This window comes from Mchenga conophoros, linkage group LG2 (genome assembly GCF_057382185.1).
Source record: "Mchenga conophoros isolate Kocher_MC1m ecotype Shallow Benthic linkage group LG2, M_conophoros_male_GT1.1, whole genome shotgun sequence".
Classification (NCBI taxonomy): domain Eukaryota; kingdom Metazoa; phylum Chordata; class Actinopteri; order Cichliformes; family Cichlidae; genus Mchenga; species Mchenga conophoros.
The window spans coordinates 32,330,974-32,472,120 of record NC_140527.1 but is presented as its reverse complement, the minus strand read 5'-3'; the positions used below and the strand labels follow the sequence as shown (position 1 = coordinate 32,472,120).

The following is a 141,147-nucleotide window of genomic DNA, read 5'->3' as shown; positions in this document are numbered from 1 at the left end:
TAAAGGAAGAAGGGAAAAATTCTGAATGGGCAAAAGACAAAAGGGGAGGAAAAATGGCCGGAGGGATGATGGGGGCGCAGAGGAGGAGAGAAAGAGGCAGAAAAGGAGAGGAAGCTGAGTCAGTGGGATGACTCTGGAAATAACCAGCAGAGCGGTACTGCTGCGTAATCACAAGTCAACTGGTCAGTTACAGTAACCCTACAAGAGCGCTACACATACTGCCCGGACACATACGCACACACACACGCTAATTATTGTGGTGTTTCCTGCCTTAACACACCATTCACTTTTATCCCGTCAATTCAGCTCTTCACATATTTCACTTCACAGCAAGAGATGTTAATAACATTTGAGACAAAGCAAAGAAATACTTCCACACTACACTGCAGTGGAAAATATACTGTGTTGCTTCCTTACAGGAAGCTTGATGAGAACATCTGTCAGATTTGTACAATAATATGATTCTAGAGCCAGCCTTCAGTCAGCTTTCTTAAGCATAAAAACAGGGTAAAGAAATCTACTAACCTGCAACTCTAAGGCTCACATTTGAATACACATTTTTAATGTCTATTTTTTTAAGCCCAGGTAAATATGTAAAATCACCAAGTTGCAAACCAGCAAAGCCTACACGTGGTCTCAAAGTCTTGAATAAAATGTTGCATAACTTCAGCATCCATGTAATGCCACAAATTGTAATTTGTATATGTATTTTATATCAAACGAGACTTAATTTAGTGTCAACATTTTGTCCCTGTTCTCAACTTTCATTTATGCTTCTAATGTCTTGTCCCATAGCTATAGCAACTGATTGTGCTTTCTCAAACGCAAACAGAAAAAGACTTAAAAGTGGACCCATTATGCTTGTCTTTATTTTATTTTATTTATTTTCATACATGGATGTCTGTGCAAAAGTCTTGCACCACCCCTTACTTCTTTATATTTTGCTTCCAAGAACGCAGCTTTTGTGATTTTTATAGTGGTCTCAAGCTTCCTGGCTTTTTAAAGGTCTTTCAGATTTTTCCTTTGCACATTGGAGGAAGCTGAAGAAGTGGAGGATAAAAAAGAAGTGGTGGAAAGGCTAAAAACTAGAAGATAAACAGTCATGCCCTTAAGAAATAGATGAAATGAAGCAAAGACCCAACACAGGACCTGAGGGCTGCATCTAAAAAAAACACAACGTGAAACACTATCATGGATTGGCCTCCTCAGAGTCTGGACCTCAACATTACTGAAGCAGCGTGGGATCATCTCGACAGAGAACAGAACAAAAGTCAATCATGAATGTCCTTCAAGAAGCCTGGAGAACTATTCCTAAAGACAACTTAAAGAAATGACAAGAAAGCTTGTCAACAGAGTTCAGGCTGTGTTGAAAAACAAGGGCTGTCACACCAAACTAGAAAAGTATATAAAGAAATGAGGGGCGGCTCAAAACCTTTGCACATTACTGTCCAGTTTTAGACATTTTTTTCCTGTGATGTCATTGACGGCAGATATTCCTGTTCTGTTCAAACCTTCCATTTGCAAAAGGCATCCAATCAGAAGAAAATGGGCTTAAAGAAGAAAGGAGCTAAAACAGCTGGCTTCAAACTGCAGAGTCCAAATAAAATATGTACTTTTAAATGAGCATAATAGGTCCACCTTTTGAGTATCTGAGCTACAGATACAGGATTTTTTTTTTCAGAACTGGAGATATGGGCTTGGTTGTGTTTTTGCTACAGATTTCTGGTGACTGATTGTAGTGACAACATCGTGAAGCAAGTTGGAAAACTGCTCTGTAATCTCATTTTCAGTGCCAAAATGATGAACTTTTTTTCCCCTTAAACTTACTTTACATTCCTAAATACCAAAAAAGCAGACGTGGAGGTTAACAGATGGCTTTTTTCCCCCCAGAATAAATGTTATGTGTTTGCAATGTGCCTTAGATGATATGGCTAAAGGTTATGGATCATATCTATACTATTTATTGAACAAGATGTTTATTTATTTTTCTCCAGTGTGAAAATACTGTGTTGTAACTTGAGAGAGAATAAATACTAGCTTTTGTACAGAGCGCGGTGTTATTGGTCATTTGGGAGCCCGTTGGGAGAAGAGAATAAAGAAATGCATATGGGATTTTTGTTTGCAATGGTTTCAGTTTTATAGGGATGGTTTCGGGTGATTGGCACAAGGGGAGAGGAGTTTGGGGTCAGGGCGTTCCCTGAAAAACAAAGGCCGGCTCACATTCGTCGCAAAAAAAAGAAGAAGGAAGGAGTGAGAGAGGCAATGTATGAGAGTTTTTATTTGTCTGTCCGGGTGAAAATTTACGATCGTTTCCCGTTTTGCTTTCATCTCTCTCTTCCCACCTCCTTCTTTGATTTTTCCTTCTCATTACACTATCTCACGAAGCTCGTCTTCCCTCCAGAACAGCCCCTGACCTACGACATTGACTGATTTACATGAGCACAGGTACAAACACTACCCATAATCCAACCAGGGTCTCTTGTTGTGTCTGTGTTTGCCCCGTCTCTGTCACCAACTTTGCCTCTTATGTTTTTTTGGTTTGTTTTGTTTTTTGCATGGCCATTGTCTGCTGCCCACAGTCTCTCAGCCTTTTATTGCTTCTTCACCTGTTATCTTCTTTTTTTGTCTTTCTTGTTTGGCCTTATTGCTCTCAACTGCACTTTTTCTTTTCCCATGTATTTTGCTGTTCTGTGCCTCCCCTCAGGCCAGATATTAAAGGATCAATGAGAATCTCCCTTCCATCACCTCCAAGGTACACACCTGCACGTAACCGCACACTCCCCTCCCTGACACACACACATGCACGCACACAGTCACAAACACCCAAACGTGGACGAAAGTGCTGGCAAACAAGTGCACGCATGAGCCTCAAATCCAGAATTAGCTCACTAGGAAGTGACTTATATGGGAGGCTTACTGTGTCAACGCTGATGCATCATCGTCACGCACGCACTAAGAACTCTCGCTAAGAGCTGTAAAGGGTTAAAAGGCATGACACATATGTGTACACACACACATAAACACAAGGCGCCGTGTGTTTTTTTACAGTCAGTAAGCAGTGACCGAGCGGCTGCCAGCAGTCGACAAAGGCAGCTTTGTGGGGCCTATAAGTGTGTGCGTTTATCTGTGTGTGTGTGTGTGTGTGTGTGTGTGCCCCTGTGTGGGCTTGCAAGTGCAGCACGTGTGTGAATCATTATCTCTATGTGTCAGAACTTCGCTGGAATGAGGCTTGTCATGCATAGCTATCTAACAGCCATCACTCACTATCGTCTCTCTCTTTCTCTTTTCGCCGCTCTCTGCCTGTCAGCGATGCAGAGACAAATTGCTGTAACTAATACATAACAGGATAGCCGAGCCCTGTTAGTATGACTCAGTTGGCAGGTCCTTCGACGTGAACAGATACTGAGTGACAAGGCATCGACATTATTGGCTTGTTTCATCTATCAGGCAGTTACTGCTCACACAGGCCTGTCTGTGTGACTGACAGAGCTGTGATCTAATACAGTGGAGGAGCTAAATTTTGGGCCATCTTTTTTGAAGAAGAAGTTGTTTTTATTTCCTCTTGGAGAGCTCTCCTTTTCTTTTCTTTTTGTTTGGTTTTCTGGTTTCATTGCTCCCTTTACTCCTTTGCACTCCAAGGAAAACCAAGCTTTTCCTCTCCTTTATCTCCGTTTTGAGTTCAAACGCCCCTGGTGGCTCGTATTTTTTTTTCCAGCCATTTACCATTTAGAGGGATTATCCGTGTATATAAGTTTGGAAATATCAATATCAATTTTCTCCCTCAAAGAATAGCAGGGTAATAGTAAAAGTCAAAACTCAAGCTTGTTTTGGCTCGGGGCCTTCATCAGGGTCACATGTTGACAAGCCAAGACACAATGATAGAGCAATAAAGTTGCTTCACCCACTCTATGAAGTGGGTGAAGCTGTGTCAGATTCCACTTTTCTGTAATAGCACTTTTTAAGTTCATTTGAAATATAACTAAAGGTACGTAACAAAAAGATCAATGAACAACTGAGATCTGAAATATATGACAAAATGTGTAAGTCATATGAAGAATTTCAGTTATCCGGCTGGGTGGGAACTTAAGGGCAGGGGTGTGAAATTCATTGTTGTTTTTGGGGCACATGCAGCTTAGTTTGATTTTTAATGGCCAAACCACTGAAATCCAAAATAAATTTATCCCCCCTCCATTGTTTTGCTTTTATTTATTTGCTTTTACTATAAAGAAGTTTAGGTACAGCTTCAAAAAATTCACGTTTAATTTAAACCCTTTATAAAACTGACTCTGAACAACTTAAGTTGTCTCATGGCTCAGTCACACTACATTAAAAATAGGAAAGCAACCTCTTTGTGACTAGAAAGACATCTGGTTGTCGTCCCAGTTATTGTATTGATTTTTTCACATTTGTTGGACCAACTTTCAATCAGAAGACCATTGCATGGGTCACCTGGCGGGAAGACAAATTGCCATTTTCTTGCTGTCCTCAAACTTGCTTCAAGGACAGCAACCGCCTGTGACTGGTTGCAGACCTGGTCCCTACCTTGGAAGCAACCATTTCAAAAGCAAGAAGACCCCCTTGCAGTTGCTGTAGTTGCTGGTTGATTGCCAGGGTCACACATAGTTTATCTGTTTCTGGTTTGTGTTGCAATTTTCACACTTTTGCTACTACTTGGAGAATACTTAGCGAGTGCAGATAAGTTGTTGTCTTCCAAACTACGGACTACTGAAGACATTTGCCAGTGTAGTATTGCAGACCTCTTTGTGACAAATTTTTCCGTGTGATTACCAGTCAGCGAATACACATTTTTCCCCAGTGACTGGTGGTCACGGGCGGGTTGCTGATCAGTCTTTAGGCCTGCGCAGTGTTGGGGAGTAACGGAATACATGTACCGCCGTTACGTATTTAAAATACAAAATATGAGTAACTGTATTCCGTTACAGTTACCGTTTAAAACGGTGGTATTTAGAATACAGTTACTTTGTTGAAATAATGCTGTTATTCCAGGCGGGGCGGCAGCGTTATGGGTGTCATGGTTGTCATGGTTACAGGGTGACGCTCTCTCTGGAACTGTGTGTTTCCTGGGTGACAGAGCGCCTTTTTGTTGTTGTTGTTGTTGTTGTGCTAAGCTAATAGGCAGAATGCTACAGGCATAGCCCTAAAGAATTTAGCCTCATGGGCAGTGTAGTCTGTGCTGCAGGGAGAATGGACTGCCATACTCGTTATGTGTCTGTGAGCGCGAGGAGGAAGAAAAAGGAGAGTAGAAAAGTACGAGCTGTCATCGAGCAGAAACGGGAGCTGGAAGCATGTAAATATAATAATAACTACTGCAGCCAAGAAGAGTGCCTGACGAGCCCAGTTGTAAGTACGCTACTAAGACTCGACTGTACACTGTGTTCATGTTTTCCTCCGAAACAATAAGTTCCGTTGGAGCAGCCTTTCAAAGCCTCTCTCTGCCTCTCGCTAGTAAAGTTGACCCAGACAACAAAGTAAAGCTAGTTTTCAGCTACGAGCCCGACACGAACCTGACGTATTAGCCAGAGGTCCTTTACTGCGTTCAGAGCCGCGGACCTCCCGTAATAGTAATAAATCACACAGCAATAGTACATTCATGTAGTTGTAAAAAGCATGATAATATATTAAGTAATCCAAAGTATTCAGAATACGTTACTGTCATTGAGTAACGTAACGGAATACGTTACAAAATACATTTTGGGGCATGTATTCTGTAATCTGTAGTGGAATACATTTTAAAAGTAACTTTCCCAACACTGGGCCTGTGTGAATGAGGCATAAGAAAAGTAAGTTGTCTCCGTTTTTTACCTTTTTAACCTTTTACCTCCTTACTTTGCAGTAGTATACCAGACAATATATAAAGAAAGAAAGGAGTGGGAAACAGTTTTTTTCTTTAAGGGCGACCGTCAATAATTTCTGGTGAAACATACAGCCCAGGATTTATGTCTTTCTTTGTCATTTTTTGCAAAGTCATCCAGTCGGCCATCTTTGGGAGTCCGATTCAGGCTCCCAGGCCACATGCTTGAAATCCCAGCTTAATGCAGAGTTAAACAGTTTCATTTGAAAATAACCTCCCTGCTGATGTGTGCCAAAGAAACGGGACTGCAGCAAAACAATGCAGGGTCACCCCAGAGGAGAAAAAAAGGTTGGATCAGGTCCAACTGCTGAGGTAAATAACGATGACGTCATCCACTAGTGTGTTCATTCAAATCTAGGTAACCGCACATCCTGAAAGATTACATTGTAACAAGAACAGCATATTTATGTTGTTTACCTTCATTTTGACAAAAGACTAAACATTTGTTGATTGGATACATTTTTCCAAAATCCTGGCAGTGAGGATTACACAGCGTTAAGCCTGTAAACACATAAATTTTTCACTAAGGCCCGATTCCCATGAACACGTTTCAAATTCTTTGAAGAACTTTGCCATTTGCGGTGTTTATTTTTTCCATTGTTATCTTACTGTAATACATATAATCTCTGTCTGTCTGGGTGTTTCTTTGTTTCTTTGTCTGTGAACTCCTACACAATCAGGAGTTGAGCAACCAAACTTGACGCACAGGTACATCTTAGTCCCCTGAAGGTACTTATCTATATCAGATTTTATGATGTCATCTTGTTGCCTAGCAACCACTTAGCAAGCCTAAAATGACGAGTTTAACTTATATGCACTTATAAAAAGTTACACTGGGTTAAATGTGTACACTTGGGTTTTAAGGGGTATTTATTATTTTCTTCTTTTTTTTGGGTTGTATGGAAGCCCCAAACGCAATTTCATTGTTCTTGACAATGACAATAAATAAATAAATACTAAATACTAAATACTAAAACTTTTATTTAATGTCAGAGACAACAGAAGCCACCCTGCAATGGACCTATTTTTAGTCTTTATACGTGTGACTTTATTATTTTTAGGATCAGAATCGTGAAAGAAAATTGTCAAAGGATCTTTGCAGCAGTAAAAATACTCCTAAGATCTTCCTCAAAAATAAATTTGTCACATCTTTTGTTCAGGACAATAATACTTTAAATGGTGATAAATGCAGTCCTGGTTACTTCCTGAGTGCTTGGATGTAGAAGAGAGTGCAATTCCTCTTTGCCCTTAAGAGGTGAGGTTCCTCTGTGGACATGCTAGATCCAAATGTGTGTGTGTGGTGTGTCAAATTCAAAATACATTACTGGCATCAGAAAGTCACTTGTGGTGGTTTGAATGTTGTAAAATACAACCAGAGTACATCCTCCTCTCCAAGATATTACTAGCTAATCGTAAACCATCAACAGTGTGTGAAATAAAGGCTAAAGTCTCCAAGAAATCCAGTGTATCCCTGTAAATTATATACATGCATTTTTCAAGCTCTTCACGGTTCTCATCTCCCCCCCCCCCCCCCCCCTCTGTCTGTAGTTCTCGTGTTTGCTCGCCATGCTTTTTTTGTTTCCTAATCTTTTTTCCATATGTCCCACTGCCTCCCTTTGCAGCGTCCATCCGTATGGCATCCTCTCTAACCACACCAGAAGCCATTTTGTGTCATTTCATGTCAGTTTTGTTTCATTTTCTCCCCATGTGTCCCACTTTTCTCGGCTACAATCAAACCCTTTCACCCTTCCCTCAAATTCCCTCGGCCACCCCCGCGTTCTCTCCGCCTTTTTCCATCTGTCTATCTCCTTCCTCTTCTTCTTCTTCTTCTTCTTCTCTCAGTCTCTTCCCTCTCCCTCCCTCTCTCTTCTGCTCACCTGCAGCACATAAAAATTCCTCTTTTCTTTCTCCAGAGGATAGTTCAGTCACTGTGGGATTTACTGCATTCCTCTATGCTTTTGCTCCCTCTTTGTCTCCATATCTGTCTCCCCTTGTTTCTCTCTGTTTTGGCAGCACAACACAGCAGTGGATTCAGCCTATCTTGTCCTTTGTCTTTTTAACACATTTATATCCCTCTTTAAGTCCATCTGTGCTTTCTTTCTCCATCCCTTCCTGTCTTTAACACATACTAATCCTATACCTGTTGATTCCACGACCACACCCTTTCTTTTTCTCCTCTGGAGCACCCACTCTACCTGCTACACCTAGCCTCTCCCTCCTGCTGGGTTTCTTCCATGACCTGGAACATCACGCCTCCACTTACTTAGCTGGAGGGTGTTGGGTTGGGCTGCAGGTTCTCACTGCTGTTTAGGGGTTGGTGGGGGTGGAAGATGGAGGGGGCGCTTCAGGGCCTGGGGCCTGGGAAGAGGTTGATTTATGAGTTAATCAATCGGTCGTCCGTGTGAGTGAGTAAAACCGCAGAGGTGTGTGAGCTCTTTCATGTTACTGTCTGTGCTTGTTGACTCAGTCCCTTAGGAAAACAGCAGGAGCTGTCACTCCCCATGTTGTTCAGCTCCTCGACATGTTTTCAAAAGCAATTACGGAGAAATGGGGCTGGGTTTTCATTCACCTTGATGGTTGAATGCCTCGTCTGTGTGGATGTTGGTGTATGGTGTTAAGGTCTTACAGAAGCCTCACCTGACCGTGAAAAGCCCTGACATCACGTTTGTGCATCGGCGGGGAGATTTCTGTCCGAATCGTTATTTTATGGTGTGAATGTCATGTGCCAAAATAAACACAAAAACAGATCAATGACAACAGCGGTTCTGCTTGTTCAGCTTTAGATGACTGATCTGACAAGAAGGCAGAGATCACAGAAAGTTGTGTTTATACTGTCTCATCAATTGTGAGCAGCTTACACAGCTGCCATTCAGCTCCATTGTTCAGATTCACAACTGCTCACAGATTTTTTCAGACAGTGTACTAATTTAAAGACATCTAAGCAGCTGATCCAGGACATTTGCTTATCTCTGAATCCACTTTTACTCTACTTTGGTTTGTGAAAGAAAACGACCTTTGACTTTGTCACTTGATAAATGATGAGAGCTGGTTTAAAGGAGTGTAAAGGAGTGGTGGAAAGAGTCATCACTCCGTTACATCATCTGTCTGTCATACAAGCTGCATGAATTTAGCTCATGGGAGCTTATAAGCTGGGAGTTGATGCCCTAAGGACTGATAATAGGAGTGACCTGAACACTCGACTCCTCTTGAGTGGAAAACTAAAATCATATACAGTTTAAAAATAATGCATTCTTGTTTTGCCCGGGTCGAAATCTTTGAACGAGTTGACTGCTCTGTGATGTAATATAATGGTTTCTTAGTTAAAACAGTAACTCCAATGCTAGATTAGCCAGTTACTGCCATTTTTATAATCCTCACAGCCAATTTCAAGCCAGTGCTCTTCTGCACTTGATGAAATTGAGGCTAATGTAAAACTATTTTTACTTTGTGGCAGTATGCTGGCATGGCAAAGCACGATCCATCGAAATCTTCCTCAACAGACTCCATATATTATTGTAGGGTCTTTACCTTACAATATAATGCACCTTGAGGTGGCACCTTGTGATCTGGAGCTGTAAAAAATAAAATCCAATTGAATTTAATTGAATTTAATATTTAAAAAAAATGCACACAAAGCATCAAAAATTACCATTAGGGTGTGACTCTGGATGCATAGAAGTGGATGGGACCCTTGAGCTCACCTGACCTCAGGCCTCTGTAAACATTTTCCCCATTATTTTATTTTCCCATTAGTTTAAATGTCATTCTTATTAAATACAGTGTTATATTTATCTTTTAATTAATTAATTAATTGGCAAGTTGCTAACATATTTTCAGTCATAAATGTGACATTTAACAATCACAAAATTTATTTATATTAAATTTACATTAAGTTACATTAAAAAAAATTAATTCTTTAAATTCAGGACATATTACCTCAAACACACCCTTTTGCTTTTCAACAGGTTTGTTCAGCTCGAACTCGAACAGTAATTATAGTAATTATTAGGTATAATTATAGCAAAACAAGATGCAGAGAAGACAGAACAGAACATTTAGTGAATATATCTGGAGGTAAAAATGGTAAAAGGTTTTTGTCTCTCCAGATTTTTTAGGGTCTCTCACTCAGTCTCATTTCTGCTACCTTGACTGAGGTGTTAGTAGGTTGTTCAGGAAACTCCCCTGTAAAAAGTGTTCATTATTTATTTATTGTTTTTATTTGATTTGATTTGTCTTTTAATGGTGTATATTGAGCTCAACCTTTCTGGATTTTCGTGTCATTTTTCTTGAGGCTATATACTTTTAATGTACGGTACTTTGGTCAATGCTGTTGTTATGATGTGCTATATAAATAAACCTGACCTTAATAATTGTTATTAATCAATAATAATTATTAACCGCGTTGATCTGCACGTCTCCTCGCATGTCTTGTTAGAGAGCGCTACAGTAGTGGAGATAATGGCCTCCGCTTAAGGCTTCAAGTTGGGATTTTACAACTGAATGGTGGCTGTGTCCATCTTTTACATACAGTCTATGGATATAAGGGTCTCTAGTGATTCATGAGGGAGGACAAAATCCCTGCCTCAGGTAATATCGAAGATGTGAAGATGGAAATGGAGTGCAGCAAGTAAACAATGACTTGAATCAGATCCTGAAACTGTTTGTTGATAATCTCATGGATTATGAATAAGCATGTCGGTTAAGTAATATCTAATGTGACTGACAATGCAGTAGGAACTGTATCCTACCAGTGCCTCATTTTTGCTCCAAGAAAATCATCACAAGAGCACAAAGTCAGCTGTGTAAAAGTAACAAACCCATGCACCTCCATGTCCAGCAAGTCCAGCAGAAAAGTGATGGTAAAGTCCCCATTTTTCAGACGTTGTAACACCAAAGCAGAAAGTACTGTAGTTAAGCTGAGGTTATGTTTTAATGGTTACAGATTAAACAATCATTAAGAAGAGCAGTTATACCAGAACAAGGTGTCAAGCAACATGATCTGAACACCTGGCCAATCAGAAACGGTGTTTAGATGTCCTCCTACCCACAGGATGTTGCTTTTTATCAGCAGATTTCAGCTTCAGAGAACCTTTGCATGTTTCCACGTAGTGTTGTGTATTTTCTTTGCTCTCCCCCCCAACTCTCTCTGTGTTTTTCCTTCTGCTTGTCCGTCTTTCTGGGGGTTTACATTTAATATATGTTTGTGTGCGTATGTGGTGAGAGAGTGATGAAAAGGGAAAACAAGCGAAAGCTACTTTAGAGAGAAAAGACTGGGGGAAAGCAGAAGGAGCCAGATGACAAACAGATGATAAAAGAGACGTTTGATGGCGTCTAATAAGTCCGATAACTGACATCCATCCTGGCAAAAAGCAGAGATGAACAAATGCAAAACAGAGGGTGCAGCAGCAGCAGCAGCGGGACGGACGGGTGGGGGAGGTAGACACATGCATCCAAACCCAAGGTATGACAAGGTATGCACCTTTGTTCCCAGAGCCAAGCTATCCTGAGGTGATTCCAGCAACCACAGCCAGGAACTTCCCTCTGTGCATTTGTTTTGCTCATTTTATGACAATCATATTCCTCCCCATCCCTCGTAAAATCTCATTTATGATTAATGGCTACAGTTGGGAGTTTTTTTTCTCTTTTCTTTCCCTCGAGGGTTTGGGTGAGAGTCAATGAGGCGTTTTACATGTTGCTGTGTCGCGGTCTACGTTACATGTTTGACGTGTCACGGTTTGTTAGAGACTAAAACGCCTGTTTTGGACCGGCTGTCCACCCACGCAAAGAAGACTTACAGTGCTCTCTCTGTCTCTCTCTTACACACACACACACACACACCCACACACACATCTCTATCCTGTGACTTGAAAATGGGAGAATGGTGCTAAAGGTAAATAGAAGGCTTTTAAACTGTCTGCATGACACAAAAAGACAGGAGATTATGGAAGAACTACAGACTCCCTCACAGATACACACAACGTCGCACACTTGTTTTTTGTCACTCAAGGGGAGACATTACATTCATGCCCTGGAGACTTACCCCAACTTTAGTCCTAACAAGTCCATGCTACATCCCTGCCTTTAACCTTTAAAATTACTGTGTTTATACTGTGTTTTTAAATGCAAACAAGTCTCGTGAAACACACAAAAGACACCAAATTTAGCCTTCCTCATCCAGCTGAAACCTGATGTAGCACACAGGATGTCTTTCTTTTCTCTAGATTTGACTGCAAGACCTTTTTTTTCTGGAATAAATCAGAAGTCGCTCTTACATCTGGTTCAGAAGGTAGCACCTCGGTTTCTTGCTGGCTTGAGCAGGCAGCATCACGTCCCCTTAATCCAGGCTTCATTTTATTGGCTTTCTTTTGGCTTTAAAAAAAATCCAGGTTTAAATCAAAAGGAGATCACACCCCATCAGGGCCCCTCAACTCTAGAACGACCAGTCTGAGGAGATAAGGCTCGCAGAATCAGTGATTTCCCTTAAATCATTCCTGTTTATAGACCTTCCTTTTATATGATGTCATACTTAATTTTTTTGACTGTCTTTTAAAATTGTTTTTCCAAGTGTTGTAATTACTTTTATTTATGCTTATTTATTAAATCTTATACTGACATCTGAATAACCAACAATTTTTAAGTGTCCTTGGTTCAAGTGGTTCTTGGTTCCCACTTTGCTACCTCATTTAACTCCTGCTTCACAGACACAACACATTTCCTCACACACCTGTTCGTGGCTTCCTCTTTTGCTTTCTTACATTCTCACTGACCCTGAACTTTTTTTTTCTCCCCCACCATGCACCATTTCTAAAGGCAGAACCGAATAGTGGTCCAGGCCTGGAGAGTACACAGGGCCTCTTACAAACCTCACCGTAACATGATGCTGTTTCTTCATTCCGTCACGCTGTCTGAGTTTTCTTTAATTGCTTTGTGGTGTTTTACCATTTGAGCATATAAAGACAAGAATGGACCAAAGCAAACTCAAGCTGGGCATGCTTGTGTCTGCCTGAAAGTGCGGACAAGGATGAGCGAGTAGGAAAAAGTTTAGGGAAAGAGCGGGAGTCCTGACCAGATGAATGAAAAGCGGAGGGGGGGAATTCACATCCTCTTTTTGACGCCTTGTTTAAAATCTGAACTTTTCATCTCGAACCTGCAAAAACATCACTTTACCTATCCAGAGGAATGATTCCCACGATGTGTAGCAGGGCTGATCCCCAGTTTCTATTAATGCTGGCAGATTTGTATTTTTTTATGCTTACAAAAAAGGAATAATTTCACATCTGCCGTGCAACCCCGCCATGAAGCTATTTAGTGCTAGGAGCAAGAACATTCAAAGAAATCCAGAACAAGTTGTTTTGAATAAGTTTGTGCTTTCATCTACAGTTTGCTTGGCAGATGGAACAAAGATCAGATGCACTGGTCAGTTTTGCCCACGGCTTTCTTAGTTCTGTGTGACAGTCAGAGTTAATTCCTCCTCAAAGACCTCAGTGGGAGCTAAAATAACGAGTGACTAGAATTAGATTTTGTTCAATGCGGCCCGGCTTGATTGACACGTTCTACAATCAGATCAAAGTGCTGACAGCTGGGACTGATTTCCACAAACGGTTGTGGTTTAGAGACACAAAGATGAACGGATGGCAAAGCAAAATCCAGAGAAACAGAGGAAAATGGAGAAATGTGGGTAAAGAATGGGTTTTCTTGGGCAATATTTGTTTTCTATTAAACTGATGGTTGTTATTTTTGACCAGTATGGGAGGCAGAAATGTGAGAAATTGAACTTACCGCAGAGATGCTCAGATATAGTTTCACATTCTACAAATACAGTCAGAGAAGCTGGCAGGAAAGCTGTTATTAATGAAATATTGATGTTCTAATTAGTTTAAGATGAATGCATTGGACTGAAGTTTCACTTAGGGCAGCTTTAGAGCTACTTTGATTTTTAGCCACTTGGAGACAACACAACATTTTGACACCCTGTAAGGATTATTTGATAAACATGTTAGCAGACAGTTGCCTATTCACATTAACTTGGACTCATGCATCACATCTCAATCTTCCTCTTTTTTTTTATCCTTTATTTATCTTTGTTTTGCTCTTGGCTATCCACTAAGATCAATAAAATAAAAGCTCTTTCTCTGCTAAACATCCCCATAAGCAGTTTTCGAGAAACCTGGACATATGGACATACTTTATTTTTTTCTGCTTGAAAGGTACAGAACACGACTATCAAGTGCAAACTCAGGCCAGAAACAGCTGTGCACTGCTGCTAACACCACATCAACTTTTTCCAAAATCTGCAAAGACAACATGCGAAGGTGAATGGGACGCCTTCAGCTATCAGGCCCCTCTGCTCTGGAGCCTGCTTGCACTTAGGATTCAGGATATAGTTGGCCTCTCTACTTTTAAGATTAGACTTAAAACTTTTCTTTCTGGTAAAGCTCAAGTCGAGGCTGGATCAGATGATGCTGAACCATCGCTTAGTTGTGCTGCTATTGGCTCAGACTCCTGCAGGACTCTTCGATTGATGCTACATAAAAACAACTGAGTTTAAAGATAACTGGACCCAGAATGAGGTTAAAACTGAGTGTAAGCCAATCACAGACCAGCAGCTTGATTTTTAACAGGTGAGAAAAGGAGCCTTTTTTTCTACCCGTACCTGTTTCTACAGTAGAGTCGCTGAGGCCAAAACATTTTTCTCCGAAGTGCTCTTTGGGCTGGTTTCCAATTTTGCTGTCCTCTTTGTGTTTAAACTTAAACACTAAAAGAAAGATCTTGTGAGTGTCCTCATTAGGTCTGGGATTTATGCCAGTGGGGTGGGAATGTAGCCTCTGGATTTTATTGTTAAACAGTAAATATGTGACAGTACATCTCGGGGCATGTTCCAGGGTAACACATAGGTTATGTAATGAGTTGTGTTAGGTTGTGAATTACTTTTTAGAAGGAGTAAACTAGTAACGCAATACATTACTAGTACTTTTTTAAAAACATCTCCACCCACCTTCTAGTCACAATTTTTAAAAAGTATTCTTTATGGGTTTTTTAAGCTTTTATTTTGATAGCTGGGAGAGGTCTCTGCGCAAGCCTTATGGCACATGGGTTACCTGCTCAACCCAGTGAGCGGAAAATAATACTACAGCTGTTTTTATACACGCACTGCAGCAATGATCCTTTCTAAACATTCCCCAATGGAGCTGCATGTGAAATCACAAATGTTCAACTCAGTCAGATGAGACAGCTCCCTAGTACAAAGCCAGTGTAATATTCAGTTGCACCCATGTAGGAATATGCAGGTTACACTAAAGTTCACAGTAAGTGTCATGCTGTCTCTTGCATGTTCATTCCAGGAGTTGCACCTCGCCTAAACCAAACAGAGTGATTCCAGCAGCGTCCTGTGGCATGTAACATCCGAGAAACTTTGGACCCCAATCTTCCAACTCTGTGCAGAGTTCATGTGTCGAGTCAGAAAGGTAAAGTTACAGACCACAACAACCACAACAACAAATACGTGGGAAAGTCTGTAGATGCAAGCGAAATGAAGTTGGGTGATGATTGGGGTTTGCTTCAAGTGTCCCTATCACATTACCCGCAGTCATCTGTCGAGAGCATCTTTAAGGGTTCGGTTGGCTTAAACCAGCCTAGGCTGTGCGAGGAGCCGCTCGATGGCGTCTAAGGACAAACGTGTAGCTATTTGTATCACTAAACACGAAAGAAAGTCTGTCATCATAGCCTCTATCTGGCTGCATCGCAATGCCTCCCTATCTCCCGTATTCTGCGTATTTCACGTGTCTCGACTTGGTGAAAGGTACGAAAGGTACGATAACAGCAAGCGAATTCAAACACTCTTTTCTTAAAGTCCCCTTTTGTGCTCAGAAACGTGATGACATTATGTCGAAACATCGATATGTTTGTTTGTAAGAGGGGTCTCACCTGTGCTAATCCATTAAAGGTGGAGGTTTTTTTGGTATTTTTCAGCGTCCAAGCCGAAGGGTGTTCGATAGATGTCCTGTGCTGTTGAGGACGTGAAAAAGATTGAAAAAGACAACCTGACGAGTTGTCTTTCTAAAGCACGCTGACTTCATTACTCTGATCAGACCTTTTCGGTTAAAGTAAGGGTGAAAGTTTAAAGTTGACTGGGTTGCTGCTAATTTGAAACCAGGTGGCAGTCTGAAATGTGAAGCTGCCGCAGTGCACTCGAGGTTCCTTCAAAGTCACAACATTCCTACCAAGAACCTGAAGTTTTGGAGTGAATGAGTGAAGAAAGACAGGAATCCGCGTATGGCCTGTTCAGACTGTAAATAGAGTAACGTGATGAGCGTGAAGAATAGCAAGAAGAGGGATTTGGGGTCAAACACAAAATCGGGGATCTCAAAACATCTAGAGAGATCATGTGTTTTCCTAACCTATGCAAAAACCCATCCTCGCATCTCCCTCTCTTAAGCTCTCGTTGGAGTTTCATTAAAGTATGCTTTTAAGTTAATGCATGATCTTATCGTGCATCTCCATTCAGCTCAGCTCCTCTCTCTGCCTCTCTCGCTCTATTTGTTATCACTTCTAATCTTCTTCTTCCTTCCACTGTCTCCCACTGCTTCTCTCAATCCACCCTCATCCCCCTCCCGCCTTAACACACACTCACCTTTTCACTTACCCTTCGTCGTGCTCTGTCTGATTTACTCCGCCTGCTTGAAGGCACTCATTATCTACTTGAAGTTATGGAGCTCCTTAAAAGGCAGAAATAGAAGAAGGGCAAGAGGAGCGGGTAATACTTGAGGCCTGAGCCACTAAGACCTCCGCCATTCCCTGTCCGTCCTTCAATCTAGCTTTTGTTTTGGCTTTCGTTCCCATCCCTCCATCGAGAGTTAGTGTTACACCAGTAGCCCTGTCTCTTTCTCTGCTCGCCCTGTTCATGTTTTCTTTCCCTGGCTCATCCATCATGTGCTGTCGCCGGCGGTTGTAACGCTGTCGTGTAATTATCTCATATTTATGCGAATATGCTTGTCCTGAGCTACTGCCGCGTTGGTTTAATGCACACTCAGGGCTCCTTTCAGCCCAATGCGTCTAGTTTCAAGAGCTTCATGTCATAACTCAAGCCAGGAGTAGACTTTTGATTGGCCCATGGGCTCAACTGCACAGCGGGATCTCTTTGATTATTCGCCGACTTCAGGAGTAGCAAACCATTTTAAGACAGCAGGAGTCCTTGTGGAAAAAAAACTGAATGTGCTAAATACTTTTAGGCACCTACTTGCCTCACAGGGTACAAATGCACCATAAGCAATTTGAAGGATCCTTCTTATTACTGGTGTTTCAGTGCTGTGCAAACATGCAGTTTCGATTTGTGGAGCCACAGCGGGAGTCTAACCCCTAACCACAGAATGGCCACGCCATGCTCTGCCCATTGAACTTCAGAGCAGGAGCGTGCGGAGAAACAGCAGGGAGGGTAATTACTACCTACACACAATGCCCTCAAAGTCTTAATGCCCTCCCGAGGATAAATCAGTCAATGTTTGATCTGGACTCCATTTTCACATCTTCTTTCAATTCTAAACAAAGTCTTATTAGATATATAAAAAAATAACTCATCTCATGTAGACCATGTATTCTTGCCAACATGCCGGGCTCCTTTTTCCAACAAACAACCTCCAGGCTTTTCTTCATCTCTAATGGCAGATAATGCAAAACATTTAGAGTGCAATGAATGTGTGAATGTTTTGTTTTTTGTTTTTTTTACTTTTTCTGAAAGAAAATTCAAAGTATAATGCTGCTATTCTGCACATTTTTGAGGAAACTGTTCTTAATCTGCAGGAACTAATTTAAGTATCTCCGAATGACATCTTATGGGCAGCATGAACTTCAGTGGTGGATAACAGACTGGAGCTTTGCATAGGTCTGCAAGCTCCACGACTCCAAAATATCTACCAAATCAAAAACCTTACCTGATCTCCAGAAATTTTTAGAATGGTGCCTGGAAGTGCACATTTGAAATACATCCTGGATCTTTTCCTTGGTAACAGCAACCTTTCAATATCATACTGGGGATGAGTGTAAGTGGTGTGGTCGCTGAAAAAGTGTCACGCTCCTCAGGTCTCTTCAAGCAAAAGCTCTGTATGTTGACACAGTAACCCCAGGGATGAATTCATGTCTTAAAACCCTAATTTGCACCTGTTCATGCTCCTGAAAGAGATCGCATTCATGCCACTTGTGATTATCCTCATTGACGATCGGTCAGGCTGACAACAAGCTGGTTCTCAAGTTTTGTGAATGGTGAAGTCAGAAATTCACCCAACGCTAGTGTCAAAAGCAACATCTCACAAGTTATCCAAATGTAGCAGCTCACAGGATTTGGTTGAACCTTTAGCTTTTGAAGTTTTCTGTTTATTTGAGTATTAAACACCAAACTGACTTTCCCACTTTCCCTCTGGAAAACACGTAATCCTGATTCTCACCATCAAGGGTCGGCTGGCTCTTTTTTATAGATGTAGTAAAACACATATTCAAAATCAGCAATCAAATTATTATATATAGATAGTATATGCCCCCTATTCATTTAAGCAAATTGAGAATTCAACCTGGTATTTCATGCCGGTTTAACTACAGCCGTTATGGCTTTGCTGTCTTTTTGAAACACAAAGGGATCCGCTGCAGCTGATTTTCTGCACGTGTGTTTGTGATACTATAAACCAGTACGCAGCTGCAGAAATTAAATGATTTGTGATTGATGGTATTTTCAAAAGTTACACAAAATTTAGACCAACATTTTAAAAAGTGCAATCCTTAGTAAAATATATGGGGATTTTTTAAATAAAAAAAATCACTTTAATTTCATCTAGACTCATTAAATATATGTTCTTTGTATAGTTTTCATGTTATATGGACATTTGTGCTTCTATGCATGGTACATTACACTGCACGCCTGTTGAAAAACACATGTCCTGGCTGTTCTTGGGGTTCATTCTTTTGATACTACTGTTACAGGACCAGAGGGCCGCACCCACTTAAGGAAGATATATGAAGCTCTGCAGAATTGGTGTGTTGAATAATGGGAACCTACTTTCCAAGTTGGATAAGAGTTATAGCATTATTGAGGTTCAGGATTGAGAAGCAGTAGAAATGCCTCCAAGCTTGGCTCGAATCAAATAGATGTGTCAAAAAAGCACTCCTGCTTTGTTTTCTGTGTTACAGGAGAGCGCTGGATTACATTAAGGCTAGAGCTCCTGCTCCAGATCTTGCCGGAGGTAAATAAGCCCACTGGAAACTGTTTTGCTTCAGCCAACAGCACTGTTTCCTAAATGATTGGCCAGTTGTTAAAGAGGTTAAATAGACTTCTCTTGTAAAAGTTTTTTATATGCCTCTAATGCCTCCCTGTGGCGAGCAGTAGACGTTACTATTATCAGTTCATGCCTTCTCAGGAGTTGTGAGTGTGTTTGACCACCTGTGTGTAGTTTTAAACTGAGAAAAATGATGTGTTATGGTCTTCTTCTAATGGAATCACAGGATTAAATGTTTTATGTTTCAAGTACCGTGCGACTCGCCCTCTCCCCTGCCAACCCACCAACCATCCTCTTGTTAATGAAAATTAAGACCACATTGAATTTGTGTGCGTGTGTGTGTGTGTGTGTGTGTGTGTGTGTGTGTGTGTGTGTGTGTGTGTGTGTGTGTGTGCATTCACTGATTACTGTCTGGACCTTATTTAACTAGAAACAGATTGAAGAATGATAATTAGGGCTAATAAGATGGAATTTCCCTGACTATGTCAAACGGCAGTTGTATCACAGAGTTGATTTTTTTTAAAGGGGCTTCAGGTCAGTTGGAACCACACACTCGTATACACAAGAGTAATATGACACCTATAAATTTTCTGCTTATTTACAAAAAAATAAAGAATTGAAAAATGACTATAATCTTGAGGCAATGATTCAACATTTTGTCATACTCTGTCTCCTACATAAACCTATACATTACACCTACAGGAGCTGCTGGGCCATGCTGTGAAGCACCTGGTGCACAGTTTTAATGCTGATGTTAATGTGAGACATTAACATCAACATCAACACTGTCCTGACAGCTGTTGGGTGTGAAATTGTAGCAGCAGCTATACAAAAACTGGACTTTACTCTACACTAAACTGTTTCTTCTTAAGGTAAATCTACCTGGCCACTAAATTGTTTCTACACAGACTTTTTACTCTTCAACTTCACAAGATCTTTTGTGAGACCATTAGGGTGAAAGCATTAAACATGTGACAACCTTCACCAAGAGAGAAAAAATATCATCACACATATTTCACATTATATCACAATCAAAGTTAATACATCAGCATGTCCTGCGAGATGATGTTGACGCCTATCAGTCTGGAAATGTTTCCAGAGTCATTCTCAAAAACTACGGGGCTCCACTGAATATCAGCCAACTACAAGCGGGAAAAAGTCTGGGACAGCACTGAATCTGCCAAGAAGTGGTCCTGCCTAAACCTCTCCAAGAACTGAAGAATCAGAGGAAGTTAAAAGAATCCCTCTTTTCAGCATCCAGAGGTCTGCTGGCTTCTTTTTGTCCTTGGCTTCAGTCAGTCATCATGAGTATCATGAGGCCAGAAAGAGGCTGAAGTAAAGTGAGATCTATGGCGAGATGCCAAGACAGAGTCCACTGGTCACTAGCAAGAAAAATTCATTCTCTGTGGTTTGCCAAATATCACCTAGTATGTGATCCTCAGGACAGAAACCTTCTTTTTTGGCATCATGCATTCAATAAAATTTAGAACAAGTTGGACTTGGGCTTGACCTTTGACCTGTTCCATATCACTCAAAAACAAGGAGGACATTCATCTCACATGTGCAACAATATGAAAAAGGCTTTTTTCACATTGCTTCCAGATGAATTAAGATGCTAAGTTGCAGCCAGGTGCTAATGATCAGATGTGCTTAATTAATGATCATCAGCATGCTATAAAAGCAGAAGTTAAGTACAGGTCTGAAGCATTCAGGTGTGTGTTAGCACCAAGGCCAAAGAGGACATTCAGTCAGTTGTTGGGATGGGAAGGGTTAAGATCATTTTCCAAACAATTTAAAAACCAATTTGTATAGTAAGAAATAGTCACAAGTGGAAAACATTAAAGACAGATGCCAAGGAGTCCCACGAGTGGACGTCCCATCAAATTCACCCCAAGGTCAGACTGTGAGATCCTCAGAGAAACTGCAAAAAGCTACATTCAGATTTTACAGGCCTCGATTGGCATCTTAAATGTTAAAGTTCATGAGAGTACAAATAGAAAAACCCTGAAAAAGGATGGTTTCTTTGGAAGGACTGCCAGGCGAAATCCTCTTCTCTCTAAAGAGAACATGGCAGCGCACCTTAAGTTTGCAAAGCTGTATCTGAATAAACCACAAGACTTCTGGAACAACGTCCTTTGGACAGATGTGACCAAAGTAAGACCAAATTATGTTGGAACATAATGCACAGCTCCACATTCATCAGATCAGCATATCAGCACAAACACTTCATGCCAAGTGTCAAGCATGGCGGTGGAGGGGTGATGAGTCCAGCTTGTTTTGCAGCTACAGGACTTGAGCGCCTTTCAGTCACTGAATCAGCTATGACCTCCTCTCTGTTCCAAAGTACTCTAGAGTGAGATGTGAAGCCATCTGTCCAACAGTTAATGCATGGCCCAGACTGAGTCATGTAACAGGACAATAATCCCAAGCATAGCAGCAAATCTGCAATAGAATTCCAGAAAAGAAGTCCTGACTTTAGTCTGAATGAATTGCTGTGGTAGGACCTTAAGAGTGCTGTGCATAAACAAATGCCCATAAAAATCAAAGAACTGGAGCAATGCTGTAAAGAATAATGGGCCAAAATTCCTCCATAACGACGTGAGAGACTCGTGAAATCATACAGAAAACAATTTAAGTTATTGCTGCAAAAGGTGAGTCTACAGGCTACTGAATCATGGGGTGCACTTAGTTTTTTACTGGACTTTCGGAGTCCTGTGAGAACATGACTGTACATGAACAGTCAAACACAATATGAGTTGCATTGTTGTTGTTTCTGTTTTGTCAGTGGATCTGGATGCATCAGGATTTAATTAAGCTTCCCTGCACATAACGCCAATGTGAAAGCCTGTAAATGATCCTACTTAAGCCAAGAACTTTTGTAATAAATCTGGACGCACGATAAGCTCAGTTATTTTTGTTCCTTTTTATCAGGCCTGATGTTTTTCATTCTGACAGCTACAAAAGCAAAAGTGTTTGAAGTCACATAGAAATGTACCACACCACTAACACAACAAGCCTTTTTAGAAAGCAGACAGTTTGGCATGTTGTAGCAGTATTTATGTCATACTGTAGTTAATTACACGTTTCAAACTTGTAAAGAGCGGTTACATCAATCAATCTGTGACAGCATCTGTTGAGACTAACATGGAAGTGTTACCAATACGAGATGTTACGACAAAATTTCATTTATATTTTCATTTATATTAAATATAAAAAGAGCAGGAAGTCAATTCTCACCATATCATTGGAATATTTCCCATTTCTGTTACACGTACAATTATTGCATTACACTTTTAGGCACTTTTTGGTCCTGATGCCAAACCACTGAGACACTGTCATAGATTAATGGATCTGAATGATTGTTAAGGAAATATGTTTCGCCTGCACTTTTCCCTCTGTGACATGCCAACACATTATCAGTGGAAAAAGGAGGCTATATTATGCACCAAAAAGTTGGAAGGAAGTGAAAACCACAAACTTCTCTGGGGCTGCGAAAAGCATCAGTTTATGTTTAGCTGCCAAGAGCTGTCGCATTCTTTGTCTCCCCCCCCCCCCCCCCTATGTTTGTTGTCAGTGTTTTTCACTGAAAACACGACTTGAAAGCAGGAAGAGCTGCAATTCCACTGCTGAAGTGCAGTAAGTGCTTTGTGGTTTTCGAGAATGTTTTTTAGTGTTTGCCCCCTAAAGACTGCCTTGTGGTATTCATGTGAATATTCAGAGCAGATCATTTTTTAAATAGTTACCACACAAAACATTAAGCTCTATACTTTGTCTTACAGAGGTTTGTAAACTGTTTTAAAACAATCTCATTGATATGGGTGTGATGCAGTGACAACAACTAATTTGCTTTTTTAAATCCAGGCCACCATAGCACGAGTCCTCACTGACTTAAATTGTCTTAGGGTTACAATAACCCATTTGGGATATTATAGAAGTTAAAATTTTTTATTTCTTTTGGAGTTAGTGAGTTTGAAATCTCATTCCGGCCCAGTGTTAGGACAAAATGAGAATTATTCTTTTTCAAAATTCTCCTATATGTTACTTATCCATAATATCCAGGGTTCTTCATCTTGGCCTTACTATTGTGTAGAAACTACAGATTGCATATAGTTTTCTTCTTTCAAAAAATAGCCCAGGGCAGTGATTCCCAAAGTGTGGGCTGCAGCCCTCTAACGGGCTGTGAATATACTGCAGTTGAGCAGAGATAAGTTATTTAGATAAAAATAGATTTAAACTTTGGTACAAGTTAATTCTGTAGGATAATACTTTAGAATAAAATGGGATTATAGGGTAAATTAATCACAGGAACCAGTCCTTTCCAAAAATCCTAGTTTTCTATTAAAACCTTCTTTTGGGATTCTGCAGGACTTTTTGACTCTGATTTCTATCAGTTTATCTTAAAAATGCAATCAAATATTTACATTTTAAAAAGAAACTGAATTCACGAAACAAAACCATTGGATTTAAAAAGTACTTAACATTACCTGCTGTTAGTCTTTATCCTGGTTGGTAGTTGCCCTGTTCTAACACTGCAGTTTAATGATGGGTTGGATCGGCAAGAACCCATCCCATTGGCTTCCAATCAGACTCATCCTCTACCTGCATTTAAGGAGAAGCTCCAGCAGCCAGTCTCCGCTAGATTGCCATGGATTGTAGATTGATAGTCAGGCTCATTTATGGCTTTAGTACTAGTTATTATCTATTACTACCGTACTATCTAGTACTACTGCCCTCAATCTCTTGCTGTCCACAGATTTCTGTTTGGCTGAAAAATATGCTTCTTGCAAAAACTTCTTACTTGTTTCCACCAAGCTGGTTCGTTTCTGGAAGATTCTGGACAAACACTCACCTCTCTAACTCGCCTACAGCACAAACTCCTCACAGAAGCCTGACCGGTTGGTCCTCCTGTCACGCTGCTCCCAAGTAAAAATACTCACCAGCACCTTATAACAGCTGTTGACTCATAACTTTGTTTGGACTTTTTGTCTTCCATCTCCTGGAGTTGCTGACCAGTTCTCCTGAGTCACCCCAGTTGCGAGTTTCATCATTCCCAAACCTCAAACAAATAAAGCCTTTGAATTATAAGCTATCCAGTTTCTGAGTCTGCAGACTGGTTTTACCTTTGAATGCCATGACAGATCTCTGGACTCTTATGTCGGGTTGTTAGTGGGTAAGATCTTAACTTGGGCATTAAGCTGTTGATGGGGAATCAAGTTACAAAAGTAAATCATCAGAAGATCAAAAAGACGGAAGGAAACAAAAAGGAAAAACTTTGTGTCTTCATTTCCTGCTTGTGTAATGATCAGAAATGTGAGTGAAGGTCTGGGTGTGTTTTTAATATTCCAGACTGGGATGAGTTTGAGAATGACTGGTCTAGGGTTTAAGGGGTTAATGTGACTTTCTGATTTAATGGGGCTTTTGGGTATATTCCAAAGTAGTCAACGTTACCATCTTGCAGAAATATTGCCATCTGAAATGAAAAGAGGAATTCACAACCAGCTCTGTTTCTTCACTTAAAGTTACATGAAGTTGCTTGAGAAAGGCAGGGCAGAAAGTTAAATCTGGAATCTATTTCTTCACATATGATTTCTTAAAACTCTTAATGACAGCTTCAAAACAAATTTATGCTAATTACAAGAACGGCCAGTGGAGAGGAGACTGTGGTGGAAAGGTCAACATGCAATAAGAAAGACACCTAAAGCTGAAATGCATTTATGATGTGTAGAATTCAAAGCTTTAGCTGTTTTGACATAAACAACCTGTGTGAGTTGCTCAGAAACTCTTAGTTTTCTGTTTGGGTTTCAGATGTAAATGTACATCTGGTCTGTGACATCACTGACACACATTTTTCTGCTCTGTTTCAGATATAGCTCGCTGTGAGACCTTAAGCAAAACAGCTTCTTTTCTCACGGCTTCAGCCTAAAAATCCTGACAACAGCAGGAATTTTATTTTTTGTTATATTAAAAAGCATGAGATCCTGGCTAAGGCAAGAGAAACAATGTTTTGGTAACGAGTAAATTGTTTGCAGCATAATTAGGTAATGAATTGTGGTTAGCAGTTCGGATACTTCTTTTGTTTTACAGACTGACTTTATTCCTGTTAGAGCTGACACTAACTGCCTGAGCCATTTAAGAAATGTGTCTCTTAAACCGACAAATCTGTCTTACTAAATGCTTCCTTCTACAGCACTAAGCCTAAGCTGCATTGGAACACCCTCATCTTATTGCAGTCTTTTAAATTTCACGTGTTAGCACACAAAGTTACAACTGTGCATAGCCTACATTTCATTATTGCATACGGACATCAGACGTGCATGTTGTACATATATTCCAGCCAATGTGTTTAACACTGAGATTAACTTAACTTCCTGAGATCCAAGCTCTTGTTCGTGTTGAGCAGAACAATGATAACGTGTAGAAAAGCCAAATGTAATATCCCCATATAAATATGGTAGTAGGTTAGGTATTAAAGGTGAGAATGTCAGTGTGGATCAATAGTCTACAGGTGGATTTTCTTCCAAAAATAAGGAGTGGCGGTCAAGAACAAGAACATACAATGCTGAATGAGGTTACAGAAATGCTGGGCCAGAAAGCTAAATACAATGTTGCTGCAAACTACACTACTCAAAAAATTAAAGGAACACAATATGTAAAGTTAAGTATAAAGTTAGGAAGCATAAGCCATTGTAGATCAGTTTCAGTTGCTTTGGTGCAAATCAAAGCGAGAACAGGTGCACCAGAGAGGAAACAACAAGACAACCCCGAGACGGGTTGACGAATGGTTTAGCAGGTGGTGGCCACAGATCACTGCTCTCTCTTTATCCCTCCATGCTGATATTTCTCTAGCTTGGATTTTTATTAGCATCTTTGTCACTGCTCATAGAAAGAGACAAGGGGCACATTCCTGAAGAGACAATGCATGCTATCCTGGGAGGATCTCTTCCCAGACCCAGATCAGAGCATCAGAGTTCCTGGATTCTCTGTAGTGCAGCTGGCAGCATTGGATGTACAGCTATATACTATCCCAAAGGTTCTCAAATGAATTCAGGTCTTGAGAATGTGAGGGTCAGTCAGTGATATCAATGGCTTTGTCATCCAGGAAATGCCTGCATGCTCCGTCCATATCAGGGCAGACATTGTCCTGCACCAAGAGGATCCTAGGGCCCACTGTAACAACATAACATATACCAAAGAGTCTGAGGTTTTTATCAGCAGTGCTGTAGATCTCTGCAACCCTCAAAGGATATACCTTCCCAAATCATTACTGGCACACTAATAAATCGGCCATGCTTGATGATGTTGCAGGCAGGCATCTTTATCATCCTGATACGTCTAGACGAAGGTTCGACAACCTTCAACATGAAGACAACCATTTTAGCTCCTACTACTGAACAATTGGAGAAATCGTGCACCACATGCGGGTGGCGGAGGGGTGTTGTGGGACAGATGGGCAGATGAGGGATGTAATGTGGAGAGAATAATGAATACATATAGTATGTGTATTAAATGGTTCCGACAGTTTGTTCAGAAACATGCATGTGAGTAGCCTGCTGGCGGTCAGTTTGTAGAGCTCTAGGAGTCTTCCTCATGTTCCTCCAGCACAAAGAAGCAGATATCATCTCTGCTTCTACGTTCATACCCTTCTCTGGCTCTTTTCAGCTCTTTACAGCACATCTTACTCCACACGCTTTTTGTGACGGCACACGTGAAGTCCTGGAGGTGCTGATCTATCAATGCAGCCTGAATGGGCTCCTGGTTCTGTCTCATGATACCAGCATGACGAGCACACTAGCAAGAGGAAAAAGTAGATAAAAATCAGTCAGGGGCGATGATGGGATAACAATGGTCCGTGGCCACCACCTGCAGAACCATTCGCTTTGTGGAGTTTGACTTGTTTTCTCTCCTGTTCACCCGTTGTCACTTTAAGTTTCCCCAAAGCAGCCGAAACTGATCCACTGCAATTTACGCTTCCTAAGTGGACAGATTGATATCCCTGAAATTTAACTGTGTCATACTGTGATGATCAAGTGTTTCATTTTTTGAGCATGAGGCAGTATTATTTAAACTTTGGCTCACTGGAACCTCCATACACGACTCAACCTTTGACAAACTAAAAGCAGGTTTTAGATTCTTTGATGCAGCACATTCAAGCTGTATTCCTTTCTTCTTATTCTATAATTCCTTAGTTTAAACATGGATATTTATTCACTGAATCTGTGAAATCTGTAGAGTTGTTCACTCTATTTACAGGTCAGATAACGTCGTTTAACTCAGACTCTGTACTGTTTGTTCAGTTTCTTTCACTGAAACATCTGCTGGGAAGGATCAAAATGTGCTTTCCTCCTCTAAGCAAGTAAACTACCAGTAATCTGCAGTAAAGAAGCTTCTTTGATGATCCATTGTAATTGGCTGTTGTGAGAGTGGACTGTCACTTTTTAATAGGAGCTACAGAACCTAATCCGCCCTTTTTAGAGCCTGAGATCACGCTGACTTGTGGCTGCACAGCAAAGTTTCATTAGTCTGTTTAGCCGCTGACTGTTTCCTTATGTTGATCCTTAATGTGTCACCCATTCGGTAATGCAATACATGCGCCACTTAACGTTCTGCTTTGGTTAAGGTGACACGGCGAGCAAAGAGTACCCTCCAGTCGCTGAGACATGAGAAAAAAGGCAAAGATTTTTGATCCAATCAGAATCAGGATACTTTATCAGTCACAGGGGAAGCTGCATCTGGACAGGTGCTCAGTGCGAATATGAAATGTAGAAAAATATAAACTGAAACATATTACAATAAATACTGCAATAATATTATGGGGTTTTTTTTGTTTTTTTTGCTAAATATGCTGAGGTCTTCCTTTTTTTCCTCCTTCCTGGCAGCTCCATTTGAAAAATCTCCTCTGCACATGCCCGAGCCATCTCAGCCTTGTCTCTATAACTTTATGTCCTTAGCCGTCCCTCCGATGCGCTCATTTCTAAACTTGTCCATCTGGGTCAGTCCCAATGAAAATCTTATTATCTTCAGCTCAGTCTCCTGTCTTTTTTCAGTGCTGCTGTCTCTAAACTAAACTTCAACTTCCTTTTTTCTTTTCTCTCTCTCTCTTTTAAAAATGACATCGTTTGCCACGATTGCGGGACGTCCAGCAGGTGGAGTCCTCTATCAGGATTCTCCAGACTGCAACGTGGTAAAATTTGCTTCATTAAAAAACTTTCCAGTTTTATTATAGTTATTATAGTTTTATGTTTTCTAATTAGGTAAATTTTGGCTTAGTTTCAGAACGTTTCCATAGTGGGTTTCCTTGTTTTACTTTATTGTATTCAAAATATTTAGATTTAGTTTTTAATCTGTTTCAGTGTCGAAAACTGCACATTTTCTGCGTTGTTTCCACTTTATGTCTAATCCCTCAGCAACATATAGACTTCCCTGCTGTGAAGCACAGTCCGACCTCACTTTTATCTTGTTCACACAGGCCCTGGACTTTGCAGGTGGGGTTAAAGGTGACATTTCCGGGTGTCCACAGCTGGAGAGAGCTCACTCAAATTCCAATGGGATTATTTTATTAAGAAACTGGAGGGGCAGAGTTCTTAGATTTACACCTGCAGTTGGAACAAATGTTTGGCAATTGGCTGTAAAGCTGTGACTAATCAGACTACACTTGCTATATATCTGAAATGGAAAACTGGACAGTTCCCTGTGGAGCCCTGCGGGGTGCAGATTTGCTTTGCGATGTGAGCCCTGTCAGACTCATGACTAAGCAGAACTAATGCTTTTGTGCTGGAGCCAGAATTAATAGGGAATTACCAGATTTTGGCTCACTGCAAGATATTAATAATGCTTGGTTTTCTATATACAGGAGGGTTGATCTGATCTGTGTGTCCAAAATGACTTTCTTCTATGCAAGTAACTCCTGTTTGAAGAATATTAGTTTCACGTTATATTTATTGCTGGTGGTTAATTTATAATTAATTATTGTAGGGTCTTTACCTTCCAAAATAAAGGCCCTTGAAGCAACTGCTGTTGTGATATGGCGCTATATAAATTAGCTCCCTGTTTTAATTCTTGGCCTCAACTATAGTAGCCACGGCATAATGTGCCAAATACAGCTGTGTGCGGCTGTGTAGTTCCTCTACCGTTAAGCTAGCGTGCTTCTGATTGGCCAGCCCTCTGAAACTTCCTCATTCGCAGTGTGTTTGGGATCATTGCTGACAAGAGTGATACCAATCAGATGCTTTTCAGATGGTATGCCATGGTGGCTCAAAGCTGACAGTACCTTTTTGTTTTTGAAAAGACCAAAACCATGACAGAGCCTCCACCAAGCTTCACGGATGGATGTACAGTGGACACTCACTGCTGTACCTCTCTGCTGACCTCCTCGATACATACTGATGATATTTTGAACCAAAAATGTCAAATTTGAATTCATCACTCCATGTTGACAGTGATTATCAGTCCAGTTCTTGGTATTCCACATACCTTTTTTCCTGTTTCAGTTCCTTAAGAATAGCCTCTCGACATCCACCCTTACACTGAGATCATTTCTGATGAGACTTCAGCAAATAGTAAATGAATCAACTAAAGGACCAGATGACTCCCTCAGGTCCTGTGTCAGGTCTTTGCTCAATTTTTTCCTATTTCTTGAGGACATGATTTTCTATTGTTTCAATACCAAGTAAATACAGGGCCAGTATTGCAGATACAATTACCAGCACTGACATGTTTACTTTATAAAGGCAGCAGGGGAGAGCAATGTGTAATAATTTATATGATGAATCATCATCAGTTTGAAAACTAAATCCCTGTGATTTTCATTTTTACAATAATTTGTTAACATAATAAAAGAAACCTTTTAGCAAATCATGTATTTTGAAACTGAGCTTCTTGGAGACCTGGAATTTAAATGTCCCCGACTCTAAAGCACTGTGGGGCGAGTTCTATTGTTTAAATATGACACCGACTATAAATAAAAGACATGACAGTGAACAAAAAAGATTCAGATATGTTTCATAGTGCATGTTTGAGGTATATTTTTAAGCTTTCAGATTTGACTCTGTCAGACTTTGTTAGTTTTCATTTTTGTCTTCTTTGTCTTCAGACATGATGTATCTGGGGAAATGTTTGCAATTTATAAACAAAACTGTATGAGAACAACCTACATTTCACAGTTTCAGACGCCAAAAGAGTTGGATTGTTACAACAACCTTCGGAAACACTCTTTCAGTCTTTTAATAGTTATGACTTTCTCTGTTAAATTACCTTAAATGTGAGACATCTCCACATTATGTGGTGAAGTCCTTCATTGCCAAATTAATTTTCTTTTGTTTGTTTTCTTTTGGTTGTCTTTTTTTTCTTGCCTATCCCATCCATCCATCCATTCGCTTATCCTTTTCAGGGTCGCGGGGGGCGCTGGAGCCTTTCCTGTTCTGTTCTGAAGGTCTGTGTCTGTTGTTATTGTGTTCAGCTTGTCTCCTCCGGTCCCCAGGTGTATTAGGTTCAGCTGTTCTTCCCTCCTGTGTGTGATTACCTGATTACCTTGTGTGTGTATATTTAGTGGGTGTCGGTCTGTGTTCGTTGTCGGCTCGTCTGCGTTCATCCATGTATCACTGCGTTAATCTACATTCATCTGCGTTCTATGGTGTTCCTGTCTCTGCGTCTCTCTGCCCCGCACCCCTTTGTATGGTCCCAGGTTTGTCACTTAGTTTCTCCCAGTTTAGGTTTCCGTTTGTAATTACTCGTGCTTCATTGCCTGTTTTTGCCACTACCACCCTGTAAATAAAACGTCATTCGTATCATCAGTTTGCTGCATTTTGGGTCCTCCTTTTCCTCCACACCACACGGCTCCCTCCCCCAGCCGTGACAGTTCAAGGTTCTTTATTTGTCACATGCATAGTTATACAAGTATAACACACAGTGAAATGTAGCCTGACACGCTCCTCGACATGTGCAAAAAAAAAAAAAAAAAAAAAAATTGGGGGGGGGGGTGTAGAGGAAAAACATTATATATATATATATATATATATATATATATATATATATATATACATATATATATATATATACATATATATATATATATATGTAGTATATACATTGGGTGAATGTGCAGTAGTAGCAGCAAGCAGGTGAATTCTGTACATTAATATGAATAGACATCTGACTATTTTACAGGATAGACAATATAAACATATTTAAAATTAAAGGAATTGAAATGTACATTGTGCCTTGGTTTAGCGTCTGGAAGAGTCCTGACTCAGTCAATTGTAGATGATGTGAGAGGGCGGGTGTGTGTGTTTATGTTAGTGTAGCGGGAAGAGGGAGGCAGCTGGGGATGGGGAGGGAAGGAAGGGCCAGCTCCTCCGCTGACCCCAGTAGGCACCAATACTCTCTGGAATCCACCAAGACCAGGAGGCCCAGGCCCATCCGGACCAGGATGGGCCTGAATACAACTATTCTGTCAAACGGAATGAAGTCTGTTCCTTCTAATATATGTTCCAAGTATTTGATTCCACTCCAATCAGGGAAGTTAATCATATTATTGTTTTGTAATATGTCAGGGTTGTTCCAGATAGGTGTATGTTTGCATGGGATTAATGAAGACTCCGTCATTTTTAGGAACTCCCACCATGCTGTCAGAGATGCTTTTAAAGCACTCATGTCGTTTGATGTTTGAGCTGATAAACTGTTGTCGTATTAAATGTATTTTCAGCTTGGTATGAAAAATTAACCACATATGTGCTGAATCAGTTATTCTATGTGATCCCGTATTGCAGTGACTTTCCTTTAACCTCCCAAGACCCGGACTCTTTCATGGCATGCATTTTTAATTTCTCTTTGCTGTTTGGCCTGATTGGGACCTGATGACTGTAAAAAGAAAAAGAAGAAAAAGAATTACCTGATTTTTTTTATTTTATTTTATTTTTTACCTGATTTTTGTTTCTGCGAAAAATGCAATCCACATATGAGGAAATTCACAGTGGTAGTATAAATTCCTTGTAAGTGGATATCAGGCCCCTGAAGAGCAAAATTTAGTATTTTGGTCTGGACAACTCAAAATGTGATGTCCACATATGTGGACCCCAGGTCCTACGAGGTCAAGGGCTCTTTAAAACTTCCATGCGCCATGCTGGAGGACATTTGCATGGAAGGAAAGACCAGCATGAATGTGTGTGGCGTAGTGACTTTTCTCCTCCCCTCAACAGGCGGTAAACTAGATGGGAGGGAGAAGTCAAATTGAAGGGGGAAGTGTGTGGTGTAACCGAAGAGAGAAAGGGAGAAAAAACGTGGACTTACAGGCAAGGAACATCAGTCTTCAACCAGGAAGAAAGGGAGAGGACAGAGGGAGGGGGAAAAGTTTTATTTAGGGGACTCGGGCTCAACTTTGCTATTAGGACAACAATTAGTTAAAGTTGAGCTTAAATTCTTATTTTGTTATTCAATAAGGAACCTTTATTTCGAGCCCCTGTGAGAGGACACACAACTGAAGTAAGTATATGATGTTTACTTACATTTCCACGTTTTGCCGCTGTTGTGTTCACGAGTTTAGTGTTATATGTAAAAAAAAAAAAAAAAAAATAAAAGACGTAAGCGGCGGCTTGAAACAGCAGGAGGAACAATCGACCTCTGATACACGTGGCATGAGATGGACAGTGTCAGCTTTCACGATACAGACCAAACGCTGCGTATTAAACTCACAATATGTGTGTGTGTCCACGTGTGTTTGTGCGTCCGTGGCCTGGTGAGGGGAGAAATGGCGCAAAGTACGGGCGCTCACAAAGGGAGAGTAAAAATGTGAGAATCGGCGCGAGCGGCAGATGTTGAGAAAGTTTCGGAAGTGACGATTAAAATGTGTACAATACGCTCAGTGAAACCTGAGCCTTCATTTCACGGAGCATCGGAGTCCTGCCTGTTATGACTCATTTATAATATTTATAAAACCCCTGGGAAGCCATAAATGCGCACAAATGTCTTAAGTTAGGCGTTTGTTTTATTATAGCCCAATTACAGCATAACAGGGGCGGATCTAGAGCGGTGGCATGTGGTGGAATGTGCTGGCTTTTGCATATGACAGTATGACAGTATTGCATATTAAAATAAGATTGCATTAACACTTTGAGCCTAGCTACAGATAACCTAGCTACAGTTAACACTAAATATAAATTCTAAAACTGAATATATTGCATAGTGTACCCCTCCCCCACCATTAACACACAAAATTTTTCTTGTTTTCAGTAGCAACCGATGCTTATGATTGTGCCAGAGACTGTATTGCCTTGTGTCACATGCTATACAGTACATCAAATCAAAATCACGTTTTATGTAACTGAAATGTTTAATTATGTGGGCTAAAGAAAATAAGTAGGCTATAGACGATATTTATATGAAACATGTATACTTACTGCATTTGAATCTTTTTAACCATATGTAACACCTGGAAGAAACTTTACATTGGGTAGTAGTCTGATGAATTTGTTGTGCATTTAATGTATGAGTTATTAAGTTGGTTTATGTCAGTCAGTGAAAACTTGCTGGGATGACATGATGAAAATCTTGTTTGCATCTTGAAAAACCAAAAGTTGGTTGGTTTCATTGATGAGGAATCAAATAAAACAAAATAAAATGACAACCCCTTAAATTAAAGAATATAAGAAAAATGGGGAGAACGATGGCTGAAGCAACTGTATGTTTAATACGTGTGGATTTTAAATGCAGCATGTCCCCAAGTCACTGGGTGTAGCCTCTAACACCCAGTCTAAAGCATCAAATAGAGCAGAGCTCCCCATTTCTCTCAGAACTGGGGCGCTGGCGTTCATAATCAGTGGATGTTTTTGGGTGATTAATGGTCACAAAACCCTTGAAAAGCAGATTAAAAATAATCTTGATCTTTAAACAGCCTAATTATATATTTGTTTCCCTTTATCCAGCCAGTATGCCTATATTTTATGTATTTATTGCTCGTTTGCCTTCTTCATTTATTTCTTAATTGTGTCACGCTTTGATGGGATCTGGAGGCCAGGGGAGAACTCCAGATTTTGACATTTGGAGCAGCACATGAACGCGTCTCCTCTTCTGCCCTGCCTGGTAAGCGGAGGCTGACTGTCACACCCATGGAGAGACAGCTGCTCGCCGGCCGGGCAACTTTTGGACTCAGAACAGAGAGGCCCAGGGCTTTGTGGTTTATTTTATTTGGAAACATTTTTCCTGCGGTTCTTTTAGTCCCGCAGAGTTTGATAAACACGTCTGGTCAAGGTCATCTATATCACCAGCAGGGAAAAAAAGAGCATGGCTGGAAGTAAGCAGCAACAGGGAGACTTGAAAGTAAGCATGATAGGGATAATTGAGCCTATATGTTCACTCAGTTGTTGATTGAGAAGGAAGGCCCTGTTCAATAATTCAAAACCCATTAAAACCCCATCCGCTTATCCAGGCTGCCAGTGGCAAAGAGGAGTAGAGTAAGTCCTGAAGTTATTGCATCATTCAGCTGCTACTGCTCCGGTATTTCAGGAAACACCCTCCTTTTGTGGGATTTATCCCAAAGCAAGCTTCACCTGCTTTAACTTTAAAAGCACACACTTCACAGTGTTGTGACAGGGACTCACAACTGCCTGCCAACAACACAAAAAGCCGGGCATTCATGTTTTAAGTTGTTGCCACATGTCTGTCATGTGTTGACCTTCCTGCACGGTAACACAGTAGCACTCCTGTTCCCTTTATTGACAGCGTGCAGTTTACTGCAGTAGTAACAGGCACCTGGAAATGGGCGGAAAAACGGTGACGAGGGATGTGTGATAAGTAGTAGTTAGTCCGAATGGATCCGTGCCCTGCATCAGTTTGTGTGAAAGCGAAGCAGATGACACCACAGCCTTTTTTTACAGTAACAGACATGTGTTTGTGATACCAAGAAGCCATGAACTCCCATTTTCATTTACTGCTTTGCCTCCTGAGCGATGTGTGTGCACGATATTTTCATGCACAAACATATTTCACCATGTGTGTGTTGATGCCCCTAATTCAGCCCCCGCGGTAAATCAAATACATGTGACTGTAACTTGTATACTTAGACCTTTAATGGTCTCTGTGTTACTTTAACATTTTAGTTTGTATATGTGGAAACTCTGACACTACTTAGGAGTTACTGATTTTTTTAAATAATTTAAAAAATTTTAAGTTAATGACTTTTATGGACTTTAAGTGGCTGTTTTTTAGAGTTAAATTTTGTGCATAGTGTAGTGGTGTATATATGTGCTTGACAAGCAAAAGGTTGCTGGCTCAATTCTAGCCAGAGACACAAATCCTTTCAGGGGCCGTGTCATGAAGGGCAGCAGGTGTAAAGATTAGCCAAATCAATCATGTTTGACTTGGCAGAGTTACATTTGCTACCTGCTGTGGTGACCTGTTCTGACAAGGAAGCAGCTGAAAGTAGGAAAGTCATAAGCGCAACAATGAAAACTTGTATGTTCAACTCCTTGTACTCATTTGACCTTTGAAGTTAATGATATACGCTAAAAGATTTTTTTAAAAGTGCACATTGAGGTTAATTAAACGACAGATTTCCTCAGCGAGATACTAACTAGGTTAGGCTGTCCTTACTTCACATCAGCTTTGGCTGAAATTAACAAGATTTAGATTTACGCTAGATTAAAGAAGTAATGTGCGCATATCGACAGACACCCTATCAGGATCATCAAAATAGCAGTTCAGTTGTTGACTGTAGCAACAGCTAAGCAACAAATTTTTATCTGTGTACAGTTATCTCTTATATACAAGGACACATGGGATAACTGTAATGGTTGGGGTTTTTTTGTTTGTTTTTTTCCTCCAGGCTAAAAATAAAATACAAAGCATATATGACACATCATGCAGGATCCAAAGGGGAAATGAACTCCTTCCTTCATTTTTGCCCTGTGATTGATAGCTGGAGTCTGTTTTTATTATCATTTATAAATTTGGTTGTAAATGATAATAAACTCTATGGACAGAAAATTTGGTTATCATTTTGCCCTTTGATTGATAGCTGGAGTCCGTTTTTGTAAGCAGGTGGATCTCTGACACATTTTAAAAGCTCAAATATGAACATCTTAGGCCTTTGTAACAGTGGATCTAATAACTTTGGTTCTCTCTGGCGTGCTGGGTGGATAAAACAATCGGTTTGAAAATGGTAATGGATCGACAACAAAATTCCTAACTTAAAGATGATATGAATGGTTGTAACTCAAGTGTTTGTAGAAGTTTGGCTAAAAGTTAGCCTCTTTACTGTTTGTGTGCTCAGACTTAATTAATGTGTTAATGTGTGGATTGGGCATTTACACGACAGCGTGAATAAGCACCGTCTTCTGCTGTCACCTCATTGTTGAGTGAGTGTGTGTTGAAGGGGTTTTTGTCATGGGGTGTCAGTTACAACGAAATCCTGCTTTTCAAACACTCTTTTCAGCACAAAGGCGGTTCAGCGGGCAGTGGATAATCGCATTACACACACGCCTCGTGAAGGCACACGCAAGCTTGTGAGCACAAGCGGAGACAAATCTGTCCCATTAGGGCCTCTCTGGTTCTCCTGTATGACACATGCTTAAAGGATGCCGCCATTAAGAAGCACTGAAACTGATTTCCTATTTGAGGCCTTGACTGTAGGCCTCTTCTCTCGCTGTTCCCCTCTGCCCCCTTTTGTGGTTTGGCTGCCAAATGGAATAGCTGGTCATATTTGGATCATTGCTTCTTGTTTAGATGTTTTTCATATGTGTGTTATCAGATTCATGACTGTGTTGGGCGCTCATGTTGCAGATCATTGTGACCAGTGACCTGTACTTTATGTGTCTATGTGTGTGTTTGTGTCTGTGTCTGTGTGTACTTTTCAGGTGGCCGTGACTAAGATGACTTTATTTAGTCAGTCAAATCACAGCTGCTGTGTTTTTGCCCATGTGTGTTTATGTAAAAGCAGCCTGATTATCCTGTGACTTAAAACCAAAGCCAAGCTGTAGTTCCATTTGGTTTCCATACTCATTTAATCCCACTCCCCTTTGCTTTTAGATGGAAACAGCAGCACTTTAAGGTGCCACCCCAATTTCCATAAGGAAAGCAGACCAATTCAGCACTCTGCAGTGTTTCTGGGAGTCAAACTCAAGTGCTTTGTTCACAGCACAGTAGGTGAACATCTGAAGCTATCTGGCCTAGGATTTACAAAACAGTGACTCTCCACATGGACACTTATTAGATGTACTCATCAGGTTTCAAATGTCAATGTGAATGAAAGCTTAAGTTCACAGGAAGTAAATCCGGACTGGAATAATTTCACAAACCCAAAGTCATGGAAAGTGGTGTGAGTCACTCAGACTTATGGTTACAGTTTGTGCCTTTTTTTTTTCTTCCCTGAAACAACAAACTGGTTTAGCAAAAATCCTAACATTCACGTCGCTAAAGAATTTCCTGGTCCTTAATAAATATGGGAACATTGGGAAAACATTACTGAATGTTTTTGAGCTAAAACTAAATAAGGGCTTCAAGTAATTAATGTTGTTACTTCAAACTAAGACACCGGATAATCAAACCTTTGGAGGAGGTGGTTTAGCATCAGTAATGACTCACATCAGTGTGTAATATTATTTAATAAAATCTGTTCAGCTTATTTAGTGTGTCTGGAAGTTTTTCAAAGGTGTTAAACAAATGGAAAACCCTTCGCATTTACATTGGATGCATCAACTATCTTTTTTACTTGTTAGAAAAAATAAAAAAAATAACCTCCATGTTTGCCTAAAGTCATTTCAATTTATCCTCCCCCTCCCTCTTTGTTGCTCCTCAATCACAGAGCAGCAGCGATGGCGCCCACTCTCGTCCAGGCCTACAGGAGGCGCTGGTGGATGGCGGTGACAGCGGTAATTGAAAACCTGCTGTGTTCGGCTGTGCTGCTGGGATGGGGCTCCTTGCTCATCATGTTAAAGAGGGAAGGCTTCTACTCTCACCTGTGCTCAGGTAAGATCAGAATCTCTGAACCTTGATATGGAGATAACACATCTATTAGACATTTGCATAGATTGTAAATAGAAGATAGACGTACCCAAAATACCAGCAGCCAAATTATGTGTTCGCAAGCTTGCTACAGTTTTTTGTTTTGGGAGGCTTCTAACTTTAAGCCCTGATTAAATCCTAACAATTCACCCCATCAACAGTTCCTATGAAGGCATAGAGACAATGCTCAAGTACATTTTAACATTGGAGTCCATGAGGACTGACTCATTTTAGAAACGTCCCTTGAGTGGCCATTTGAGGAACTGCAGGTTTTAAGGCCTCATCACTTGGAATTACTTTTCGGGAAACATATGTATTGTGTTCAAATGTGTCATTGCAATCTATAAAGCATGAGATTGTCTTGTTTTGGAAATTGCAGAAAAGTCACCTTTAAGACAAGTTTAGAAAATGGGGAAAATAATGCTTAGTTTTGGAGTCAAGTCAGAGCCCACAAAAAACCTGAAAGACTCAAATAGTTCTTGAGCGATCTCTCATCAAGCCTACACACTTGTTCCCACAGAAAATGACACAGCGCACGCGTCTTTGGGTAACTCCTCTGGCCAGAAGGTTGAGGAGTGGGTCAGCTGTGTGGACCAGGAAGAGATGCTGAATCTGGGCTTCACCATCGGTTCCTTCTTGCTTAGTGCCACCACCCTCCCGCTTGGTATCCTGATGGATAAGTTTGGACCACGTCCCATTCGACTGGTTGGAAGGTAATATTGTAACATTTGAGAATGTATTTGTATGTGTGGCTCATAAATGATCCTTGTATGTTTGGCTTAATCATAAAAAAATCTTCCTTGGCACATGTGGAGACGAGGAAGGAAAACTTGATATTCAATCAATTCATTTACTGGTAATTGTGTTCTAGTACAAAAAGTAGATGGATCACATTCCCACAGCAGGAACGAGAAGTTGATCCAGTTTCTGCAAATTACTGAGTAGGCAGTCCTCGTTTGTATGTGTGCACCTTTTCTCAGTACACGTGTAGTTAGTCTACAACCGTTCATGTAATTACAGGATGTGTTCTGTAAGGTAGAGCTTGGACTGACTTCAGAGCCAGACTCTTAGAGATACAGTAGAAGAAATAATTATTTGATGATCTGCTAAATTTTTAACTTTGAGAAGAACAGTCTCATGTTTTTATGGTAGTTTCAGTTTAATCGAGAGACATAAGATAAAAAAACAACAACACATTACATAAAAGTTATACTTGCATGAAATAAACGTTTGATCCTCAAGTAAAACATGACTTTGTACTTGGTGGAGAAACCCTTTTTGGCAAGTGCATTTGTGCATAAGATGTTTCCTGTAGTTTGGTACCACATTTGCATACGTCTCAGGAGGGATTATGACCCACTCCTCTTTACAGGAATGCTTGAGGTTTCTTGGCTGCTCAGCAACTCGAAGCTTAAGCTCCCTCCATAGGTACTTTTTTTTTAATAGGGTAGAGGTCTGGGGGTTGGCTAGCTGCTCCTTTGTTGTGTTGTATTGTCTGTATTTTTGGGGGGTTATTGGTCATTGCCTAAAGACCCATCTGTGATCCACCTTCAGTCTTCTGGCTGCGGGAAAGGAGATTCTCATGATTTTAGGGTACATGGTCCCATCCATTGGCCTCTCAGTCCTATGAAGTCGTCCTGCACGCTTAGCAGAAAAACAACCCCCAAGCATGTTTTCATTTCCTGCTTGTCTGTAGGGATGGTATTTTGTGGGTCATATTCAGCAATTTTCTTGCTCCAAACACGACAGATCGAGTTGGTCCCAGAGGGCTGAATTTTTGGTTATACCTGACAACAGCACTTTTTCTCCAAAGCATACTCAGAATCATTTAGATGTTCACTGGAAAACTTCAGTTAGAGGTTGGGTTATCTTCAAAACAGAAGGGTAAAAAGTCACGTTACGTAAACAAACACACATGGTTTCTGCCTTTCTCATCCACAGTTTGACTTTACTTGACTTTTAAAAGTCAAGCGTGACACTTATCGGATTTGAACGTATCTGATTCAAAAAGCATTCAGGCTGTTAAATCATTGACCAACTGTTTTATAAACCAGACTTTTTATAGCTGATTTAGACTTCTGGTCTTAGTCTTTGTAGACGTTTCAACATAACCTCCATAAGTGGCTGACACCGTTGTCAGTTTTATGTGTCAGCCTCGATGGAAACTGATAAAATTTGATTTGGCAGATGACAGATTTTACACCTGAGTTCCTGTCGCAACTTCAAAGGGGTTTTGTGTCTCTAGCTGGAACGAATCAACAATCTCTCCAAGTCACCAAGCTACCCACTGTGGCGACCCCTTGTGGATAAGATGGCAGCAGAAAGTAGCTTTTTATTACTGCCGACGATGTCACCAGCAGCTAGCTACTTGGAGGTTTCATTATTTTTCTCTCTCTTTGTTGCAGCTCATGCTTTGGTCTGTCCTGTATTATGATGGCCACCTCTGCCTACAAGACCGACGGTGAGTAAAAACAGACAAGATATTAATGAGATAATCGATGCAAAATGGCACACAGGCTTTACAGAAGTCTGTATACCTGGATTTTTTTTAATCACTGTAAAAACAAACAAACTGATTTTTATCACTGATCAATAAAGTATCTATCTATTTGCATGACAAATGAGTTATTTAAAAAAAATTGTTCCTACCTGTCACTCATAACTTATAATTTTAAGCCTAATTAAAATTTAGATTAATTTTAGGGTTATATGAAAGTGTCTGTCACACTGGCTGGAACCATTTTATGTACCAGCTTGTTTATTTAAGCTGCTGTCTGTGTTGCTCAATGTTACACTTAAACCACAGAGAAAGTGACGGAGTTGCAGCTGCATCAATGTGTTTCACCACACCCTCATCTTTACACCACTTCACAAGTTAAAAGCCAACTGCTTTAGTGAATATCTGCTGCGGTTAAATTTTAAGGCCCATGGTAATTTGCTTGTTTTTGAAGGCGGTCTCCTGAAATGTTAACTTAAACTGACTTCTTGTAAAATGAAGTCCTCCAGTTTACCAAAGCGAGTTTTAATGTTTCTCTTGCTTTCTCTGCAGTCCTCTCAGCGCTCATCTTCCTGGCTCTTTCTCTGAATGGCTTCGGAGGCATCTGCCTGACCTTCACCTCCATCACGGTAAGACACACGGCTAACAGGCGAAGGGATAAGACATGCAGTCTGGCTGATTAATTGAGGGGAATAGTGTGATATATATATATATATATATATATATATATATATATATATATATATATATATATATATATATATATATACGGCACAGGCAACTCAATATATAACCTATCCAGAGCCCTCATCAGTTGTTTCAGTTCAGTTCTTTCTGCTGTGACAAAACAAATTTCCCACGTGTGGGACTAATAAAGCTTGTCTTGTCTTGTCAACGGCCAGTTCCAGTGCAGTTGGTTTCATGTTCACATCTCATTTACTGGTATCGTTGTGTCTTTTGTGATGTTGTTAGAACAAGACAATCACTCCTCTCAGTACCAGTTTGGATTTATTTTTGGGTGGCAAAGGTCTTATTCCATGTGGTCAACTTTACAAAACCCCTAAATTAAAAGAAGGGAGCCTTTGCATGGACACCATATCTTGTATTTCTTAACAGTTGATAGTAGTATGACTGGTAATCCTGTGCAGTACAATCAGTAACATTAAATGCTATTAGTCATCTGGTAGTCAGTCAGTAACTCTATGTCCTATAATATAATTTAACACCATCTATTTACATAACTCTTTCTAAGAAAGTAGTGACAGGGTTTTATTTTTTTATTCTTCCTGGAACAAATGAGCAGAAACATTTTAGTAGCATGGTTGGTCTCTCAGCTGACAAAATGGCATGTGTTGTTCTGACTGGGTGGGGGTAAGGGGTGGTGGTGGTACGGTGTGTGATGTCCACATCAGGCGTGTGCTCTATCAGCAAGTGTGTTTTTAAAAAAATCATTGTCCTGGCAAGTATTTAGGTTGGTGCTTAGTCTTGGTACAGTGTTTTCGTCAGAGTGCACATGACTTCTACCACATGGAAAGTTTCCACCAATTGCAGCCCAAGGGTGACTACACACCCTCCCTAGTGCTCGGCCCCTTTACCTCTAATCAAAGATACTCAAGGACACATTGAGCACACATTGAGCTCTTCCTCGCGACCTTCTTCCTGCTCTCTTCAGTTTCTCCGCTCAGCAGTCAGCAGAATAATCACTACACAACATTTTAAACTCTGCATGACTGTGCACACATGCGGATGCGCAAATGTGCGCGCACGGGGAGATGAACAAGAAACAGCTGTTTAAATGCTGAAGTTAAAGACTGACTGTGGACAGATGACCTTATCCTGGGACCTTTTTCTCTTTAAGCTTGCAAACTGCTTACGTGGGTGTTTTTACAGAAAGAAAAGCGTTAGAGGAGTCTATTATGAAACTGGATGCCATTGGGTATGAAAGATGTTTAGGGTGATATAAACCAGACAAACAGTGCAGATGTTTAAAAAAAAAAAGTGTAACTTGCAGGGACCTGTTGGTGGTGACTCAGCAGGTAGACTTTTTTCTTGTTTCTACAGTGAACAAAATCGCAGCTTTGAATTTTGATGAAATGTTTTGGAAGTAGTGCAGCAGCACATCGACAGAGTGGTTCGTTCGTTCAGGTTTTTACAGATGCAGACTCATCTTTTTTTTTTTTTTTACACAACAGTGAAAGATGTTTAATTAGCACTTCTTCCCCCCCAGGTAGAGGTGTACAAAAACAACACTAATTTTAAAAGCAGAAATGAATGCAAAATTAAGAATGTAGCTACCTTTAATACTCGCATGGCTAACATTGCATTAAGGAAACAGGCATAACACATGCAGGAACGTGGAGCTCCTTTTAGTGTTAGCTCACGCCGACACAGAATGTTCTTTCAAGCCTATCAGACAAACACGGTCAATAACACACACACACACACACACACACACACACACACACACACACACACACACACACACACACTGTTGAGTAATGATCAGCTGCCCCCTGTTGTTTGTCCCTGACTGACCTCCGTGTCCCTCGTTCCTTCCCTCTGTCGACACTTCTAATCGGGGTGAGGTTTACCAACACCGAGTGACCTCAATGCTGCTGCTTTTCTAAAGAGTGCAAGGGCAGACACACACAGACGTAAATTCACAAATGCCATCATAATTTATACCATGTGGTCGAGAGTTAAACAAGACCATCTCAGTCGTTTTGCGGTATTGTGCTCTATGAGTCAGTTACTGGGGGGAAACTCCCAATACAAAGCCCATCATTGGATTTTTATACAATACATAAATATAGTAATTCATTTAGACAGACATTATAACTTCAGATTCTTTAAACTGGGAATATCAGACTCCCTTGGCGGGCCGGTCTTAATTGGGATGGAAATTCTATGGATGGATTTCCTATAGAAATGTCTGTAGGAACCGCTGATGTCTTTGTCAGTAAGAAGACTGTAAAGCTGACAGAAGCACTGATGAACGTCCACATTTTATCCTCATTCTTTACAGTTTTCACATTTTCCAAAAGTGGACTGGACGTTTGACGTTGATGAAAGTTTTAACATTTTTAACTCCATAACCTTGATCAGGGTAATTAACTCTGCCTCACTTTCACAGGTACTCTTGGTCCCCCTGTGATGTCCGTACATGTTCAGTGTTATTTTGTAATAATACATTCATGTTGCCAACAATAACACAAGATTGGCAGAAAATTGTAAAATCGTTTGAAGAGATGCTGTCAATTACAACAACAGGTTAAAAGATTGTGGGTTTTATTTCAAGGAGGAGTGACATAATTGAGTTTGGTTGAATATTAAATAAAAACAACTGAACACTGGGACATTTGAGGTGCAGTATCTTGCACAATGAGCTGAGATCCTGTGTGGGTGATGTAAAAGAACAACAACAGGCGCCAAAAGCTGCAATTGTGACGCCCTGTAGTTTTCCGTTTTCTGATTTCTTTCCTTCATTAAATATTTAATCAGAATCAGAATCAGAATACTTTATTGATCCCTGGGGGAAATTATTTTATTTTTATTTTTATTATTTTTATTATTTTTATTTATTTAGTTTGACTCATTACTGTGCTCAATATGCAAACACACCTTTAGTTTATTTGGTTTTTACCAACTAATTAAAGCCTTAAATGACAACAAGGTGATTCACAGACACCTTCTTTTCCAGTGAGTCACATTGTTAGGAATGCATGAGGTCCTTTGAACGCCCTATGTTCTCTATGTACAGAATGAAAGTTTTTCTGCTCCCAGTATCATGTCATTTTAAAAGGAATGAAGCCTGGCCTGCAACTGACAATGCAAATACTTTACCACTGGCATGCGATTAGACAATGCAGCTACTTCTGTTAATCATGTTCCTTGTAATGACTGTGAAAGTTGTCAGTCTGCTTCTGACCTACTTTTAAATTTACTCAGTGAATAGAAGCAACTTCAGGGAATTGGGGGGGAAAGGTAATTATCGTACATACCCTAATATTAAAAAGTCCCTAGTCTTTATACAAGTCCACTACAGCAGGCTTTTGACGGCTTTGCTAACACTCTGAAGTTGACAGTTTGACCAAACTGCGAACACTGAGGGAGGGAGCAAAAAGAAGTCTGTGCTAATCGGCTCCAGTTTAGGGTTTCCTGCTGGGATCTCCACAGAGGGAGGCTCTGCAAATGTAGCGTTGGGAGATCAAACACAAAAAGTTTTACTCCTGCTACCTGTCTTTTTTTTTTTCTTACCTTGCTGATTTTTTATTTATTTATTTTTTTCTTGTGGCTTGTCCTGTCTGGCAGATTTTGCAATCAGAATTGTGATCTGAATGTACAGTGGTGAAAAAACAGCTCTTCTTCATGTGAATTACATTATATGTGGTTTGGTATGACAATGCAGAGGCAAGACAGGTGGGGGGTGAATGCACAACTGCCGCACCTGTAAGACACAAAAGACAAAACAAACATACAGAACCTGGAACACAAAAATGAGAAAATACACAGATACATAAGCCAACAATCTTCTTATAGTGTGTGTGAGTGTGAGAATGCCCGTGTCTTTGTCACAGATGTCCTTGCTGATTTTATACTCCTATCTGTCTTTCTTCCTCTCCTTTTTTTCCTTTCCCACTTTCCCTTCTTGCGTCCTGTCTTTCAAAATTTCACTGCTCATTAATCTGCTATTTGGCCCATTCTCCCAGTGAAAGTCTTAATTAAACTCAGTGCCAAAGCCTTACAACACCCAAGTGAGTGAGCACGGCAGGAGTAGAGCCTGAACTCATTAGCTGTGGCAAGTGAATGGCTAAATCCTTTTTTTTATGTGTGTGATTTTGACCCTGTGTGTGCGTCCATACAGTCATGCGTTTGTGTCCACATCCCCCTAGCAGCATTCGCATGCATAAGTGTTGCAAGGCCCTGTAAAAAAATATTTATTTAATAGGATCTGACAGAACACAGAGGTAGAGGATAGACATTTGCACTTTCCATATTTGGTAACCTGACATCTTACAACATGAGATGCAAGCTCGGAGGGCCCCGTTTCCCACATTCCATAAACTTCCACAGCACTGCAGACCTTATGTTCATAGACGAGCTGTAATTCAGTTCTCAGAAGTGCTGAATGAGGACGGGTGTTCTTGCGGTTGTTTTTCTCCTCTCACTCAGACAGGCAGACTCTCTCCTCGAACATCCTCAGGAAAGCTTTTCTTTCCTGTTTACCTGCCAACATCTCACTTCAGTGTCAGCAACTGAAGTGACCTCATGCTTCCTCGATAAAGCGCAGGCACCACAGCTTGCACATCGTCACAGTTATGTAATCTCAGGACAGCAGACAAAATTCATACATGGATGAAAAAGCACACCTCTCACCCACACCTTCCACCTTACATCTTGTTTGGCACAAAGGCCAAAAATGTTTGTAGGAATTTTGATATTTGGTAATAACACTCCTGGAAACCCTTTTCTATGCAGCTCTGAATCCCAGTGTGTCTAAGTGATGGGAAAATTAAGGACTGCAGAATGTGCTATAAGAAATATTTATAGTAATTAGAAGGGATCTGTAATCTGTTAAAGGTACTATAATTAATATTTTTAACCAACATTTGCTCAAATAACTATGTATAATGTAAGATTAAACAAACTGCGGTTTTCTTAGCTCTACAGAGGTTTATACTCTTCTTACAAATTATTTTAGGTTTTCCCAACCCACAACTTTACTGCTTTGGTTCTCACCGCTATCTCGGTGCAGCTGTTTCCAATGAAAAGACTTGTGTACACTTGCTGATACGCTAGCAAATACAAAGCGAAGTTACACTAGCAAACATCGCTTGATATTTCACTAAGGATTTGGTGGAGAGGGTAGGGAAAGTAGAGTGAATATTGCATTTAAACGTATAGGCTTGTAACACAGGACTCCAAATAAAATGCTGATGTTGCACCATGTTGACTGGTTGTGCAAACTGAAGCAAGTTGCGTCCAAGTCAGCCGTATCAACTTTCTAAGTAGCCTAAGCTGGTGTTGTTTTCAGCTCATTCTTAATTAATAGAGGTTTAAATAACTTAAATAGATAATGATTTTTCGCATAAAAAAATTCTATATCTCTATACATCATCTCCCAATAAAAATGTTAGGAGGTCAACGTTGTGCTCCTTTATGTTTAATAAATGCTCTCTGCCTCGATAACGTCAGTGTAAGGGTGTGGAAACTGTCTGGGAGACAACAGTGGCACTGACGGCGTAGGGAGATTAGGTGACGTTTGCAGGAGTTTTGGAAAACTGTGGTCATTGGGAGAAAGAGAAAGAGAGAGAGAGAGAGAATAGTAAGCTTGTCATCCAGCACAATTAAAATCCTACACATGTGATTTTTATAATCACGATTAACCCATTTAAAACTCTAATTAAAAGGACACTTACTGTGCTACAAGCACAATAGGTCACTGTTGTGTTTGCTAAGCTCCTTGTCACTGTAAATAGGTTGACCTAATATATGGTGTCCTAGTGCCTAATGCCCACCACCTTTCCCCCCTCATGCTAGGTCAGAGGAAACTAGTCAAGTCTGAACTAGTTTGAATTTTATTTCTTTGTTTTAATTGCAAGGATAACAATGTTTCTAAGTATAGCATAATCCATTAATGAGCCATGGGGCCATGTCTTCATTTCTTCTTTGTTTTGACATGGAAACTAATATTTTTAATGAGTCTGCTCTGCAGGAAGAGAGAAGTGTTACTGGGTGCAAACGCTGCAGGCTAGAGCAGTGAACCGTTGCTGTTAGGAGCAACCTCATCAGTGTTCAGTATTTCGTCCTGCTAACACAAAGCAGACCACTGCCCTCTGCTGGCAAAATAACATAGTGAACCTTCACTAGAATAAATGATGAACTCCAGGTAGTCCATGGACCACTGTGAATGTTTTTATATGTGACCATGTCTGTTTTGTCTACATGTCCCTGTGCCTGCAGCTCCCCAACATGTTTGGTGCCCTGAGCTCCACCATAATGTCTCTGATGATCGGCTCCTACGCTTCCTCTGCAGTCACCTTCCCTGGAGTCAAGGTAAATTAAGGATATGTTAACAAATACATCGTTAAAGTTACACGCTTAGATGAATTTCTCACATAAACCGGGTGGAGTTGTAACTGTGAGTCTACTTCAGAGTGCCTTTGAAATGTTAGAAATGTTATGGATGGAGTTATAAGGCATAAACATTGAGGTACGCCACTGTAAATAAATGCATAAATGTGTCTGGATGGTTTCTAAGCACGCTCACCGTAAAAACTTTACAAGGTGATAATGTCTGTGTTGTGTTTACAGCTTGTTCTGTTTCCGCCATGTGGTTTAAAAAAAAAAAAACAGTGAGCGAGCACACCTTTAAACACAAGTGAAACATGAGTGTAAAAACATAACTTCTTTTCCTTCCCAGGCCATCTACGACGCAGGCGTGTCGTTCACGGTGATCATGTGGACGTGGGCGGGTCTTGCCACATGTGTCTTCATAAATTGTTTTGTTAACTGGCCCAAAGAAGGTTTTCCAACACCCGAAGAGGTGGACTACAGGTCTGTTTGTTTTTGTTTTTTAATATTGATACAGTAACTGTTGATGACAACCGTAACTCCGTAATTGAAACCCTCCTGTTTATTGATAACAGTAAGATCCTCCATGTTCAAGAGCCACCTTCATCTGAGCAGAAGGTTGTTGGTGAGAGACTGAGCCACCAAAACGGAGACATCCGACGCTCCACAGAGAAGCTTGCTAATGGACATGAGGTTGCACCCAGTAGGTCAACAAATCTGTCCTCTTTTCCTTCTGCAGTTTGTGTGAATGTGAATGGTGCACTATACAAGTGCCAATCTATATTGAGGTAAATAGATTGGATATAGAGCAAGTCATCTACTAAACATACTGTATGTTTTACATACTGTAAAATTTTAAGATTTGTCTTATGGGGTCTTGCTTTTTGACCCCAAAAGATACAGAGTCCCCACACATGTGTGACTGTACGGATATAGGTCCCCCAAAATGAGTAATGCAAGTGTACCCACACACACAGCCACAATGCTCGCAGTCATGCACCTTTTGTATTGTGGCCACAATAAAATTCTGTCCCATTAATCATCTTGCAACCCCTCAAATTATAAAATTGTAGACAAACTAGAAAAGTGCCTCACGTCTTGCACATGTCAGGCTGAGAACCACTGATTTATTTTGTGTGATATTACTGAGAGACTGGATCTCCCGCAAGGTTTACGGTAAAAGTTAGAAATCTGAACCACTTCTCCTGAATTTCCATCACAATCATTACAGGAAAATAAAAACACTCGTCCTCTCACAGATGCGGTTCCTTTCCGTCGGTCTGTGTTTTCTCCCATCTTCCTCTGGAGTCTGGTTACCATGGGGATGTCCCAGTTGAGAATCATCTTTTATATGGGGGCAATGAACAAGATGCTGGAGTTCCTGATCACCCATGGAGAAGAGCACCGTGAGTGTCCAACCCTCAAACACAGTCAGTATTTACAGTACTGTGAAAAACCTTTGAGCAGTACTGACAGAAATGCTCTTTATTATATGTATCTTCCAGCGTCTGGCAAGCTAGCCAAGGAGGCAGAAGACAATGGTGAGCACTGTAGTAATAAGGCTTTAAACTGAAACTTGTTATCTTTGTTATTTTGTCTTCTCTTAATTTAATGTTTTGTCTTTCAGTGGGTTTCTACTCGTCCACCTTTGGCATGCTACAGCTGTTGTGTCTGGCCACATGTCCTCTGATTGGCTACATCATGGACTGGAAGATGAAGGAGTGTGAAGAGGATCAGACAGTCCCCTCAGGCAGACAAGAGAGGTATGTGCAGAGAAACTTGACAGATTTGGGAATAAACATTCATTTATTTTTCGCCTTTATTGGGTAGTTTGACAGTAAAGACATGAATATAGGATGATGGAGAAGGACTGACTAGACTGACGAGGCCATTTATATATGAGAAGCACACACTGTATGTTGTGATGGGAACTTCTTTGCCTGTGTCCTCAACAGGCTCACCAGTGGACCCAAAAGAGACCGTAAGATTCAGAAGGTGACAAATGCAATGAGGGCGTTCATCCTCACTAACCTGCTGCTAATTGCATTTGGAGTCTGCTGCCTCATCGACAACCTGCCTCTACAGGTAATGCCTTATTCTGTGACAACAACGATACAACAGTAATTAGTGTGATGCATTAATTCCCTGACTTTTTCCATCTCTTTTCAACCTTAGATCTTGACCTTCATCCTCCACACTATGGTCCGAGGCTTCATCCACTCCTGCTGTGGAGGACTTTATGCTGCTGTGTAAGTGCTGATAAATCTTTGTACAACACAATTACATGCAAAGTTTCACAAAAACCTAATTTTTAAATCACATGGCATTTAAGTGACGTAATAACTGGAAGAAGTGCTCATCAAAGTGAACATATGTTGAGTTTCCAGTTCATTAATACGACAACTGGGATATCACTTAATCTTGGAAATGAGACAATGAACTCTTTTCTGACCCATTTAGTGTGATTATCTAACACCATATAAACACCAAAAAGCACGGCTTTACAGTGTGATAAAAGCAACCAGATGTGGTAACAAAAGGAGGGGGGATCCTGTATTGTGTGCCCGGAGACCACAAACTGCAACCTTTCAGCTTATGCATTGCTTTATACATTTTATACTTATTCAGTATGACATGCATAATTATGTCATTGTAGGATTGGTACATATCTGATTGTTCATTATCACCCAACATCGTGTGGGCAAACATTCAACTTGTTGGTTATGAGTGCCCTCCAGAGCCACATCAGCATGAAAACAAGCTCTCTCTGGCACTAAATCCTGCATTTCAACATAGATGTTATGTCTCCAACACTAAATCAGCTGTTTTTATTTTATGTATTGTCAGCCTATTGTCACTTGGTATTTCACACTAACCACTAAATCTTTCCCACAGCTACCCGTCCAACCACTTTGGCACGCTGACAGGCCTCCAGTCCATGATTAGCGCTGTGATCGCCCTGCTGCAGCAGCCACTCTTCATCGCCATGGTTGGACCATTGAAAGGAGACCCCTACTATGTGAGAAAACACATTTTCTCTGCATGCCTGCGAACTTCACAATGAGACGCCCATAAAAAGCTCTCAGCATTGTTTATTGCGCCACCAACTATCCATGGGATAACTGAAATTGTAAATGAAATGAATTTGCATTTGTTAGCTACAGTTTTATACACATTAATTTCATTAGGTAATGAGTGCACTAAGTGAAGACTGAAGAGGCCAAATGGTAATCCTAAATTGGATCATCATGTTGATTCACCTCGAAATGTCCACATGACCACTCAGTGTATGTTAAAACAATCATTCAGGTTTCAAACATAATGAGTCCTAATCACTCTGATCACCTGCAAATGTTTTATCTAGAGCCACATAGTAGGTTGACATTCAGCAAGTATAATATGAATATAGCAAAAATATATATAATATAGCAAAAATATTTGAGCTTCCCTCGGGATGAATTGTACTGAGTTTGGGTGTCACATGAGTTACAAATCTGAAGACATTCCCTTCTGCTTCTTTTGTTTACTGCAGCTAACCTAGCCTGTGAACATATTAAACACTGTTATTTTGAGAATGTTAGCACTGTAACATTAGCATTTTAGCACAAACCATGACTATGCTTAAAGGAGACACTACTGTCGCAGTGTTTGCTTACATTGGTAAGTAAAATTTAGCCAAATCTTCTGGCTTCAGGCTGGTCTTAACAGGGAATTTTCCTTAAGGTTATTGTGTTAAAGCTCTCTACATGCCTGAGATAAAGAGGAGGGGCTTACAAGCCTAGGGTTCTGTTTATGGAAGCCAGATGAGGGGCCAGCCAATCAGAAAAAAGTAGGCTTTTAGGAATGCCCCCCTAAAAAAAATACAAACTAAGAGTTAGAAGGGCTGTTTTCAAAGAACAAGCTGCATAATTGGCCAGAATAGGACGCGAGAAAGTTTGAGATTTAAACTGTTGTTGTTGTTTTCAGTTGATCGGTTCTTGCTACATGTTAAATGTAATTTGATTTATATGGGTTATTGTCTCAGTTGGTTTCAAACAGTTTTAAAGTTTTCTTCCTGTAGTTTAAAAATAGTCACAGTTGAAACTGTCAATTTTAATTATGGCCTGACAATGTGAATCATAATTACAACTGTCCATCTTCCTGATCTTTCTTTCCTGCAGATCAACCTCGGCCTGCTGATCTTCTCGTTTACTGGCTTCCTGTTGCCGGGTTACCTGTTCTACCACTGCAGACAGCTGACGAGGGAAAAGAAGGCCAGAGAAAAGCTGGCTGCCAATCAGGAGATGGAGGCGCTCAACCACACCAACGCCAATGGCTGCAAACCTCACACTAATGGCTTCGCTGCTATAGATGCTTAGAGAACACAACAGCTTAGGATAGGGGGGGACAGTAGGATTAGCTATGAAATAAGCAACCATAAAGTTATGTTAAGTTTTGTTTTTTGTTTTGTTTTGTTTTTTTAAGCTGGTGCTAGTTCTCGTAACAAACCACATCAGAAAGAATATGATATCCCACATGTTTGTATTTTAGGGAGATTTGTCATCACTTGTTTTGTTTTTTTATTTATTTTCGTCTAGGTCAAGGATCAAGTTCGTGTGTTTAAAAAGCCATGGATTTCATTTGATATCACAGTACTTGAAATACTATGATATAGTTTTCTAAGACTTATAATCATGACAATACTAGTTAACACCAAAGAACTGCTTGAAGATATTAAGTTACACTTCCAGTTCACAAGCTTGTGGAGATAGGTTAATTGGATAATCCAAATTGTCACTAGGTGTGAATGTGCGAATGAATGTGAGTGTAAATGGTTTTCTGTCCCTGTGTGTTGGCCCTGCGACAGACTGGCGACCTGTCCAAGGTGTACCCTGCCTCTCGCCCTATGACAGCTGGGATAGGCTCCAGCATCCCCCGCGACCCTGAAAAGGATAAGCGGAAGCGAATGGATGGATGGATGGATGGATGGATGGATGGACTTCCAGTTCAGTATTTTAGGACTCAACCATTTAGTTCTCTATATGGACAAAAGTAATAAGTGACTCATTTCAATAATTGAATTCAGGTGTTTCCAGTCCCATTGCCACAGGTGTATAAAGTTACGTGCCTCACCAGCTGCCTGCCTTTACCAACATTTGTGAAATAATGGGTCGCTTTATGGAATTCACTGAATTTAAGCACAGTGCTGTAATAGGATGCCTTTGTTACCACCAGTCAGTTAGTGGGATTTCTTCACTTAGATATTCCATGATTAGTTGTAAAAGGGGTTATTGCAAAGCAGAAGCGTTAAGGAACCACAGTTAATTCAGTTAATAAATGGTAAACCAAATAAAGTTATAGAGTGGGGCTATTGAGTGCTGAGGCGCATAATGTGTAAATGTTGCCAACAAGCTGACTTGATAACTCTGGAGTTCCAAACCTCCTGTCGCATTAACATCAGCACAAAAACTGTACGCCAGGAGCTTTGTGGCAGGCCAAGAAGCTCCTGTAAGTGTATTGTGTAGGTGGTCTAAAGTGTAGATTAATAGTGCTTTTTCTACTGTAGTCTCCAACAAACTCTTAACAAAAAAACAAAACAAAAAAACACACACAGTAAGACACTGTTAATGCATGTGAAAAAAAAAATCCTAAAGACCTAGACGATTTGAACATTTCAATATTTATGAGAACTTCAGCTCTTCACAAACGTTCTCTGATTGAAACACACAGGCGGACACCACATCTACCTCCATTTACTTTTTCTTTTTTTTTTGTACTGTCACTCTTTAACAGACTCCTTTGCCTATCCAGCATTTAACACACCCTATCCAGCATTTTCATTTAAATTAAAATACCCGAGCTGAACAGAGAGATTTCTCCTCGTGCATTTGTGTGATTCAGAGATGAAGTTTAACCAGCTTATTTTCCCCTCACATTCTGAACTCTTTTATAAATATAAACATCTATAGGAACACATTTTGTAACTTTTACAAAGAAAGAACGGGATGGGTTTTGGTAATTGTGACGCACAGTGTGTCAGTGTTGGGGACTACTTTATACTACTTTATGCACAGAAATGAACTAGTGTGTGTATAAAATGTGTATTGAAGTGTAGTTTTTATAATTTCTGTAGCATTAAAAAGGGAAGCGCTTCATTATCAGCTAATGTTATTTTGTAGCGGGCCTATTCTAAAGAAAGCTCGGGTGATTTAATGTTTATTCTGCTCAGTTTTGTATTGCAGGTAAAGAAAACGTCCTCCAGCAAATTGTCTTGTAAATAAGTGTGAGGTGTGACTTGTATTTTATGATCTGCCGCTTGCTTAACATTTTTGTGTACAGTATATTAAGTGAAGACTGAGGAGGAAGTGGCTGGGGTCAAACTTGTTTGTTGTAAATGTGATTTTTAACTTGATAAAAACACATCTAGCTGCAGCACGTAGTCTCAGCCAATGGCTGGCAAAAACAAAATGTATTTTTATTCCAAAGTGTTGTGTACATGATCTACATGACCTTGTGTCATTGTGTTGTGTACATGTTTGTTCTGCACAAGTGTCCACAAATTACAGCACAAATCAGCTTTAATGTATATTTTTAATTGTTTTAATTCAATCCATTTCAATGCCTGGGCAGCTTTCCGTAGATTTTCTGTTATGTTTTGTCATTTTATTTATACACCATTTTCCTGGTCATAGGACGTGTTCAGCTGCTTGACTCTTTGCACGCTTGCTTAGACGTGAGGTTTTTATTTCAGCTTTGTGCCTGTGCTGCTATCTTTGCAATGGAAGTGAAGGCAAGATTAATGCCTCTAGCAAACAGCTTACTCTATACCAGGGGCGGGGGAACTCCAGGCCTCAAGGGCCAGTGTCCTGCAGGTTTTAGATGTGTCCTTGATCCATCACGGCTGACTTAAATGGCTAAATTCAACATGGCTTGAACTTTTCCAGTGGCCTGGTAATGAACTACTCATTTAAATCATCCGTGTTGGATCAACGACACATCAAAAACCTGCAGGACACCGGCTCTTCAGGCTTGACGTTCCCCACACCCTACTCTTAACCAAAGACATCTTTAGGGACTGTGATAACAGTTGCTAGTATAGGAACGTAAACCAGGAATGCCTTAATATAAACTATGCACTAGCTCTGCAGTAAAGTCCAATTTGTTGTAAACTCACCTTTAATCTTCATAGAGGGTGAAATTTTTATTACTTTGTATAGATTAGCATTTGAAAGTTTGAGGTTCTACTTTATGCCATTTCTTTATGTCCTTCTTGTCATGTTAAAATATTTAACAACCATCTGTTGTATTATAGTTCCGTGTAAGTAGCTGTCTGAAAAGCTAATGGCTTCTGCTTTTGTCTTTATATTTGATTAGTAGTTGCCACCTTGAATTTAATCTGTGCCTTTGACAGTCTTGAAAACCTCCTTTGCTGTATCTGTAAAGACTGTTAGATGAACTGCCTCTATGATTAGTGTTGAAATGCTGCTTAGCTAAATTAAATCTTGCATCACTATAACCAGCATGTGCATTTGATATATGAATAAATGATCAAATGCCAAGACATTGCCAGAGTGATCATTATTTTAAACCTGATCGTAATCTAAGACAGACCAAGACACAAGATAGTAACCAAAGTTTATTTAATTTTGGCATTACGGTCAAAAGATATTACAACATTTTTAAAGAGAGAGACACACACACACACGTTGTCATCCACAGCACCACACAGCTTATCTGCCTTTTACACTGTACTGAAATCAATCTTTCCATCACATCCTGTCACAGCTCACTCTTTCGCACACCATACATTTATTTCTCTCTTTAAACATACTCTTAATAATACAATTACTTGTAAAATACACACACATCCTCTTACAAAAGTCACGCATTCAAACACAGGCATGCACACAGTGGGCTGTCTATCTGAGGCTGTTGCTGTTGGGTTGTGATCCAGCGAGGCCGGGGTGGTCTGGACTGTGGCGGTTCTGTGGGGGGGCAGAAACAGAGTTGTCACACTTATAGGATGAATACAGGTGTGGTCTTCACTGCTGCTGAGTGACATGAAGCAGGAGTTTAGAGAGGCTACATCTGCAGTGGGACCCCAGATGGTTTTAAAATTATTGAGGTTCACACACACACAATTAAAGACCTTGTTTAGAGATTTGGTGTCTCAGAAAGGACTAAAACTGTGGAGAAAATATGGATCTGGTTTTTGCAGAATATTGTTTAATGTTAACTGTTTTAGCAGGTTAAAGCAGAGGAGATTAAGAACTTGTCAATGCTTTATTGCAAAAAAGCTTAATTATTTCGATCAGGGATTACTCACAATGTTTGATGAAATCTAATAAACAAAAATCAGCAGTAGAAGTCATGGTTATGTTTTTTATTTAACCTAAGAACATTTCCACATGCACAATTTTTAAGAGAACTCAAGGGAATGGGGCTAAACAGCTGTGTAGCCTTAAGAAAATCACTTATCGGTGAGGTTAACTGGAAAGAAAATAACTTGCTAGGAAGGAATAAAGACCAAAATCTGAAGGAGTGGGAAAAAAAGGTGATGTGGTGTGATGAGCCGAAATTTAATCTGTTCCAGAGTGATGGGCACATCTTACAGGTGTAAGAAGAGAGGCAGATGAAGTGATGCATAAATCACGCCTGGTGCCTAATGCACAATCCTGTGGGGACAGTGTTATGATCTGGGGTTGGTTCAGTTGGTCAGGTTGACAAATGTTATGTAGCAACTTTAAGTTTCTAAAAAAAAAAAAAAAAAAAAAGTCAGCCAAAAACCTGGATATACTTAATGACTGGATTTTCCACCAATTAATTTTTTGATGGGAGGCTCTTGTTCCAAGATGAAAATGCCAGGATTCAATGGGCTCAAACTGTGTATGAGAAATCGTTTCTACACTTGGATTGGCCACCACTGCATTGGTGAAAAGCCTGCGCAACTCTGGAAGTTAATTTAGTCATTAAAGCTCCAGTTAAATAAAATTTTAAAATAGTGCGATTTCAATTTTTTCTTTTGGTTGAGCAGTGTACATACAGGTATCATCATGGTCATGTAGTTAAAGCATTCAGATCCCTCGACTTTTTGCACATTTGGTGTTTTCCACTGAATTAAGATCAAATGATGCATTTGCAAACATGTAACGGTTTACGTATTTGCCTAAAAAGTGAAAGATCCTCACTTTTGATAAGAGACACACATCCCTTTGTTTTTGTGTGAGGAAGGGTTTTTGGTTTAAAAATAAATAAATAAATATATCTGCCGACTCAAATACGAGGAGCTACTTGAAGTGTCGATCCCTTGTTAATAAGAGATCAGACAAAAGTAGCCTTTAAAAAAATAAAAGAAATTAAATACAGAAATTAAAATAAACCTGAATTTACTATAATAATGAGATCCGTCTAACTAGTTCAGGTAAAGTTTGACAAATGATCTTACCTTCTTCTTTTTCTTGTCTTTCTTCTTTTTCTTGCGATCGGGATCATCATCTCTCTTTTTCTTCTTTTTCTTGGGATCAGAGTCTGACGGCGTTTCTGTGACATCAAACATCAAAATAAGAAAGGTTATTGAAATGATAATATTTGTACCTTTTTGCAGACATGCATGTGGATAAACTTATATCATACCTTGTGGTAATGGATCCTGCGGTCGATGGTGTTTGTGCTTGTGCTTGCTCTTCTTCTTTGGAGGCTGTATGTGCATCAGTCTGTACTGTTCTGGGAGCTGCAAAGATGTGATGAAAAATTAGTTGCGTACTTAATATGCAAATATGAGAATTAAGATCATTTAAATGTCAGTTAAATTTGAATAATCAGTGTCAGTCAGGACGTTGAAAATGTCTGCGTGAACTTTATACTGCATTGTATTTTGTAGTATGTACCGGTCCTGTGTGTAGTCTGAAGCCTGTTAGCAGAGCGCCAGTCAGTGGGCTGAAGGAGTTTCCACACACTGGAGGCTTATCAATCAGAGAGCGTAATGAGCTGCCGTCCTGTGTGCCCGGACAGTCAATCATACCTGCAGAGAAGCAGAAAAGGTCAAAGCATAAGTGCTCAGCTGTGTTCACAGGTAAATTTAATTAAATATTCAAATCAAAAGAGAAAGAAACAAATAAACTGCTGCAACTTTTTCCCCCCTGGGTCCCCACCCACTCTTTGGTGTGATCAGTTCTTTTTTCACATGCACCCCTCTAGTTTTTCCACTTTTTTGTAGATTCACTCCATTCTGATAGTTTCAACAATATCCCTCCAGGAATTTGCTGACATTTGTGAGTCCTTCTACTGATGTTATGATTATTATTCCTTATATCGATATGATGATTCTCTCACTGATAAATTGTGCAGCAGAAAAGTAGCTGGAAATGCACAGGACGAATCACAATAGTTTCAGAATCACAATAGTTTCGGACTGCTTCGACCTGACATGTAGTTAAATTTCTATGGGAGGTGCATGTCAGGTTATGTCATAACGTTTTAAGAGAAGTTTGCAGTTATGATGTAGCTTCGCATAAAATTCCCACTGATTCCCACTAATATGTTATATCTGTATTAACTAGTTGTGGATCATGGTTTAACAGCTCCATTATCTGAGTACTCAAAGATCCAAAACAAGAGATGTGATTGGAGTATTACAATCATCTTTACTATCACATCACATTGTTTATGTCCTGTGCCGTAGCAGAAGAAATGGCTGAAGATAAACTACAAAGTGTTTTTCCAATATGAGTTTATTTTGCAGCCAGTTTCATAACAAAAGGTGGCCTGTATAGTACACTTAAAACTAGATAACCAAAACACACAATAATATAATTGGGATCTTCAGGCCCATGAATGACACCTACACTTAGAATTTATTATTTCAGAACTAATTTGGCATTATTAAATGACCCAAAATGACAAACAATTAAGATATCAGAACTTGTGAAACAGGCTGGTGTGGAGGATAGACTACTTGTATAACTGACACTGACACTTGTGTCAGTCCACTTAAAAGGGAGTTATCCTTTCCCACTTTCTCCAAGTGGTTGCTCATACGAACAAGTTCTGATAACTCTCAGTTGTCAATGTGTCCTTTAGTAAAACTCAGTTTAAAGACTTTTTCTCAGTCAGCGGTATCCAACGGACAGTGAGAACCCAGGTTTTAAAATATTTTTATAATATTGCATTTCACAGCTATCAAAGTAAAGCTTTACGGCTACTGTCCAACACTGATCATTATAAGATTGTTACTAAACAGTTATCTGACCACATCTGTGACTGTAGCACCCACCTGGTAACTCTGGCAGAAAGTTGCTGAGCTTCTCCTTCACCTTCTTCCCGCAGAACTTATTGTAAGCGTGCTCCAGGTTGTAGTGCGTGATGAGGTTGGTGTTTCCCGTTAACTCGTTCCCCACTAAGCACACACACCAAATTCATATCATTTGTAACCAATCTGTACATAAATGTTTGTGAAATAGATGGCCATTTCCAAAGGGAACCTGGGCTACTTCAGGGATGTTCATTCCCATAATAACCGTAGTTACACAACATATTTTTAAGCCACAAAAAGGTGTTAAATCTACAGCATTTGTGTTACCCACTGAATATAAACGCTTCACTGAAAAACACATCGCTACAAACTACAATCAGCTAACTCAATGTTAGCCCACAACCAGCTAGTCAACCTACGTGAGCTAGTATTGTTTACAAACTATTTAAGCAGCTTTAGATTTCGGCTAAAGTTTAAAAATAAAGGACAAATTAAACACGAAGCACCCAACAGTTACAAGAATTCACCAGTACCAGGCAGCTCCCGCAGTAAATAGAAAGGTTCATTCATAGCTCCAGGCTTCCGTAGAGCAGGCCCTTCATCCCCGAGCTGCGGTGGTATCTGACCCGCCATGGCAACTTGGTTTTGCGGCATTGGCGGTGGAGGCTTCCCCGGTCCAAAACCCAGAGACGAAGAACCAGGTGGTCCCTGAGCTTCATTTGACCCGAAAAGAGTTGAAAACATTTCCGTCATATCTACCTTGAATAATACATTTATATGGAAAGAAAATGCCGGGCTCTTCAAGCTTATGGCCTGCTATCTGCGAGGAAGCTGTTCTCCGTGAATTCGAGTGTCAAGCGCTCTGCTCCTCACTTCTTTTCATGGCCACTTACCGTAATGCAGGCAACAAACACGCACTGTACCGTAACTGTCGGTGTAAACAGGACTATAATCACTAACAATTTCCAAAACGTCGTGTTTATTTTCAAACAAACAGGCACAGCAAACAAACTCATTATGTACAATTAAGTTAGTGGACATATTGTGTAATTTGGAAAATCACACATCAAAAACATCAGCGGGGCAAAGAGATGACGCCAGCCTTTCAAACTCTGTCACTGATACCTAAAAATGAGAGATAAGAACACACATAACAAAACTATTAGTACTCAATTTATTTATGTTACAAGTAGAAAAGTTCTATAACAAGTTACCAAATAAAACCATTAAAGCTACACTGAGACTAAATATACTGAACATCCTCATTAGGAATGATAGAAACATAGAATACAATAGAATAGCTACTTTATTGTTATTCAGATCATCAGTTAGTGCGCATTAGAATGCATTTTCAGTGCATTGACTCGCTTTTAATAATAATATAACAAATAAATCTTAAAAAAGGACCTAAGATGTATATACACACAAATGTAAGAATATGAGAAAAAAGGTCTATATACATGTAACAGCTAAAAAAAAGACTGTATGTGATCATCAAAATAAATGTACTGTACAAAGAATATTTTGTATATAAAAATCGAAATGACACAGTTTATACTTCCATACATTCATGGATCTTATTATGGACAAGTCATATCTATTCTGCCAATTATCTCTCTCTCTCTCTCTCTCTCTCTCTCTCTCTCTCTCTCACCTTCCACTCATCAACAGCAGCAGAAATTCGGTGTTCAGTCTGACTGATGCTCTCTCTTCCACCCTGAACCTTCTGTGCTAGAGCAGAATTCTCTGCTTGAATCTTTTTCAGCTCCCGTCGCATGTAGGCCTCCTGCTTTTGATAGTACGGCATCAAAAAGCTGCAAAAGTCCTGCTCAGGGACCCCGCTTGGTCGCCTAAGACAACATTTGAGATGATGAGGGATTAAAATGCTTTGATTGTTAAAAAGCTGAAATAACACAGTGGTGATATGCAGTATAGTAAAGGAAGGCAATATAACTATAATACAAGGTGCAAAGTTACCTTTTCAATCTGATTCACTGACTAAATGAAATTCTTAAATATACAGTTAGTACATTTAATGAAAAAATATTTCCACTTAGTTACGTTTCACTATTTAATTAGATAAAAAATAAGAAAAGAGAGAATTTCAGCAGTTTGGTAAGAAAATGCACAAAGCATATATAATTAAATACTCAAGATTTCAGAAGTTCAAGTGTTTTCAAAGCAGTTTACTGACCATGCAGGGTCTGGACTGTCCTTGGTGGCTCTCTCTAGTTTGTCCAGCTCATTCAGTTTTAACTCTAGCTGGCCTTCTTCAATCAGTCTGTTGATATCTTCCTTCATGAGAAGGAAAACACAAACTTTTATGTAAACAAGTTTAAATAAAGACCAGTAGTAGATCAATGAATATGGCATACAGTGAGTATTTGGACAGCTATACAAATGTTGGTTTTGCCCAGGAAAGTTATTTGGTTTGTCCTGTTGAATGACAAAATGCATTTGTAATACTAATTTTACTGCTATCAGCAAGGAAATTGACAATAAATGTCATAAATGTAATAAATGTCATATATACAATGTATAAAAAAAAGGTGTACCACACATACAGCCTAAGCAATACACAATGCAAAGGAGGCAGAAGTCCTCCCATTTGTTTGTTTTTAAATACAGGGTTTTAATGTAAAATGCTACAGACCTGTATGGTGCTCCGCAGCTCCTCTATGAACTGCTTGTGAATGCTCTCCATTCTCTGAGGGTTCTTACTGTACAGTGGACGAAACATGCTGGCGAATCTGTTAAAACTGTGAGAGAACAGTGTGAACAAAGTAAAGTAAACTATGACCTTTCCTGAAAATGATAGCTAAGGAATAAGTAGATCATTAACATTATAAGACACTACTGCTATGTTAAAAGTACGTTTGGATAGGCCTTCTTTTTTGGAGGACAGGAGGGCAGTGGAATTGTTTGGTTTTCATCTGTAAGTAAAATAATATACATTTAAAAAATAATCATAACAGAGTGCCTGTCTGAAGTGTTAGATTTGTCCAAACCAGAGTTCTGAATAATCGTATTATAGATTTCTTGCTAACAAACACCACAGGATCATTCCTTTGTCAATTTATCTCACTATCTCACATGTGCAAGGACAAAAAATCTGTATGGGAAAGATACACTTCTTAAAAAGAAATATGTCAAATTCAAGTCCAATATTTATCATAAGTGATCATAAGTAGTCTTCTAGATAACAAAGAATGTAAAATGAAAAAAAAAAGCTAGGGCTCTTAAACAGCCCAACCTCCATCCCTTATTTTTATTTATTTGTTAAAAATAATAATAATAATAACCCTATGATTTTGCACAATTCCCAACAAGCTTCCCTCTGTTTTACCCCAGAAACGACAACAGACTACACAAACTGCAAGTAAGCTGTTCATCGAATGTTTTTTTAAAGCTGAGGTTCATTAAATATGAAGCTTTTAACACACTTAGTTGTTAGTTTTACTTTTTAAGTCCCTTATTGTATTACTTTTTAAAATTAATCTCGCTATTCCAGGGTTTTTAAGCTATTAAGTTTTATGTTGTTTTTAATGCCTCGGTGTTGTGACACAATGAGTCCCCTAAATTTAGGGCTAGATTGAGGAAATATCTTATATATACTCTTGGGGTATTCTAGGTTATTATACTGGAGTTTTATTGGCTCACTTGAGATAAATTAAGACTGTATGTGTTCTAATAATGAGATCTTCACACTTGGTTTACTGTTTATTTAATGACCACCACCTTTGTAACTATTTGATGAGAAACGTTCAAACCAGCTCTCACCCCTGTTTATATCCTTCGTGCAGAGGTAATATCATGACATACGTGTAGTTCACCGTAAAAACAAGGTAATAAACACAACACCCAACACGTTACCTGACATCTTCGATAAACCTGTTCAGGCTCTTCTGCATGACTTTGTCAAAAAGCTTCATCCTCTTGTACCGAGCCTCCGCCTCCGCTGTCGGTTTATTCGGCATCTGTGAGGAAGCTTCTCCTGTCGCTTCATTAGCCTGGCTTTCAGCTGAATCTTCCGCACCAGTTTTAACTGCACTGTGCACTTCTGTTGCTGACTTACTTTCCTCCATTTTTCAGCTGCCTCTGTTTATGTTTTGCAGCGCCCGCCAAATCTACGGCGAGCCGCCGGACCCAGAAACGACGCCGCCGCCCCCATTTGGCACATGCGCACTGTAACACCGTAGCTCAACAGCTCCAGCTGTCATTTCTCCTCCAACACTCTGTCGCGGTGGTTCGTCTTCTCCGTCAGCATGGGTTTACTCACGGGACTCTGCGCTTTCTTGTATCACTTACCTCAGATTTACAAATGGCTGCTCAAGCCGTACTATATCACGTCCTTCCTCTTGACCATCTCCTTCGTGGTGGTGCGAAAGACTCCAGGTCTTTGCGAGCACCTGGTGACCCAGCGCGAGGACGGCAACTCCTGTGACTTTGACTGGGTGAGCATAGTGGTGGTGGGGGAGCTGCGGTTACCTTTGGTGGGGCTAATTAAGCCTCTGAAATATGAAATAAATAGAAGTAGTAAATAAACTTGACACAAAGTTGTTGTTTGTTTGTTTTAATGATTTTGCTCCTTTTGTTTTACAGAGAGAGCTGGAGATCCTCATGTTTCTCAGTGCAATAGTGATGATGAAGAACAGGAGAGCTAGTGAGTAGTCTACCCCCCCCCCACACACACACACTGTCTTATGTGTAAACCTACTGATGAAAGTGTGTTTACACTATAAACTGTCACATCACAAAAAGTGGCCCAATCAACCATGTGGCCAATGATCCAAACCACTCAGCGAATCATAGGAAGCACCGGGATATGTTGTGATTTATTTGTTGACCTTAACTTTTTAGATAAAGTCAGGAAGGTCGCTTTGTTTGTGTCTTTATTACATGCTGCTGTTAATCTTTAACCACACAGTCTGATGTTTAACTGTTTCCACTCCTTGATCTGATAAGCCATTTGAGAGGAACCCCCACTCTACTGAGAACACACATCTGTAAAGTGATTCACTGTAAACTTTGGGTTTGTTGTGTAAACATTAAGGGAGTGGGAGGGGTTCACTTACACACTGCAAGGTCAACAGTATGAAGGTGTTCCTCTGCTGTTCATTCATTGTTCCCTGCTCTTTGTTTCCTCAGTCACAGTGGAGCAGCACATTGGGAACTTGTTAATGTTCAGCAAAGTGGCCAACTGTATCCTCTTCTTCAGGATGGACATTCGGTTTGGCATCCTCTACCTTGCACTGTGCCTCGGTCAGTGGTCTGTCACAACCACCTTTAAAATTGTGTAGTGTAAACTGTGTCTACCAGTGGTTCTTAATTAGAAAAGCACAACTCTACTGCATTAACCATCCCCAGTCTTAAGGCAGTGATGCTGCACTCATTCATTAGTTAAAGAGATATGTTAATGAGAATAGGAGTGGTCTTTTGTTTTGTTTTGACATGCCAAATTAATCAGCCCTCTGTATTCACCTTGTACTGATATCTAAAGCTCATCAAGGGGTTTCTCCTTGAGCCAGTGTTTCTGAGACATAATGTGCAACAGCAATTAGTTCCCATTTCTGTTACTGCTGTAAAAAATGATCATTAATCTAATGTACTTGAAGCTCATTCCACTGATAAAAGTCCTCACACTTTTGACAAATTTTTCTTCATCTGAATACCATCCAGTGGGAAGTCGGTGTTATCACTGTACAGAAAAGTGACATCACCAGTTTTCTTGTATATATTTAGATTATTTTCCAATGCAGGTGAGGTGCAATGAGTATTTTTACTCTGAAGTCCTGAATTTTTCATCTGGCAAAGATTTATGTATTTATTTTAAGAAAAAGCTTCACATCTTCTCTGTGAAGTGTTCTCCTGGTAAAGCAGCAATCTGAGCCCTGTTTAGAAACTTCTCTGAGCTTTCTGCAATCAGAACTTTTTATTAACTGGCCTACAGGTGGTGCCATTGTGTAATTTATAAAAACGGTGTCCTTTACAACCCCCCACCCCCCAACAAAAGAAGAATTCATTCAAAGTCAAATTTATCTTTATAGCACATTTAAAAACAGCTGTTGACCAAAGTGTACACCTAAAATAATCAAATTACATAAAAACATAGGACAAGATGGCAGAATTTAAGAAAGGAAACATAAAATGAGAAAACTTAAATAAGAAAAAACACAAATAAAAATGTTTTTTACCAAAGTATCATAGGTGAACAGAGACTACCACTGGATAAACTGTAAAATGTACATTGTTTTTATCCTTTTTAAGCTCATCAGTCTGTTTATCTGTGTATTTTCTGCAGCATTTGTCATGACCTGTCAGCCACCTCTCTACATGGGCCCAGAGTACATCAAGTACTTCAGTGACAAGACCATCGACGTGAGTCCTGTCTGATATCAGCTGACCATTTGCATGTATAGTAGTGCCACTGGTCTTTGTAATGATAGATAAAAACAAGAGGTGGGAATTACTTACAGTTAAATCAGTTGGGAGTGTTATTTTATTTGAAAGTTCATGGAGTGATTGAGTCTATTAATCATTTTGTTTGAAATTAGAGCAGTTTCCATCAAACACTGAAATCCAGTTATATGATATTATATTAATTGTATGTCTGACATTTAAAAATTCCTAAACTAAAATACCAAAAAAAAAGCGAACTCTCTAACTGATCATGCCCTGCTCAGAGGGGTGGGTTGGTTTGAGTGTAACTTTGTGTTCTTCACTCATTAGGAGGAGCTGCAGCGGGACAGTCGTGTCACATGGCTCGTTGAATTCTACGCCAACTGGTCCTCTGATTGTCAGTCGTTTGCTCCCATCTTTGCAAACCTTTCTCTCAAGTAAGAAATCACACTCTTTACTTCAGTCGCATTCAGGTTTTCTAAGGTTAAATATTTCAGAACATAATTTTTTTTAAATCACCTGGTTCCTACCAAGTTTAAAATGATTTGAATACAGTTTCAGATAGACACGTGTCATAATACACCATGTCATTAAATACTTAATAAAAATTGTGCAGGAATTTTGCTTGGACAACTGTTCTTCACAGCATTGCTTCAGTTCATTGAGGTTTGCAGTGAGGCAGTTATGCACAGCATTGAGGTCTGGATTCGACTGGGCCATCGGAACACTTTGAACACTTTGCAGTCATTCTGTTGTAGATTTGCTGCTGTGCTTGGGATCATTGTCCCGCTACATGACCCTTTTTTTGACCAAGTTTAGTTTTTTGGAGAGATGGGTATACATGTGGAAGAGTTCATGGTCCACTCAGTGGAGTATCCAAGTCCTGTGGCTGCAAAACAAGCCCAAATCATCAGCACTCCACTACCGTGCTTGACAGTTGCTTTGAGGTGTTTGTGGCTTATAAGCTTTGTTTGGGTGTCTCCAGACATGGCGATGCATGTTATGGCCTGTTACGACCCCCACTGCTAGGGGACAGGGAGGAATAACATACATAAGCATACATACACAGGAAACTAAATGAAGAAAAGGTTTAATTGCAGAAATTCAAACTGAAAACCGACAGGGCTGCATTCTGCAGGCCACTGTGCAACCAGTTAACATATAATACGATAACACAGACGAGGGTCAAAGTTAAGGTTTAACTAAGGCAAATTCGCATCACAAAACTCCAATCAAACTAAGTTCACCCATATACCAAGGTTAACAAGCAAAGTTCAACACTATGAACAGGGTTTAACAAAAAGTTCAAAGAGGGAGGCACGAAGGGCAAACTGCATGTTCAGTCCTAAGCAGCAGCCCCTGAGTGAAGACTTTCCTTAGCAGGAAAGACAGGTGTGTGTTGATACGCACCTGAACGCTTCGGACCAGAAAAGCTGCCAAAACATCTGTTTTTATGGATCTGCTACCCAACTGCTACTTACCCTCTTAATTTCTTATGGAAGCTGTAAGGATGTGCTTAGTTTATCACACACTGCTTCTGCATTTTTGTTAATGACACAGTAAAACACGTCATGTGGTATTGTTCATATGAGGTAACATTTACCTAAATTTTAAGACTTGCTAAGGACCAAATTATTTTTTAATTATGTGCTGATATAGAAAAGAAGAAGAGTCTAGATGATATTTAATCTCAGTCAGGGTTTCTTATTTGAAAACAGAAATGACACTAAGTAAAAAAAAAAAAAGATCCAAGATGTTAGTTAACATTTTGAAACAATACCCTTGCAGATACATTATGCCTGATTGTTGCTGGTGTCCCTGTTGTAGAGTCACTTCAAATGCAAGATAATGTAATTTACTTCATGTTAGAGAAACAGCTGTATATTTGTCTCAAATGTCTCATGTGTCGTCCTTTATATTCTGCAGCTACAACTGTGCTGGACTCCGCTTTGGGAAGATAGACATTGGTCGCTATGAAGAGGTTTCAAAGAAGTCAGTTTTGGGGGGCTTTTTTGCCTTTAATAAATGGTCTTTAATTATCCAGTATTGCTCGATTCTTTCTAGAATTCTATTGACTGGTATTAACTGTCTTTCTGAACAGGTACAGGGTTAGTACTTCTCCTCTGGCCAAGCAGCTACCTTCAGTTCTGCTTTTTCGAGGAGGACGGGAAGTTATGAGGCGTCCAATGGTGGACAGCAAAGGTAGAGCTGTATCTTGGACCATGAACGAGGTACGTCTATTCAGATTGTAAGAAAACACATGAAATAAGACCTGAGTAGATGCTGCTTGCTTACACATGCAGACAGTATAAATACATTTTATATCACCCACAGGAGAACATCATCCGAGAGTTTAACCTCAACGAGCTCTTCCAGAAATCCAAGAAGCTGAACAAAAGCCATGGTTCGAAGGAAGAGGAGCAGAATGGCTCTCAGCCACAAGAGGGTGGCGAGGAGCTTCCTCCTGACACCGACAATATGGAGCAGCCAAAAGAGAGCAAGAAAGACCAGTGAAGAGGAGAGGGGCTGCATCAAGTCTTTGCTTTGCTCTTAACATTTCTGTTACTTTCCTTATTGTAACAGCCAAATATTTTTAGTTTAAGGGAAGAAAACAGGCTCCACTACCACAAGAAATAGTCTCTACACTGTAAGTCTTTATTGTGGGGAAATACCCATAACCGCTGATCTTATTTAAACGATCTGTGTGTGATGCAGATTGAAGCAGCAGCGATTTTGGAGCATTTTATTACACTAAGTTATTGACGAACAAAAAAAGATTTTTGCTAATTTTTTTTCCACTTTTGTCAACGTGTCATTGGTTCTTTTGCTGCCTGTATTTATTGACTGGTTTGTTTACTTTTGTGTCAGAAAAGCCAAAGTAAAAGCTTGAGGTGAAACAAAGTAAGACTGCGTGCAATGATAAAATCCAAGACACATTCTCTTTCAACAGTTTGACCTTTTTATTCTGACACGACATCTTTTTAAAAATTCTTTATAAGGCCATTTTGGAATTTTTTTTTTTTTTAAATGTTCTCATTACAGATAGTTGAAACTCGTTCCATTCATCACAGCCAACAACAGCAATATTTTATCTCACATAGAAGTTACTTGCTATACTCACATAGGTTCAGGTTGTTCAGTGGCCACCATCCCTTGGCCAGAGCGGGAAGAAAAAAAAAAGTCAACACAGGTTCTCTTTATTTCTCTGTACGACGGCTGCTTTGTGCCATTTGTGATATTTTTTTTTTCTGGATGCCACTCGCACAGAAACCGGATGGGCGTTTGACAATAATCTCACAAGAATGCACGCCAGAGAAGCAGCAATGAACCGAAAAATAAAGTTTTTTTTAAAGAGTCACATGCACACTGAAGACACAGCCTGGTAGGGTATAAAACTCGTACTGAACAGTGATATTTGTGTGCTTCAAGCATGTACTTTCTCCCCCAAAATGATGTGCCATGTTCCCTTTAACATTCTGCAAACACTGCTGTGGGCCTTTACAGAAAAAAAATAAATAAATAAGCTTTCTGTAATGCCCAATCGTGAAAAACAAACACACTCCTCTTCTGATTAATCCCTTTCTTAACATGGCTGTGGGTATCAAAGTGAGAAGTGTTCCTTTTAACAAGAAAAAAAAAAGCAAATGAAGCAAGAAATTCTAAATACTTAAAGAAAAGTGTAAAAAAAATTAAAATAATTCGAAAAAATAAAAACATGCTTCACTACGAATGGTCTCAAGGCAAGGAAAATAAACAAACCCCAACGAACACACTGGCCAATTTCAAACCAGTCCCTCTTACATATTCAGTGGCATGGCATTAAAATTTAATGAAATATAACCATAGTTTCTATTTTCTCTTTAAAAAAAACAAACAAACTATCTGGGACTGGTTTGAAATCATGTACAGAACTACAAAGTTTCTTTCCACTGGTGAAATAAATAAGCCCTTCCCCGCTGCTCCTATTTGGCTGGCCATCTGTTAAAGGTATAAGGTTGCTAGCATCTTGACTGACTGACAGACAAAAACCTCTCAGAAAGAAAAGAGAATAAAAACACCAAAAAGACATACGATGATCTTAAAGCTACAAACAGATTTTGCATAATGTCTCTAGCATAAACATTACAAGCGTACATTCCACAAAGATGCTTGTGCTGCGATTGTGAGAATTAACATTTCTTTGTGGCTTTTAAGAAAGAATAGAAAAAAAAACAACCTGTAATTTTTTGCCACTTCAGGTGTCCACCAAAGGATCATCATCATCTTCTTCTTTGGACAGTGAAAACTCCAGCAAAAACTTTGAATAGCTGATGCAGCCATCATTTCTCAACAGGCAACTGATTTTTAAATCGCTTTCATGAATAATTACATACAGTATAACTGCCACCGTTATCAATAGTCATCTCCAATACCTGACAATTTCACCCAATAATAATCTGTATACATTTATATAAAACAATATTTAAAAAAAGACTTATAAAACTAAAATGATACTGTCTTTATAGATTGGACTCTTTACTCCATGATTCTTATCAATATACAGATTGTGTGGTCCGTTCAGACATTATTATTGGTCAACAGTCCGAAATCCTCCCTCTTAAAGTTTTACATCCACTGGATAAAGGCCATCCTTTCTATGAGTGTCAGACACTGTTGTCAGTACTCTGTGCTAATGTACCAAAGTAAAATGGCAAATCATTGACTAGCTATGCGTGCTCTATAGACAAATCTGTACCCAGCTGTGATGATACAGTCGCATCAGTCTATGGCTCACAAAGTGGCTAATTGTTTGTTCAAATCTGAAAGGCTGGCAGATAAGACTGGCCAGTGGCATTACAAAGATAATAAAGTGAGTACCAAACAGGCCTGCTCCCTTAGTCCAGTGCAGCAGGAGCCTGTAGTCATGAATAATATCCAGCTCGGGTAAAAGACAAGTGGAAGTTGTCCAGTGACTTTCTCCCATCCTTGTGGCAGATCATGTGGGATGTTTGTCACTTAAACTGATATCTCATATGTGGTCCCTCCGACACCGGTTACCTTCTTCACCCCTCCCCCTGGTTTGGATGTGGTGTGATTAGCCAAGACTGGGCGAGAGGTGGATCTGATTGGACAGCCATCGGGAGGGGAGGAGCCACATCAGGGTAGAGGAGAGAGAAGAGAGGGAGATGCAGGTGAGTGGTTCTTTTTCGAAAATAAAGCACTAACCGCAGAAGTTTCTTTACACGAGATCTTGTAAGGCATTCGGTAACTACACTGAGTGAGGACAGGGGAAAGACACAAAAGGCTACAAGGCAAAACACAGCAGCATGGGCAGACATGTCACATTCCAACAACTAAACCAAAAAGACTTACACAGACACAGTTTACTATTCAAGCACTAAACAGGTAAAGACTGTAAGTAAAACATGAAGGAGGAAAAGGAAGACTCACACAGATCATGGAAGAAGAGGAGGGCTGACACAAACCAGGAAGGAAGAGTAGTAGGAAAAGGAGGAAGAAGAGTAGCAGGCTGACGGATCTGGCGACGGATCACTACTCACTGTGTAGCCTGTTGCCCTCCTCCCCCTCCCAGCACAGCGCCTCCTCCTGCAAGTCGAGGCTTGTGCTGAGGCCCTGCCTCCATATTGTAAGGCAGGGACTTGCCTAGGGAGAGGCCACGAGGAGGCGGGGAGACAGGGGGCTCGAGCAATCGAGCCCCAGGAGAAGAGGATGAGGAGGAAGGGTTACGAGGGGGACGGGAAGAGAAGTCCTGGTTATGCTGAAGCAGGTGGTGGGTCTCAAGTGGCCCAGCGGAGGAGGGAAGGGGAGGGCTGACAGCACGCAGGTAGGCCTTGTGGGGGGAGGAGAAAGTGGCAGAGCCCTGGAGCAGCTGCCCCTCCCTCTGCTGGGCAATCTGAGCTGAGAGAAAGGGCGACGTGTAGCCCTGCAGCGGAGTACTGGGTGACACCACCTCAGTCTGGCCCCTTACAGCTGAAGAGAGAAATGGAGCATGAGGCTTCTGTGGTGACAGCTCGTGGGCGGCTGACTCGAACTCTGGGCTCTCGGATGGTGTCAGCAGGCTATCATAGGACAGGCTGCCATTCCGAGGTGTCTGATTGGCCAGGCTTTTGTAGCTGGTGTCTGTGGTGCCCTCTGAATGGAGCGTGGCCAGCGGGTTATGTGCAGTGTGTGCTGAGCGCAGGCTGGAGGAGTGTGAGCCACCAGTGGACAGAACCAGAGAGGATGGGTAGGAGGTGTAGGAGCGCCCAGTCAGGGAGTAACCTGACATGCCCCCTAACACCCCACCAGCAGTCCCGCCAGGGCCTCCGGGGCCCTCGCCCCTTTCCCCTCCCCCTCTGCGCACCCCTACACCTCCCCCCACCACTGTGGTTCCATCCAAGCTGCTCGGCTCAGAGCGGTAGCTAGGTTGGCGGCTGGACTGCAGGATGGAAGGAGATGGAGAGTCAAGACTCTCTCCACGGATCATCTGAAGAGGAGAGAGGAGGAGAAACAGACCAAAGGGGAGAGGGTAAGGAAAAGTGTGATGAAGATGAAAGCAGGAGTAAAGAGGGGAGGGAGAAAGATGAAAATTACCACCTTGTCGTGGGAATAGAAAGCAGAGAACAGAAAGCAATTTTGTAGAGATTTTTAAACAGGGAAAAAAATAAATAAAAGAGTGGTGGGGAGAACTGGATGCTTGACCGGTGTGCTACTCAATCATCACACTACTGGATTGGGAATATTGACTGGTTTCAACAAGCACTAACACTGCATGTCAAAGACTGTGTGTGTCAACAAATGAATGGAAATACAAAAACATATGGAACATGAACTATACATTGCAGTCAATGCAGTCTCAGGGGAAAAGGACAGATCCATTCAAACACACAGAGACAGCCAAAGGGATACAGGTATACACACGTACTGAGACTTACTGATCAACCGATGGCCACTGAATGAACAATTTAAAGTAAAAAAAAAAAAAAAAAAAAAAAAAAGGGGCATGTATTAACCATTAAGGATTTAGAGGGGCAGGGCATATAAGCCACCAACGCTTCCCCTGTTTCACGCATTAAGCTTGAGCACATCTGTGAGTTTTTCCTCATTAAGCTATGTATAAATCAACAAGGCTGTGTGCAGATGGTATTTTGATTTGATTATGTCTGCGTTTTAAATGTAATTAACTTCAGCTATTTTTTCCTTTTCGTACATGGTTTACACAGAGCACTTTAAGGTGTCTGTAAACTAAGATCTACCTTGTTGGGATGTGTGAGTGCAGTGTGGTTTCTCCCTGGGCTGTTGAAGGTTGGCCGGTACTTATACATTGATGGCGTAGGTGGTGCTTCAGTCAGCAAGCTGCTCTCTGAGTGACAAGAAACCAAAAGTGACATTTGAACAAGGTCTGTTTATGATTAGAAAACAAATATTCATCTATTTACACAAAAGCTAAGAACTCTCTCTGCATATTCTGTCATACAAAGTGGAATCCTAGGTTCAATTATGCATTTGTATGTGCATCTCACCCTCTGTGTCAGCACGGGGAAGGCCAGGGTAACGAAGCTCTGGCTTTGGAGGAGGTGGAGCCTCTGCATCCGCTGACTGGCTCTCCATCTGATCTAGACTACTCTTGGACTGGAAAGGATGAGGACCGAAAACAAAAAGCCATTCAGTGAAATCAGACTGCCTGGAACAGAGGGCTACATCTGTAACATTTTCCAGGTTTTGATATCTGATTAATGTTGCAGACAATTTCAGGATCCTGTGGGAGTGAATTATCTTTTCTCATAACCAAACATTAAAAAAAGAAAAGAAAGTTTGACACCCAATGACTGAGGGGAAAATGTAAAATAATTAATTAATTTTAAAAAAAAAAAGCATCTTCCATCACACAAACTCTTGAATGTTCTGAGTTTTGCCCTCCATGCTATTGAGTCACGACAGACACACACCTCTCTCAAAACACGCAGTTTCACAACATAGATGGTGATACATGGTAATACTAACAAGTTAATATTTGATACAATGACCTTTATTCTTCAACACAGGCAGCTTTCTACTATGTTCTTCAAGTAGTCTTCAGGAGCACTTCTCCAGGCTTCTAGAAGGACTCTTCTTTGCATGTTAGCTGCATTTTGATCTGTTCTCTGTCAAGATGATCCCACTCATCCCGAACACATGTAGAGTGTTCCAGGCTTTGGGGAGACCAATCCATGACTCATAGTATCACATAGAGCTGGGCGATAGAACGATAACGATATGTATCGCGATATAACTTTTACTCGATAGAGAAATTAAACTATCGCGATAGACTTCGCCGCTCTTGTCCTCTTAAAAAAAAACAAAAAAAAAACAAAACAGGTCAGCCAATCCAAATTAAGTAGCGCAGAGCCGAACCAATCACAGCCGCAGCGTCACGTCGCGTGACTTGTTACGTACAGCACAAGTGCCAAGCCGCACGTGTGTTTGTTTGGGAAGCAGCCAGCGCGTAATGGAGGAAATGAGTGTGCCGACTAGAAAAATCAACCGAGCGTGACCAAAGAGAAAACAGATGATGGTTCCAAAGCCGGAGAGATTGTCGAACGGAAGAGCCATAGAAGTTCCGTAGTGTGAAGGTATTTCGGCTATTTCAAGTCTGACAAAAAACAGAGTAGCGTGCACTGTAAATTGTACCGAAAGCAAGTCTGGAAATACAATAAACTGGTGCATGCGTCACACTGTGCACCACGTTATTGTTTCGGTGAAATGAATTTCTACAATACTGTTAATTCTACTCTCTGCAGTGTTTAAATGCTTACATATACACACAGTTACTGTCCGTCCACACATACGACTCGGTTCTGCTTCTATGCCCCAGCTTTGTTTACTTTTTCCCACCGAGGCTTCTAGACTTCTGATTGGCCAACATTTCTGCACGGTTAGGAATCTAGTGCCACCTGCTGCTTTGGCATGTTCATAGCAGCGTTTTCCTTCATTTCTGCCTTTATGTGTGGACGGATTATTTTTTAAAACGAAAACGGAAAATCTCCGTTTTCAAAAATACCCGTGTACGTGTGGACGTAGCCTCAGTCTCTGACTGGAAGCGCTAATTCGTCATTCGGCTTTTGTCAGACTAAAGTAACTGTTAAAACTGTTTGAAAAGCTCAGCTATACAACAAGGAGAGATTGAGAATTTCCTTTTAGTTCTCAGTTTATTTGATATTGACAAAAGTTAGTCAATTTTGTCTGTTCTTCTGTAAAACAAACTAAGATTTATTTTTAGAATTAATATTTTGTTTCTAAGTGGAACTGACAATTTAGTCTGTTTCGTTTGTTCTATTTTGAAACTTAAACGCTTTAGCAGCTGCCTTTTGTGTAGTTTGCAATATTTGCCTTTATTTATCTGAAAAAGTCTCATGTTCCTTAAGTACATCTACCCTGTTGAACTTATTATGGGAAATAAATATTTAAATAAAAACAAGCTGCTGATTATTTCACATTTTACTTGTGAGCAACGGCACATTTAAATCTTACAAATATAGTTATTTGGCTTATATCGTGATAGATATCGTTATCGCCTGAAATGAAAAAAACATATCGTGATATGAAAAAATCTCATATCGCCCAGCTCTAGTATCACACTGCTGTTTTTTTGTTTTTTTTGTTTCCTTTTAAATCCAGATATTTTTTACTGTATTTGCAGTGTTTTTGGGAGTACTATCACAGACAAAGCCACTACCATTAAGATGCTTTCCACAAGTAGCTCAATGTGGCTCAATATCGTGCAATTCTTTTCTGCAATCATAATTCCATTAATTATAACAAAATCTCCAATACCACTAGCTGAAATGCAGCCCTAAACCATTCACATGCATTTCAGCTAGTGGTGATCAACAACTCTTGAACCACTCTTGTTGGAAAATACTGACAAAACAACACAAAGAAGAAGAAGACTACTATTAAGTTATTTAATCTCTACTAATAGTATGGTCTGAAAAACTACACCTGCTGCTACTTTCCAGCAGCTGCAGCACCAATATAAACTACATTAGCTGACTGCTAACAACCAGAGTTTGTGTTGCTTCTGACCTTTTAATATTTAAACATGAAATTAAAATTGATGAAATATTTTGTGCACCAGATTTCTCTTCTCTAAAACTCATACCACAGTAATAATATAGACATATAGCATATCTGTGGAGCTGTTATAAAGCGCTATACAAATACAGGCCATTTATATCCAGACTTCTCTGTACAGACTGCATGTGTTTGTTCAATTCATTATAACTCACCCTAGTGCTATGTCGGTCATTCTGGATGCCGTTGTCCAAGACCTTGGCTTCTAGTTGAGCTTCAGTGAGAGCAGGTCTAAGAAAAGGTGGCTGAACTTCCACCATCTGCCGGCCCCGCCAACGACCTATGTATCTATAACACACACACACGTATTCAAAAAGATACAACCCAGCTCTGTTGACCAACACCTCACCCACTCACTCCAAAGGTCTGCATTAGATATTTAATTACCTCAACAGACCAGAATGAACTATAAAAGAGTAGGGTGGAAAAGTGGAAGGGGAAAGAGAGCAATGGAAAGAAAGAGGTAGTGGAAAAGGAATAACTGCAGAGCTGAGTGTTAAACGGGGGGGAGTAAATAGATGAGTGCAGAGAAGAAAGATTGCTGACCTGGGGGCTTGGGAGCTGCAGAGTACATGGGTAATATTCCTCAAGCAGCCGTTGGTGAAAGGGTTAACGCCTCCCCGAAACTTCCCTGTCACCTACGGACAGGAAGCGAGATAAAACAGTTGCATACCTAACAAAAACACATTAACCAGTGTAAAGCATGCCTGACTTATCTCAGTGATGCAGACCGTGATTTGCACAACCACCTCTGGTATGTACCTGTTCATTTGTGGTTCGACCGCGAGCCACCAGCACTATGTGAAACCCAGTCAGACCAGCGACTGGGACAAAAAACAGGCCAGCCACACACATCACACCCATACTGGTGGGGGTTGTCAAGGAAATCACAAAAAGAAAAACCCCTGTCATAAGACACAGGAAAATCTATTCCAATGATGTGTTTTGTGTTTGAGAGTTCCATAATGTGTTGTGCATTTCTATGACAGACTTATGCCAAGTAAAGGATACGTAACAGCAGCACCTGGCGTGTCCAACTCCTGTTGGTGGTGCAGGACATAAACCAAGCCAAAGCCAAATACGTTCATGATGTGGGTTGTGAGAGAAAGTAAGAATAGGAAGAAATAACGATAATTCCTCCGACCAATGCAGTTGTTCACCCAAGGACAGTGGTGATCAAAATCCTAAGAATAAATAAAAAGATTAAAAGATATCTCTCAGAGGGAAACGATAAGAATAAGCAACAACTACAGTACATCATATTGCATGTCCACACAATTTCCACCTCCCACACTCACACATGAAAACTAAGAATAGGACAGATCTAGGCTGTGTAGTGAAACCACACAGGAGTGTATAGAAGCCCACTGTGAAATTAGGACTTGCTATTAAAACTGAAAGACATTTTAACATGAATATATAACAGTCATTTAGGTCATTTTATTACATTAAGTGCTTAAACTCATGGAAACATCAGATTTCCAAGATTGTGTTTCCCTACCATTTAGTTTATAGGTTAAAAAGAAATAGCATAACCAAGGCAACAACAGAAATTTTAATTAAAAGATTTTTAGCATACATAATTACAAAACATTATCCAATTTTTAATGAAGTTCACTCATTGCTGTATGATACTACCAATTCATTTCTAATTTAGAGCCACAAGAATACCCAGTCAACATTATTAAGCAGGGATAAATGTATAATTATGTACCTCCACACAGTTGTCGCACACTGAGCAGTGCGAGCAGCGCGGTGGTCGGTAGAAGCGGCATGTTGAGCACCACTTCATGCGCACCTGGATGCCTTTGATCTCCACTGTCTTATAGAGTGGAGCGCGGAAGTCATCCTCTTTGTCCTCATCTTCCTCCGCTGCAGACACAGACAACCTGAGATTAAACTTGTATCATAATCACCTAATAACCATCTCACACGGTCTCTCTAAATTACTTTATAGGCAGTGAGTATTCGAACAAATAGTCTTATTTTGCATGTACTTTAAAAGTATTGCACATGCATCATTAGGACGTGACATTTTACTTTCTAGAAGTTCACCTCTGGGAAAGATTCCAGGATCCATAAAAGTGGCCATGCAGAAGTTGGCGAGGGTGAAGAGGAAGATTACGGCATTATATATAGGAATGACAGAGGAGAAATGCTCTGACAACCATGGGCACCTGGAGAGTGTTAAGGAAGATGGAAACAAAATTACAGTTAGACAAGCTTCCACCAATCCCCACACTTAGTGGTAAGATGTGGAAAGGAAAAAAAGTAACCAAGTAACATTTCACACTCCACCATCAACTTCTTATAAGCTTATGTGCAAGCTAAACAACTGCCCACAGAAGTTGCTCAGTGGCAGAAATAGGAGACTGTGTTTGTGTTGGGGAGGTGACAGGTGTGGCTGCGATAAACTATGAACAAATGTTCCTGAAAAGCTGTCAACTTACTTTGAAAAAACATTAAAAGAACAGCAAAAAAAAAAAAAAAAAACCCTACTTATTTTAACACTGAACATAATGCATGTGGATGTTTACACATCGCTCCAGCATGTACAAACACATGTGTATGTACACACATGTAGGCCCTTTAAAACCCATGTTTGATATGAAACAAAACCAAGAAACACTCACGTGAAGCAGAAGAAGAGCGTTGTGGCTCCGACAAGGAAAGTGGTGGCTGCAGACACCGGGACGTACCGGCTGGGTCGAAATGGACGGGGAGGAGCAGAAGCAACGCCACCTACTCCTCCCCCAACCCCCCCACTGCTGAAGCCAGGCATCAGAGATAGAGAGAGGGTGGAGGAAGACAGAGAGAGGTAGCTATCTACTGTCTACCTGCTGTAAAGGGGTGCTTTCCAGGTCAAAATGGCATATGTGGCGTTCGTCTGGGAGGAGGGGCCATAGCTACTGACTGGAAAAGAAAACCAACACTATGCAAAGCAGCAAATAAAGGGAAACATTAGGGGTTTTCTGTGTCCAGAAACTAAATGTCTCCCAGTACTAATATAATCACTAAAAACAGATTTATTTATTTTTACATAGCAATATACAAACTGCTGTGTACAGCTTGTTGTAAATATTTGTGTGCATAATCTTAATAGAAGCTTATAAAAGCAAAACTATACAAGAGCAGTGTGATACAAAAATATGTATAGGTAATTCATAAATATTTTTGTATGGCTTTAATGGAACTGTATTTGGTGCAACAATATAAATAAATCTAATCTTCTACTGTTACTCCCTGGCACCAGTGCAAACGTAACACTGCTGTGCATATACGCGAAAGGACCAGCACTCACGCACAAAACACTGGAACAGCTCAGGGTTTACATTAATGCTCCATCACTGGGCTTCAGTTCTGATTATCCCGCTCAGTGAAAATGAAAAGACCAGAAAAATTAAAGAGGTAGTGGGTGTACAGTCAACAGGCCGAGAGCAGAAGCACATGGAGGAGAACAGGCAGAGGATTGAGCGCAGCAGCTGCTGATGACTTCTGTGATCCTCCCGAGAAGGCTTATTTAGGCACTGGGTGGGTGGAAGAAACTGAGGATAGTGGCAGGAGGGAGAGTTCCAGCATTTCAAACTTAGTCCACAGGGGAAAACAACTAAACAAACAAATTCAGTTTTAAACCAGTTGTGGGAAGCCGTTTAACATCAAACTAAAGTCCAGCTGGGATTTGTTTTCAAAAAAAAGCTGCTATTAAAAAGAAAATAAAAATCATTTAAAAAAAAAATTAAAAAAAAATGTCTAGCCTTTTATTTACTAGGAAAATAACTCAAAAAACCAAGTGGAGTCCCCTGGATCTTCTGAGACTCCTGTTGTCAGTCTGTGTCATTAAGGGCACAAAACCAACTCATTCCACATGGAAGTCCCGTGTATGTCACCGAGGTGTCACCACTTTTTGCTGGGATTGGGTCTTCCACCTCCAAATTCTCTGCAGGTTGAGCTCTTTTCCCATACTGCGTCTCCTAAAGAAAGCCACGTAGAGTTTGGATGTCACATGGTTAGATGGAATTCACACCTTTTCCCCCTCAAATAAACAAACCAAAACCTCCCCAAAAAAAACAAAAAGATCTTTGGCTCCTTTTCTTCTTTCACACTTGGGTTCTTTGTGCAAGTTGCTGGACAACCCTGTAAGAAAAATAAATCACACAAAAACTCAATGAGCAGAACAAAGACAGGACCAGAACGAATTTGTTTCAAATAATTGAAGCTTTAATGAGCCCTTGGTTCAGATCAGTAGTGTCCAACCAGTTTGTTCCCACAGTACACCTACATTAATAGTCCCACAAAGTCTATATAGCAAGGCACTTCTATCTGCAATTTTGCTTCATTGGAACACAGCATGCCAACTACAATTTAGCAGTTTGAATCACACAGAAAGTAATCTTTTTGCCCCTCCTGCTATCAATCAGACCCTCTGACCTGTAGAAATATGGCAAATTAAAATCTTATTATTTTTTTGTGTCGCTAGAACAATATTTGTGATGACTTCCGCCTCATGACAAGAAGGTCCTGGGTTCAAATCCAGTTTGAGACCTTTCTGTGTGGAGTTTGAATGTTCTCCCCGTGTCTGTGTGGGCTCTTTCCAGATACTCTGCCTTCCTCACACAGTCCAAAGATAAGGATGAGATTAGGTTGATTCCTAATTCTGAATTAGCCCCCTTGCAATGCTGAAGTGAAGTCCTACCTGCCTTTAGGAATACCATTTTGGAAACCCGGGATTAGAGTAATGGGTTTTTGATAACCACTATATTTGCATTACATTTATTATCTTTGTCCTATGTGGTGGCAAATTAAATCTTTGCATCTCTGACTGCCAATGCATAATACATCTCATACCATAAGCGTGGAATATAGAATTACCAAATATGTTTGAAAACATGTATACTACAATGTTTTGCAGGTAGCCTTCAATGTATTTCCTTGTTAAATCACAGGCCAAAGGTCTTAGTTTGATTTCACAACAAACCAGACTCACTGACCAAGTTCCTCCTTTCTCTACAAGCTTGCCTTAAGCAGTGTGGGTATTTCACCATAACCCCGTCACCACCTCAGTGACCTCAGGTTGTCAGATGGAAATACCTTCCACGAAGGGAAACTGAAAACAACACACAGACACAACGATCTGTGGAAAAGGTGCACGCCTTTCACACACACAATCACGCTCATACTCCTTAACTCTTGTAGAAAAACTAGTCTGTGAGTACACTGAAAACGGATCCGAAGCAACAGTGTAATCTGATCGTTTGGAAACACCTCTCTCGTCAACAACCATCCGTACTAACAAACGGCAGAGAGAGGTGTCAGTAGGTAATAATCGCACTTGCCCCAAAACTACCCCCCCCCCCCCCCCCCACCACCACCACCACCACCACTGTAATACATGTTAATCCTAAAATCTCCGTGTCGAGCATTGCTTATCATGTCACCGCAACAATCTACACATCGCATGCTACAACCGGTCAAGCAAATTTAATACATTTTCCTTGTAACAGTGACATACTCGCGCTTGATTTTTGCCGTCTGCTTTAAATCTACACCCATAGACAGACTTTGACTTCATCTCAAAATGAAACGTTACACATACCAACCGTTAAACAGCAGGCCAGGGCAATGCTAGGATTCAGTCAAGACCAGCTAACGTTATCATAATCAGCTGCCAACACCGTGAACCTCATAAAAATACACACACCACTGTTTTAAATCCAAAAGCCGCAGAGAAGTAGTAGCCCATGCGACCTACAAAAACCGATTAAAACACGACCCATACTTGGAAATCACAAGATACTGAGTAGGTAATCATACAGTGAGCTTTTTACCTAGCCTAAAGTTTTTTTGCGACACTGTACGATCCTTTACCACAGCTATAAGAGTTAGCTTAACATTAGTTATCTGGCTAGCATGAGAGCTGTACAGTAGCAAATAGATTTTCATTAACAACTGACGAAACAACTGTGGCGAATTTCACCTGAAAAATGGCTAAAAAGAAGAGGTAAAACACACACCTAATCATGAACACACGAGGTTGCTTGTAGGGTGTGGGTCGATTCGGTCCTCCTTGAGTTAGCCGCTAGCAACCTACTTAGCTCGCCTGCTAGGCCGACGTAGGAATCCCGGAAGTAGCCCGTCAGGCCTCAGGTGGGGCAACCAGCCAATCACAGACATGGAAGGCGTCGACTCTGGGAAAAGAAAAACACTGTGCGTGATGGGCCAGTATTTTTTTGTTTGTTTGTTACTAGAAGTAATTCTATATAGATTAACCCTAAAACGATTATGTATTATGTTCTAGGAACATGTGAGTACTTTCATACACTTTCTAAAAGACAATAAGGTACTATTTGTATGCAACAAAACAAACAAGCGCTGCGTTTGAATGGTGGAATGAAGAAGTACTGGCAAGTGTTCAAAATGTTGTGCCAAAAAGTGATCGTCTACCAAAAACTGATTTCCGGTATTTGTCAAAAACTGATTGCTCGTATTTAAACTGCTTTAAGTAACTTGTTGGGCTATAATATGTGAAACATATGTCAAATGCGTCCCTCATGGATGACATAAAGTTATCTTGAGCCACAAACAACATTCGTGCAAGAAGGTAGAAGCCGCAATCAGTTTTTGTCAGTGACTTTTATATAACCTTTATTTATGCAGTTAAAAAAAATCTCATTAACATTAAAAATGTAAGTTGGCCAAGAGGACTCCAGAAATAGCAGCAAATATTACAATAGTTCTGTAAAAATACTTTAAGTGGGGATACAGGACCAGATTGGTTATAAAGTAAGTACAATAAAATAGAGTTATAAAGATACTTGAAACACAGATAATTTTTTAATTCTATATTTTTAATTCTATAATTTTTTTTATATAAACAGTGTTCACCGAAGTCTATTTACCAACATACATAAAGATATTACACGTAAAAATACACAGAAACGCTGGAAATCAGTTTTTGGCACGCAATCACTTTTGGCACAACAAATGGAAGAGGGTAGCGAAGAAAAAGTGGGAGACAGACAGTAGACAGGAGTTCCTAGTGGCTAGTTGGTAAAGGAAAATGCTTATGAGACTGGAGACTAAGCTGGAAAGGATGTGCAGCAGTTTGGATGGTTAAGAATAGAGATGGAAAGATACTATCAGTGAAAGAGTGTATTGAGATGATAGAAGGAGTTTAAGAGCTTTGCGGAAAGTTAGTGAATCAGTTGGTTGGGTTCATGGTCGGGGTGGGTTTATATCAGGGATCTGCTCTGAGACCCTTCTTGTTTGTAATTGTGATGGACATTTTGATATATGAGGTAAGCCAGGAGTATCTGTGGACTATAATGTTTGCAGATAACATTGTGATCTGTAGTGAAAGTATGAAGCAGATAGAAGAGAGCCTGGAGAGAGAAGAGGAAAGTTAACAAAGCAAGATAGAATACATGCATATGAATGAGAGGAATAAAGCTGTAACAGTGAAGCTGCAAGGAGCACAAACAAGAAAGAAAGAAAGGGCAGTTTTGCTTGAAAACAGCTTTAATACCTAAATTCACATTAGTGTGGCAAATCCACCGAAAATGCTTAAAACAACCCACCTGGAACATACCTTAGGGGAAAAAAATGCTATACACCAAAGAGAACAACTGCTGTTTAAAAAGAAAACAGCAGTCACACCAGATACTGATTTCTATATTTTTTAATAAGGAGTTTTATTTGCCATAAGCTGTTTGTGAAAATATTTTGACGGTACACCTACTTGAAATGGTTTTACACGGTTTCTTTTCCACAAAATTCACAATCTACGTTCCAGATGGCCATCTCAACCCTCCACAAAAGACCCACCTACGATTAATCCACACCCTGCTGGTTATGACAAATGGTTAACACTGACATGCATAAAGTAGGTGCAAAGAAACACTACATATGGCAGGCAGGGAATAGAAAAGAAAAATTAAGTAATTTAATAAAACAAAGGTTCAGAAAAAAAACAAAACAAAAAAAACACAAAATATTAGCAAGAAAAGATTCAAAGACAACAAATCTATCCAATATTATTTTTTTGAACCACGTGCTTACATTTAAATATCTACACTTATTTATTATATACTTAGTTTGAGATATTTGCACGTATTATGCATCACACAGTGTTGTTTTTGTGTATGCTTATAAGTCATGTTGTCATACATAGAAACGCTGTTACTCTAAAAAATTAAAAGAGCATCTGGTATGGTTTGGTAAGCTGGTAAGTGTTTACAGAACAAATATTAAATGACCTGCTAGTGTAGTGCTCCCAAACAATCACTAGCATGCTGGTACTGTGTGTGTTTTAATGAAGCCTACAGGTTATTATTATTTGCCTTTCTTTTGTCAAAACAGAAGACCTACTGAATAAAACATTAAATTTCTTTAGGAAAGGTTATAAAACTGCAAAGTATTCCCAGGTTTGATTGGATTAGAATTAAGTTCATTAAGTGTGTTCCATCCTCAGCTCATTACATATTGGGTATGCAGATAATTAAATTATTGTTTGTTAGTAAGGGAAACATACTGATAGATAGTCAGATAGTGTAATTAAAAACAAACTCACACAACTTTTTACATTTAAAAAATTTATTACTCAAGAGAAAAAAATCTCTATGAAACAGATTATGAAGAAAAATATTTTATCTTTGCTTTGATAAAAAAAAATCCTTTTCTACAGACATCTGTGCAGTGTGGTCTAGAATTTACAGCTGCTTTCAATTTCTATTAGGGATGCACCAATTCCCAGCTCATGCTAAAATTGATAACACAACAAATTGACCAACGGCTAGTGTAGAGAGTAATGTTTTTTTCTTATTTAATTCCCTCTTCTGTGCAATGAGACGAAAAATCTTCAGTATAAAAAACCCTGCTCCCCATCATCTTATTGTTGAATAAGTAGAAATTAAATCATAAAATGTATGAAACAGGCTGAAAACTGGATTCACATGAACCACAAAAAATGATGCATTCCGAATTTCAACACTTAAAATGTTTTCTCTGTAAAGTACAAACAAGATAGCCTTAAAATAAAAAGGGTACCCAGCAGGACGTCTTCGATCCAAGTCCTCTCCTCTGAGGGCCTGCTTCATTTCATATCCATGAAGCGAATGTCCATGATGAGCAGAGTATGCCTGGGCAGGGGTCTAGGTGCTGGGGAGAGCACCTTCATCACCTGTGTCTGAGTATCTACATGAGTCACCACAATAAAGCCACACACAGGACTCTCCACTATGCCCTTTCTAGCACCTTCATCTCCGTCTTCAGCACTGCTCACGCTTAGGACGTGGTATGTGAGGTCTCTTCCTGGAGTAACAGGCACCAGTTTTAGCTGTGTGTCATCCTGGGACATTCCCAGTGGCAGGCATGAGTCCGGGATGGATGGAGCGCCAATTTTATAGATGCGAACGTCTGAGAAACGCACTTCGTAAGAAAAGGGGTAGAAGGTGACTCCACGGAAGCCGTAGAAATACTCGCGGATCTTCTCATCCCGAGTATCCCGCCGACACTCCTTGGAGCGTTCCACGACTCCCCCGGACTTGGGTAGGAGCACAACCCGCACAAAGTGAGGGAGGTCTCTTTTGAGTTCATTGTAGAGCCTTTCATGGTCCAATACCAGAACCACATCCACCTGAAAGGTTGACGCACAGTGGACCAGAGCCTGGTATCCAGAGCCCTTCACCCAGCCACAGGTGTTGATGATGCAGCCTCCTACACTGGCTTTCCTGTTCACTTCACAGCGCTGGGAAAACACCTCAGCCAGGCACGATGTCAGCTGCATGTTGTGACAAAAAGATTTAAATGCTCAACAGGTAAAGACAACGTACGAAAAATTTAGAGTTTTGTCTCCAGACTATGTCAGGAAGGGTCTAGACTCATTCTTTTTTTTACCTTGTTGTAAAGTTTGATGTTGGTCCCTGGACTAGTAGAGCCAAAGTGGTAGACCAAAGGAGCCTGGACTGAGAAACCCTCCTCCACGTCCGCTGGACGCTCGATGCAGAGCGCTGACACTGTGCCGGGTACAGACACCTGAAGGAGCAGAATTTTCTTTTACTACTCAAACTGATAACAACTGCATTTTTTAAAATTAAGGTCTTTAGATTATCCACAAAAAAACAGAAAACCCAAAGCAGATTAAAACAAACAAACAAACAACCCCCCCAAAAAACAACAAAAAACAAGATACATGATACCATCTGTGGAAGCACTAATCATGCTGCATCATATGAAGAAAGCCACTTTGTCTGTGTCCCACATAAAACAAATGTCCTGTTCAGCATTGTTCAGATCTTTACAGTCAACATAGAGTGCAATCAAATGACTAACACAGATACTTTATTAACAGACATACTGTAATTTACAAACTTTGACCAAACTGCTTCATATGCTATATTACCAACAAAGGCACGAACACCTATCGCCTTATTGTTCCAATAAGTATACTTATTAGGTGATCCATTCCTAAAAAAAATACTTGGTATATTGACAATTTTTTCTTGTAATTGTAAACAATTACATGTTTCAGATTAAACAAATTTTAATATTAGACAAAGGTAACCTGAGTAAATGAAAAAAAAAAATTGACAATTTCATTTATTAAGGGGAAAAAGCTATCTAAACTTACCAGTGTGAAAAAGTAATCTGCTCCCTTATTGAATCATCAACTATGATTAACCACATTTTCTGGAAACCTGAGCTCAATTTTACTAGCCACACCCAGGTCTGATTACTACAAGACCTGTTGAATCAAGAAATATAGATCCTGTATGACAATGTGAAGTGGGCTAAAAGAAATACATTGTGCTACAATCTAAAGAAACAGTTGAGAAACAAACTCTCTGACTTCTATGAGTCTGGAAAGGGTCAAATTCATTTTTAAGGCTTTGGGACTGCAAAGTAAACCACAGTGAGAGCCATTAGCCACAAATGGAGAACACTTGGTATATTGGTGAACCTTGCCAGGAGTGGCTGGCCAACCAAAATTACTTCAAGAGCGCATCGATGACTCATCCAGGAGGTCACAAAAGAACCCAGAACAATATCTAAAGAACTGCAGGCCTCATTTGTCTCTGTTAAGGTCAGTGTTTTTGACTTAACAATAAGAAAGTCTGGGCAAAAATGGCATCCATGGGAGAAATCAAATGAGAAAACCCCTGCTAAAATGAGAAAACCACTGCTAAAATAAGAAAACTACTGCTAAAATGAGAAAACCACTGCTAAAATGAGAAAACCACTGCTAACCAAAAAGAACACAAAGGCTCATCTCACATTTGGCAAAAAACAACTTAATAATCCCCAAGACTTGTGGACTAATGAGAGAAAAGTGGAACTATTTTAATCAGCAAACATGGTGCTGGTAGTACGATAGTCTAGGGTGCTGTAATTTATGGAACCTCTATGCTCTCTATGAGAAAATCCTGAATGAGGGTGTCGATCAGTTCAAGCGGACTTAGCTTATGCAGTATAACAATGATCCAAAACATGCCACCAAGTCCACCTCTGAATGACTCGTAAGAAAACAAAATGAAGACTTTGGTGTGGTCTACTTAAAGCCTGGACTTAAATCAAATTGAGATGCTTGGAAACCCTCCAGTGTGGCTGAATTAAAACTACTGCAAAGAAAAGTGGTCCACAATTCCTCCAAAGTAATCTGAAAGTTATTCCCAGATATCGCAAATACCCGATTGTAGTTTTTTCCTGAAAATGATGGCATAACCAGTCACTAGATTTAGGGGGCAAATACTTTTTTCACACAGGACCAGGTACGTTTGGATAGTTTTTCCCTTTAATAAATGAAAGGAGGAATTCAGTGCTCTCAATCCTGTGTAGAATTCTTTGTTCTTTACTGCAATGACTTGAATTAACACCAGTGACTAAACAACTGAAAGACTAATGTTCTTTTTCTTTGTACAGATATTAAAACAGATGTCAAGATTTTTTTTCCAGAACTTGTGCATCTGATAAAACAGAAAAAGCCACATGGGCAGACCAACAGGGGGATCATCACAGCTATAAAGCTAAATAAACAAAGTAGATGCTGTACATGCTTTAGCATCACTTTGCACAAAATCAAGACAGCTGAGTCTGCAGGCTGTGATATGCAATATTTTAAATACCAGCCGACTGTTTGATATTTATAATGGTAATTCCACTTGATCTTACCCCACTCTGTCCAACATCCAGTTCCACAAATGTTGGCCTCCTTCCAACCCTCACAGCATAGCTGAGAAGCAGCCGACACACCGTTGACTTCCCAACATCTGTCGGTCCCACCACCATCACCTGAGGGTCGATTTATAATTTAGCATTAATCCAAGAAGCACTCATGGGATCTGATAAGTTACTATATGAAGTAGTTCCCCATTCAAACATACCCTTGGCCCCCTCTCATTGTCACGCTCTGCTTGTTTTCTCATCTGTTCAAGGGCTGCATGTGTGTTTAGGTAGAGCAGCATGGGCGTATCCTTGGACACATAAGCAACCTGCGGTGATGAAAGCAAGATGATGGTATTTGTGGCTTTGTCTTTTTTCCCCCCAAAGTGAAACACACAATGATGCGACTAAATGTAACACAACAGACACATTTGAACTCTCCTAAATCTGCAAGTATTCTCATCCACGTGCTTACCTCTGGCTTCCCATAAAGATTCACACTACAGCCTTGCCAAGTGAAAACTGCAATCTTAGAGCCTGGTCCAAATGTATACTTTTTGTTTCGGTTTAGCTCGGAGCCAAACACCTCAGCCATTCCTGTGAGCAGCTCCAGCTCAACTTGTTCAGCTGCTTCCCCTGACTCCACCTCAAAGCGAAGTTCAGTCTCCTTTTCCAGGTCATACCTGGTGCTGGCCTTTCCAGCTGCTGGAGCATCTTCACTCGTCTTTTCCACCCCCTCTGTTGCCATGACTGTCAACGAGAAACTTTAGGTTGCAATAATTTGGCAGAAGTAGCATGCTGAAAAGAAAAAAGTTACATGCATACATAGCGTAGTAATACAACAAAACATTCCACATAGCTTCTCTAATAAAGCAATGCTTAAAGGAAAGTGTGTTAACATGGATCTTTATTAAGTATTTGCATTTTAAAGTCACAAGCTAACCACTGTAGTTTTACAACTTTTTAATAACACTAATTGTAACTCTAGCATTACCCCTCACATTATTTTTAATTTGGTGTTTTAACATTGTATGCATAAAAGATAAACTTAATCACACAGAGTAAAAGATGGAATTGTTTAAATACTGTGATGTGATCGGTGTTTTCCATCTGCAGGATTAGTCAATCTGAGATCATGAGTCATTTTTTGAACATTTTCTGCTCGACCATTTTCGACTTCCCTAAAAATGTTATGCTCCAAAGTTGGTCCATATATTTTCAACATATTTATTCTCTGAAAAATGTTTTCTATATACGATGCTAAAAGCAATCATAAAATACAACACAACTCCAGCCCTTCCAGCAGAAGGCCCACGATATTCTGAAATGGAAACACACTTCAGTGATTTTGTCCTAAAACCACGGCGGCGTAATTAATCTTGGCTACCTGTAAAGTGAAACGGATAAGTCAAATTATAAAAACACAACTGATTACGTACAATGATGGGTTCAAGTAAAGTTACGAGGGAAACCCCTTAAATCAACAAACCAGCTAGCGGAGCCACGGCTAATTCGACCTTTCTAAGATTAGCAAAGGTCGAATCACTGCTTACAAACCCGCCTAGACGATTCTCGCAACGTCAAGCAAAAGTCTAAAACGTATTAATTTGTAATATATAAAAGTTACGCACCAATTTCAAGACTTATTGTAGAAGGAAATCGGTCCCGTGCTCATGAGGAACCGTTGAGTCGACTTGCCTGGTCGCGGGACAATGACGTCACATCCTGGCAATTATTCAAACAAAATGTTCGTCTGCCAAAAACGGAAGACTTTGAATCCTTTTTGTGTGTCTGCTATCCTTGTTTATATTTAAGGCAAAAACAAAACAAAGCAACATTTCGCAAACACTTGGCAGACGATCGCGTTTTCGGTGTCATTGTGTGACGTCCTCACAACGCGACTTGTTTATATTAGCTTGGCATATGACACGAAATTCATTGTAGCTTCTACCTTGTGACAGGAATGTTTTGGGGGGATCAAAATGGCTTGATATCATTCACACAAGAGACATTTGACAGATTATAGATTACTAGTGATGGGCAGATGAAGCCCCATGAAGCACTGAAGCTTTTCATCCAATTGGTTCACCCCAACGCGAAGCTTCATGAAGCTTCATTTGCTCTAGCAGGACACCTACTGGACGTAAAAATAATAGCTGGCATGAATTTGAAGAGTGTGGCATTTTGCACACAGCCTGTAAATGTCAACAACAAAAGGAGTGTGTAAAACATCTATATTGTAGTGATGGCAGTATACTGTGTATATTTATAGTGGCAGTATGGGAAATGATTATTTGGAAATGCTTGAAATGGAAATGATCATTTACTGTGAGGTGAGGTGTGGTTGGGGTGTGGACAGTAGTTGTGCTTTTGTAACGTTGAGGTATGGACAGCTACACACTGAGGCTTTGAGCCTCAGTCCTGCCTGTTCACATTTTATTCTGTAAAAACTAAATTTTCACTGCTTTTACGTCCTTTTTAGTGGGGAGAACATAGCTGGGATTTAATGATTTAACAAATCTTTTGAATCCTTTGTCCTCCACAATGCTAAATGGCTGTGAGTCCTCAATCACCATGCTGACCAGGTCTTCATCTATTTGAGATTGTTCTCCTGAGGAAAGACAATAAAGACAAAGCACAAATATAAATATCACACACGTAACTTATAACAGTTGTATAATATTGTTATATCATTTAGTAACATTACTGCATGCTATATTATCATTGCATTTGATGGCTCACCTGGTCTTGCTCCACAATCGGTGTTCCTCTTATTCTCATGCAAAGCTCTGTAGTGCCTAAGCATGGATGAGGTGTTGTTGTTATATCCCAGCTCCCTGGCACATAGCAAACACTTCACCTTGTACAAAAGTCAAGACAGCTCAACATAAATTGTATTGCACCATCAGTATCATGACAATACATCTTCTGTAGAAATTTACATACCTTGTTGGGAGGAATAAAATCAAAATGTTCCCACACAGGGGAGGACATCCTCCTCTTCTTAGCTGGCTCCATTCTCTCCTGACTTTCTCTCCTCACTCTCATAAACCTCCAAACGGTCTCCAAACTCTCTCTAACCGCAACTCTCCATCAAACACCCACATTTTGAATGAAGTCTGAGGGTTTATATCGCTGTCATATCTCGCGGCAAAGTTCGAACCACTTCATGAACCAGTCACGTGGTACAGCCGGGCAGCGAGGCTTCGGACGTCATCATTTTCAGCTCCTCCCATAAATGAAGCAAGCTTCGATATGCGCTTCGCGGAAACGCCCCCTCCATTACTCGACACACGCTCCGAAGCCTCGATACAGAACGTCCCATCACTATAGATTACAGACAGATTAACAAATCTTCCTCTTTCGGCTGCTTCCTTTTGGGGTCGCCACAACGGATCGCGTCTCCAACTCACTCTATCCCCGTTGTCACGCAAACCCTCTGCGTGTCTTCCTTCACTACCTTCTCTGTGGTCTTCCTCTTTCCTCCTGTTTGGAAACTCCACATTGAACATACTTTATCCAATGTACCCATTGCACATGTTCTAACCATCTCCTTTCCTCTCTAACTTTGTCTCCAAACTGCTTAACCTCAGCTGTTCTTCTGATATACTCATTTCTTAAGGCCAACGAGTGATTTAAAACTTTTTAAATACCAGCAACCGTTTTTAGCAAATATTTGCGATCACGTTTGGAAGATGACTTTTTTGCACAAGACTAAGATCAGAGCCCTCAAGTTACTAATTAAGGCCATTGCTTAGGTGAATGTAATTGCACAACCTTCTAAAATATGATACAAGGTGCTTTGCCAGCTGTTTAAAACTATTAATCCTATCAATTAGTAACATGTACTTTATTTGCCAAGAGTTGCAATATGTTGTTAATAAAAATATAAATGCTAATAGGGGTTTTATAGTATTGAGTCAATCAAAAACATTGCTACTTTCTGAATGCATGTGAGCATTAATGTGTTTCAACACACAAATTGTATCTCTAGTTTTCTTCTCCACACTTGGTTCCTGAATAAAAATAAGAAAACCTTTCCATAATAACAGCTGAGTGTTTGGATAGTTGTAACAAAATACACACAATTACCCCAAAAAAGATTTTATTTATCAAAAAACCCCAAAAACAAAACAGACATAAAACCACAACTGAACGTTTGTGAAACACAACAGTAAACAGCAGTAATGTGTCAGAGAAATGCTTTGGCTCGACTAAGCTCCACTAGGTGTCACCATGCACCCAGAAGATGGCAGCAGTTAGAGCATGGCTCATCAGAGGAGGGACTGAGAACGTCTCCTTGGTCACTTCTCATCATTTTTGCTTCCACTGGCTGCATCTGAATGTTGGGCTGCAAATAACATGGGAAAAGTTTTGTTAAAAAGACACTTATACACAACTGTTGTTCACTGAACAGCTGCATTGCAATTCATAAGGCATTTTGACTTGATTCTATTTACAAAGCTACATGAGTTACCAGTTTACTGTGAATAAGAAGTAAAGCTGGATTTTCTTATTTTCTGTTTTTTTATGCATTCATTATTCAGTCAAACCGCTTTGCCAAACCTTCACTTGGTGTCTAAGCCTTCAGAGCCTCTTGCAGAGTAGAAACTACCACATCAGGCTGTGGAAACTTCAGCTTACGAGGTGGGCCTTTCTTTATTCCAGTCCACAGAGATGTTTCTTTAGGAATCAGGAAGAAAATGTCATTTGTATCATTTCTTTTTTTTACAATGAAAGATCCACATTGCTGAGTAAATCCTGTTTACCTTTGCCTCCGTCCAGCAGAGTGATCTCGAAGCTGTTCCTGCGAGGTTTCCCAGGGTTGAGGACCACAGTCAGTTCAGGGTGGGCAGCCAGGAGGGCGGATTTCACCTCCTCAGCATTACGCCCGTACACTCGTCAGCTTTTACTGCCAGAAGTGACACATCAAGATTACATCTTTTTGCAGATTTTAAGAGTTGAGTTACACAGTGAACTGTGATGTTATCTATTTTGGTTCTGGTTCAATAATAATATAAACAGATTTCATGAGAACTATTGTTTTTTTTCCACCTAATCAATGCATTCACTTCTGATACTTAAACACTTTGATTTTTATTTTTAATTAAGTATTTTAAAATGGGGGCTATATTTACTCACTTTAAATAAACACAATTAGCATTTCCTTCACCACTGATTATAACGTGATTACATTTTTTTTTCTTTACCAGTGTTCAATGACCACCCTGAGGCCTTCCTGGCTGCTTTCATCCTCTCCTCTGCCCTTCTTTTCCTCCACTGAGGGTTTCTCCTCCTCTGCTTGAACTTCTGCTTTGCGCTTCTTCCCACCACGACCTACAAACACACATGCGCAGTTTTGTGTTTGGCTGTTTCTTGAATTTGTGCCTCCATATCTCATTTATCCTCTGTCCTTTTGTCCATGACCCAGAATTCAATCAGGCCGCACAATACTGAATGGAAAATTTCTAAAAACATCAATAAGACAGAGGAGACAGTGGCCTGCACAAGAAGCTACAATTGAGGACTCAAGGGTGTATCTTTAGTGGCTGCTTGTCAAAAAGTGAAATTCAAATTCACAATCAAAAGGCCAGTGATGCACAATGTGCAAGTGAAGTATGTAGGCAAAAGAAGTCAGTTTCCCAAAAGAAAAAATACATGCAGTTCATCGATTTACTTGATCCTTTGCAAGTAGCTGGCACATGTTGCTTCCCTTGCCATGGTTAAATAAAACCATAGGCCCCTTCCTGGTGAATGCTGGTCCTATGCCCACCCACCTACTTATTTAGCCTGAGGTGTCTTTGGCCTTAGTAGAGTCTTACAAAAGCCCAAAAATAAAGCAATCATCCATCCACCATCTTCTTCTGTTTATTCAGTTCAGGATTGCAGTTGGGCTGTAAGACTCCCAGCTTAAATAGGGCGACATGGGGTTTACACTGTGATCGCCAGTTTGTCACAGAACTCGAGTACAAAATAATTTCGGATGCAGCTGTGCTACATGTCATATTTAATGTATAACCTTATAAAATGAAGTAAAGAAGTCTGTTTTATAAATGCCTAATGCTCCAACTCCTCCTGTCATGCCCTTGGTGGGAGGAGAGTGAGTAGAGGAGGACTCGGGCACGTGCAAGCTCAGAAGTTTCATAACCCAACAGAATAGTAATAATAATGACCCATTTAATGAGTCGTTGCATAATAAACATGGTCAGAAAGGTCAGCGCGCCGACTCCTGCTACATTTAACGAGTTTAGAAAGTGAATAATGTAAATATCTTCGCAGTTACTACTTTGCTCCGGTTCATGTAGCCATTCAGCTAAATGACCTACAAAGACAGGCTGAAACAGTCATGGAGATGATAACCGCTGGATCAAAATGGTACAACCGTCTTCCTCCTCAGACAAACTCCGTTACAGCTTTTGTTGTAGAAAAAAAAATACGGTATTGTTTACATTCCTATAACACACACCCACCTGCTTTGGACGCCATTGCTGTTACAAAACTTTGGCGCGCGCATGTCGACTGTACCAATATATTTGGGAAGGGGGTTTCAGTTTGGCTGGGCGAAACCATTAGTAGGAAGTTTTCTGAGCATGAATGAAAATGAGATCTATCGTTATTATTTCTAATGTGTTAATATAATTACTGTAATTTAACTAAAACTGCATTTAAAGTAAAAATGCAAACCGTTTGTTAAACACATACAGCATTAGCATAAGTGTTCTTTTATTATCTTTGTATGTACCTATACATGAACAGGAATACATGGTGTTTGTATGGTGGCAACACACTTAAGCATATAAAGTTAAAGCAGTGAACGTGTGTTACCTGATTTAAAGGGTTATGTGTGTTCCTGCCTGAGTAAATTAAACATATTTTTTGTGTTTATCTTGGTCCTGCTGATTTACATTTAGGAAAAGGTCAAAAGTGCAACACAGTAATGGTTACCATTGTTGCTTTGCAGAAAGAATGTCCAGTGTTTGAATTGAGCAGTCTCCAGCCTCCCAAAGTCCAAAAACATTCATTGGGTTAAGTTAATTAGACTAACTGGCGATTCTAAATTGGCTGTAGGCATAAATGTGAATATGAATGGTTGATTGTATCTCCATTTTAGCCCTGCAATAGATTGGCGATCTGTGAAGGGTGTACCCTGCCTCTACCAAGGACAACTGGGATGGGCTTCAGACCCCCTGTGACCATAATAAAGAAAGTGGATGGACAGAAAAAAAAACATGATTTATTGTTGTATCAAGTCATCCAGTTGAACACAGCAAAATTAACTTGCACAAAACAATTAAGTGTTTGGCTAGAGTAAGTAAAAAATCTAAAAAGTAACAAAGAAAATCTCTAATTTACCAAAACACATATAAAAACATCATTAGCATCATTATGCTCCACCAGATGACCTCATGTGTCCAGAAGATGACAACAGTTGGCACTTGACTCATCAGAGGAGGGACTGAGAACATCTCCTTGGTCACTCCTCATCATTTTGTGCTTCCACTGGTCACATCTCCTGAACGCTGGGCTAAAACATAAACATTGGACAGGAATAGTCAGTTCTTTCCGATAAACACAGGCAAAGCATCATCAACAGCTCAGCGTAGCCTGAGATTTTCCACAAATAATATGGATGGATGTTTGCCTCAAAATAAAATAATTATAAAAGAAGAAATATCTACAACCTGTTTCAACTGACAGCCAGATTAAATTATGGGGAACGTACATCTCTTACTTAATCTGTAGCTGATGTTTTCTGTGCAACAGCTTTGACAAACTTTGGCATCCGCTCAACTTTCAGAGCCTCCTGTAGAGCAGCAACTACTACATCAGGCTGAGGAAACTTCAGCCTAGCAGGCGGACCCTTCTTTATTCCAGTCCACAGGCATTTTTCTTTTGGAATCAGAGAAAAGAGGAACAATGTCATTTAGAAGACTGCAAGTAGGAAATATTTTTGATGTGAACATGGCAATCCAAAGCAAGTCCTGTGATAATACAGAGTGAGTGAAAAACCAAATCACATGCTTAACAATTTCTGTACAGTCGATATAGCTACTATATGGTAAATGGCCTGTATTTATATAGCGCTTTACTAGTCCCTAAGGACCCCAAAGCGCTTTACACATCCAGTCATCCACACATTCACACACTGGTGATGGCAAGCTACGTTGTAGCCACAGCCACCCTGGGGCGCACTGACAGAGGCGAGGCTGCCGGACACTGGCGCCACCGGGCCCTCTGACCACCACCAGTAGGCAACGGGTGAAGTGTCTTGCCCAAGGACACAACGACCATTACTGTCCAAGCCGGGGCTCGAACTGGCAACCTTCCGATTACAAGGCGAACTCCCAACTATTGAGCCACAATCGCCACTATAAACATTAATATTTTCCCTGTGCAACACTAAAAGGGGTGGATTAATCTTGGATTTTCCTTTTCATCTTCCTAACCTTTGTCTCCATCCATAAGAGTGATTTCGAAGCTCTTCTTGCGGGGTTTCTCAGGGTTGAGGATCACAGGCAGTGCAGGACAGGCAGCCAGGAGGGCAGATTTCACCTCCTCAGCATTATGCCTATACACTCGGCAGCTTTTACTGCAGGAAACAACAGGTAAACTATAAGGTAGCCATCTGTGCAGGCGGATAAGATGCTTTTATTAGAAAAGTACATTTAAGGAAGTACTAAGCCCAAGGACAACTTTGAATGCAAAAGAGAGAATACTTTCTTTCTTTATAGTAAAGAATTATACTTGATTTTACTTTATTTATGAATTAGTCGTAAAATAATTGCATAACATAGAATACTGTTGTAGAATCTAAACAGACAATTTACTGTTTAAGTACCACTTTGTAGATGAAATACTCAGTTGCATTTGTCATTGTTAAAAGTAATCTTTTTCAATCAAGCACCCACACACCTCACGACCCTGACAAGGATAAGCAGAAGAGAATGGATGGATGTTTTTTATATTGTAAAATGGATTTATATTAATGTCTTACGATTATATGACCTAGTCAACAGCATCTGATTTTTTTAAACTGAAATTTCAGAAGGAAAAACTAAAAATGAATAAAACCATATAATAAGTAGTGAGTGGACAACAGCAGTGGTTGATCTGGGTATTTACTACACCGCTTATAATCATGTGATTAGTGTATTCACCAGTGTTCAATGACCACTCTTTTGCCTTCCTCCTCTGCTCGCTCCTTCTTCTTCCCTGCTGGTGTTTGCTGCTCCTCTGCCTCCGCTTTGCGCTTCCTCCCTCGACGACCTGAACAGCGCACGTGCTGTTACGTGATGGTTTCATAACACAAAGGGGCTTGCATTGTGTTGCAGAATGTAATGCTGGATAAGGCAGGGGAGTGAACTTAACCTGCTACATTATTAAATGCTCAGACATTTCATGTGAATACGTAAAAAAAAGCGCATAATGTAAACATTTGACCAACTTTCTCCTGCTGATTTTAACTCCGCAGATAAATTCCAATCCAAACCGGACAGCTGCTGTAGCTATAGACTGTATAAGACAGCGTGCAGTGTGTGTGTAAGATCTGGAAACAAACTTATCTCAGTGGTGCAGTGTAGCATTTAGGATTCACACACCTACCTGCTTTCGGCGCCATCGCTGTTACAAAAGCTTTTAGCTAGAGGTGGGTGGATCGACCCAAATTTTGATCGTATTGATACCAGTGCTGGTACTGGCATCGGCTCGATACTAGTGCAACAGGGTCGATACTTTGTTTTACCCTCTAAGTTCAGTGTGTAGCCCACTAAATTGTGTTAAATATTATTATTATTATCCAAACCTCAAACGTGCACTAAAATGTCTGAGCCCTTTTGTGTTGCCTGTCATTGTGTTATTTTGTTTATCTCTACTCACTCTGTAATAGCTTCTCATATTGTAAATCAGCAGGTCCTCACTTTGCCACCATAACAGAAAATATCTGTCATGGTCTGCGGTGGGTGGCTGGAATTTCCATAAGGCTCCTGAACTGACCTGGGATCCGCCCCTGGGCAGGGCCAACTCCAGCTCCCGCACACCTGGAGCCTATTGCAGGCAATCAAGCCAGAGGGATTTAAACCACACGTTGATGTTCATTCACTGCCAGTTCGTCATCAACACATGTTGGTAACAGGCCGTATACGTTAAGTTCTTGCTGTGATTCATCCTGTTAACACGACTCTCTTGTGCTACAGTTGCTGTATCCACCTTGGCTCACACTCCACCTCTGGACTCAGGATACCTAGTAATCATTCTGGAAATCTCTCTGTGCCTCACCTGCCTGCCCTCCTGCCATCACACTCCATCTGAAGCCCCGGATCTCAGGCCAGCTTTTCCACGCCACTCAGCCTCCCCTGGATCTTCATCACCCCCCTCTCAACACTCCAGGTCCCTAACTGCAAGTAAGAATTGCTGCTCTTACAACTGGCCACTGCAGAGCTGCCTTCACTACCTACCTAACTCCTATATCCTCTTCCTTCAGTGTGACTGTTCCCCACTCAGCTCCGTTCCGCATCTCAGGCCTCATTCCCTCGCCATAGCCACGTTCCCCAGGCCACGCCGCACCAAGACTCCACGTCTCGCTGTTTTTTTGTCTTTGCCACGTTTTTCTCTTGCACTTAAACCTAATAAATTGTTGCATCATCTGCTGTCTCCGCTCTGGGTTTCTGCACCTGAGTCCTGTTCGGTACCGGCCACGTGACAATATCTGAACTTCCTACTGCTTACATTTTTTTTTTTTTTTTTTTTTTTTTAAACAAATGCTTAAAGGTTCCTCTGTAGCATTTATACTTGGGAAGGAGTGCAAGTGTTAGGCTAGGTTTAAAGGTAAGAACTGTTCAGTGATACTTTATAAACTGCAAATTTAAAGCTTGCGTGTGATGTCATCACTTCAATCACAGACTGGATATTTCTGCAAAACAAACAAAGATATACTAACTTTGTGTTATTCAAGTGTCACGTATAAAATCCTGGGTAGTTTGTATGGGATAAAGAGGTCAGCTTGTCGTACTGTGGTGGATTTATTGTAAAGAACTGCAATGAACTGCTGCACAGTATCTGTGGTGCCCATGGTCAGTGTTGGTTTACATCAGCTGTAATAGACTAATTAACAATTAAGATGATGATGATCATTCACTCTATAAATAGTATAATGTCAGTGTAGAAAATGGAAGTCAGCTGAGATAGCTGTGAAACATCTTCTGCAATCTGGTTGAATTCAGTTGTGATGTTTTTTGGACTTTGTTCAAATAGTACATCTTCTACAGTTGGCTGGTCATTAGAGCATTGTTTATGTACAATGATCCATACAATGTGCAATGAGCGGCTCAGCAGGCCTAGTTGCTCAGTGGATAAGACAAAGAGGCTTAAGACATGTAACAGATTTGCTGTTTTTTTTTTTTAATTAAATAAAAGCTTTTAAATTGTTTCATGCAATGAACAAATTTAAATAACTAATCTATGGCTACAGATCTCTGGCTCAGCCTACTGAGCTGTCTGAGCCGTAGATAAAGTGTTGGGACCCAAGTTGATTAACTTTTTGGACTTGTATTTGCGTCATCCCGTTCTGCTAAAACCTGCAAAGTTTTTTATTAAATCCGCTTTTCTGGCTCTTCCAGAGAAAGCGCTTCCTGTTATCCTCTGTAAACAGGGAGACAGATGAATGCGGGTCCCAGGGGCTCGTGTCCCATATTCTCTAATAGTTTTGTACGATTCCCAAATGTGGACTCGTGCGGGATGGCTGAGAGACGGCATCCAAAACAAACAAGAAGAAAAGTGAGAGAAAAACCCTGCAGAGCACCAGACGGATGTGTTTGCCTACTCCAAAGTCAGGAGCAAATATGGTGTTACCGGAATAGCAGTGTCTCTCACAGTGGCTCTGGAAGTCATATTTTTGGGCACATATAAAGCAATTGTCAAAAGGACGTCACAAGTTGCGTCTGTGCCAAAAAAAATGGGCTATACAGGCTCCCAGTGGGAGGCAGAGTGATTGACTCACGACAACTGCTCATCTAATCACTGTGCTTTTGTTCTCCTACTTACAACAAACTCAAGGCTCACACTTCTTGGGTTTTACTCTTGTTGTCTTTGTCATACGATGACATCTTTCACTCTTTCTGAATCAGAAAGGCAGAGGGGAAAAAAAGAAGCAGGCATCAAATCTCGAGTGCTTCTTTGGCTCCCAGCAGGCTCTCTATGCAGCCTGTCGCAGTATATTTTTAGCTGTCTGCGTAAATGTTCAGAAGAGTGGACAGATCTTCAGACAGATGTGCCCTGTCGTCACCCCGCTCTCCTCTTTTTGCTTCTAAGTGACGCAAGGCCGGACGCACAGGGCAGCAAGCCTCATCGCATAAATTCTCATGCATGTTCATGGATATTTCTGTGCATGCACACACAAGCAGAGGAGCAGTGCCAGAAGGTTGACGTTTCATTCATGAATCCAATTCTTATTTATGGCTGCATCTTATTGTTCTGACTTCTAACCTCTTCAGCTGTCAAAGCTCTATTATGGCACTTAACTAATCTGTGTCTGTCTCTTTATACTGCAAAACGCAGACAGTACAACTTTGATGAACCTAAGATATTCAACAAATCGATACAGTCAGTCAGAAACGAAAATGACTTATCAGTTCTATCTTTGCACACAGGGCTTTACTGTGACAAAAATTCTCTGTAGTTTCTTTGTTTCAAGTTTAATGAAAACTAAGAGCAGGGGTGCCAAACATAAGGCCTGGTCCCAAAATGTGCCTGCGGTGACTGTTATTAAATTTATTTATGAAACCGCCTTTTTTTTTATGTGGATATACTACATATGTAGCATGCATTACATTGTTTAGTAAAAAATTATTTTGATGTTTAGCAACATACATAAAAATACATAAAGTGAAAACAAGTTTGTTTTCCAAAAATAAATAATACTTAATAATAGTTGGGCAGCCTACTGATTAGCTACCGTAACACTCGAGTGCGTTTAACTATACTGGTAATGTGTAATTATGACCTCAGCTAAGAAACTCAGACAACAGTAGCATGAGAGATGTTTACTTTGATTACACAAACATTATGTAGGAGTCGATAATGGATAATAGATATTTATTTGTAAATAACTGGGCACGAATAACCTGAGCTTGTTCTATAATAATATAGTGTAGTATATTTCTAACTAACTAGGTAATACTCCCTTTAAAGATATAACACGTTTTGGGGTCAACCTGAAACAACGACAAATGCGAAATGTAAAACTGAGATCAGAGGTCAAATATAAAATGACATTTGGACGTTTGGAGTACCCATATACCAGTATGCAATACCTGAATGTTTCCAATACAGTCAAAGGCAGCAGAATTTCAAGTAAAGTTTTAAATATAAAAGACATTTTATGAATGTTTGACTTTATTTAAAATCATAATAACATGATATTTAGAATATATGTTGTCAATAAAAAGGCAGTAAGAAATATTTTGATAAACTGCTATATACAGAAGCCTTAGTTTCTAAAATATAAGGCTTTCTGTCAATTTCTGACCATTAACTCATTAAGTTGTCTTTAAAAACTTTGGTGGATGTAAACCAAATTTTAATAGAATGTTTTCCATGACCCTATTCCACACCCCAACAAATTTTATGAGAATTCGTTCAAAACTTTTGGAGCTGTCGTGTTTTAAGGACAGAACTATTACGTCCTTGGCTGAGGTAATCGTGCTCAAGTTCTGAAGGGTTAGGGTCAGGGTCTAACAAAAAATTATCAATGCTTTACATTTTACATCCACAAGAAGCTAGTATAGGTTATCAACAAAAAGGTCTTGGGTTCAAATTTCTGTGTTGGAGTTCGTGCATTCTCTCTGTTGGTGTTAATGGGACTGGCAGCCTGTTTGCGGTGCACTCCTCCTCTTGCACCCATGATCCAGAACTTGATAAGGGAAAGAATTTATAGTAAAGTATGGATTTTATACCTTATGTAGTATTTTTGTTTTGTTTGTTTCTTTTTTTTAAAGTAAAATCATGTGCTGTGCAGCAGCTTTTCGACCCAGTATGGAGGAGAGGGAAAAATGTGAACTCAAAAACCGCTTTGATGCAGGAGCTTTTTCAAAATCTCAAACATACAAATTGAAGGAAGCACTGGAGTCAGGAATACAAAACATTAGAAATCTGGGGTAAATCACGGAGGGGAAAGACACATTAATGCTATTTTCAAACAATTTTAAAACAGTGAGAGAGATTATTCACAAGTGGAAAACATCCAGCAGTGGACGTCCCAGCAAACTCACCCCAAAGCCAAAGAAACTGTAAAACCCCCAATAGTTACATGTGAGACACCACAGGCATCAGTTATAGGCAGAATTTAGAAAAAAGACTGAACAAGCATAGTTTGTTTGTTTTAGCCCCAATAAACATATTCTAGAAACATAGTTTTATGTTAATAATATATTATTTGTACAGTAACATAGATAGGGAGCACATAACTTCAGGAAACATGGAGCAAGGAAACACACAGCAGTGTTCGAGGATGCGACAAAGGACCAGAGGAAGATGTAAACAGTTTACACACATGGTAATGAGGTGAGGGTTAAATAAGTGGGAGACACAGAAGGAATAAATCAGGGATAATGTGAGGGCAGTTAAACTTGACAAAGTGATATAAGATGAAACACAGAGATGGGATTTGACCAGATAGGGGAAAATAAGCCAAGCAAGGAATACAATATGAACTAAAACCAAGAACAGAATTAGAGGGAAGAACCAAATGCAAAGAAACACAATCAGGAAACATTATTTTAAAAAGCCCAAAGCTTGGAACTGGGTACTTGACTCAGGAACCCGAATACATGGACAACTGTTCAAAGAACTGCAAAAGTTAAAAGAAGACATATTTAATTCAAAATTCATCGAAAGCTTTCTTTTTTGATATTTAGTAATTGTTTGGGAGGTTTCCCAGTTGACTCCCTCCTGCTTGGCAGCTCTTCGTCTAGTGAAACTCCCACAGGCAGTAGGAACATTGATGTTCAGTGTGTGAACTCATAGGCAGCCTCTCTCTCTTTCGTTGTTTCCACTTAAAATGATTTATTCATTCAGTCTTGCTTTTCTGTTCAGGAGGAAGGCTTTGCTGTCCAGCAGGCTCAGGTTTTCACGTGCTGGTTAATAGAAGCTGGCACTGCTGTGTAGCAGCACTGCAAATGATGTTTGTCAATTATGGATGTGATAGGTTTGCTTTCCTGTTGACTGCAGCCCTGCACTCTCAACCATTCGACTGAATTCGTTTGCAGGGTAAATATCCAGCACGCAGTGGGAGGAAATTAATCGGCTCCATCCTTCTGAAATTCTTCCCCCATACATTTCATTTCCTTCCGGCCTCCTTTGACGTCAGGGTGTGAGTCTCGGTTCATCCTCTGCAAATACCACGTGTGAAGGTGAACGTCAGCAAACACGACGGCAAAACGCAAACTAAAACGCCAACTCATTCGGGCCAACACGCAGGCTTATTCAAGACAAGCATAGACAGCCACGTGGAGGATACTGTCAGGGAGAGAGAAGTGCCGGAGCGATGGGTTTCAGACAAAGACTGAGTGACAGCAAATTAAAAAGATGCAAACACACAAAAGAGAGGAATAAAAGCAGAGGCAGCAGAAGTTAGATAGAGAGTTGGGGGAGAATGAGTGGGCACACATCATCAAAGTCTGACGATCAGAGAAATTCTGGCTGTTAATGGCTTGGTTCCTGCACCGGAAAAACACTAAATATGTCCCATGACCACCCAGGCAGCTGCTTTCCGCCATGGAGGGCAACCGCCCACAGTTCTGCCATGAAATTGGGACTTGAGAATATGGGAAGGGTAATTACATTGGTCACGATGAAAGTTTTTCTGCAGGTGGTTATCAGTGGCAGGAAAAAGCTGAGGGGAGTAATTTAATACTGCTATCTCATCTCCTCTAACAGTAGCGTGAAACTGTGACACACAGTAAAAAGTCCTTTTACATAACCAAAGCTCAAAACTGCCTTTAAAGTAGTTTTGTCACAGTTATACTGTGAAATACTTTCTGACCTGGTAACTGACTGCATCTAGACATATTGTAGATGTATTTCCTTTGAACATAACAGCAGAGACATTTCTTATAATAATGAAAGTAATTAAGAAAACACATGAATACTCTATAAATGGAGTTTTAAAAAAAACCCCTTAAACTTACAAAAAATCCTTATTTTCTCTCTTTCTTGCATTCAAAAGTATAAAGTATTACTTCTCAGTTCAGTATTCAACAGCAAATTTTAATGAGACATACATTCACCAGTGATTTTATTAGGTACTTCAGAAAGGCCTTAATTCTTTGTGACATAAATTCAACAAGGTGCTAAAAACATTCATCAGAGATTCTGGTGCATATTCGCACGACAGCATCACATAGTTGCTGCAGATTTGTGAGCTCTACATGCATTAATACACTGAACTGCTGTCATGTGATTGACTGATTAGACAAGCAGTTGAAAAGGCATACCTGAAAAAAGGCACCGGTGAATACATATAACTCACTAACTCATTAAAACAGGGCCTTTTGTATTTTCTTATACCACATAATGTTTTTTTCACTCATACTTAATTCTTATAAATATATGCTGCATGATTAAATATGAAAGATGATGATTACATGAATTGATTATATTAAGAGGCATTTAAGTCTTACACAGACATTTACAAATAGAAGACACAAATATTTACTGTAACTTTTTCCTGTTTTTCTTCCATGTCACATTGGCAATGAATTAGCTTAGCTTAACTAGCTAGCTAGCTAACTAACCTAAAAAACAAACAAGAAACCAAAACAAGGTGAAATATCCACATTGCCTCTGCCTAGGGGTGGGTTTTGATTATCTATTTATCGATTAAAATCGATTCTGGCTTGGATAACGTGATATCGATTCATTAAAATCCTAAATCGATTTTTAAATATAAATTTATTTTGCCCGAAATGCCAGAATCTCAGGTTAAACCTCACGAAATTTCTACAACCACCAAACAGCTAAAACAGTCAGTGAGAGCAGGTACACGGATTCTGCACAAAGACGTAAACACAAAACGCGGACCCAAGGCATCCAAATCAGTGAGATGTAGCCTTTCTCACCCGACGGCCTGTACACAGACGCAGACACGCCGTGGGCGCTGAAAGCCGACAGCTCACTGATTTTGAAGCGTCAGCGGGCGCTTTTTGTTTACCTCCTTTTTGCACTAGATTCTGAAGCTGCAGGTTTTTATCTCTCTCCAAACAATATTGACTGAACCAGCAGCCAAAGATGATCCAAACTACTTTTTTCACATAAACTTCGTCACCCACTCCTACTTATTACCCACCAGTCTATGGTGTCGGCCACTGTTTGTTTGTTTGTTTGTGTTTTTTTTTAACTTACTTCCGACAAGAAAGCTTAATTTCTGCTGTTCAATACTGAACAAATTTAAACTTTTTAAAATTATGCAAAATTGCAAAAATGCTTAGCTGTGTCTCTAATCAAACCTCTGTAACTTTGCTTTGCTTCACTTCGTTTTTGACTGCACAATGTATTTAAGGTCATCTGCTATAAAAACCCAGCAAACCGCCTTCGTGTTTTTCTGTGTTTTATCCTCAGTTACTTTGACACAAAGGAATCAGCTGTGATGGTTACACCTTTGATAAAGTCTCACAAGTGTCAGCTTTCTTTTTATAGATATAAAAATATAGAAATGTACTGATAAGTGATCAGAATTATAATATTTATGACTGTCTGAGGCAAAATTTCCCCGATTCGAATCGAATCGAATAAATTCAGGACCTTGTGAATCGGAATCGAATCGATTCTAGAAATCAGTGACGATACCCAACCCTACCTCTGCCTATTAGTAGGTTATTGAATTAAAAACAACAACCTTGTAATAAATCTCAAATGATTTATTTTTTATTTACAATATTTTACAACAACTTTAATTTATGAAGCCACGTAGAATCTTACCTAAACAGTATAAAATGTTCCTAGTTACAGGCTCTTAAGCTACATAGAAGTAAGTCCAATATTTTTCAAGGTTTATGGCTGTGGAGGTGTAGGAAGACAGGGACATCTATATATCAGAACAACAATCCCTGGCTCCTCAAATCTACATGTTGAAGTTTCTTGATGTATATCTGTGAGTGAGTGTCTGAATGTTAGATAAGGGACTAATACATAGAAAAAAGTGTTTGTAATGATGGGTGTAGTAAAAGTGCTTAAAAGTACAGGTTCATTTGCAATTTCTACAAGTTTTGATTCTGTTAGCTAAAAAGTCTGGGGAAAACAAAAATGTTAATTGAAAAGTAACCAAAGGTCTGACTCACCTATTAACACTTTGGAGGCCTCTAAATTTATTTGAAAATATTCATGGTATGAAGTAAAATTTCGCATTGATCTATAAAGTTTTAGTAAAGAAACAAATTTGCTGACTCTGAGGATTTTTCCACGAATGACCCAGTAACAAAATCCGCCTACCAGCATCTCTGAAGCTCTATAATTTAATACTATTATTTGTTTTAAATAAATGTAAAAGCATGTGAAAATTGCTCGTTGATATTTTTTATTGAGTTTTTACTGAGTTTTCGCCTCTGAGCAGTTGCCAGGCAACAAGTAGACTCCAGGAAGTGCCTGGGCCTAGTCAAAAAAATACTCTGACATATATCGCTCTGTAAAGCAGTAAACACACATTTATACAGTGTTTCTAAGAATCAAACATACCAGATATGATGTTCTTACTAGTGATCTTAAAAAGTGCAGGTTTTATTCCTCAAACTTTTTAAATTATTACACACCTTTCCCCCTCTTTTCAGTCTTTGAGCTAAGCTATTTCACAGAGCTATCTGGGAGTAGTGTCAATGTTCTCATCTAACTTCCTTTCAGATCAAGAACAAACTTTTTCACAGCTGATATTTAGAATTTTTATTCCAGTAAGGGGAGATTCTTCCTTTTTTTGTACGTGCTTTTGCGCAAGTTCTCAATGGGAAATGAGCCAGCATTGGCACACCTGTGGAGAAAGGAGGACAGGTAACACCAGGTGTCATGTAAAGTAGTCAGTAATTGTTTATTTAGTGGAGAAAAAGATTCAAACAAACTTCTCAGTACTTTTAAGGTTCAGAGAAGCTATTCCCGCAGATCACTGGGAACCGCGGGGAATAGGTTATGTCCCTGGTGGGTAAAGTCAATTATAATAAAATGGTTTTCCTTTAGAGTCAGCAGGTGTCAATATCACAAAGTAAAGACGTATTAAGGCTACTTTTAAACAATTTTGAAACAATGAGAGAGATTCTTCACAAGTGGAAAACATCCAGTGTTCCCAGCAGAAAGATGGAACTAGCATAGTTTGTTTGTTTTAGGCTCAATAAACACATTCTAGAAAGATGCATAGTTTTATGTTAATATTATATTATTTGTACCATATTTGTAACATATGACTCATTTATTTGTTATCAAACGTCAGTTATTGGCTTACATTTTTATGTGTGAGGATCACAGGACTAACTTGACTTGTGCAGATTTTTCAGATATTCAGTATTTTTTTTGTGGTACCTTTTTTGTTATAAAAAAAGACAGTATTTGTTGTGTAAAATGCAATTCTTAAAAAACTGATTTTTGTCACTTTTCAGTGAATCTGAACTACAACCAGAAGCAACAATCACATATTTTAATATTAAAATAAAAACAAGGCAATCTGTGAAAGTTGTGAATAATTATTTACATGGAGGCCAACCACGAAGTGTGAAGTTGGAGGCAACTCAGCTAAACTTCTTTTTGTGTGCACATGTTGCTGTTTATGTACGTGCACGTGTCCTTGCACTAGCAAACAGATGCGTGAGTGTGTGCATCATCATCATCATTATCATTAGCATGGTGAGAGTATCTGTTGAGGGGGTGTGCTGATTCCGGGACACATCACATATTCATCCCTGGTGTGCTCCCCGTTCTGCCCTGAATCATACCTCAGCCCCTCCCTCCAAACCCCCGCACACACACACGCACATCTCGAGAGCTTATTCATCCATCTCACTGTATATGTAATGCGACCTGATATAGCTGCCTTCTGCACATGTTGAGAAAAGTGACTGGCTTAACATAGCCAAGGCTGGATACTTTGAACACACACACTGCGTCTACTACACACAGTTATACAGATAATAAATATCCCCTCCCTTCTATAAACAAATATCCTCACTTTTGCACGAGTCCCTCATTTTACTGGATGGAATATTCCATGCAAAGCCCTTATTCAATAGGTTATCAATTTCAGACTTGCTGAAAGACTCGTTGCATTATATAACTGTATGTCTTATGCTTTGCTACTCAGGTTTCTGCTCTCTGCTTTCATCTGATTAAGTGTTCGTGTAAATTCATTATTGATTTTTTTGTTCTTTTGCATCATCCTTAGAGAGCACTTAGAGTGAGATTAGAGCAAAGACAAGAACAAAGAAAACTCCCACTCACTTCTGTGTAATTATTTCTTTATTTTTTTAATAAAGCAAAGCACTTCCATAACAGTTTTTTAATTTTTCATCAAAAAAAACAGACTCTAACGAATGTCACAGTATGTCTCATGTTCTGTTCTGAAACTCACAGTCATCATCGAGGTTTGGTTTCAGATTTAACATGTGGGGCCGACGTGGACTGTATGTCACAGTTAGGCTTCATTGGTCGTAAACAACACACATACACTTTTCCATAAACACATACTGGGGTTAGAAAGGTTCAGCTTATAAAGAGAAGAGATGGTTCAGAGTGTAAATGCTGCATGCAGTTTTAAAATACAGTTCTTGGTCATTTTTTGTGTGTATGAAGGATTTTTTTTTTTCAGATTTCAGGTTAGAAAAAAAGCACATACAGACATGTAAAATAATAAAAAACAATATCAGGTATAAGTGTAATAAAATAGGACTTCTGGACTTCCACACAACATGCATACAGGCACTCACTTTTCTAAGATAGATGAAGATCCGTCTCTTCCAGACTTTTCTAGACTCTCTTATCTACATCACTTAAGTTTCACTCACACAACAGAAAATTGAAACCCACACACAAATCAGTTATAACTCCATGTCTGGGATATCGAAAACTTTTAGATTTATAAAGGGCAAAGTGATAATAGTGGAAATCAAGAGGTGCATATTTAATTTGCTTGCCATCCTTTTACAGTCTAAGCATCTCTTCTATCTTCACAAACAGCTGTTTACTACGATCAAAGTACAAATCCATCTAGTCTAAGATACAGTGTGCTGGATGCATATGTACAGTGATGGTGTGTGGTATGTACAGATGGTTTGCTGGCATCTCTGGGATCACACAAGGTTTTGAATCTGAAGGAGGGAGGTTAGTCACTCCTGGTTGCATTGAAGTGAACACCTCAAACTGCTTTACTTCTCTCCTCCTAGATCTCTCTTGTTAATCCACATCTTTATCCTACTTCTGGTAATGCCAAATAATCTTCCTTTAATAATGTTAGTGATAATTGGATGGTGAGTACTAGTTAATATAGAAAACAGCTGGATAGTTTTACAACGCCTGCGCTGTTTACAGCTGTGATAGAAAAAAAAAAAGACATCTGGAGACCCCACCAGCTAACTTCGTAGTTTTCTGCCTTTGTGTTGTCACTGTCATTCAGCTCTGATGTCATCCTAAGCCTGTACTATGAAAGATCAGGTATTTCACGATCAATTGTGTCTGGCTCTACATCAGCTCAACTGACCTGGCACTTTTAAGCAGCTCCCTGCTGCCTTGCCTGTCTCCTGCTTCAGTGTAGCACCCCTTGCATGTTGAGGAGGCAACTGAAAGGACTCAAGATCCAGGTTTTTGTTAGTATTAGAAAGAGGAGAGGGAGAAATCAGAGAAAGAAACAGGTAGAAAGGAGAAAGGAGTTCAGCTGAAAAGGAAATGGAAGGAGAATAAGAGTATGGTGAGGGTGAGGAGGTGGAGTGGGCGTGGAGTGATGGCTAGGGAGGAGAATGAGGGGAAGGCTTGGTCGTCATAGCTTGGAGCACAGTCCAGCTCAACACAGCGGACAGAGGAATCTTCATTGCCATAGTTGGTCCAGTATTCTTCTTGGTCGAGTTTGGGGAGGGCTGCCTCATCAGCTGACAGTTCATACTTGGAGGGGAACTGAGGCTTGACCGCAGGGAAAGGGAATGACTTCACTGTTTCTGAGCTCTTCTGGTACAAGGACTTTGATTTGGATTCGGGTTTGTTCTTGGAGAACCACCAGCGGGTCTTGGTACTGAAGGTGGTTGTGGTGGATCCAGCCAGAGAGCCGGGGTCAGGAAGAGGGCAGAGAGCGAAATCCATTTCTCGGAGGAATCGGAGGTCCTGACCACGACGTGTAGATGGGGAAGTGCACACAAGGTCAGATGAGGAGATGCGGGCCTTGCGGAACCACTCCCAAAGGGGACGTGCCTCACAGCCACAGGACCAGGGGTTACCATTGAGGCGGAGGAACTGGATGTCTTGGACATCTTTCATGGTCTGTCCTGGTAGCTCAGCCAGGGAGTTGTTGAACAGGTAGAGGATGGTAAGACGGCCAAGGTCACGAAAGGCCTTGCGGTTGACCTGCCTGATGCGATTGTCATGCAGAAGGAGACGGTCCAAGTTGACCAGACCCCTGAACACATTTTCAGTGAGGGTACGGATTCGGTTCCCATGCAGGAACAGATGGGTGAGGTTGACCAGATCAGAGAAAAGGTCATCATGCAGAAAATGGAGTTGATTTTCCTGCAGCAAAGTCAAAATGCAACATTTAGTGCTGGGAAAAAAGTGAAAAGTAAAACTATAGACTGCATATAAAAGATACACATAGTCTCCAATGCAGAAGTGACTTAAGCTTGCAATCTGTTTAGTTGTCAGAAGGGGGCGACTGCTGGTTTAATTCTCAGCTCATTAGACACTTTTGTGATGAGTTTGTGGTTTCAGTCACTAGTTTAATGTCTTACCATGCAAACCATGATGTTCACATTACAAATTATAATCCCACTAAGACTAAAATAAATGATGATGGATTGTATATAAAAAGGCTACTTCGTGACTGCAAGTTGCTGTCTTAAAAAACTTGAAACTAATGATTAACATCATAATGTTTACATCTATCTTTAGTATACAGTCTATGAGAAAGACTAAAGAAGCTGGGTATGGTGGTTTTTGTTAAAGACTGCATACAACAGATTCAAGTCTTACAACAAAAGGTCAAAGCTGATTTTGAATCCTGAAATCTAGAAATGATTGGAAGCTCACACAATGTGTGACACAAAAGCTGCCTTTAACGAATTACTGAACATCCAACATTTCTCTTTGAGTCAGCGATCAATATGAGCAGTAAAAATAAATAAATAAAAGAATATCTCACCTCCCTCTGATTGCAGTTATAATTTATGCACACGTGAGAAGTGATCTGTTTGAAAGTAGCTTTATAACACTGAGAAGTGACCTGCATTGTCTGAGTCACACTGAATGTGGGATGTGTTCTCTTTAATTCCCTCAGAAGGCTTCTTGGCAGGCAGTTATTGTCTGATTGGAAGAGAGTTTAAATTCAGGAACAGATGAGATCTCACTGTTAGCTGCCAAAAGCTGACAGCAACCAAAAAAATAATGCACATGGCATCTCTGCAAGCTAATTTTCAATGCATTAAAATCAAATCACTGCCTGTTATATTATATCTCTACTTTAAAAAAAAAACAAACTATTTGGATCTATTGTACTGGTTTTGAAGTGATTTAAAAAGATGACTTTAGGTTTTCTTTTTCACTTATTTTAAATAAAATTAACTTAAGGATGAATATGAAGTGTTGTAGTAATTTTCCTGCCTTCTACAAGTGGTGATTGTATCACCATCCTTGCCATCTATATGTGTATTTTAAGTTTGGATTGATATTACTTCCTCTGACTTGTAGATACACTTGCTGAAAGTAAATGTGTGGACATGTGTTTTGTTTTTTCTTTTACAATTTATATTATTAGAAGATCTGTCAACTACCCACTTAGCTTACATTGATCATTATCTGCATTGAGTTTATAGTAATTAAATAAATCTATTGTCATATTGTAAATCTATCCTTATACGATAGTTTCAGTGTTTTTTAACTGCTCAATGGTTCTAATTTTCTTTGTAGATATACATTTCTGCATCTTTTTATTTTTACAACTTATTTTTGTTTGCATATAAATGCCTGTGGTGTGTGCAACTCACGCTTCAACACGTGCAATATGAAAGCATCAACGTGCGTGTGGGTGTGCAGCCTGTGCAAGCTTTAAATCAATTCTACAACACAACTAAACGTAGTAATTTTGCATACCCTTGATCATACCCATGTATTACTATCCAACATCTTACTGTGAACGTACTGGTCATCTTTTAGGTGTGTGTGTGTGAATGTTGTCTTTACCTGCAGATAGAGAAATTGCAGGCTGTACAGCTTGTGGAAGAGATCATGGGGGAGAGTGGCCAGCTTGCAACGATGCATATGCAGGCTCTGCAGCTTCTCCAAGCCCCTGAAGGCTCCACCTTCCAAGTGGCGCAGTGAAGGGTTGTCACCCAGATCCAGCTCTTCCAGTACCCTGAGGTTACTAAAGGCTCCGGCCTCAATCCATGTGATGTTGTTGCCATATAGCCAAAGCACCTGCAGAGGAATTCAACAGGACAGCAAAGAAAAATAAGAATAATGGCATGAGAGAGGAAAAATACATTTCTGCACATAATTTCTATAAATAGTGTTGTCACTCTGCTCACTTGTGTCTCAAAGCCAAAAGAGTCTGCGCGAAGCTCTGTGATGCGGTTGTTCTGGAGGAAAACACGTTGTGAGTTGTAGGGCACACCGGCCGGCACTATGGTGAGGTTCTGGGACTGGCAGCTGACCGTCATGGGCGTAGGGTAACACACACACAGCTTGGGGCATGCTGTGACCCCACCCGGCTTCACTACCACCAGCCACAGAATCAGCCATAGGGTTAGTCCACCTGGAAAGAGAAGAAAAAGGCAATGTTAGCATGAGAAAGCTGCAGGAGTAGCAGCTTGGAAAAACGTGCACATTGTGTGTGAGAAAGAGTGACTGGCAAAGAAAAAGAGATTGGATTCAGCTTTAGGTACCATTTCTTTTTCTTTTTGTCTGTCTGTCAAAACTTTTGTTTTGTTGTTAGTGATTCCTTTTAACATCGCTGTGCTCTTACCCGTGACCTGTTGATGGATTCAGAACCTTAGGTTTCATATATAATTCAGCAGCTTACATTACAAAAATCAATCACCCATTCATATCCACCTTATCACTTTACCTAAGTAGCAGTGGATTTTGTGACATGGTTACATAACCGTGGATTTCAGCAGTTTAGACTATAAATTAGCCACAAATCAAGAATCAAAATATATTTAAGAGGCAGAAACGAGAAGCATATTGCCTCCCTGTTACATTTACCCCGTTTTCTACTTCTCAGGCTGTTTCAACCAAAAGGATGTTTCCGCTGAAAGGTTGTCTACGCGGAGGGCACGCGTAAAACTAGTAACCAAACCCGGATCAGTTTCGGTTCTTATGATTAATTTAGCAGCTTCTTGGCATCGCTCAGATTACGGTGCACAAAAAAGTGGGCAAGGCGGGAAAAGTACATGCGTTAAATATTAACGAGGTTCCTTTTCATCTATTGTGCGCAAGATTTTCCAGCGTCTCACCCCTGACCTCTTAACAAGTTGGACTATTAGCCGCGCTGGACGCTGAGAGACAGCTGGAACCAGAGCTCTGGAGTCAAATAGGGCATATGTCTTTCATATTTACACTAACGTTAATGTAACAAATTGTGCGCGCAAAACTCATGCTTTTATCTCTCCATGCGTAAAACAGTATGGAGAGCAGAGGAAAAAGCTTTGACCAAGTAACTTTTTAAGCAGATCACAAAATCTGTACCCCAGAGTGAGCATCCCTGACACGTTTCTTTAACTCTCATAATATGTAGCTGACATATACAGTTTATATTCACAGTAAAATGATTAGAAAACAGTCAGACTGACTGCGCGTAAATCGAAGTCTACACTTTGTTTTTCTGTCTAACAAAGGCTGCTTAAACCCAAAATGACACGACAATATTCCCTGAAAACACTAAAAAAACTGAAACGTGTTCAAAGGTAAGTAAAAAGGTGTCAGCTATAAGCACATGAATGCACCTGTAGAATCTGCAGATGCAAAATGGTGAGGAACTTACCCTTGTAGTTGCGGGCGCTGGAGCCCCTCACGGTGCGACGAGTTTCCATCTCGAACCAAAGCCGAAAGCGAGTTAGCCTGCACGGCGTGGAAGTGCCTGCTTGATGCTATCTCTGCTGAGATTCAGCTCTGGTGACCGAGTCACTGCTGCTTCAGGCAGTGACGTACCGGAGTCCCGAGGAGCTTTTTATCCCCGTGGCCGGTCTTCGCCCACTGCCGTGGGTAGCGGAGGATCCTCTACGTCAGCCTGGGAGGAGGAGTTACCGGAGGAAGCGACTAGAAAGGCAATGGCAAAGCTTGCCACTGTCATCTTGGCGGCAGACCTCCACTGGCTGTCAAAAGAAAAATAATATAATTCAACATTAATCATTTATTATGCTGTGATAATGAAACACAACATAAACTAGAAATTTTATAATTTGTTTTTATAATTCGTTACATTTTCTTTCTGAGCATGTATTAAATATTCTAACCATTCCCCAACGTTTAATACAAATATCCAGTATTTAGTTTAACTATTGCAATAATTTCTTTGTTCATCGTTTAAGACAACTCGCAGTGTGGGAGGATTGGAGGTGGATGGAGGTGACAAAAAACTAATAACTGGGAAAAAAGTAAGAATTATTGCTGCATGACTACTGCACATTAAACGAATTTGTGTGTAGCCTCGTGGCACATGTACTCTGGGGAGGTGGAGGTGGGAAAACTCATCTGGCCTTAAAGTCAAGTTATCGTTTCTCTTCTTCGGTGTAGGCCAGGCTAGAAAGAAGCCGATAGACGCCTACAGTTCAGAATAACAGATGAACATGAAAGGGAAACCCAGCGGTGGAGCGAAATCATCTACCACAGCATATGACCTGGTTATATTAGTGTGTGTGAAAGGGAGAGATAACACCACTGACATATCGTAGTAGTACAACACCAGCACATCAGGCTGCATTTATTCACACCAATCCTCTTTGCAAATGTCACATTTACCAAAGCAATGCATTATTAATCCTCCAGTGGACTGATGAAATGTGGATTTTCTTTGCGCTGTGGATGTGAATAAAGATGATGGGATGACTACCAGTAAGTTAACAATGACACAGGGACACAGAGTACCCATTTGACTGAATAGGTCCCATAAGTCGCATCCTTGAGCCAATTTGGCTGCAGAACAAATGATTTGCTAGAAAAGGCGCGAAGCAGCGCGCACGGGCGGGACGTGGGATGGATGACAGGGGACATGGAGCTTTGTTTTGTTTTTTTCCATGTGAAATTAACTGTGTCAGGGCAGGGGTGGGCAGAGTTTACTCACAAGTGAGTCCTTCCTTCGTGGCACGGGTCAAGCCCAGGTCCAGCATGATGCGCATCATCTGTTCCCCAGTGAACACACGCTCACCAAAACCTGCTCCTTGAAGGTCATTTGTAACTCCAAGCTGTGAGCGAAGCGCAGGCAATAAAAACCGTCTGGAGTCACACGATTTCTTGGCGTCGGTATAGTGATTGGGGGAGGCAATTCAACAAGGAGGCATTAGTGGCCTCAGCGGGGGTCTGTGGAATAGATAAGGTCGCGTGTGTGTGTGCACATGTAATGCACACAGGGTATTCTTGGCCTCAGGGTGAGTGGGGGAGGCAGCCAGCTCACCAACAAGTGTCCACCTTCAAGTGTGTGTCTGCCCACCTGCATGTGGGCGGCTCTTGGTGCCCCTTCTACAATAATGATCTAGTATCCATGCAGACTGAGACAATTTATGATTCATTCTTGTGTGTGTGTGTTTACATCGGCGCTTACCTGAGACTTACCTGAGTATGTGTGTGTGAGATGCCAAAGCTATGGCCCATCTAATCAGAACAAAATATTAAAGTGGATAAACGTATGCAAGGACATACACACAGGCACACATCTATCTCCATTCCCAGATACATTCTCTCACTTGCCTGCTGTGTCAAAGTGAATCACTGGAACGCTGGCATTTGAACTGGTGTAAACACAGCATGTTCAAAGGATCTGTCCTGATCCTAAAAAAAGTGTTGGTGACTCTGTCCATAACCCCCACTCACACATACAAACATACACACACAGCTGAAGACCTTGTGTGAGGACTGAGTGCGGATCTCTGCCCACAGGGTGGAAATTCAAGGAGAAAACTCCAGAAACTTTGCTTTCATGGCTTCGCTCTCTCAAAGTTTGTCTCATTTACGTCAGGCTCCTTGTATTTCTTGACCTCTTGGTATGGGGGAGGTTAAGCTTATCATTAAAGGCATCTGAGGACCTAAACCCTGTGAGGTATTGCAAAAAGTCATTTGAATTGGTCAGCACAGCTAGTCCAAGAATCGTTTTCAAATCTCTGCCTTTTAATGCACTGTGAACTTGAAAGAAATGTATGAATCAGACAAAATGTGGGTGTCTTTTGGGACAGAAAAGGTCTGACAAGACTTAGCTAACAAGACAATGAATCATTTGATATTTTGTTTCAGTGTCAGTGGAGAAGTTTCAGCGTGTAAAGTTCATGTTTAGTTGTGTAATTAACGTGATGTATCTGAAACCAAATTCACTGCAAAACTGGGAGATGCAAAATAAGAGAAATCTAAAGTGTAGTTGTGTAACGTGTGCTTTAGTCACTGATAACTGAAGTGGAAAGTGGCCCTCTTTAGGACTAAAAGTATGTGGACATGGAACAGGCCAAAATCATGACTTCATCTCATACAAACATAAGTAATTACTTTTACTTTTATTACTCTGGTTTAAAAACCTCTGTTTAAGCCTTTGCAGAAAATCTTAAGGAATTTGTTTTCATTCAGCTTCACAAAGCTGTTAGGTGATAACTTCTCACCCTCACTCTTTTAGTTCCAAAAGCATGAGGTTTAGGCCACAATGATTATGTTTAAAACAAGACAGACACAAACTGTGGCACGCAATAGGCCTCTTCTGTAGGAGATCAGGTGAATAACTTGGTTATCAAAAACTATCACCTTTCTTCACCTTGAGAAGCTCTTGGAATGCTTTTGTAATATGCACTCAGACATGCTTTTGCACTCTAAAGCTCTGTCAGATCAATTCTACATCAACTGGCTGAATCTGAGTACATCCCTTTATACGTCACAATTCATCCTGCTACATGTACCAGCAGTCACTTTTTGAGATATTTGTTAGCCAAGTCCAGTCTGGCCCTCTTATTCTTGAGTGTAACCAGTGGTTTGCACCTTTTTGTAGACCACCTGTATTTACATTCATGTGGGAGTCTCTTCATTGCAGACTCTGATAATGATACACCTTCTTCTACTAGACTGCTCTCTATGTTGTGAAGTTGATTTTTTTCAAGCAAGGAAATACATTTGTGCATCTGCACTTTAGTTCTCTTCTGTGGCCTTTCAGAACTTTGGATCTTAGTGAGATGACCAGCGAGTGATCTTGTCTTTATTTATTGAACAAGATTGTTGAGTAGACCACTCCTGTCTCTGGCAGGTTTGTAATGATTGCCTCCCTCACTTGCACTGATATCTCTTGGTTTTTGTTTATCTTTTGCAGTTTTATTTGATAGTTTAGTTTTTGTTCATCATTCATTTTGGGAGACAAAATCCTTTGGCCCATGGTGTGGCTGGACCCAGACTCCTTCCATCTTTTTGTTCCTTTTTTGCAGGAAAAGGAACAAGAGTTTCTAACAAGAAATGATTCTTAGTGGCAAACTGAAACTGGGGTGTGGTTTTTTTTTTTGTTGGGGTCACTGAGATTAGTTGAGCCTTTGCTTGTTCCTAGTTGCGACCTACTAAAAATTGAAGTCAAACACTTTCAAATCACACCTCGAGTGTTTGATTTAAATGCCTTTGTAGTTTTGTACAGAGGCATACTGTTCATGGAAATACATATTCTGCACAATATATAATGCATGTAATGAAAACGCATACAATTCAAGTGATCAGCAACTTCAGATTAAATATACATTAAATAGAACCATTATACTCATTTCTATCTCAACATTTTTATCCTTGGATGGCAGTAAGCATGATTTAAACCTCATAACAAAACTAAATGATCTCATGCTCAGTCTTTTTGAAGCTCTTCAATTCAACAACTGTCTTGAAACAAGTCTTTTTAAGCTCCTCTTCCTGTAAGCCAATCTTTCTGTAGACTGAATGCCTCTCACAAACAAAAGATTTGAACAGCAGGTGGGTGGGGCTGTTGTGCTCACTGCCAGCGCTGTACGCCTGATATGACCATATTAAGGACATCTGCTGTCAGTGACATCACAAGAGAGACAGGACAACCTATGAGGGGAAAGTGAGGCTCGGATCTCCTTTTTCTGTGAAAACTGTGCTGTCGTCATCAACATATGTGGTAAAAATAATTTATGCCCCATATGGGTTTGCTTACTTTTGTCCAACTTGTTAATATTGTAGTTTGTTACTTGCTTCATTGTTGAATCTCTTTTTCTGAGGTCATCATTTTACCAAATGTGTTGATCATTATAATTAAAATCAATGGAACTGGCTGAATTTCAGACAATTTTTGAATAATTTCATTTTTGATAGAATTTCTAATCTCACATTGACCCTCTGAACTAAGTGGCATATACAAATATTCTATACAAATCTCACAGTCGCATGTATTTATACATTTGACAGATCAATTGAGCACCAAATGGAATGTCAGATTGGACTGGTGTGTCAAAATATAATAATAATGGATTGGATTTATATAGCGCTTTTCAAGGCACCCAAAGCGCAATTCCATTATTCATTTACTCTCACATTCATACACTACAGTTGTACCCAAAGCTGCTCTGGGGCAGACTGACAGAAGTGAGGCTGCCATATCGCGCCATCGGCCCCTCTGGCTAACACCAGTAGGCGGTAGGGTAAAGTGTCTTGCCCAAGGACGCAACAACCAGGAAAGAGAGCCCAGGGATCAAACCGGCAACCTTCCAGTTACAGATGCGCTTCCCAACCTCCTGCACCACGGTCAAGTCACTCACTTAAGGTTTAAACTCAGAAGAACAAACCAAACACACCTCAGCTGCTGCCCCTGGGAGTGAAAAGAGTGAGCTGAACGTGAGTGCAGTCCTTATATAATGTGTTCCAAGTGAGTTCAATTAAGGGACAAACTCCAGAGTCAACGAGTGTGAGAAAGTAAAAAAGGAAACAAGGTAAGTCACAAGGTAAAACTAAAATTAGAGAACAATCGTCTGTCACAATAAGATGCCACACATGACACACAAAATTAGTTTGTCCACTACAAGACAGAGGTGCACACCAGAGGCCTAAACAACAGGAGGTGTATCACTCCTCCTGGTTTCCACCTCGAGACAGTGTTTACGTTGCCTTTGGTGGCTTTTTGGCAGGTACTGTGACATTCACTGGTACCCTCACTGGCACACAAAACAAAACAACTGAAAATGCCCTTTTTATTGTTTCTTCCTGCACTAAACAAGTCAACAGTATTCAAAAAAGATCTTCATGTATATAGATTTTTTAATCATATATATATATTAGTGGTCTATCAATAAAATTAAAAAACAAAATAAAAGACTCAGCCTGGCTGCAGCTTGTTCCTATGTCATCCTACATCAGTCATTCAGTATATTCACTTTTAGAATTTATATTCAGTGTTAATTGTAGCCAGGCTCAAAGTGTTAATGCTAGCTTATTTTTAGTAAACAGCATTGTGATAAGCAAAACTAGGGTGGCATGAGATCATTATATGATGGCACTTGCCACCCCATGCTATCCCTGTAGATCCGCCCCTGGCCACAAGAGCCTCAATACTTTTAGTACAGCACTTAAATAAATGTACTTTCCATCCATAAAGAGTATATAAACAGAGGCATCCATCATTTTTTGGCCATGTCTGATGTCCCATTAAGAGACCAGGGACCTCACAGCCTTGAACAGTTTGTTTAGTGCTGCAACTCTAAGCTCAGAGTAGATGATGGAGCCTGATGAGACACTTATTCATTCAGTTTCAGGCATAAACTGTTTTCCTATTAGCTGCCATAGCAGATGGGAGACAGCAGATAAAGGCTGACAATGTGAGGCCTTAACATGTTTTTCTCTTGTTGGACCAATCACAGAGAGCGACACAATTTAGTTGGCACAGCTTGAGGTCGCCTATTAAATCTGTGTGTTCATATAAGACATCCTCTGTCTCGAGAACATATTCATATTGATTAGTGCACACAATTCACCTCATTAACAGACAACCTTATTTTTATCTTCCACTCCTCCCGCTCTCGCTCCTATTTCTGTCACTCATTTATGCAAGTCTGTATTTTTAATTTGGCGAGATGCTGAGGTTGTGATCATCAATGACGCAGATGCATGGATGCAAGGGAAGAACCTGTCACCATGTGCATACACACTGCGTACACACACACACACACACACACACACTTGATGTGAAAGACTTTGTTCAGTAGCATCAAGTTTTATTTTTAATTTCAGGGCACAGCAGGTGTGGGGGAGTGTCCCTGTTATTTCAGGTGCCAGAGATTTTCCCCAAGTATTCTTCTCCATCTGAAATCTCAGCACTTCCCACAAAAACATGGCAACTGCCACCCGGATTGCCAACAGTATGAGTATGACTGGAGAAGTCATGCTGTCCTCCAAGGCTGCCGTGAATCCTGCAGGTGTGAAGTGATATCAGATCTGTTTTCAACAGATTGAGCACAACACTTCTCTGACATTAACAAACTCTGGTTTGTTTCATGCAAACATGCACCACCTTCTTCTAAAGATGGCAACTACATTGCTCACTCTGCCGTTTGACCTCTGACAGTATCCTCGGGGCTTCAGGATGTGTGCTGGCAGCAGGTAATGCATGGTCTACCCTTACAGGTCTGATGAGCTCACTATTTGTAATTCTATTTTATGCTGTTCTGTCACATATTGTGCTGGTCACATATTTTGAGCACGTCCCAAATTTCTGGATGCATCTCATCCAAACAGAGGCCGTTTGAAACCAAGGATTCATAAAAGTTCTTACACACAAACTGGTTCACACCTGTTAGCTTTGATGTTTTAAATTAGCAGAATAGGCAGCTTTTATTTAATCCCAAACTGGGAAATTCACTTGTTACATACAGCAGCACATGGACAGGAAGAAAAAGTGAATTAGATTTAAAAATAAAAATGGAAAAAATAAATGAAAACTGTGCACAAAAAGCCAAAATCCTATACTATGTACAAATGGTTACTATATACTGTAAGAATCTGTCTCATTTCATGTTAAAACCCTTCACTTGTCTTCTGTTTGGACTAACAGCATTCTTTCCAGGTGTGTAGTCTTGAGATCGATTTCCTAATGTTAGTCTTTAATTCTGCAGCAGCAAACTGAAGATCTAATATTCAGTTTATAAAGCTGTTTAATGCATCATGAGTTTTATAAACAGAACAGCAACTTTGCAGCTCTCTTTCCTCAAGTGCACAGCAGTGACAAGCGAATTAAGGTAGCATGCTTTGAAGCTAAAACACATAATGATCTTTTTGCTGTCAGGCAACCACAGAGCCATCGCATGTGAAAAGCCTCAATACTTCATGTTTTTACACATGGCAATTCCACCTCCTTAGCCTTTCAGTGCCATAGAGATGGGGAGCACGCAACATCTGTCAAATTAAAAGAGAAAAATATGTGGAACAGAAGCCTCCTATCCTGGTAGATGGTCCTTTCTCCCATACAACGCACCCACAATGATGGCAGCATGTTTAGTTTTTCAAACTTAAAAAAAAAAAAAAAAAAAAGACTAAGGTCACACAATGACCCAGTCTTCATCACCATAAATAAACCAAACCTGGCTGAGCAGGTGCCAATTATCTTCAGTGATGGTCTTCAATTATTCATTTAATATATCTAGTGGTTTGTTGCTTTAAATCCTAAATAATGTATAATTCTCTCTCTCTCTCTCTCTCACACACACACACACACACACACACACACCCCTTTAGAAACATATTGCAATAATACATCATTTGGTCAAGTATTCAAGCAACAGACAAAACATTCAATAAATCAAGGACAAAAAGCCACTAATTGTCACATTTATTGAAATATAGTATTGGATATGTGCATGTAAAATATACATATACTGGACATGTCTCATAGGTTTCTTTACATCATAATTGCACTTTCTCTCTCTTTGGCACCTGCACATGAGGATATAACAGTTTCACCACAGTTAAAAACTGAAACTGCATTCAAGGCTAATATGAATTCCCTTTACTATACTATAGATAATATCAAAAGACTTTGTTGCTGAAAAAAAGAAGTTTGTAGGTTAAGACAGTGCAAAGTCTGGAGTAGTTTCTTTAGATTGCTTCCAAGAGCTCAGATTTATTTATTTTAAAGGTGGCTTTGAGCAGTCTAACCTACAAATAAAATGCCCAAGATAATGGTTTGATAAGGTATATTTATAAAAAAAAAAATTTGCACCAACAAGGAAACCCTAGCGTTACTATGTAAAAACTTGGCACATCTCGGCATGGTGAAGTGTTGTCATGATTTGTGAAATTTTGACCATAGAAAAATGTAAATCTATTTTATTCCTACGTGCGATACATCTGGAAAACATCTTGTCAACAGCTTCGTTTTTCAGCCAAACAAAGATTCCAAGCACACTGGCAGTGCAGTAAAAGCATACCTGATAAAGTGAAAAAACAAAAAAGGCACAGTTGAGCACTGTCAGTCACTGACCTTCCCAGAGCCTGAACCTCACTATGAGGCAGTGTGGGATCATCTTGACAGAGAAAGGAGCAAAAGGCAGCCGATATTGAAAGAAGAGCTTGCAAAATATAAAGAAACGAGCGATGGGTAAACACTTTTGCACAGTACTGTTTACATGCAAATTTCAATATTATTACTACCTCTTAACATTTGGCACTTCAGAAAAATACTTAGAGTCTGAAACAAACACTATAGGAGACATTCCCTTTAACATCCTTCACATGTCAACATTACCAGGTACAACACATTTAAAAAAAAATAAAAATAAAATAAAAAGGAAACCACGCTCCTCCACACTGAACACCTGAAAATTCACATCCTGGACGCAAACAAGCATCCCTTACTGTTGATTATTGTCATGATGTCAGTGCAGTTTGTACCATGTGCACTGAAGCAAGCAGATGGCAAAGTAGTTTTTATACTCTCCACTTCCCTCATCAACCATGTTTTTGACGTACTGTCAAGACATTCCTTAAATAAATAGCTCAAAGCCAAGAACGAGCTTACAATTATTGCTTTTGTTCCCAAATGTCCCTTATGTTCTCACTATAGCCACACTGTTGGTCCTTTACTCATTAGAGGTAAAAACACATAAAAACACAACACAGAGAGAGAAGTTGAAGATGTTCACACTGGAGCAATGACACAATATTTAAAAACAAAAAACAAAAGCAGTGTATTTGTTGAAAGCATTTCTCTGCCAAGGCTGGAATTCCCTCCATACAATGTGTGAACAGAGCCCCTGGATCCAAGACTTCATCTGGACCCAAGTTACTTTCATATTTGCTCAGGAAAATAAAAATTATATTTCACCTTGTTTCAATCTGATGTGTACTTGCAAAATTATAATCTCCCCCAATTTCATGGAATCCTTACTTTTATAGTAACTTCATAGAAAACTTTGTAACTTCATTTAGTTTTTATGCAAATCCATGCATACCTTCAGTATCTTGCCAACAATCTAGCAATTGTTTGAAAGAAAAGAAAAAAAAAAAAGGATGTAATAATAAAAGTGCATTAAAACAAGAATCAAGACATGTCATAGTTTTTGCACATATATTATTAGGGCAGCCAGCATGATTACAGAAACGGACGGTAAAGCAGGATTAGAGAAAAGGACACATTAGCACCATCGGTTTGTTTACATGCTTCAGAGACAGCAGCTCAGAGCCTGCTTAAACTCTGAAATTGCAAAAGGGAGTTAAAAAGCTGCAGAGCAGAATCTTTTCTATGACAGATAGTCATTTTTGCACTGGGCATACACAAAGCTTTGCGAATGCACACTTTACAATCTGAAATTCATTTACAGCCAACTTATGGTACGTAAAAAAAAAGAAAAGAAAAAAGAACAGCCAGTAAAGTTAGTATCTGAATGCTTTGTTGTTCTTCAGGCTCTGTCTTTCAGTAGATTCAATCCAAAGCAAAACGATGCAAATATTAATAAAACGGGCCGAGCAGCAGTTTTGTTTTAAGTACATTTGAGATGATTTTTATGAATATTCAAAGAACTGTGTTTGACAGATGTGTAAGGTTTGGTTGCTGTTTCAGTGCTGGTCTATAGCTACATTTGCACTGCTGTGGAGGTGTGTGTTAATATAAAGTGAGAATCATGTGAGTGTGAAAAAAAAAAACAAACAAACCACAATTAATTTGAGCAAATCAGTAGCTGGGGAAATTATTAAAATGAACGTCTGCAAAGGAAAAACAGGCAATAGCACCAAAATGCAGACAAGCAGATTATTGGTGCGGTGAAAGTAAAGCCCCATATAATTATATAAGCACAGTCATTGATTAAGAGGAGATCTCACTAATATAAGATGCAAACTTTGGTGATCCTCAAAGAAAAAGACCATTTGTAGTTTTAAGAAAAATCAGCTTCTATCATTATTTCAGTACAGAGCCTAAAGAGCAAACAAATACTTCCTGTCAGGAATGTGGAAATAGCACTTTAACCACATGAAACAAGTTGAAGAGGTAATTCTCACTGGTAGTAAACTTATAAGAATGAGTTACTGTACAGACTTTAAGAAGACTGCGTCATGGCTTTATTCTTGACCCGCTGGGAGGAAACACTTCGACAGTGCAGGTAGACTGAGAGGGGGTGGATGAAGGCCAGCAGGCTGAGCAGTGTCAGACCAATGTTCACCTGGAAAAAAAAAATGGAGAAAAAAAAATGAAGATGTGAGGAGAGAAAGGATGAGATAAGGAGCAAGGATAGATCATAAAAATGTATTTACATATAACGGATCCCCATCCAAGACTTTAACCAGAGCAAAGCAGGGATACTGCAGCAGCGAAAACACCGCAGACAGAGCCATGACCAGACCATACAGCTTCCCAAAGTGGCAGGATGGGAAACTAAACACACAGAGCGAGAAAGTAAGGAGGAAGGAGATCACACAAGAATTATTTAACCAGGACAGGCAGCAATAATGTGGAAATAATTACTTATTACAAGTATACTATATTTACATGCAGTCTAAGAGCATTTGTATACATTTACTTGTCAGCAGCTAACATTAAAGACCCTTTGATGCATTTAAAAATATGAAGCTGTGGTAGAGATGATGTCACTGAACAAACTTATAGACCATCCTGGTCCCCCTCTGTACAGACTGAGCACTTATTACTCATGCAGCAGCTTCCTACAATGCATTATTTGTTCTGCTGACTTCACTTTTGTTGATTAAGTATTTAATATATTTGGTTTTTTTTTAATACATTCATTTTTTAAATTTAGATTTATACTACTAACAAGGTATTTAAATGATGCTAAACTGGTACTAATGGGCCCAAAGTCTGCCAAGAAAATCCACCACCAGCCTGAACTGCTGATCCATGCTTTCATGTAGTTTACATCTAATTCTGACTTCAAGAGTTTAGACTCAATGTTTTTCCAGTCTTGTGTTCTTCTATTGTAAACTGCAGCCTCAGCTTCCTGTTCTTAGCTGACAGGAGAGGCCACTGCGTGGTCTTCTGCTGCTGCTGAGATGCTCTTCTGAGTACTTTGGCCGTGGCAAGAGGTTTGAGGTATTTGAATTACTTTTCTCCTCTTATGATCTAGATCTATTTACACACCTGGGGTTACTAATTTTTTATTAATTTTCACCCAGAGAACTGCAGCACAATGGATGTTTTCCCTTTCTTTGACCAACCTTTGTAAACCAGAGACGAGATTGCCAAAAAAAAAAAAAAAAAAATCCCAGAAGTTTCCAAAATACAAACTAGCCATTTTGTAAGATTTCGCTTTTAGGCATTACTCTACTTACTAAAATAATTTATTTTAATTTGCTGTGTTTGACTTCATTTTAACTGCTGTAGCAAAAGCATATCCCAAATTTGGATGAATGAAATGCTTCATGTTATAAACACAGCTGTTATATACTGCCATCTAGTGATCTAAAGAGGAAATGCTGAGTAATGCTCTCCTCTAAACATTTTTAAAGACCAGTGTGTAAACCTGCCTGCCTCTATGCACATGTGTATATAGAGGTTGGCTTATTTAAAAACAAACAAAAAAAAAAAATTACATGCCTCATCAAAAACAATTCTTTCTGATAAGTTTCTCTTTTGTTATTGTTTTTTCACTGTTTTGATGGATGAGTCATCACTAAGATATGTGTTTTATGTGTTATCTTTTTTAAACCACAGATTTCTTATCTTTTGTGTTTCATTAAATATCAGAAATATTTCGTGGAGTTACAGTTGTGTTGAAAGAGTGCTGTGAAATGTAAACTATTCATTGATTAGCGTGCATGTTTGATACTCACGCCACACTGATGAAGGCCGCGTTGCCGCCATAGAGGAAGGAGCGGTTGAGCACCTGCAGGATGAAGGTGAGGTACTGAAGAGGCAGGTATGGGGTGGAGGCACAAATGGAAAACAACAGGCACTGCAGGGCCGTCAGGAAGAGAGAAAGCACCGTCGCCCGCAGGTCCACTTCCTGCTCGCTCTCCCCTACAAACACAATAATGACTGAAGTGTGCATGTCGCTCTTTATGAATCTGCAGCCAGCCTGAGGGTCTCTCTTCAGATGAGACTGAAGATTAAAGTGGACAAATCTTTATATACTGTATGCAAGTTTCCTTTCTTCTCCCCTATCATTAGTCTGAAATAAAGTAAAACTTAAACAAAACTTCAAACAAGGTATAAAAAGACTAGTTTAAATAGCATGCACAAAAACTAAACCATGACAGCATCTCATGTAAACCCATCACTGAATGAATTCATGAAAATTATTCAATCCACACAGGGATGGGAGGTGTTGTCTTTTATTCTACATCAGTATTAGAGTCATGGTGTTACCTTCAGCTCGTGGTTTGCCCTTGTGTCTGTCCATAATGAGGCCGTTCCAGGGAGCACACAGCACGCCACATAGCTGGGTGATCGCAAAGGCATTGGTGTACTGACTCACTGCAGGGACACAAACAAAATGGATAAAAGGCAGAGTCCACCAAAATATGAGACATGATGGTTCAAAAGGCATCAAAAACATGGAGTTTTAGTTTGTAAATCACTGCACTTACTGTGTAAGATAAGCCAGTTTATTAATGAAGCAGAATTTAGACACTGATGCATTTTCAAAGTACCTAACGCATGTTGATTTAGTAAAATTACATTCAAGTGCTTAGAGCTGAGACTGAGTGATGTGGTGTTTGTGCGATTACCCAGTGAGGACTCTCCAGCTGTGAGCCTCTGCAGCATGGGGTTTAGGGTGCCAATGAACAGGTAATGCCTGAGCTGCATCACTGACAGCCAAAGCAGATGCCACATGAAGAACCTGGACAGCAAACAGTCACGGAAACTCTTCTCTGAGAGAGACGGGAGATCACAGAGATGAGGAAAGAAGGCAAAGAGATAGGTAAAAAAAAAAAATCACAGTGGATAAGTGCACTGTGTATGATTGGTTCATTCTTTTTCTTTCCAAGTTGGGCACAGACCTTGCTTTGCAGATGCATCCTTGTTGAGCGGCACTTCCTCTACCTTCTGTGCATCTCCGTTTTCCACCACCTCACCAATACGATTGTCCGATTTACCACAGGTTATCCTGAGGTCAAAGTCACAGCGGGGTTAACGGCACACAGAATGGACCGAGCGAGTTGTTTTACATTTACTTTATGAATTGAGTTTATTGGAATTTTAAATTATGCAGGATGTTTGCATGGAGGTGTGTGTGTGTGTGTGTGTGTGTGTGGGGGGGGGGGGGGGGTAAAAGTTGAGCATTCAAAGCTTTTTCTTATTACAAACCTCATTCAGCCACTAACACAAATACACACAAGTCAGTTTTCCTATCTCTAAGTCCTTTAACATAGCATTCACTCTCAGACACATGCATCAATTTGGGGTTCAGTATATTTCTCAAGGATACTTTGGAAGTTTGGTGGTTTGATTCCTGGCACCTCTAGTCTGCATGTCAATAAGCAGACAAACGTTTCTACCTTTTGAGCTACAGGTGAGGAAAATTATGCACAATTATAAAATTTCTGCTCTTATGATCAGTTTTAGACTTTGTGTTTATATTGGCGGGGACTCTAGTGCATTTAAAAAAAAAAAGAAAAAAAAAGGCTGTCCTCATACTGAGGTTTAACTGTTCTGTTGATTTTAATACAACTGATGTCCTCATCATTGGGCCTTTGTCATCATTGGCTGTAAAGAGCTCTCTTACTCAGCTTACTGAGTAAGAGCTTTCTCAGTAAGCACTGGATGCATGTTTGATCTGTTTCCTATGAAAACAGGAACTCTCTATGAGGAAACTATTCTGACCACAGTGCTACACTGATTCCTCTTTTTGATTTAGCTATGGCACTCTCCTTTAGCACTAACTCTGCCCTCCTTGTCCACTCCAGGTTTTGTTCATTGGCAGCAACACAAACACAAGACAAACTAATCAAAGTAAAATTAAACTCATGCATGATCATTTCATGCATCTTCACTGCAGTTTTTATTTTAGCAACCACGCTGCAAGGTACATTTGGCACTTTCCAAACACATTAGTGCTATTGTAAATGTGAACTGACTGGTCCTTGCATAAAGCTCAAGCAGAAATGCACTACATAACATTTCTGATTCACCCAGTCACACTTTTTCTGCATCCAGGTGCTTTCTATCCAGCATTCCCACTGATTAAAACTGCGCATCCCTCCTCTCCTTATGGTCCTTTGTCATTTTAGAAAAAGGACACTTTGTACTTTAAGTGCAGACTCGTCTGAGACGTCTGCCGTGGATTCATACCCGTATGTGTAGTTATCCGGCAGCGGGTATGGAATCAATTTCCGAGGCAGCAAGAAGAAAGTCCTGAGCAGGTGAACGACGCTGCAGGCGGACAGAAACAGGAAGGAGGAGCGAAGAGCGATGCCACGTTCATGCAACAGCTGCAGGAGAAGAAGAGATGTAGTGGTGATCATTGCTACACGAGACAGCATCAATATATCCTGCTGATTCTTTTGTGTGTAAATGTTTCTCACCTTGATGACGAGGAAGAGTGCCGAGGAAGAATCAAAGGCCCCGTTATAAAGAGTGATGATGGTGGAGCGACGTGAGCCAAACAGGTTTCCTACCTTTAGGAAAATTGAATTAAATGTTATTGTGGGGGCTCTTTAAAATTCTTAGTTGATATTGGTCCCCTCTGCATTCATCTTTCTGTTGTCTATTGTAAGTTTCTGGACAAAAAACACACATTGGGCATACCTAAAGTTTTTGCTATCACTGATAGATACAACTGAAGGCGATTACGTCTCTTGTACTGAGAGTTCCTGTGAACAGCGACCAAATGCAAATTCAATATTTGTACCAAGTTTATCTATTTTCCCCACGAAGGGAGGGGAGAATAGATAAACTTGGTTCAGTTTTTCAGTTAGGAGTCAAGTGTGCACAGCTGAAGATTATTTTTAAGTTCTGTGCTATGGTAGATAACAGCTCGAGCCGACGTAATTTTAGTGAAAATCGTGTCAAAGTCAAACCAAATGTGAAAAATGCAGCTGCCTTACAGCAGTGAGCTACAGCATGAACACCGATCCATCTCCTGAACCTTGAGACAGCTTAATGTTTGTCAGTTAGGTTTGGAGCTGAAAGTCTGCACTTCAAATGACACCCAAGTTGTTTGATTTAAAAATCCAGTGTACAGAGGCAAAACTACAAAACCTGTCACTGTCCAAACACTTGGCTGTAGGTCTTGCTCGAGGGGGAATGTAGAATGTGGTTCAAATTCATAAATCATCGTGGCCTCCCCAAGAGGGATTTGTGCAAAAAAAAAGTGTGGTGAAGATGGTTTCTGTGTTTTGGCTTTGTTGCAGTTTGCTGATAGCCTGAGGAAAGAGTGGAACGTCTTACATTCACAGAACACAGATCACAAAAGGTCACACAGTCGAACCTCTTTCTTCACACAGTGCTTTACTGACAAAGTGGGCCATAGATGAGTCAGTTAGCAAGTTATAATCATGTGTCTTTCCAGCTCTTTCTGGTGATCTACACACAGAGCTCACAAGCAAAAGCGCATTTCAGAAGTCGAGAGGTTTAAAGGTTTAAAATGTGACAGGTCTAAAAAGGTTTTACTTTCCCAAACAGGAAAATGATCAAACCGACATTCTAGAAAAATATATAAGAGTTTTTTTTACAGAAATAGTCAAATGTATAATAAAATTTATTAAAACTGCCTGATGTCACAGCAGTAATCTTAAACTGATCCAGTACCTGCATGTTGGTCATCAGAAATAAGATGCCACCCACAGCCAGGAGGGAGAGAGCTGGGAAGAGCAGGATGGCCAGAGCTAAAAAGGGGAAAGAAAAAACAAAAAACATAACAGCTGTAACATTTGTGTTCATGTTGATATTTATTTACTCTGATCTTTATTTGAGAACTCTCACCTGAAGTAGAAAAGGCCACCATCACTGTACCTATGGTGTAAAGAAATCTGCAATTGAAAAGTATCATTTGTTATTTGTGCCACACAATTTGCTAAAACAATTTGATGAATTCTTGATCATTAGTGTCCTAATAACTGTGCAGCACTTTGGCAAACTGGTTGTTTTGAGATGTGTTACATTAACACACCATCACTCACAACCAAGTAAATGTGCTTCTGGTGCCGTTTGGAGAGCTTTAATTTCCTTTTCTTGGCCTAAGCATCCTCATCTGCACTAGGTGCCTCTTCTACAACTACTAGCATTCCTTGGCTATTTATTTTCACCCCACCCTGTATAACTGGAAACATATGAATCTGTTCAGTGCCAGTCTGTTATTGTGGATTTAGATATTTGGGGCAGAACCCTGCAGAGGTATGTCTGGTGTTCCATTACATGATTAACTTTGAGGAGGGATGACAGCTTAGTGTTGGATTCTGAGCATCTGGAGGAGAAAAGAAAACATTACTCTGTGATTAACCGTCTTTCCATTTTCTTGCCTTCCCTGCTAAATCTGACATTTGATTGAACTTTAGACGGCATCTCTGGCAGCAGAAGAAAATATTTCCCCTTACTCTACTTTCAAAACAATCTTTGGCTATCGCACATTAATGTGAGTTTTTGTTAGAAATCACGAGGAAACTCAAAGATCAGACAGAGATAGAAAAATAATGCTCATTTCGATTTAGGTCATGGGGTCAAATTCAGATATTAATATTTGTGACACTAGTCACCTAATTTGGACTGTTTTATTTACGTCCCTAACTTGTGAGAAGCTGAAATACTGTGGTTCCTCAAGCCTCCAAATCTGCTGTCAGATCAGATATCCAAGTATTTCAGGAAAGTCATGCATCCATCATTCTGTGGTAATCCGAGTTATGTGCCTGAAATTCCACATTTGCCGCGCAATAATTCCTGATATCTTCCCTAAAAGAAAATTCTCAAGTAGTTTTCTAGATGATGGAATTTAAAAGTGGACTCTCAAAAACAGATGCTATAAAAACATCTAACCACCAACTTTAACTCTTGAAATTCAACATGACAGTAAGGACCAGAAGTTTTGCAAAAGTCCTATTACAGAGTGGATCCTTCCTCTGGAATTGTCAGGAAAATCTGGGATAACATTTTAGTCAAAATATGCCTGTTTATCTAAAAAACAGACGATCTTTGCAGTTAGGAGGGGGTTTTTTTTGTGGGTTTTTTTAAGTCCATTTTATTTGTGGGCAGGATATATTAGAATTACCTGCAGAATTTCAATAAACCATCACATCTCGAGGAAAAACTAATTAAAAGTTGCACTGTGCAGTTGTTGCTCAAAAGTTATGACATCTTATTGGTGCTCTTTAATAGTTTACCACTTCATTTCTCTTAACATGATTGTTGGGCTTTTAGTGCCACATAAGAGTACATTTTTCATATGAATGTTCTTGATTAGAATTATTCATTGACTATTTAAGGTGCTGGACTTACATTCCGTAGAGCCGAGTCACTGTAGTACCAAACCGATCAAAAAGGAAACCATTCGGCAGCGTCAGAAAGTTGTTCATAAAAGACGCAATGGTAAAAATAAGCGAGAACTGTTCATCCTGTCCGGCGCAATCTGCAGAAACAAAAGTTAGAAAAGACAGAAGGAACAGGTGATTGATTAATTTCCATCCTTCAGCCATTTTCAAGCTTATTGTTGCTCAAAGTTGTGAAGGTAAGAACATCACACTGACCTAAAACGAGTGTTCCATTGACTCCTGTGCCGTTGACACACAGAGAGCTGAAGTAGCCTTCTTCCTTGAGGACAAACACAAGAGAAGCCCAACCAAACACAGCTCCAGCGAAACACAGGCACTCCACCAGACCTGTGGTGAAGGTGAGGCAGCGCTGCACCGATAAACCGCTCCCAGACCCTGGCATGGTCGCACAGGCTCAGCTCACACTCACAAGTACGTCACAAACTTGTACACAGTCAGAGGGGGCTTCACTCACAGCACCTGCTAAAAGAACCAAACCAAAATACTGCATTTTATTCTTATGTTTAAAGAAAAATAAGAATGATGTGACCATATAACAGCAGTCATTTATTTTGTCTAGCAGTCGTGGTTTGTTTCCATTTCAGGCCTGTTGCTGCATGCCAAGCTCTTCCTTAACCCACCTTCCCTGTTTCTCCATCCCTTCCAAATTGAAAGGGAAAGACTACAAGAAATCTACTACAAGAAAATGAAAAAACCCAAAACAGAACGCCTTAAATCAAAACCTTTTCAGCTGCGCAAGAGCTGTAACTGAAAACATCTGGACATAAAATGCCCTGCTCAAGTTTAGGTCACACCTCCAGAGACACATATTGCATGAATTCATAGGTTACACAAAAGTTATTCTTACTAAGATTAACCTCGTGTTGCCACAAAGAGGAAGTATTCCACATAAAACGCTCTGCTGTTCAGTTACAATGATTTCCAGTTCATTACCGTCTTGTACTCACAGTTCAGCCTCCAAGCGTCTCTACAAATGCTCTTAAACCACAAGCTTGAGCCTCTCGCGCTTGCTTTATATAGAACAGTTCTTCCTTCCTCTTCCTCATCAGTTCCCTCCCTCCGGTTTTTTCTCCTCTCTGCTCTATAGGAGAGAAAATATTCTTCGCGGTGCTAGTGGCTAAAGAAAACAAACACTTGCGCACGTATAGCCGGCCAGATAGCAGAGCCACATACACTGTGGGAGAAAGGACAGATGTGGATGCTGGGAGGCTAAGACAGTTTAGCCAAAAGATCATGTGACTCAGACAGGGGAGGGGGAAAAAAAAAAACAAAAAAAACGTGAGTGCGTGTGGAACCCTCTTTGTCACAGCTGGTGCACGTGGAAAAAAAAGGATGTGTGATAGGTTTTCTCTCCTTGACAGGCTGTAAAAAAGATGCTGCAGTAACTCATGACTCTCCACGGTGCTCCAGGCTGATGAGAAAATGCATAATTAGCCCCTCACTAAAATTAAAAGGAGAGGGTTAGAATAAGGCTTCTACATAAGGGATTAACTTTGCATGCAACTCCCCCCCCCCCACAAAAAACATCATCCAACAAGAACGCAAAGTCAAGTGGTGACACTGAGGGGGAAGAGGAAAAAAAAAAAAAAAAAAAAAAAAAAAAAAAAAAGCACAGATAGTCAGAACAGAAAGATTTCACTACTCTAATAACTTGTTACAATGGAGTGAAATGAGTCAAGAGTAAAGTGCCTGCAGTGTTTGATTCTGTCTTACTCATTAAACGAAGAGTCAAAGAAAGCTGCACACCACACTGAAAAATTCCAGGCCAAAAGCCTCTGCTATGTTCGTAGATGGCCCTCAGTTTGAATTCAGGGTACAGACACCTCTACTTTTAAGATTAGGCTTAAAAAGTTCATTTTCCCCACTGAAAAGGAACTTTCCCACTCACTCAGAGATGAATTCCCAGTCATTCATCTCTGGCTCTCTTCCACAGCCTGTCTTTTATCCAGTCTTCCTCCCTTACACCCAACTGGTCGCGGCAGATGACTTCCCCTCCACTAGCCTGATTCTGCTGGAGGTTTCTTCCTGTTAAGAGGGAGTTTTTCCTTCCTACTGTCGCCAAGTGCATCCTCGTTGGGTCATCCGATTATTGAGGTTCTCTCTGTAGTTTTGTAGAAACTACTGTTCTTCTATATAAATAAAATAGAAGTTGATACTAGTGACAGATGGAAGGCTATTGGCAGACTTAAAAACCCATCTTCAGCTTGTCTAGTTTCTAAAGATTGCACACCACGTTGAAATATTCCAGGGTTTTGGCTAATAGCACTTTGGAAACATCCTGTTAGGTCAAAATACTATTTTTTTCTATCAACCTGTTCTCTTTGGCACTTTTTATAGATTATAAAGATAGAAACTGAAATACATTGTGTTACTAACAGCCAGTTCCAAAAACAAAGTGCTTAAAGCTACAATTTAAAGCTGGTTCATGCCAAGTTGTCCGTTATGTGTAAGCAACACTGCTTCATCCCTTGAGAAACCATAAATATTACAAACTTGCTTATTTAGTATCCCTTGCTCGGATTTGATTTTCCCCTTTTAGGAAGACAACATGGGAAAAACCTGTAAAACTTGCCTGACCCACTCACTCACCTGAATAAGACGTGCCCAGTCCTGTAAAGCAGCGTTCCCCAATCCCTGGACCACGTGAAACGTTCGGTACCGGGCCGCGAGAGTTGAGGCTCGAGTGTGAAATGTATGGTTTTCAGGGTTTTTGTCGGTTTTCAGCGTTATTTTGTTATCGTTTTTTTTTGTCATTAACTCTGTTTTCCTGGGTCTTTTCACGTGTGTTATGAATAAATCTTTTTTTCGGTACCGGTACTAGTTTTATTTTGTTGTATTTATCCGCGACACTTTAAAGGCCAGTCCGTGAAAATATTGTCGGGCATAAACGGTTCCGTGGCGCAAAAAAGGTTGGGGACCGCTGCTGTAAAGGACTATTCAAAGATTCTGACCAAGTTCAGGTTTGTTGGAGTTCTTTCTGTCTCACATAATTCTGTTCATTACATCCAAATATTCCACAGTGCTCGATTCCTCAGTGTGAACTCTGGCACAACGCATATGCGAGTGGACCACATTGCACGGTCAAAAAGTAAGTGTCACGCTCCTTTCAAATCAGAAGTGCTTTCGTCCAACAGTGTGCCATTTTGCAGATATTCCGGCTTACTGCAAAAGGCAGTCATAAAACACCAGAAAACACACATTACACATCCCAGTTTTTGTACAGTATCCTTAGTATCAGGGGAGCAGTGGTTACCACCATTGCCTCACAGCAAGACAGTTCTGGATTTCGATCCAGCTGCTGCTCGTTAGCTTTTTTTTTTTTTTTTTTTTTAATTATATTGCTGGTAGTTCTAAATTGGTAAATGAGCCTTAGCCCTGTGATTAGAGCGGTGTACCCCGACTCTTGCCCTGTGCTAGAGATATGTTCCATTCACCGTGCAACCCTGAATTAGACAAGCTGAACATAATGGCTCGATTGATATCCTTCACCTATTAAATAATTCATCTTCTACAGTGAAGGTGAACCTTCAAAATATGTGGTTGGTTTCTAACACATGAGACAAAATTCCATATTAAAGCTTCAAGGATAGGCCTTTGTTTTTAGCATCCAAATATTCTTTAGGTCCCTCTATCAAAAATGTTTGCATGATCAAAGTTCAAAAAACACACCACTGGAACAAGTTCAGTAACATCCATTCATTCTCTGCACTCACCTAAATCCCTCATACAGGTTTGAGGTTTCACAGCCTTGTTACGACTTTAAAGCTAATGTGCAGTTATAAGAGATAACTAGCTTACCTGATTATTTTGATTCAACCATTTTTCGACACAATGAGTTTTATAGAAATTGCACTAATCACTCTTTCTCTGTTGCTGGCATTAAACGTCGACTGCTCCAGGTCTTCATGGTTACTCAAAGCAGGTGGCTGAGTTGTTTGAAATACAGAGGCTAATGGACCAAACCATTTGTTGTGATACCTGTGGGGTTCATGGATTTTCTTTGTGGTGAGTTTAGTTGTTATCCCTGTGATTTTTCCCCTTTGCATCCATAATGGTTTGCTCCACTACTCTAGGTTCATGGTGCTCGTTTTAGCTCTCTTTGTTAAAGTGAGGTTTTGTAAGCAGTAATTTATGAGCAGTGTTTATTTAGTTCGCCCTATTTATTTGCTAAATTTATATGTCTTGCATTAAATAATATTTTTAATGCTTTTATTTAATTTTGATTGAAATGAAACCCACTTTTTCAACAGCACAGCTTTGCCTGCTTGGTCCCCTACAGTCACTGAGACAGCCTGCACTCAGACTCCAGAGATTATTGATTATAACCAGATGGTGATTGATTTTCTGTCAGTTTTCTTTAGTTTGAGGTTGTTGGGAAGGATGGAAAATGGCGACAGTGACATTACAACAAACAAATAAAGTAATTTAATTTCACCAACATGTGATTTGTTTGTATTTGCATTTTTGGGTGTGGGATGCCAGGATGTCACTGTTGCTAAAGCAAACGAGAAAACGCAGCACATATTGTTGTGTGATCTATGTCAGTTACAAAACAAACTGTTTAAAGTCATTCTTATTACCTTATTGTTTTTGTATCAATGGGTTTCTGCTGCTACAACAAGTTAAAGAGGGTGTTATGAGAGGGCAGAGATGTAAATGGAAGTATTACTATAAAAACACATATATATCATCATCACTACTCATCACAAGACACAGCTCACACACTCATGGCTTGACACGCAACAAGCTTGAGCACACTTCCTGAAACCAAAGCTTTCTATGTGCATGCAAGTGGAGCTATAGCCTCACTGGAAAGATGACCAAAGGTCTTAAAGCACATGAACTCTTTCTGGTCACAGTCCAGAGTCACTGTTTAATGTCCCGGTAGTCAAAGTGGACTCCAACTCTAATGGTGACCCTAGGTGACATGATACGGAGGAAGTGAGTGTAACAAGTAAAGAATGATGTGCCAGCGTACATTTTATTCGCTCGAAGGATGATGATGCAGAACGAGAACAAGGGCACATTTCCGTTGACTTTCACATTTCTCTTCTGCCGCTGTGGCTCAAACCTCACCAATGAGAGACAGATCAAGTTTCTACCTCTACCTCACAAATGATTAAGGGAGTACAAACACCACAGTTACCATTGTTTGGCATGAATCCCAGTCATATCCATGACACACAAACTAAATGTATTTGGTGCGTACCTTTTCTCCTAGGCCCTCCATTATATGCTGGCTCACTGCAACCACAATTCAAAGCAGCTGACAGCTGGTATGCTGTGTCCAGTGTCCAGCCTTTTATTGACCCATCCCAGCATTTTGAGACATGCTACATGAGCTAATATAGTGCTGTGCAAAGTTCTTGAGCCAACGCTCATTTCTTTATAATTTAAGCCAGAATTTCTCGTAATTGTTTAAATTAGTCTTGAATAATAGTTTCCAAGGCTTTCTGGACGTTCTTCTTTGAACATTTGCTGCTTTTTCGCTCATTTTCAGTCCAGTCTAGTCCATGAAATCTTTGTTAAGCCACTTAATACTGACCTATGAGTCAACTAGGGCCTATATAAAAATGCACCTAACTCAAGTGATGAAACATCGTTGCAACTACACATAACAGACCTTTTAGTAAAGAACCAATTTTAAATTAGATATTAAGGCACTTTGTTACAAGCAGCCTGATGCAAAACAGATATTTTGTTCCCATTCCTTTAGTCAAATCTATGAGGAATGCCAAAGGGAACACAGTTTGATGCGCATAAAATAGTAATCAGAAATGGTCTCAGTGGAGGAGCAGCTGTCACAGAGCCATTTTTAAAAAAAGGGAAATGTCGAAAAAAGGATGAGGTATGCCAAATTACACAAGAACTGGACTGAAAATCAGCAAAAGGTCTTGAGGAGTGATGAAATTTTATTATTTAGTTATGGATGGGTCTAAGTTCACCCAGTAAAGTCACTGTGGCCCTTCAGCTGAAGTCTACTGATACGCATTAACACTAAGTTACAATAATTAATACAATTTGGTAATGAAAAACGTAAACATCCATATTGCTGACAAAAGTGAGCTCAGTTATAATTATTCAGTTAAAAGTAGTTTAGTGCTTCTGCAGCAGTCGTGGTAACTAGCATGGCTGAGGATGACACTGGGCGGGCTGGCCTATGCAGGTAAACTGCGCTCTTCTTAAAAACAGCCAGAGTTCACAGGACAGTATAACAGGCTGACACTCGATTGGCAATAAAAATATTAATTAGCATCAAAAAATACACATAGTAATCTTAACATTAAAAAGTTCTCTTAAAGAACTAAACCCACATCAACATGCAATGAGCGCTGATTCGACCAGTGCTGCTTACAGCCTTTGGCCTGCCCACTGTTATTTTCTCAAGACCCAAAAACATGGTTGACCTGAGGCAGATTTTGGAGGTTTTTTTGAGTTTTAAAGATGAGAAGCTCCTCTCTCCAGAGTGACTGGAAGAGTTAAGAGTCGACTGACTGCCAGCTAAGTTAATGTTAACTGGCAAAGTAAACAAAAGAAACAATGTTGTGCAACCAGAAGTTATGTTATTCAAGTGTCACTCCCCAAAAGTTAAGGCAGCAGCATTTAATTATTTTGCATTATATTTATTCATTATTATCTGCTCCACTCACCACTGTCTGCTCTAGCGTTTTTCTCCTCTTCCTCTTTTTCACTCACAGAACTTTAAATCCTCAAATTTTTCACTCATTGGTTTTTGTTGTTGTCTTTTGGTTTGTTTAAACAGGATCATGCACATCGCAAAACGTGAGTGACTGGAGTCAGGTGGGGGCCTCATAGGGAGTCAAGGTCTCTCCTACTGTCACTGCAAACTTTGACCACCACCCACCAATCAACAACTTTACAGGTATTGATGAATGGATTTTCTTACAGTTTTTGTTGTAAGCTAGGCTACAACAAAGCTAGATTTTCATCTGAGTCTGCAAAAAAAAAAAAGACAGGGATGCATTTCACTATAAGATCAGATCACCAAAGAGGACTTTGGTAATAATGTGCTTCATAAAAGTGATGCTGGAGCTTTTTGGGTGTATCTGGAAGCTTAGAAATTTGTCTGATTATGAATCGAACCAGGTGCAGGTGTCATTATGGTTGCCTTTAGGGTTATGGGCTTTAGAAAAAGTAAATGAGTGTTCTGATATGAAAACACATGCATCTATATGATTATTCATGTGATTGGACATAAACATACATACATGCATAAATCAGTATTTTAGTGCGAGTCTTCTGCAGAAAATGACTGTGATCAATCCTCAGAAGTGATGGAAATCTGTGTGTGTGTGCTGTATTGCATAACGGGCAGTCAGACACACTCTTCATTCGTGCCAGTCTGATAAGTGCCAACATCAGCAAACCGTTGGACAGGAAATTGTCACATGTCATCGAATTTATATTTCTTTAAAATTCGATCCCCAAATAGAGAAACCACGGGACATCACACTCACTACTTCCTCTTTCTGAAAACGTTTAGGTAAAAGAAAAAGTTAGTGCCACATGTGACTTATGAGATTAGCTGGTGACAAAAATTCTAAACATAGGATTTTGTCACAAGATTTACAGTTTTATTCTTTAACTTATGTGTACTGTTCAAAAATGCTGGCGAGTTTTGGCTTGCACAGTGCGCGGCTGTCAGGTTGGATGAGGAAGCTCCTCAACTGAACAGGTGTGACGTTTGTTTGTGACTTCTGAAACCTGAAGTTTGGCATTTTGCCTGCCACCAGGATGTTTTTAAGAGCCATCAGTCACGAGTTAGGGGGTGGATCTGACTGTTGATGTGGCGGCAACTTCTCAATAACAAGTGAGCTCGAACCTAAAACAAAATGATGATCATGTTGTAGTAAATAAGACTTAAAACTATCAACTGAAGCCATAACCAATCAGGAAAGTATCTACTGAGTTCGTAAATCAAGTGAGCAGCAGGGTAATGTTGTCATAGACTCCTGCACAGTTGAAACAGCTTCACTTTTTCACACCAAGAGACCAAATCTTTGTTATTGCATACGAAGGGAGTCAAAATTGAAGTGAATGAGAGTACCTATGACTGAATGTGAAGGTTCACTGGTATGAATGAATCAATGACCATGTGACCTTTGGCAAACGGACAAACACAGACCTAGTTAATGTTTAAAAGTTAAAGAACAGGCGTTTTTAACTCTTTCCCCCGTAAAGATGACATCTGACAACTTTCCCCGCCCACCCTTAATGATGAATTTTCACACTTCAGTATAAATCACTAAAGATGAAAGATTTGAGTTTCTCTCTAAATAACAATCTGTTTACTGACAACAAAGCATTCATATATGCATAATTAATGATAATCATTTTTCGTTTAACTCGGTGGACATATCTGAACACCAAGAAAACCCTTCCACACACATGATCGATGATGTAGTTGATGCATAAAAATGCAGTTACTTGAAGTTTATAGGACGGTAAAGAATCTTCTAATTTCATTTTTTAAAATTCCTTTTAAGACCACAACCACATTCTTCAGATAAACGTTCAAAAATAAAGAGAGGGAGCTGTGGATTTTGTCCCAATCAATAATACTGATATAGACTTGGACACAGATATCTCGGCCTTCTATCTTAAAAGCCAGAACGATAACAGCAGGAAGAGCAAAGTAGCAATAGTCGCCCTTTTTGTTTGTGACAACAGGAAATGGGTGTTGTTTTAAGACAGACTTGCAAAATTAGGAAACTATTCTTTAAGCACACATACATTCACACACCGTCACTTTATTAGTTACACTATGCTAGTACCTTTTGCCTACAGAACTACCTTAATTCTTTGTGGTACAAGGTGCTGGAATCCCTGCTCAGCGATTTTGGTTCATATTTACATCACAGCATCACACAGTGGCAGCAGAATTGTCTGCTGCACATCCATGATGCACTCCTACATTGAACCACATCTGAAAAATGCTCTTTTGGATAAGATTTGGTGGCTTTATAGGCCATTTGAGTACAGTGAATTTCTTAAATGGTGAGTTATCCTGCTGGATCCCTTTATGACCACAGTGTACCCATCTTCTGATGGGAACACTATGGTCGTAGAGGGATGGACATGGTCAGCAATAGCGTCCAGGTGTTTAAACAATGCTTACTTGGTAGTCCAAATGTTGCAGCAGAAATCGATAGTCATCAGACCAGGCAATGTTTTTCCAATCTACTATAAGTACCATTCAGTTTTGTTGAGCTTCAGTTTTCGGTTCTTAGGTGAAAGGAGT

At 40.0% G+C, this 141,147-nt stretch overlaps 11 protein-coding genes and 1 long non-coding RNA gene across 18 annotated transcripts in view; 4 read left to right on the top strand and 8 right to left on the bottom strand.

The window, feature by feature from the left end:
* Window positions 1-2,050, top strand: part of clcf1 (cardiotrophin-like cytokine factor 1) — a 16,148-nt gene extending 14,098 nt beyond the window's left edge. For both annotated transcript variants that reach the window (XM_085295853.1, XM_085295856.1), the window contains exon 3: window positions 1-2,050. This exon is cut by the window's left edge and continues 1,814 nt beyond it. The gene's annotated coding sequence lies outside the window, so the exon portion shown is untranslated.
* Window positions 2,051-32,380: 30,330 nt separating this feature from the next.
* slc43a1a (solute carrier family 43 member 1a) lies at window positions 32,381-55,248 on the top strand. The gene is made up of 15 exons (XM_085295833.1): window positions 32,381-32,607; window positions 37,922-38,085; window positions 38,642-38,834; window positions 40,527-40,582; window positions 41,171-41,247; window positions 47,582-47,674; window positions 48,042-48,175; window positions 48,268-48,395; window positions 48,952-49,098; window positions 49,198-49,233; window positions 49,320-49,455; window positions 49,648-49,777; window positions 49,868-49,941; window positions 50,588-50,711; window positions 51,853-55,248. Exons 2-15 carry the CDS (start codon window positions 37,932-37,934, stop codon window positions 52,048-52,050), a joined length of 1,680 nt encoding a protein of 559 aa, XP_085151959.1. The 5' UTR covers window positions 32,381-32,607; window positions 37,922-37,931; the 3' UTR covers window positions 52,051-55,248.
* Window positions 55,249-55,292: 44 nt separating this feature from the next.
* med19a (mediator complex subunit 19a) lies at window positions 55,293-59,811 on the bottom strand. Of its 2 annotated transcripts, none has more exons than XM_085295835.1 (6): window positions 59,450-59,811; window positions 58,944-59,066; window positions 57,559-57,692; window positions 57,305-57,401; window positions 57,117-57,211; window positions 55,293-55,656 (listed from the first exon to the last, which is right to left on the bottom strand). In XM_085295835.1, the coding sequence occupies exons 1-6, from the start codon at window positions 59,673-59,675 to the stop codon at window positions 55,591-55,593; spliced, it is 741 nt and encodes a 246-aa protein (XP_085151961.1). In that variant the 5' UTR covers window positions 59,676-59,811; the 3' UTR covers window positions 55,293-55,590. The 2 variants fall into 2 exon arrangements, with proteins under 2 accessions (XP_085151961.1, XP_085151962.1); XM_085295836.1 differs by having other exon boundaries at window positions 59,456-59,811.
* Window positions 59,812-59,884: 73 nt separating this feature from the next.
* pmf1 (polyamine modulated factor 1) lies at window positions 59,885-63,181 on the bottom strand. The gene is made up of 5 exons (XM_085295844.1): window positions 62,796-63,181; window positions 61,576-61,681; window positions 61,117-61,217; window positions 60,577-60,772; window positions 59,885-60,047 (listed from the first exon to the last, which is right to left on the bottom strand). The coding sequence occupies exons 1-5, from the start codon at window positions 63,005-63,007 to the stop codon at window positions 59,982-59,984; spliced, it is 681 nt and encodes a 226-aa protein (XP_085151970.1). The 5' UTR covers window positions 63,008-63,181; the 3' UTR covers window positions 59,885-59,981.
* tmx2a (thioredoxin-related transmembrane protein 2a) lies at window positions 63,092-68,235 on the top strand. The gene is made up of 8 exons (XM_085295834.1): window positions 63,092-63,376; window positions 63,525-63,585; window positions 64,071-64,184; window positions 65,224-65,300; window positions 65,652-65,758; window positions 67,248-67,313; window positions 67,423-67,552; window positions 67,656-68,235. Exons 1-8 carry the CDS (start codon window positions 63,188-63,190, stop codon window positions 67,833-67,835), a joined length of 924 nt encoding a protein of 307 aa, XP_085151960.1. The 5' UTR covers window positions 63,092-63,187; the 3' UTR covers window positions 67,836-68,235.
* A 22-nt stretch (window positions 68,236-68,257) lies between these two features.
* Window positions 68,258-81,560, bottom strand: zdhhc5b (zDHHC palmitoyltransferase 5b). 2 transcript variants are annotated; one of them, XR_014894745.1, is made up of 12 exons: window positions 81,425-81,560; window positions 78,047-79,547; window positions 77,469-77,590; window positions 77,128-77,285; window positions 76,425-76,597; window positions 76,176-76,278; window positions 75,960-76,051; window positions 75,569-75,701; window positions 72,824-72,932; window positions 72,557-72,663; window positions 70,752-71,787; window positions 68,258-70,422 (listed from the first exon to the last, which is right to left on the bottom strand). XR_014894745.1 is itself a non-coding variant. In XM_085295831.1 (12 exons), exons 2-12 carry the CDS (start codon window positions 78,193-78,195, stop codon window positions 70,317-70,319), a joined length of 2,178 nt encoding a protein of 725 aa, XP_085151957.1. In that variant the 5' UTR covers window positions 78,196-79,547; window positions 81,425-81,560; the 3' UTR covers window positions 68,258-70,316. The 2 variants fall into 2 exon arrangements, 1 of the variants encoding a protein (XP_085151957.1); XM_085295831.1 differs by having other exon boundaries at window positions 70,862-71,787.
* Window positions 81,561-82,910: 1,350 nt separating this feature from the next.
* On the bottom strand, window positions 82,911-89,406 carry clp1 (cleavage factor polyribonucleotide kinase subunit 1). 3 transcript variants are annotated; one of them, XM_085295830.1, is made up of 6 exons: window positions 89,198-89,406; window positions 88,042-88,364; window positions 87,788-87,895; window positions 87,576-87,695; window positions 85,305-85,442; window positions 82,911-85,188 (listed from the first exon to the last, which is right to left on the bottom strand). In XM_085295830.1, exons 2-6 carry the CDS (start codon window positions 88,312-88,314, stop codon window positions 84,502-84,504), a joined length of 1,326 nt encoding a protein of 441 aa, XP_085151956.1. In that variant the 5' UTR covers window positions 88,315-88,364; window positions 89,198-89,406; the 3' UTR covers window positions 82,911-84,501. The 3 variants fall into 3 exon arrangements, with proteins under 3 accessions (XP_085151956.1, XP_085151955.1, XP_085151954.1); XM_085295829.1 differs by having other exon boundaries at window positions 88,042-88,316; window positions 89,198-89,405; XM_085295828.1 differs by having other exon boundaries at window positions 88,042-89,406.
* Window positions 89,407-91,635: 2,229 nt separating this feature from the next.
* Window positions 91,636-94,063, bottom strand: LOC146582363 (selenoprotein H-like). Its single transcript, XM_085248321.1, has 5 exons — window positions 94,037-94,063; window positions 92,777-92,903; window positions 92,336-92,478; window positions 92,133-92,249; window positions 91,636-91,917 (listed from the first exon to the last, which is right to left on the bottom strand). Exons 1-4 carry the CDS (start codon window positions 94,050-94,052, stop codon window positions 92,146-92,148), a joined length of 390 nt encoding a protein of 129 aa, XP_085104447.1. The 5' UTR covers window positions 94,053-94,063; the 3' UTR covers window positions 91,636-91,917; window positions 92,133-92,145.
* Window positions 94,064-94,780: 717 nt separating this feature from the next.
* LOC146582362 (selenoprotein H-like) lies at window positions 94,781-97,186 on the bottom strand. Of its 2 annotated transcripts, none has more exons than XM_085295822.1 (5): window positions 97,170-97,186; window positions 96,725-96,833; window positions 96,014-96,156; window positions 95,290-95,456; window positions 94,781-95,091 (listed from the first exon to the last, which is right to left on the bottom strand). In XM_085295822.1, the coding sequence occupies exons 1-4, from the start codon at window positions 97,183-97,185 to the stop codon at window positions 95,299-95,301; spliced, it is 426 nt and encodes a 141-aa protein (XP_085151948.1). In that variant the 5' UTR covers window position 97,186; the 3' UTR covers window positions 94,781-95,091; window positions 95,290-95,298. The 2 variants fall into 2 exon arrangements, with proteins under 2 accessions (XP_085151948.1, XP_085151950.1); XM_085295824.1 differs by having other exon boundaries at window positions 95,299-95,456.
* A 384-nt stretch (window positions 97,187-97,570) lies between these two features.
* On the top strand, window positions 97,571-98,398 carry LOC146582361 (uncharacterized). The gene is made up of 3 exons (XR_014894744.1): window positions 97,571-97,687; window positions 97,760-97,966; window positions 98,047-98,398. It is a non-coding gene; the product is annotated as an uncharacterized LOC146582361 (long non-coding RNA).
* A 9,631-nt stretch (window positions 98,399-108,029) lies between these two features.
* On the bottom strand, window positions 108,030-113,912 carry rtn4rl2b (reticulon 4 receptor-like 2b). The gene is made up of 4 exons (XM_085295814.1): window positions 113,767-113,912; window positions 112,310-112,536; window positions 111,966-112,199; window positions 108,030-110,300 (listed from the first exon to the last, which is right to left on the bottom strand). Exons 1-4 carry the CDS (start codon window positions 113,813-113,815, stop codon window positions 109,455-109,457), a joined length of 1,356 nt encoding a protein of 451 aa, XP_085151940.1. The 5' UTR covers window positions 113,816-113,912; the 3' UTR covers window positions 108,030-109,454.
* Window positions 113,913-121,767: 7,855 nt separating this feature from the next.
* On the bottom strand, window positions 121,768-136,023 carry slc43a3b (solute carrier family 43 member 3b). The gene is made up of 13 exons (XM_085295806.1): window positions 135,684-136,023; window positions 132,081-132,347; window positions 131,833-131,962; window positions 130,327-130,373; window positions 130,153-130,229; window positions 128,928-129,020; window positions 128,695-128,834; window positions 127,404-127,510; window positions 127,131-127,274; window positions 126,769-126,876; window positions 126,234-126,420; window positions 124,701-124,821; window positions 121,768-124,609 (listed from the first exon to the last, which is right to left on the bottom strand). Exons 2-13 carry the CDS (start codon window positions 132,265-132,267, stop codon window positions 124,487-124,489), a joined length of 1,464 nt encoding a protein of 487 aa, XP_085151932.1. The 5' UTR covers window positions 132,268-132,347; window positions 135,684-136,023; the 3' UTR covers window positions 121,768-124,486.
* Between the last annotated feature and the right edge of the window lie 5,124 nt (window positions 136,024-141,147).

What these genes read in the sequence shown, in the direction of transcription:
- slc43a1a (XM_085295833.1), top strand. Translation starts at nt 37,932, where the DNA reads ATGGCGCCCACTCTCGTCCAGGCCTACAGGAGGCGCTGGTGGATGGCG. An exon ending in CTACTCTCACCTGTGCTCAG is followed by an intron (nt 38,086 to 38,641) that starts GTAAGATCAGAA and finishes TTGTTCCCACAG; the next exon opens with AAAATGACACAGCGCACGCG. An exon ending in TCGACAACCTGCCTCTACAG is followed by an intron (nt 49,778 to 49,867) that starts GTAATGCCTTAT and finishes TTTCAACCTTAG; the next exon opens with ATCTTGACCTTCATCCTCCA.
- med19a (XM_085295835.1), bottom strand. Translation starts at nt 59,675, where the DNA reads ATGACGGAAATGTTTTCAACTCTTTTCGGGTCAAATGAAGCTCAGGGA. An exon ending in GCGGGAGCTGCCTGGTACTG is followed by an intron (nt 59,067 to 59,449) that starts GTGAATTCTTGT and finishes GTGTGTGCTTAG; the next exon opens with TGGGGAACGAGTTAACGGGA. An exon ending in TCAGACTACACACAGGACCG is followed by an intron (nt 57,402 to 57,558) that starts GTACATACTACA and finishes ACATCTTTGCAG; the next exon opens with CTCCCAGAACAGTACAGACT.
- pmf1 (XM_085295844.1), bottom strand. Translation starts at nt 63,007, where the DNA reads ATGGAGGAAAGTAAGTCAGCAACAGAAGTGCACAGTGCAGTTAAAACT. An exon ending in AGGTTTATCGAAGATGTCAG is followed by an intron (nt 61,682 to 62,795) that starts GTAACGTGTTGG and finishes GTTCTCTCACAG; the next exon opens with TTTTAACAGATTCGCCAGCA. An exon ending in CTGCTGTTGATGAGTGGAAG is followed by an intron (nt 60,048 to 60,576) that starts GTGAGAGAGAGA and finishes TCTCATTTTTAG; the next exon opens with GTATCAGTGACAGAGTTTGA.
- tmx2a (XM_085295834.1), top strand. Translation starts at nt 63,188, where the DNA reads ATGGGTTTACTCACGGGACTCTGCGCTTTCTTGTATCACTTACCTCAG. An exon ending in GATGAAGAACAGGAGAGCTA is followed by an intron (nt 63,586 to 64,070) that starts GTGAGTAGTCTA and finishes TTGTTTCCTCAG; the next exon opens with TCACAGTGGAGCAGCACATT. An exon ending in TTTGCAAACCTTTCTCTCAA is followed by an intron (nt 65,759 to 67,247) that starts GTAAGAAATCAC and finishes TATATTCTGCAG; the next exon opens with CTACAACTGTGCTGGACTCC.
- zdhhc5b (XM_085295831.1), bottom strand. Translation starts at nt 78,195, where the DNA reads ATGCCTGGCTTCAGCAGTGGGGGGGTTGGGGGAGGAGTAGGTGGCGTT. An exon ending in TGTGCGACAACTGTGTGGAG is followed by an intron (nt 76,598 to 77,127) that starts GTACATAATTAT and finishes ATTTATTCTTAG; the next exon opens with GATTTTGATCACCACTGTCC. An exon ending in GGAGGGCAACAGGCTACACA is followed by an intron (nt 70,423 to 70,861) that starts GTGAGTAGTGAT and finishes CTGTCCAATCAG; the next exon opens with ATCCACCTCTCGCCCAGTCT.
- clp1 (XM_085295828.1), bottom strand. Translation starts at nt 88,314, where the DNA reads ATGGCAACAGAGGGGGTGGAAAAGACGAGTGAAGATGCTCCAGCAGCT. An exon ending in ATCTTTATGGGAAGCCAGAG is followed by an intron (nt 87,896 to 88,041) that starts GTAAGCACGTGG and finishes TCATCACCGCAG; the next exon opens with GTTGCTTATGTGTCCAAGGA. An exon ending in ACATCAAACTTTACAACAAG is followed by an intron (nt 85,189 to 85,304) that starts GTAAAAAAAAGA and finishes CACAACATGCAG; the next exon opens with CTGACATCGTGCCTGGCTGA.
- LOC146582362 (XM_085295822.1), bottom strand. An exon ending in AGAGTGGTCATTGAACACTG is followed by an intron (nt 96,157 to 96,724) that starts GTGAATACACTA and finishes TGTTTCCTGCAG; the next exon opens with TAAAAGCTGCCGAGTGTATA. An exon ending in TCTTATGGATGGAGACAAAG is followed by an intron (nt 95,457 to 96,013) that starts GTTAGGAAGATG and finishes TGATTCCAAAAG; the next exon opens with AAAAATGCCTGTGGACTGGA.
- rtn4rl2b (XM_085295814.1), bottom strand. Translation starts at nt 113,815, where the DNA reads ATGGAAACTCGTCGCACCGTGAGGGGCTCCAGCGCCCGCAACTACAAG. An exon ending in CTTTTGGCTTTGAGACACAA is followed by an intron (nt 112,200 to 112,309) that starts GTGAGCAGAGTG and finishes ATTCCTCTGCAG; the next exon opens with GTGCTTTGGCTATATGGCAA. An exon ending in TGCAATTTCTCTATCTGCAG is followed by an intron (nt 110,301 to 111,965) that starts GTAAAGACAACA and finishes ACTTTGCTGCAG; the next exon opens with GAAAATCAACTCCATTTTCT.
- slc43a3b (XM_085295806.1), bottom strand. Translation starts at nt 132,267, where the DNA reads ATGCCAGGGTCTGGGAGCGGTTTATCGGTGCAGCGCTGCCTCACCTTC. An exon ending in CACTCTTCCTCGTCATCAAG is followed by an intron (nt 128,835 to 128,927) that starts GTGAGAAACATT and finishes CTTCTCCTGCAG; the next exon opens with CTGTTGCATGAACGTGGCAT. An exon ending in GGGCAAACCACGAGCTGAAG is followed by an intron (nt 126,421 to 126,768) that starts GTAACACCATGA and finishes TTGTGTTTGTAG; the next exon opens with GGGAGAGCGAGCAGGAAGTG.